Source organism: Callorhinchus milii, unplaced genomic scaffold, assembly GCF_018977255.1.
Source record: "Callorhinchus milii isolate IMCB2004 unplaced genomic scaffold, IMCB_Cmil_1.0 Scaffold6, whole genome shotgun sequence".
Taxonomy (NCBI): Eukaryota; Metazoa; Chordata; class Chondrichthyes; order Chimaeriformes; family Callorhinchidae; genus Callorhinchus; species Callorhinchus milii.
Window position 1 is genome coordinate 4,215,479 of NW_024704747.1, and position 129,432 is coordinate 4,344,910.

Sequence of the window (129,432 nt, forward strand, 5' to 3'; positions counted from 1 at the left end):
CGAGAAGAAAGGTATAATTGGCAGACCAGGCTTGCACTGTGCACGCACACTGTAATTGCTACTCTGATTTGTCACTGAGAGAGAGAGAGAAAGAGAGAGACACCCTGGTCATTCATTTCATGGCTATTTGTGTAACACAGCAAATAGCTCTGCGTGCCATCACAACAACTGATTACATGTGTATAGCGCCATTCATGTCAGGAGGACGTCCCAAGGTTCTGGACAGTCAGGGATTCGCACCCGAGCTGGTGGTTGGGATCAGGAGGGGCGGAGGGCGAGGTGGGTAGGGGTAGGAGGGTGACCGAAGGCACAGTCGAAGAGGAGGCTCTTGAGATTGATCTTGAAAGAGGCATGGGAGAGGGCGAGGCAGAGGGGCCATGGGATTCAGTTCCAGAGGCTGGGGGCAGAGAGGCTGAAGGTCCTGCCCGCCAATGGTAGGGTGGCCAAGGTGGGGGACATGAAGCAGGCCGGAGGTTGTTTTGGACAAAAGGGGCCCTTAAGACCAATTAATCTCATCCATCCAGAATACACCACCTGTCCACAGTGCTCCCATCACAGCATCAACACTACTACTAATAATAATAATCCTTGCATTTGTTATAGCATCTCAGCACATCGTTGAGACGTCTCAAAGAGCTTCACAAAATATACTGTAAAGTGTATATTTTGTGGACTGCATTTTTTAAAAAATCTTAAATGAGTCTTAGAAGCGGTCTCTCCTATCCTGGCTTCTCCGATCAGTTTGTGGACGTGTCAACTCTCGACCAGAATTGTTTCCTCTCTTTTGCCAAGTTCAGGGCGAAAACTTTTATTTGAAGTTCACTCTGGGAGGGGGTTGAGTGTGAGAGAAGGGGGGGGAGCTCTCGGCAAACTCCGATCGTTGGGCGAAGGTGGGGGAGAAGAGAGGAGGTTCTGTCTAATACCTCCAGAAAGGAGCTGTCAAGAGCAGTAAGGCCAGAGACACCAGCTGCTGACCCCATCTCTCTCCCATTTTAACCTAGTGTTTCTGTGGACCCATCATCACACATTGTAACGTTCCTCTCTTCCTCCTGTGCAGTGCAAACACCGCACAAATTCTCTCTCTCTTTCTCTGCCAACCCCTATCCACATAAGAACATAAGAATTGCGAGACGAAAGAAGACCAAGGGTAATCTAGTTCCGATCAGGTCCATACAGGAAACTGATCAGATAATTCGGGGATAATTCATTTTTTGACCTCCCTCCACAGGAAACTTTTCAGTCCCATTTACCCCATAACCTCCATAGCTGAATGCTGTTTTTAATTGGACTTCTTTACGCAGCGAAGCTTGCCGCATAATGGAGGTGACCGCCATCGAAGGGAGCAAGAGTCTAGTTCTCAAACAATGGGTTAGCAAACTGGTGGCAAAAAAAAAGGTCCATATGTTATAAAAATGATACAAAGCATTTTGACTTCATTTTACAAAGAGATACCAAGACATTTTGGCTTATTTGCTTCAATAATTATGGTGGTAGGGAATCTGCAACATTTTGTATGATTTATTGATGGCTATCGGAATTTGATAAGGATCTCATCAAACCTATTACATATCGTTGCAGATTTCATCTCTCAATTCCCATCAGTTAACGTGTTTTTTGCGTTTTGCTTGACTGCAATTCTCTGCTCATTTAGAGCCATTTGCATTTATGTGGCTTGCAGCACATTATATTCCCAGCTTATCCAATGCAATCTACATTTATATAGCGCCTTTCACAGGAGGACAAGATCTCAAAGTGCTTTACACAGCTGTCTGGCCAACGGAGCTGGAGAGGAGCTTTATGCTGCCTTGGGTTAGATGGCAGGGTTTGGGGCTCTCAGAGCATGCCGTCAAATAAATCTAATCGTTTCATTTCATATGGCACATTTTATACCAGGAGTGTCGGCTCCCTCCGCTCAGCAGGCTGTGGCTTGCTCCACCATTGGTGGCCGGGCCTTCAGCCTCTCTGCCCCCACCCGATGGAACTCCATCCCACAATCCCTTTGCCTCGCTCCCTCCCTTGCCTCCTTCAAGACGCGTCTCAAAACCCTCCTCTTCGAACGAGCCTTCGGCTACCCCTCCTACCCCTCTCCTCCCCGCCCTACCCCGCCCCGATCCCAACCCCCAGCTCAGATCCAATTCCTTGACCTTCAGGCACCTTGGGACATCCTCCCGACGTGAAAGGCGCTGTACAAACATAATTTGTAATGTAGTGTATTTCAACGCACATCGCAGGGTACCCTGGACAATGCAGTCACTGGGTGATTTGCAATGGATTGGGTCGAAGGGGTTCTTTATCTGAATCTCTGAGATCACAGTAATACAATAGACACAGAACGGTCTAAACGAGGTGTTTTGATGGGAGAGTTGAGCATTACAGAGAGGTTAGTGGATGAACCTGATCTGGTGGTAAGTCTGGGAAGCGCTGGGTTAAAAGTTGAGCAGTCTGATGTCTATTCCCTGTGTAGTGCCACAGCTGTTTCGGATGAGCTCTCCCAATGCAAAATATCTCATATAATCTCCGAGAGGAAGCTGTAGAACGAGGTTGTCCATTTGACTCGACGGCTGGGCTCAGCAGTGCAACGTAACAGGATTTCTCTGCCTCGGGATCAGTCGTGAGTCCGCAACTCGTGACATCAGGGCGTAAAGTGATGCCTCTCTTTCCCACTCTCTCTTCTCGCCCGTCATTTCAAGCGTTCAGGTATTTCCCCCCCCCCCCCCCCCAGTTGAGGCCACTTTTTCCTCCAAGTCCATGGTTGTCCACGTGGCTGGCAACGATAACAACTTGCATTTACCCAGGGCCCTCCACGTGCGCAGGGCAGAGTCTCGGAGTGCTTAACAGCTGCGGAGCCTGACCCCCGTGCTGGGGGTGTGGGGAAGTGGGGGAGGGAGAGGTGACCGTGAGCACGGTCTTTAAAGAGTCCAACGACGCTGAGTGAGAGCCCAATTGCAGCATCATAGCAGCTGAGAGAGTAGCACCACTGTAGCCAGGGTTTCCGCCAGGCTAGTCTTTCTGCCGTCGGCCGCAGAGGAGAATCGGTGAGGCCGCTTTGCAGCAAACACTGCGTTGGTGTGGTTTGTTGGCACGTCAACATTGCAGATCATTCCTTCGCAACAGGAAACGCACTCCTGAAACACAAGCAAAATGCCTCAACGCCCCACTCATGTTCCGCTGTTGCACGTTGATGGATGGCTGCTGTGCTCGCCCATAAATGAAGCATTCACCTGCTCACAATGCCTAAATTCCCAGCTTTATTTATTGCCCTTTACTATTAATCCCACTTTCCAGCTCCTTCACCCCGTGTCCCTCAATATTTTTATTTAAACCGATCAGGTGCTCAGCCAATTCCCTTCGGAATGATTCTGTTGACCCGACCTCAATAACAAGCTTCACTCCGTATAGTGCCAAAGTTACAGCCAAACCTCCGTGGGTCCTTTCAAACAAATTAAGGTAAAATATACACCACTATTCATATCCTGGGGGCAAAATGAATCCCGCAAGATAGATAACAAATCAGTATCTTATTAGCTATACTGCAGGAGTCCTATGTCATATTGGTTAGAGCACTCGTCTTGCAAACGAGAGGACCTGGGTTCGATTCCTGGGCAGACCAAGACCTTAGCCAAGTTTCCTTACTCCACACATCTCTGTTTACCTAGCAGTAAGTAGGAACCTGGTTGTTAGTCGATTGGCGGATTGTTTTCCGGAGGTAGTAATTGCTCCAAAAAAATTATTTGGTGGGACTCAATCTACGATCACTTGTGGGACGCTGCTGTGTGCAATTGGCTGCTACAAAATATATAGTCACTTGACTTTACAGTATATGCTGTGAAGGGCTTTGAGACGTCTCAACGACGTGATAAGGCGCTGTATTAAAAGCAAGGATTGTTATTGCAAATAAATGTACTGGTAACTTGTATCAATTAACCTCAACAGGTCTTTTTTTTTGTGCCGCTGTGTAAAGCAGAAGTATTGCTTTGCTCAGATACTTACAGTAAACCCAAATTCCCTCACGTGCCTGCATCCGACCAAATGACATTCCTCCCTGGAAACGCACCTTTTGGTGACAGATTTACTTCGCCCGTGGCCTGTAAATCTGTAGATTGTAAGGCAATACTCTGCATCTGTGCCATAAAGAGACAAAAATAAAGATTTTGCACTATTTGGCCGTTTCGGAATTCAATTCGAAGCCTAACACGAAAACCAATACTTCTCGAAGTTTCTCAGCAACTTGCTTTTCATTACCGTGTTCACAATTACGAGGGGTTTCGATAGAGTAAATAGAGAGAAATTGTTTCCTCTGGCGGGTGGGTCGGTAACCAGAGGACACAGGTAATTGGCAAACGAACCAGAGGGGAGATGAGGAGAATATTTTTGTTATCCAGCAGTAGGTGGTCAGTCGATTGGCTTTCCTGTGTGTGGAACACTGCTGTTGCCTTTCACCCAAAAAATAAAGTCAATTCACTTTACAGTATATTCCATGAAGCCCTTTGAGACGTCTGTATCAGGCGCTATATCAAATTCAAGGAAAAATCCAAGGAGTATTATAAGAAGCTATAAAACACTCACGTTGAGGGCACCATCTATCCTCTGCCCATCTGTTGCAGTTATAATTATCAGGAGCGCCATCGCAGGTAAAGCACTTGAAGCTGTTCGGAAAAGGAGTCGCTGTGGGGGGAGGGAGGGGGAAAGTGGGGCGGGGGGGGTAAGGGAAAAAAATAAAGTGAGAGACTGAAACTGAAGGAGATTGGAAGAATGAGCTGCTCAATGCAGCCAAAAGATATAGTGATCACTGTAAGAAACTCACCAGCTACTCAATAAATCATGGATTGTGCACCGTGGCAGAATTACCTACCCAATAACACACACGTTAGATGAATCTAATGTGTAATTTCACTCCAGAAATTCCTTTACTAACAGAGCACAGGCTACAACGCTTCCATGTAGGAAGCTGCTGAATTCACTAACAGTATACTACCCCTTTGTTGGCTATAAACCTCTCAGGCTGAGGGCACCGTCTACTCTCTGTCCATCTGTTGATCATTCACTTTGTGGCTGTCTGGGGGACATTGCCACAAAACGCACGGTCACTGCACTTTGCAGTGTATCCCGTGAAGCTCTTTGAGACATCCTTTCGACGTGAAAGGAGCTACACCAAATGCAAGGATTGTCGTTATCCTGAAGACTTCACATTGGGTGAAATAAGGTGAGAAGCAAGTAAAGTAAGAAGCGATTATCCCCAGTGCATGATTTTCAACCAATTTCTCTTGTGAGTGGGGGGGGGGGGGGGGGGGTGGGGGGGGCAGGGAAATGGAAATCAAAGATATTGCTGATGCTACGTCAACATCCACATCCAAATCACTGACTGTCCAGCGCCTTGGGACGTCCTCCCGACGTGAAAGGCAGGACACAAATGTACTGTATTATACTGTATGTCTCCTGAAAGTCCAATTTACTTACGGGACATCGGTGGCTTCACGTTATGGAAATTGACATTTCTGGTAAACACACCGTCCGCGAGAACGAGCAGGAGCTGGAAGAGGACCCCTCTTGTCGGCTGGTGGAGTAGGTGCATCGTAACCCGGTTTCCCTCCGAGATTTAGCACCAGCAGCATCGACTACAACAAAACAAACATTACACTTCAACGTGGAAACCACCAATTCGGGCCGACAGATATTATCACAAGCACGTACATATCCATCTATCTCGGTTTCCATCAGCCACGCTCTCAGCCACTGCACCCCAAAACTCTGGAACACTCTCCCTCAATCTCTCCGCCTCGCATCCTCCTCCTTCTGAGACACAAAGTTGTGGGTTCAAGCCTCAGTTCAGGAATTTGAGCTCATACGGTCCAATGCAATGCTGGTGGAGGTGCCGTCCTTCGGACCAGACGTTTAAAGACGAGATTCCCATCTGCCTGTTCAAGATGCCACGGCACTAATCGAAAGGAAAAAGGAAGTTTCTCCCTGGCTCCTGGCCAACAGTTTCCCCCCCCCCCCCCCCGCCAACTAAAATCATTCAACCAAATAGTTCACTTCCTGGTTATGGGACTTTGCTCCGTTCACCTACAAACACACAGTCATTAGAGAAAGTCTGTGAAACCCTTTGAGACGTTTCAACCATGTGATAAGCCGCTGTAATCAAATGCAAGGATTATTATTTTGTTGTGAAACTCGTTTAACTCAGTCCTTAAAAAAGTCTTCCAAATGAATTTTCAATAATTATAGGTAATATGAGAATACACATATGTATATATATATAATACAGAGACACATATTGCTTGTATCTTCCCCTTCCTTACCTGTGGAGCTATTTCCTTTGTAAAGTTTACCATTCACTGGGGACGCCAGAAGATTATCTGTTCTGTAGAAGGATTCTGTAAATGCTGTTCTGTAAGGGATTAATAAAGGGTTTGTAGCAGCCCAGACTGACTCATCACCTCCTCCCATGTAGGAAAAAAAACATTTCGTCCTTCAATCCACGACTATTTGTGGGACACTTATGTCAGGCCGACAGACATTAGGGTGAAACTCAGCAGCCAACTGTCCCCCAAACATCCATGGAGTCACTGACTGATTTTATTTTGGGGATTGTTGGCCAGGAAACTCCCTTCACTTTTCGAGTAGTGCCATGGGATCTTTAACGTCCATGTGGACAGGCAGACTGGGTCTTGTTTCAATGTCTCATCCAAAGGACGACAACTCCGATCGTGCAACCACCAGGCTGGATGTTCTCAGGTTGTCTCTTTAATGACAGTGACACCCAGTAACCGGTCTCTCTGTACGTGCACAGGCTCAGAACACATTCGCTTCGGTTAGAGGGAGCAAGAAGTATAAATTAGGTTTCCTGTCTCTTAAAAGTCGTTTTAAGCTGTTGTGGGACAGGTGCAAACTGCCTGCAGCGTTCTCCTGCAAAATACACAGTCACTATACTTTGCAATATATTGCAGTACAACTGGTGCAGCGTTTTGTACTTGTTTCCACTAAAGACAGGAGACGAGGAGATAGAATTTCGTCCATGTATGGGCACTCAGGAAATCTTTCCTTTCAGCACAAGGTTATGTGATAAATCGGATGAGAGCTCAGATGCCTGTAAGGATTTTTCCGTGACTTTGGTTATCATATGCAACGATGCAGTGAAAACAATTGTGCAACTGTGGCCCTTACAGGTCATAATCCATAGGAAAAAAATTTAGACAACCCATACATCAATCTGTCACCACGTGTTTGAGTACCAGCTACCAGCAGTCTCAATTCATCTTTAAGAGTCTTGCTTCACAGATAACGCCAGACTGCAAAGCGATTTAGGGATTACAGAAGTGGAACACCAAAAACTATCAAGCCATATGTAGACTTGGTAGCATATATTATAGCAATACTTGCAATTTAATGTAACGCTAATGTCAAAACATCTAAAAGCACTTAACGGGAAATTACTGTCAAGTCGAGTGACGATATTTGGAGATATAACAGTTTGCACACAGAACGCCGTGAAATGAATCGAGATGGGAGCTCGGTTTAATCTCAGCCGAAGTATGGCACCTCCGACCACACTACGCTCCCCCCCAGTACTGCATTTCGCATTTCGAATAGCGCCATTGGATCCGTAACATCCACCTGAACGGGCAGACGGGGCCAGGGTTTAACATCTCATCTGAAGGACGGACAGCAGTTCTGACAATACTGCACCGGAGCATCAGCCTGGACCGTGAGCTTAAAGACCCTGTCAAACAAATGCTTGAACCAAACAAATGGTCAACTCGGAACACAATAATAGTTCCACTTGTACATTTGTACAGATGCGCTCTTCCAGCCACGTCACCCCGAAGTTTGGGAACTTTCTCCCCCAATCCCCACCGCCTTGCCCCCTCCTTCCCCTATTTTACATCACGACTGAAGACCTTCCTCGTGCTTTGATCATCTCCGCACTCCCCCCCACCCCCACCTGGCTCGGCATCAGGCTCCTCCACTGTTAAGTGCTCCGAGACGCTGCCCCTTGTGAAGGGCGCTACATAAATACAAAGCCAGTCAGGAACCTCGGGGTTCTGTTCGACCCTGAGCTGTCCTTTCTCCCTCATATCCGCGCCACAACTGGCACCGCCTTCCATCATCTCCGGAACATCGCCAGACTATGGCACTACCTCACCCCTCACGCTGCTTACTCTGGTCCACGCCTTTATCACCTCAAGGCTGGACTATGGGAACTCTCTCCTCGTCGGCCTTCCCGGTACCTCCCTCCACACTGCAGGTCATTCAGAACTCTGCAGTTCGTGTACTGTCCCGCACCAGACACCGCGACCACATCACTCCCACCCTCGCTCGCCTCCACTGGCTCCCCATCCCCCAGAGGATTGATTTCAAGATCCTCATCCTCACCTACAAGGCCATTCACTGCCTCGCTCCCTCCTACCTCTCCGACCTACTATCCCCCTACCTACCTGCCCGTACCCTCCGTTCCTCTGGCTCCGGTCTGCTCCACATCCCCCGCCCCAACCGCCCTACCATCGGTGGCCGGGCCTTCAGCCTCTCAGCCCCGAGGCTCTGGAACTCTATCCCCCAGTGCCTTCGCCGCTTCCTCCCTTTCCTCCTTCAAGGCCGGTCTCAAGACCTTTCTCTTTGACCGAGCCTTCAGCTCCCCTCTCGACTCTCTACCCCCTCCTCGCTCCCTCCCTCCCCTCCCCTCACCCTGACCATCCCCCCCTCCTCGCTCCCTCACTTCCCTCCCCTCACCCTGACCATTTCCCCCCCCAATGCTCGGGTCCTGACCCAACTGTACAGCGCCTTGGGACGTCCTCCCGACGTGAAAGGCGCTCTATAAATGGAATCTTGTTGTTGATGTTGCTGTTCTATACCAGAATGATGGAGAACCTAACAAAGAGGGTTTGGCTTGTTTTGAGCTCGATTCCTCATGCTGTCGTGTGGCAGTCGTTCGTTATTGCTTCAATGTCATTTCAATTGACGTTGAGAAAATATCTGACAGGCAAACACATCAAAGTAATTAAAGCTTAAAAGTTTTCGATTGGATGCATCATTCAGCACGTAAAGAAATCTGGGTGTGGGGGGGGGAAGAGATTGTGCTGTGGGTAACAAAAAAAAATCGGCGAGACCTCAAATCCGTAAATAATTCCTGCTTTTATTTGAAGCTAAACCCTGGATTAACACACAAACCCTGAGCGTGACAGTAGATGACAGCTTGTTTATTCATGTTTAAAAACCCTCTCGCCTTTCGTTCAGCGATGAGGCATCTCATTGTTGCTACGGTTACCAGCAAAGAAAAACAACCTACCTGCCTCCCATTGCTTAACCCCTCCCTGTGCAAAGCTGCTGATGGCAAAATTGCATTGACTAATTTGTAAGTTCGTGCCAAGCCCTCCTGAGTGGAGTGATCTGCACACGGCACAAACCCGCTCTACTTTTATACTGCGTCGGGTACATGAAAAACACAGCCATGGCACAGAAGCTGAACAAGAGGTGGGCAACCGACAAGAGGAGTCCTGCAGCGTGTTGGTTGGAGCGCTCGCCTCGCAAGCGAGAGGTACCCGGGTTCGATTCCCGGGCAGGGGCGAACCCTTAGGCAAGTTTCTTTACTCCACGCGCCTCTGCTGACTCAGCTTGTAAGTAGGAACCCGGGACGTGTGGAGTAAGAGGGTGAAGGTCTTTATAGTTAAACTGATTCAAATGATATTTTCCCCACAACAACCACCACCACCACCATTTATACATAGCAGGAACCCGCCTCGGAGCATTAACCCACTCATTGGTTTGAAAGAATCATATTTGGGGAAGGGAGGGGGAAGGTAAAGGAGTCGTAGACACTTTTGAAGGCGACAGATGAAACATCAGAACAAATGTGATTGATTGTCCCTTTCAAGCTGCTTATCGTTCCACTGAGATTCGGGGGATTAATGGGAATGTTTAGGGCAGGATAGCAATCTGGGACCGAGGTAATGAAGTCTGTCTGTGGAGCAGTGTCTGCCATCCGTTTGACAGCTCCACGCAAACTAACAGGATATCCCAATCAGCGACGCTAATCAACATTCCTCAACTCACAGAGGCTGGCTAACCTGCCTTTTCTGAGCCATCAACGTGCCCGTCAACAATGCCTTAAAACAGGGCTTTACACAAACACTGCTGCACAATCCGGCCTTCTGAGTGAAGGCATTACATTTCACAGTTCCATGCGAAACCGCTCACTCCTTTTATACAGTACTGGTATTCTTTCAGATGATAAATGATGATCAGATGTTCTAAGGGTCCTACGTGCAATCTTTCATAACTCAAACTCAATCTCGGCTTTTATAATAAGAGGCCACGGTGTGGAAGGACGTCTCGCACGGGGGGGGAGGGGGGGACTTGGGTGGAAAAGGCTCACAACAATAATAATAATTATCCTTGCATTTGATGTAGCGCCTTATCATGTCGCTGAGATGCCTCAAGGGATTCACAGAATACAATGTAAAGCATAGTTAGCGTACTTTGTGGGCGAAATGAGGCAATGAATTGCGCACAGCAGTGTCCTACAATCAGTCATGGATTGAGTGACCAAATCTTTTTTTTAGGGATTATTAACACCGGAAAGCGATCCGCCAATCGACTTACGACCGACCGGGTTCCTTCCTACTTACTGCTGAGTAAACAGTGGCGTGTGGAGTAAGGAAACTTGTCTCACCAATCAGGTGTAAAAATAGAGAGTTCTGTCAATAGAATTCAACTACATTTTAAACTTTCAAAATTAAATTGGACTAAATTTAATTGGCCCATTTAAGTTAGAAGGAGACGAAATGAGCCAAAGAACCTTTTTTTTATATCCAAACCTCTCCAGTGATCTCATCCTTCCAGAGTTATCAGCCCTTCCATCAGCGTCACATATTATTTAATTGTCGGATCGCTTTCCAGAGGTAATAATACGCCCCCAAAAAATAAATAAATAAATAAAATGGGTCACTCACTTCATGGCTGTTTGTGGGGACGCTGCTGTGCGCAATTAGCTGCCGCGTTTCGCCCACAAAATACACAGTCAATCCACTTTACAGTATAATCTGTGAAACACTTTGAGGCACCTCAACAATGTGATAAGGTGCTATACTAAACGCAAGGATTATTATGATTATTATTATTATTATTATCATATCCTAAGCCACTCAGGACAGAAAAGTTTTCACAATTAACGAAACACTTTAGCCAGAAAGTATAGATGAGTTAGAAGATGGTATTATTAGTTACAGATTTGATCATAGGTGAAATAATGAAGATAAACCAGAGAAAATTCCAGTTCGAAGGGCTTAAAGACAACATTTGATGATTAATATTTTATTAGATACATCTTTACTGTCAAAAACACATTGTAAAGTGTAGCAACTTGTACTTAGAGTCAAAAGTGGCAGCCAATTTGCACACTTTAATCTCCCATACACAGCCATGAAGTGAATGTGACCCATTTTATCTGGAGGATTGTTGGCCAGGACACCAGGAGAAACTCCCTTCTCTGTTCAAACAGTGCCAACACCCATCTGAGCAGGCAGACGGGATCCATAATAATAATAATTATCCTTGCAGTTGATGTAGTGCCTTATCATGTCTTCTGGACGCCTCAAAGCGCTTCACAGAATATACCGTACCACAATGTGGATTGACTGTATTTTGTGGGCAAAACGCGGCAGTCAATTGCGCACAGCAGCGTCCCACAAACAGTCGTGAATTGAGTGACCAAATTTTGCCTTTTTTAAAGGGATTATTATCCCCTCCAACTGACTAACAGAGGCGTGTGAAGTAAGGAAAGTTGCCCAACGTTTCACCCGGGCTGGGAATTGAACCCAAGTCCTCTCGCTTGCGAGGCGAGTGCTCTAATCACTGAGCTACAGGAACTTAGTTTATCATCACAACCAAAGAATAGCATCTCCATCAATAATGCTACTCCTTCCCCCCCACCCCACTGATACCACACGTAATGATAAACTCAGTACCTTCCCTTCCCCCCCAGATGCGATGATAAACTCATTGTCAACTTAAGTTATGATCTCACAGTCTCAGCATGGGACTTGAATTATCAACTTTCTGACTCAGACGAGAATGCTACGAGCTTTTTTTTTTAAATCGTTAGGTGCCCACCATCAGCAGTCGGGCCGTCAGCCTTTCCCTGAACGCGTCCCTTGGAACCCCCACCTCACAGTCTCTTCGCCTCGGCCCCTCCCTTGCCTCCTTCAAGGCCCGTCTCAAGACCTTCTTCTTCGACCGCACCTGGGGTCACCCTGCATCCCCTACCCCGACCCTCCCTGCCATCCATCCCTCCTGATCCCAACCCACAGCTCGGGTGCCAATCCCTGACTGTCCAGCGCCTTGGGACGTCCTCCTGACGTGAAATGCGCTTTGTAAACATCATTTGTCGCCGTTCTTTATTTTGCACCAATATTTGAAACAGTTGTGTAAATCGGGTTTGGGATCCCTGGTCTGTTTTGAGTTAGCTGATCTCGGTGGGATGTAATAATTAGCCCCAGTCCCTCGAGCTCAGGCTGAGTACAGCAGAAAGACTACTGACACACAAGAGTCCCTTTGATTCTGATGGGATAGAAACATGATCGGATGCTGCAGTACAGCACAATCTGCAGCACAGATGTATCACAACAGTCGGACACCAGGGGGAAGCAGAAACATTGCAGAAAGTGACAGGTGCCCAGAACTCTTTGACGTTGCGTCCCAACAGGACCGACCGACCGACCGACTTCAGGAGAGAAGCGGGGAAGTAATGAACCTGCAAGGGTGTTGCCAGCGATGAGTGGACACGGGCATCAAGAAAGATTCCAGTGGAGTCCTGTAGCTCAGTGGTTAGAGCGCTCGCCTCGCAAGCGAGAGACCCGGGTTCGATTCCCAGCAGGGCGAAACCTTGGGCAAGTTTCCTTACTCCACACGCCTGATAATAATCCCTCAAGAAAAGAAAGCAATAACATCTGGTCACTCGATCCACGACACCGCTGTGCGCAAATTGGCTGCCGCGTTTCGCCCACGAATATACAGTCAATTCACTTTACAGTCTATTTCGTGAAGCGCTTTGAGACGTCTATATCAAACGCAAGGATTATTATTATTATTTATTATCATTCGACAGGTTGAGGGTTTGCTCTCCAGGGTTGAATTGATTGAGAGGGGACGCAATACTGATGATCCTTACACTCAATACAGCGCCTTATCATGTCTTCGAGACGGCTCAAAGCGCTTCACGGGATATACTGTAAAGCGGAGTGACTGCGTATTTTGTGGGCTAAATGCGCACAGCACAATTGCACACAGCAACGTCCCGCAAACAGCCGTGAAACAAATGACCAACTTTATTTGGGGGGGGATTGTTGGCCAGGAAACCGGGAGAAACTCCCTTCACTTTTCAAACAGTGGACGGGATCTTTAATATCCACCTGAACAGGCAGACGGGACCTCTGTTTAGCGTCTTATCCGAAGGACAGCACTTCCGACAATGCAACACATCCCCAGCGCTGCACTGGAGGGTCAGCTTAGACCACGTGATTCCAAGTCCCGCCGTGGGGCTCGAACCCACACCCTTCCGACTCAAAGGCGAGAGCTCTACCACTGCGCCTGGCTGACGCACAAGCCCTTACACCCAGAAAGCGTTCCGCCAATCGACCAACAACCGGGTTCGTACTTACTGCTAGATAGACGGAGGCGTGTGGAGTAAGGAAACTTGCCTAAGGAAACCAAAGCAAAATGTCTGTGACAGATAGTTACAGGCACAGCACCTGCATTCACAACCCGCTACTACCAATTCCCCCCTGCCATCGTCGAGCAATTTAAAAGGTTTAATGGCCCCAAATAAAAAGACGAGCCTTACAAATGCAGGGAGAGGCTTCCTCTTGGCTTCATTGTGTTTTGTCACACCATGCGGGCGTTATTCCAAGTGCTAATTCCGTCCTATTCAAATGCAGGCTCCTGGTTTGCGGTAGGCACAGGACTGTGAAACCATTCCCTCACAATCGCAGAGGAAGCACCCTGCTTTTCCCAGCCCCTCGAGAATACATACATTCCCCCCACGCCACCCCACCCCCCGCCTGCTGTAAAACAATACAGGCCAGTGTGCGACTTGGAAGTATCTACAGCACTTACCCTGGTGCCCATCACACTTCTGCAGGGACAGAGAGAGCGAGGAGAGAGAGAGAGAGAGAGAGAGAGAGAGAGAGGGAGAGACTTTGGCAGAGTTTGAGAGACATATTGGAAATTGCACTCATGTTTCTGATGAGCCAAAGTTCTTTCCAACCCGCCCTGACGTTGTTATAACCAGTGATGGGTTTCCAAAAGCAGTTTTCGGATGGACTTATTGAAGAAAAAGACTCAATTCTGCGTTACCTGATCGGTCCCCCGGTCGAGACGTTAAACCGAGGTTCTGCGCAGGCCTGTTTAGGTGCACGTCACAAGACCTTGCGGCGCTATTCGAAAAAGAGAAGGGAGTTTCTCTTTCCCGGTGTCCTGGCCGACAATCCCCCAAATAAAAGTCGGTCACTCGCTCCGTGGCTGCTTGCGAAACATCGCTGCGCCAAACTGGCTGCCGGGTTTCGACCACAAAAGAAACAGTCACGCCATCTTACAGTAAATCATGTGAAGCGTTTTGAGGCGTCTCGTTGATGTGATAAGGCGCTATATTACATGATTATTATTAATCTTCTACTAGATCATGGCTGATCTGTACCTCAACTCCAATTACCCGCCCTTGCCCCCTATCCCTCGATACCCTGCCCTAGCAAATATCTATCCATCCACCTGAGTCTTGTCAATTTGAATGGATCCAACATCCACTGCCTTCTGGGGGAGAGAGTTCCAGATTTCCACCACCCTTTGCGTGAACAAAAGGTTCCTGACTTCACTCCGAAATGTCCTGACTCTACAAGAACCGGCAATAGAACTGTGTTGAAGCACACTGCGTTATAATGTCAACGGTCACACAACCAGTCAACAACAACAACAAGATTACACTTGTATAGCGCATTTCGCGTCGGGAGGACGTCCCAAGGCGCTGGACGGTGTACAGCATTTCAGACCCGAGCTGCGGTCGGGAGAGGGGAAGAGGGAGGAGGGGAAGGGGGTTGACCGATGGCATGGTCAAATCGTGCCCCATTATAAGGTCTGTTAGGATTTCATTAGTTCCTTAAGACGTCTCAAAGTGCTTCACCTTAGGATTTTGCTGTAAAGCGTGGTGACTGTGCATTTGTAGGCAAACGTGGCAGCCAATTCGCAGTTGGTCCAGGATATCAGGAGAAACTCCCCTCTATTTTTGAACAGCCACGGGAATCATTAATGACCCACCCTGAACAGGGCACAGGCGGAGGCCTTGGTTTGATGTCTCATCCCTAGGACGGCACCTCCAACAGTGTGAGCATTCCCCCCATCTCTTGACAGACCGCAAACTCGCTCCAGGTTTGGCATTTGAGGGAACAACCCAGAAAACAAGAGAAAAAATGTAGACAATGCTTCTTTTCACTGGAACCTGCTTCCCCCAATCAAGAGGCAATTAGGGTCTGTTGAGAGAGCTCTTCCTGAAGCAGTGGTATATATCATGAGTTTGGTTTTGACAGGCCTGTGCAAAAGAGACACTGGATATGCACAAGAGGGATATCTACTTAAAGGTTTTATTGCAGTTTCCAAGGAATCGTTCCTCTTTCCCCCTTAGGGATTGTGATGCCTGGAACTGATAAGATGGGGTATTCGGGTCTAGCGCCCCCTAGTGCCAGGAAATGGTAGTTGAGTTACCAGGACATGTGTAGGGGGAGGGGGCAGGAGCTGGTTGAGGCCAGAAAGCCTTGTGTGAGTCTTTCTTTGAAAAATAAAAGTGTTTGATGCTGTGATGGGAAGATGGTAGGGTGGGTATTCTGGAAGGTCGAGATCCAAATCGTCCAAAGGGCCTTCTTCATCCAAACCAATCTGAACGGTAGAGCCAAACCAATCTGAACGGTAGATCGCCAGCCTGGCTCAGTGGTAGCACTCTCGCCTCGAGAGTCAGAAGGTTGTGGGGTCAAATCCCACGTTGGGACTTGAAGTCATATGGTCTAAAATGACATTCCAATACAGTGGCTGAGGGGGAGGTGTGTGTTGCATTGTCAGAGGTGCCGTCCTTCGGATGAGGTGTTAAACCAAGGTCCCATCTACCTGTCCAAGTTGACGTTAAAGATCCCGTGACATTATTCAAAAAGAGAAGGGAGTTTCTCCTGGTGTCCTGGTGTCCAATCCCCCAAATAAAATTGATCACTTTTCATGGCCTTCTGTGGGACATTGTTGTGTGCAATTGTGCTGCCGGGTTTGCCTACGAATACAATCACTCCAGTACACAGTAATTCCTGTGAAGCATTTTGAGACGTCCTTCTGACGCGATAAGGTGCTATAGCAAATGCAAGGATTATTATTATTATTATAATTATGATATTATAAGGCAGGTCAGGCCCAAACACCTGCCCCCTTTGCCTCCTGCCTCACATTGGGGAGCAATCGTTTTGCCCACAAAATGTACAGTCAATTCAGTTTACAGTATATTCTGTGAAGCGCTTTGAGACGTCACAAAGACATGATAATGAAGTGTAAGGATTATTATTATAATAATCGGCTTCCTCTCAGAACCAGGGCTCACACACGACTGATGGCCAAAAGAACAAGTGCCAGAGGTTAGTAGTTACCTGTGTAATTATACCTCATTAGAAGTGGGGGGAATAAAAAGGGGGAAAAAAAATCACGCGCTTTAAGCAGAAAGGAAAAGGGAGAATGATTGAAAAGGAAAAAAAGTAAGACCTCACATCCAGCGAGGCACAAATTTCTCCGACACCCTTTTCAAACCACCAGCATCCTCCAGTATTTCAGTTTATATTATTATTTTATTATTATTGAGTTACCAAAGGAGCCACCGAGGACGTATACAGTCAGTCACACTGAGCTGTACGCCACAACTCGATTACACTGCTGTCTGTCCTTGCGATGCGATCCGATTTTTCCTATCGACCGTATAATGTTTTCATCCTGTTTTCCTGATCCGCGGGTGGAAAAGTATCAAAGCCATTTTCCTGGGATTCCCAGCGCGCTCTCAGTCACTCGCGTGCTGCGGGAAAGGTATTAAGCTCGGGAGTGGTGGGAAGGGAAGAAGCGAGGCAGAGGTATTCCAGCTCCCACAGTAATTGTACCAATTAGAAGCTCCTTGTGACGTTTACAATCTCTTAATCCTACAGAAACGGGAAATCCAAGGAACCCTTCGCTGGGTCAGTATCAGATGCCAGAAGCCAAGCATAAACGGGTTCACTGAACCCTACATAATACGGCAAATTATGCCGAACGAGTAACCTTACATTACATGGCTCAAACACACATGCGCTCAATAGCTCAATTACACGTATATTAAGTGTGGTTACAATCGAGAGGCTGTATTCACGTTCAGCAACCTTTGAGTGTTGAGCGCACAGACTTGTGCAGAGTAACTTTATGTGAAATGAGACAATTACACCGGAGACTGAGAATTGACTGAAGGGAAAGAAAATTTGTAATTAAATAGTCCTGATATTTGACAGACTCTAACATATACAACTATCCATCCAGCTGAGATGGGTGGGTGAGGGGATGTGAAGTCGGGAACACATGGTTCAGATCATTACAAAGCACTGCTTTAATTAATCACTCGTTTGGATGAAACCACAATTTGCAAATATTCAGCTTCAGAAACGTTCAGAATGTGTTTTTTTTTAAAAAAAAGTTAATTAACGTAAGCGGCGTCACATTGTTCGAAGTGAAAACTGATAATCTCAATAAGGTTCTTTTCGGAGAAACATTCCGTTTACATTTCTTCATTCCTACCCACCAGTAATAATTGCAAGCCCAAGCTATAATTTCAACCAAAATATACATTTTTTTCTCTCTCTCTCCTATCTGACTGATACTCGGCAAGTTTGTATAACGTTTGTTACATCAAAGCTGTCAAAATCTCAAGTTTAAACACACTCCTCAACACCTGTCCAGCAGTCAGTGCGTTCAGCAGAGCTTCTGAGCTGCGCGCAATTGGCTGCCGTGTTTCACCCACAAAATATACAGTCAATTCACTTTACAGTATATTCTGTGAAGCGCTTTGAGAGTCTCGAAGACGTGATAAGGCGCTGCATCAAATGCAAGGATTATTATTTATAAAATACTCACTTGCAGTAATGACAATAATCCCTGCATTTGATACAGCGCCTTATCACGTCGTTGAGACATTTCAAAGCACTTCACAGAATATACTGTAAAGTGTGCATTTGTGGATTTTTGTGGGCGAAAACCAAGAAGAATCAAATGGGCAATTCAGTTTCGCAAAGCGTAGCTTCAGAAGGCAAGCCCTGTGAAGTATTTTGAGACGTGGATGACACGATAAGGTGCTATATCAAAGGCAAGGATTATTATGACGATGATAACGTCTTTTGCAAGGTTTACAGAATGATCTTACGTGGTTTATTTGCTGCTCTTAAAAAAGACAGCAGAAAAACTGATTGATTGAATTTTCCTTTCTCTTGTTTTACAACGAACAAAAGCATCAGCAACTACAACTTGCATTTATATAGTGCAACCTCACGGAAGGCAGTGCCCCAGAGCCTAAGCATTGGAAATCATAGATGTTTGGTCATTTTCAATCCACGACTGTTTGTGGGACATTGCTGTGCGCAATTGGCTGCCGCGTTCGCCCACAAATATACAGTCAATTCACTTTACAGTGTGTTCTGTGAAGCGCTTTGGGACGTCCTCCCGACGTGAAAAGCGCTATATTAAATGCGAGGATTATTATTATTATGTACCTCTGTGTCCCGGCACCGTAGGAGAGACAAGAAGAAAGCTTGCTCTGCACTGTCTGTCCAAACCCCCAAATCAGAGAAAGCGCTGGGTTAAATGCAGAGTAAAGCTCCCTCTCGACTGTCATCAACACTACCAGGTCAGTGGCATCATAGGTTAGAGGCAGAGCAAATCTTCCTGCAAAGCTATTCCAGCTTAATGTGCAATATTCAAAAGTAGTTTCACTACATCTTTCAACAACTATAAAATGGAGCGATGGGATAGGTTATCGATGCAGAGACAAATGCTCCAAGGCGCTTCACCTCATGAAGAGCACTATGTAAATACAAGCTGCTCTTCTCATTTCTAGTAGATTCGAAAACGCAATCCTTGCCGTTTTTAAAAGGAAAATAGATCTTTCAGTTTTGCTGGTGGTATACAGTTGAAATGCAGTTTATATTTTTGCTGTATTGAACTGCTGTCCAAATTAAGATTGAACTGTCCGAAAGTTCTGCACGATTTTAAGTGTTAAAGCGACAGATTTAAGGAATCTCTGGTTCCTGTGAGGTTGTAGAAAGATCACCCCTTAGTTCACCTGTTCAGTTCCTTTCCGTCCGTTACAACTGCCCTCTGTGTGTTCGTCAAAGCTACAACAGTACCAACTTCTACGGACGCCTAACCGTTAAAGGAAAACTCACTTGCAGCAAGATTCAAGCTGGCAATTCGGTCTCACAGAATAGTCCTGCTTCCAGGAAGCACCCAATGTTTAATAATCATTTATAATCAATATTACTATTGTTATTACCGCAACAATTATTGTTAAAGATCAGGTGCTTCCCGGAAGCAGTCCAGGCTTTATATAAAAAGGTGAAGAATAGTGAGTTTAGCAAGGAAATACTTAAGGGTGGCAATTTCTCCTGGAACTACACTTGTGTCATGAAACAGTGCCATCAACAGAGGAGAAAATTAGAGACTGGCGAAGGGATCAACATAGAGCATCGGTATAAGATTTTAAGGCTCTGGTTGGGGACAAATTCCATTTTATTCTATATATTGAATGTATTCTGTTTACGTATCATTTCAGACAGCGCGGAGTTTGGTGAATTGTTGAATCCAGTCTTAACTTTAGAACTGGTTTCACAGAGTGTTTATAAGAGTAACAATAATAATTCCTGCGCTCGATTGTAGCATTTTTCACATCTTAGGATTTAACCGCGGAGTGCGACAACTGTACTTTGTAGGCGAAAGCGACAGTCAATTTTGCGCTCAATGTTAATTTGAAAAATGTAAGTTTCCAAATTAAGAATTTGCTCAAATTGTGGGTGCGCTAAAATACTTGGTTAAAAGAGTGAATGGAGGCCCAGGTGGAATTTCCCCAGCGGGACGTCCTGACAAGTTAGAGAGAGTAAGACTGAAGCACTTTCTTACATGGCCAAACATGTAAGTGGAGAGAATTTCCACACGAGTCAAGAGTTACTCTGTTAACAGCATTTTAGAGCCCGAAGAATTAGGTCAATCCTTCGCTACACCTCTAAATTTTGAAGCATATTTTTCTGTAACCTTTCCTTTAAGAATTACAGAAAACCGACTTCAAGGGCAAGACTAAAACTCGACAATTTGCTAAGTTCAGCCGATAAATATAAGAAGAATCCTGGCCTTTGATAGAGGGCTGTTTATCGCGTTGTTTAGACATTTCAAAGCGCTTCACAGGATGTCCTGCGAAGTGAGTTGACTGTATACTTTGTGGGCGAAATGCGGCAGCCAATTGCGCACAGCAGCGTCCCCACAAACAGCCGTGGATTGCGTGACCCTACTATTCCTGTTTTTTTATTGATTTGAAGGCATTAATAATCCCAGAAAGTGATCCGCCAATCGACAAACAACCGGGTTCCTACTTACTGCTGAGTAAACAGAGACGTGTGGAGGAAGGAAACTTGCCTTAGGTATCGTCCTGCTCGGAAATCGAACCTGGGTCCTCTCGCTTGCGAGGCGAGTGCTCTAACCACTATACTACAGGACCCAACCTGTTCTGAAATGCTATGTCGATAGAGTAAACTTAGGCCAATGTGGAATTTCTCCCCTGCAATACTTAATATTCTTCATTCTCAGAGTTTAAACCACTGCCCTGTGCTGTCGAAATCAATACGCACAGTTAATATTAAAAACACATTGGGTGTGTTGCTGTGACATCCTGTCATTACTTATCTCTGCTCAGCAGTGAGCACCGCAGATGTTTATTGGCCGAAGAGACTATTTATCAGGAATTAAGATCTCGAAACCATACCTTAGGCAAACATCAACCTTCCCGCAGACAACCGCCTGTTTTTAAACAATTCTATTCTCAAAATAAAAGCTCTTTATTCGCCGGGTGGAAAAACAAACATTGGTTTCAAAAAGCATTTGATATGAATGGTTTGCGCCCATGATTTTCCACTATAAAAAGGCAGAGAGCGTTTGGTACGGAAATGCATTCAAGTCACTGTGATATTTAGTCACTGCGTATTTTGTAGGTGAGCATGATGTACCAATAATAATCCTTCCATTTGACGTAGCTCCTTCACAGGATTCACTGTAACCTTGTATTTTGTAGGTAAAAGCAGCAGCCTAATACAGCCATGAAGCGGATGAACAATCTTATGTGGAGGATTGCTGGCCAGGACACCAGGAGAAACTCCCTTCTCTTTTCGACGAGTGCTATGGGACCTTTAATGTCTGAAGGGACCTCAATTTAACCTCTCACCCAAAGGATGGCATCTCCAACCTCCAACCGTGCAACACACACACACACACACACACCTCCCACTGGAGCATCAGCTGAGAATAGGAATAATTAATACAAGCTCCAATACTTGCCATTCACGTTGGAAGATGTCCAACACAACAGGGAGACAAAATGGCAATCGGCTTGATAGTTTATTTCAACATGTCTTTGCCTTTGTAGAGGTGGCAGAAAAATAATCCTTGGACAGTGCTGTTCTTGAGTTATAATGCTGCGGAGCCCTGTGGCGTGTTTGTTAGAGCACTCGCCTTGCAAGCGAGAGGACCCGGGTTCGATTCCCAGGCAGGTAAACCGTTTAGCAAGTTTCCCTACCCCACACACCTCGGTTTACTCAGCAGTACATAGGAACCCAGTTGCTAGTCACTTGGCCGATCGCATTCTGGGGCAATAATCCTGGGGTAATAATCTTAAACATATTGATTGGTTTCCATTTGTGTCAGATATTTAGATATGTGAGGGAAATAGGAAGCGTGGTTGGGGAAAATGTATATGGAGAGAATATAGTATATTGTAATAAATTGGTCACTCAATCCACGGCTGTTCGTGGGACGCTGCTGTACGCAATTGGCTGCCGTGTTTTGCCCACAAATATACAATCAATTCACTTCACAGTATATTCTGTGAAGCGCTTTGAAACATCTCGAAGACGTGATAAGGCGCTATGTCAAATGCAAGGATTATTATTATATATAGGTGGGCCAAATGCCTGTTTCCTTGATTCTATGTAACAATGTGCTGTTAGTGACAGTAACAGCTTAAATCATGATTCAATATCATCTCCCAACCCTCTAGCTCGCCAGAAAGGAGATCAATAACCCAGTGAAATCGACTCTGAATGTTGTCTCGCTCAAGTCACTACAAAACTGAAAATAAATCAATACAGTAATAATCCATACAGTATTATTGTATCAAGCCGAAACTAAACATGCAGTAAAGTGATCCAAAGCTTGAAGGGAAAACGGTTCCAGGTTGTCACTTCTCTAGTAGGTGTGTGGGGTTAACTTTCACTAACCTGCACTATGATCGGCATATAAATTTCAAGCCAGGAATGTTAGAACTGGCTCCGATTGGGATCACCGCACGCACATAATACAGAGACCCTATTAAAAGCTCCAAGTGTTACGCAGTAAGTGACTGGAATTTGGGGCAGAAGGTTTATCATTACAACAAGAACGAGGGGCAAGGCTCGTAGCAGTTAGACATTAACGTTGCATGCTCTATTCCCACAACTGGAGACTTAATTATAATAATAATACTTGCATTTGATATAGCGCCTTATCCTGTCTCAAAACGCTTCACAGAATATTTAATAATAATCCTTGCATTTGAGTTCTTCACAAAATATACTGTAAAGTGAATTCACTGTATATTTTGTCGGCGAAACCCAGCAGGCAAATGCGCACAGCAGTGCCCGACATACAGTCGTGGATTGAGTGACCAAATTATAATTCAATTTTTTTTAAAAAAAAGGGATTATTGCCCCCGGAAAGCGATGCGCCCATCAACTAACAGCGGGGTTCCTGTTTACTGCTAGGTAAACAGCGGCATGTGGAATAAGGAAATTGAACGTTTCGCCCTGCTCAGGAATAGAATCCAGGTCCTCTCGCTTGCGGAGCGAGGGCTCTAACCATTAAACTACAGGATTCCTCCACTAACCTACAGGCTTAGTCTTCACAACAACAGCAAATTACATTTGTATAGCGCCTTTCACGTCGGGAGGACGTCCCAAAGTGTTGGACAGTCAAGGATGAGCACCTGATGTGAGATCGGGAAGTCAGCAATGTTTTTTTTAAAAGGCTTTTTCCTTCAATAAAGTGCTTTGTATGAACCCCACCCCCAGACTGAAAACGCAGCTCACTTTGGTTTATTACAGCTCACAAAAAGCTCAGGTATCAGGCCTGCAATGCCAACTGAACTGGCACCTATCCAGACATTGTAAAAGGATACTGATGGTAGTACAGTATTTCTTCTCAACCTACAGTACTCAAAACGCTGTTACTATAAGGGGACCCAAATCCTACAGCTGTGTGCTTTACCCAAACTTTGTTTCGCCCACAAAGCATACAGTCAATTGACTTAACAGTATATTCTCTGAAGTGCTTTGAGACGTCTCAACAACGCAATAAGACCCTATAACATGAAAGGATTATTATTATATTGAATGCAAGGATTATTATTAATATTAATATTGTTATTAAACTCCCTCCAAGTTAAACCCCGTAATGCCACCTCACCTCCCGTCAGGACCTGGAAGCTCACGTCAGGACCTGGAAGTTTGCGGACTTACGAATCCACGGGTTCCCTTCGCCGCGAATCACCGTGGGAAGAATGCACAATAAAAACCTTTATTGGTCACACAGAGATAAAGCTGTTGAATGAGGGCCAGCCCGGGGTTGGAATAAAAAGGGAAACCCAACTCAGATGTGGGTGCAGATTGTGCCATGAGCTAACAATGCAGAATGCTGGAGGAAAACAGTAGCTACCTTGATTTGTAGGGCTGAAACCAAAAGAAAAGGTTTGGAAATAGATACAGCTTTCCACCAGCGGAACAGACAAGGCCATTCACCGAATTATGCACCTGATGCACAAATTAAATTGGGCAGTAAAATGAAAGAAAAGAGCCCTTTTTTTTCCTAAACAGGAAGTCAATATGATTCCAGAGCATTTACAATAAAAAAAACACATACCTCCTGCAGTTCTTTTAATGCCAAGATGGCTTCGAGCTCTACACGGCTGAATGCCATGCAGTTGAAATAACTGAAGGAGGTTAGTCCATTGGCAGATCTCTTTCCGGAGGTAATAATCCCTCCAAAAATTATTTTGTTTTTTAAAATGTGGTCACTCAACCCCCGACTGTTTGTGGGACGCCGCTCTTCGCAATTGGCTGCCGCATTTCGCTCACAAAAATACACAGTCAATTTACTTTACAGTATATTCTGCGAAGCGCTTTGAGCCGTCTCAATAACACGAGAAGGCGCTATATCAAATGCAAGGATTATTATCATGATAGGTAACAGGACGGGGCAAGGGAACAGAGATTGCCAGGAAATAGGCATCCTTCCGATTGCTCCTTCCAGAGCCAATTGAGATGAGCCAACTTAAGACACAAGAAGAGACACGAGATCTTTAACTGACTGACTGACTGCTTTCCCGGTGCTTTCCAGGCATTGACCTGTGTGACAGACGTTCATGTTACACAATGCTTCTTCTTGTAGCAGCTGCCGATCGGTAACCAGGCTGACTATTCGGCTAAAGTCTCGACTTGCAGGTTGCTGAAAGGCAATTATTAGTGAGGTAACCTTCAAAAAAAAAATTAAAAAAATGCACAGCTCAGCAAGAAAACAGTATTACTTTTGTCGAGTTTTCGCAGGCTACGTGCCAGGACTATTCAAATAGACGTAAAGCAGTGTCCAACAGTTAGTCGATTGACAGGTTTGTTGCAAACACTGTGTTGGAATCCTTGTGCCAAATGGCACCTGAGCTCGTGGATGAATCAGATGACAGCTTGGTGGTTGGGTCCTGTGCTGCAATCTCTCTTTCTGGAATTTCCACGGGTAGGTGGGATGCATGGAATTCTCCTTAAGCATCGTGATGCATTTCTGCAAGTGTCACACACCTTGAAACGATCAAAGTAAGTTTGCTCTTGGGCTTTCGGTTGAAAGTCCCAGCCTCAGGGAGAGACGTCTCTACCCCAGGGGGAATGAAAGGTTTATTCACCTCACACCCACACGCCAACCCTCACCTAATTCACTGGTGTTGAAAACAAACTGGACGGTGTAGGCTGGGATTCTTCCTTCCTGGTTACCGCAGTAATAATTAATCCTTGCATTCGAGATAGAGTTGTATCGCGTCTCAACGTCTCAAAGCGCTTCCCAGAATAGATTGTAAAGTGAATTGACCGCACATTCTGTGGGGGGGAAACGTGGCAGCCAACTGCGCACAGCAACTGGCTGCCGCGTTTCGCCCACAAAGTGTGTGAGACAGTGGCGGTCAACCTTTATGATCGGCCGACAAAATAAATTTAATCCAGATCGAATATTTCTCGATTGATACCGTAAACGAATCCAAGAAAAAAATACACTACCGATCGAACACGGACTTACCTTCACTCATGTGAATGTTCGGGGTGGGTTGGTTGGGGGTGGGGGGCTGAGGGGGGTGGGTGGGGGGGAGATGGAGGGGCAGCCTCTTGACGGTCCTGCGGGCCACTTCTGGCCCACGGGCCACAGGTTGGTCACCGCTAACTGTAAACCAAAGTCCCAACACGTAGGGTGGTCCGAGCTTGGACATAGCAGCAGGGAGTGTGCCAGTGTTCGCAGTAGCAAGCTGCGGGATTTTAATTGCTTAGATCCCAGCAGTATCCCAAAGTGTATGTTAGCCAAGGTCGGCACAATCAAGGCTTGGGGACCCCGGGGGTTTTAGCTGGTCAAGCCGCAGCAGTCGGAGGTAACTCCTGGAGATTAACCAGCTTTTAAAAAAAGCGCAGCATGGTATTGAGAGCCCTGTCTGGCAAGCTTCCTGCCGTTTATCCAGCGAGGCTGCTAGGGCTTTGACTTACAGGGTCAACAGGAGAATTAAGTTGCCAACCCAGAAGGATAGTCACCAGTTGGTTGTTTCACATCTAACAAGCACACGTTTGAATCCTCTGGAAAGCAGGTAAAAGAACTTCCTTCAACGACGTAACTAAGGCTGTTGACAGAGGCACACAGAAGAGTTTCTCCCAAATTGGATCTACCACCAGCACCTGTGTTATTGACCTCGCCTTTGATCACTTCTTCAGGGTAAAAGCCCACGGTCAAGAGGCCAGTGTTGGTGGATCAATGCACTTCGCAACAAACAAAAAAATGCAAGCTACACACAGATTTCTAGCTGTAAAATTATTTGCAGGACATGGGCATGGTTACTGTAATAATAATTATTATACTAATAATATCTAATAATAATCCCTCTAAAAAACAAAACCACAATAAATTATTCATTTTCAATCCACGGCTGTTTGTGGGACATTGCTGTGCGCAATTGGCTGCCGCGTTCGCCCACAAATATACAGTCAATTCACTTTACAGCATATTCTGTGAAGCGCTTTGAACATCTGATGTGAAAGCGTTATATCAAATGCAAGGATTATTATTATTATTACTACTCTACGGGTGAAAGCGTTTCTGTGAGAAACAAACACCACTTTAAAAAGAAGGGTTAATGGTGGGGGGGGGGGGGAAAGAGGGAAAAAAAGTTTTTCAGAACAGAGGAAATGAACGAATTTCTTGCCCAGAGTTGTTGACGCTCGGAGGACTGTTCTCCTTCATTCAAAATGTTAGTTTGGGCCTCTTTTGTAGAAGGAGACCTACTTATAATCAAACATGGTTCATTGATAGTGATCTGCTAATCAGGTAACGAGCCCAAACATTATACGTTCTTTATGAAATCATGGAGTTTGTAATAATAAAGAAATAAATAAAATAATAACAACAATCCTTGCATTTGATGTAGTACCTTTCACGTCTGGAGGACATCCCAAAGCAGCCAAGTTGCACAGAGTCAAGTCCGCAAACAGCTGTAATAATTAAAACAATAATAAGCCTTCCATCGACACAGTGCCTACAACATCAAAATGCCTCAAAGTGCTTCAGATATAATTGCACAACTGTCTACTTGCAGGTGCACATCGCAACCAACTTGTGCAAGGTCCCACTCGGTCATGAAGTGAAATGACCGTTTTATCCAGTGGATTGTTGGCCAGGACACCACGAGAAGCTCCCTTCTCTTCTTAATCTCCCCCGTGGGTTGTTTTAACATCCACCCAAAAAGGCAGATGGGATCTCGGTTTAGCGTCTCACCCGAACGACAGCGCTTGAGGCAACCCAGCACACCTCCGGCACTGCATTGGAAAGTCAGCCGAGACTATGAGCTCAACGTTCCGGCTTGAACCCACAACCTTCCGACTCAGAGGTGAGAGCGCCAGAGGCTGAGCCAGGCTGACACCTAAACCACTTCTTTCCACTGACGCGCAATTGCTTTCAACTCAGGAACATGCGCCACTCGGCAGAAATTCAACCACTTTTGCTGCGGGCACATTTCTGAGTGAATAAGGTACGAGTGACAGATTCAGAAGCTTTAGTGTGGGTAATGATGACTTCTTACTGATACTCTTATTGGCCACGTTTTACGCCTCGCTATAAATCACAGTTTAGCAATGGTAAATTATCTGAATGAGCATCACTGCTCCCTCCGGGTCAGGCCAGTTGCTTGGCACGAACACAGTAAACTTGAGGCCTTTAGACTCTTGTCATCGCTCGCTCACACACTCTAAAGAATGAAAAATGCACACTGCATTCTTGCATGAGCCGTTGACTGCGTGATGGCTCATAAATTTTCGAAAACTTCTCCGAATTAAAATGTGTCAAGTCCGTATGAATAAAAGCATCAGAAAGAGAAAGGCAAGGTTAAGGTTACACGATGACCAGTTCTTATTTTGACTGACAGGTTTCGCATTTCCAAGCACTTCATTCTTAGTTCAGACTTCCAACATGCGTAGATGTCGTTTTTATTCAACTAATGTATCTGATTCATGGAGGTTTAAAGCAGAACAGTTTCAAATGGAGGGGAGGAGGCGTGGTGGTGGAGGTCAAAACTCCACACAGCGACGTTCCACAAACAGCCATGAATTGAATGAACAATGTTATCTGGGATGTGGGGGGGGGGAATTGTTAGCCAGGACACTGGGAAACACCCTTCTCCTTTTGGAAATAATGCTGTAGGATTGTTAATGTAATGTCCACCTCGACAGGCAGAGTGAACCTGTGGGATCTTTAGTCTAGAACAATAACAATCCTTGCATTTGTTATCGAGATGCCTCAAAGCGCTTCACAAGATATATTGTAAATTGGAGGGACTGTGCAATTTGCAGATAAATTTACATTTGTTTAGTGCCTTGCACACCAACAGGACTTGAAATGACAGAAACTCCAACAATTCTTCTTCCTGTTCAGGTGGACGTTAATGACATTACTCTATTCTAGAAGAGATGGGAGTTTCTCTTGGTGTCTTCCAGATTAATTGGTCACTCACATAATTGCTATTATTGGAACATATCTGTGTGCAAACTGGCTGCTGCGTTTGCCGACAAAATACGCAGTTACATATATACCTGTGAGGCTCTTTGAGATGTTTTGACATTGATAGGTGTGAAATCTTGTGATGCTATCAATGAAAATTAGACAAGAGGAAGAATTGCAAGCAAAATGATTTAGCAAGCTTCGCCCATCAAAATGACAAACGATTTTCAATATAATTCCTGATGTAAGGATGTAAAAGCTTTTTTGGCCCAAGGTGAGTCTTTCCGGTTGCCTGTCAACCTCAATAATCCTAATAAAAAACAGGAATACAACCCAGTTACCCATGAACCATTTGGTCGAACGTGACAGCCAATTGCGCACAGCAGTGTCCCACAAACAGTCATGGATTGAGTGACCGAATTATTATTATTTTGAAGGGATTATTACCACCGGAAAAGTGATTCACCAGTCAACTACCTACCAGGTTCCTACGTACTGCTCGGTAAACAGAGATGGGTGGAGTAAGGAAACTTGCCTAAACTTTGTGGAGTCCTGTAGCTCAGTGGTTAGAGCACTCGCTTTGCAAGTGAGAGACCTGAGTTCAATTCCAGGCAGAGGGCGAAACCTTGGGCAAGTTTCCTTACTCCACACAGAGCCTAATAATAATCCCTCCAAAAACCAAAAACAATAATAAATTGGTCATTTTCAATCTACCACTGTTTGTGGGACATTGCTGTGCGCAATTGGCTGTCGTGTTCGCCCACAAATATACAGTCAATTCACTTTACAGTGTGTTCTGTGAAGCGCTTTGGGATGTCCTCCTGACGTGAAAAGCGCTATATCAAATGCAAGGATTATTATTTTTATTATAAAGTTTCAAACCCAGGTCTCTCACTTGCGGGGTGAATGCTCTACCCAATTTGCTGCAGGTCTCCAGTGTGCAACGCCATTGTTAAGCCAGTTGTGCAAGTTTTGTTTTCCAGGCGTGAAGCACTTTGAGACATCTCCACTATAGGATCAGGCGCTATATCAAACTCAAGAATTATTATTAGAATAGCCTACATTTGATGGCGTACACGTAAATTAATAGTTCAGAAGTTTGGCTTTCTGTCCCGAATCTTATAATGGAGTCCTGAAGCTCAGTGGTTAGAGCGCTCACCTCGCAAGCGAGAGACCTGGTTTTGATTCACGGCGGGGAGAAGTCTTGGGAAAGTTTCCTTACTCCACACACCTCTGTTTACCTACCTACTTAGGTAGGAATCCGGTTGTTAGTCGATTGGCGGATCGCTTTTCCTGGGATAATAATTCCTTCAAAAGAAAAAAAATTGGTCTTCTTCGACTGTTTGTGGGACGCTGCTGTGCGCAATTGGCTGCCGCGTTTCGCCCCAAAAATATGCAGTCAGTTCACTTTGCAGCTTATTCCGTGAAGTGCTTTGAGACATCTAACACAGGCCAAATCAGATACAATATCTTGTGTTTTCAGAGTACCTTTAAAAACAAAGCAGCTAGTTCTTTGGGAAATAAAAAAAATTGAATTCTGTGACTTCGATGTAGTCGTCACCGCACTCCCCCACCGCGAGTCTTTGAACTTTACTTCCTGAGGTTTTGAAAACCTTTTCCATTAATCTTTGTGCACGTCAAACTTTGAGTCTATGTGTAAGCTCTGGGCACACTGGAATCAACCGAGCGCCCTTTGTTACAAAGGATTGGGCATTCATCATGCAAAAAATTCTCGGCAGCCCTTCAAGTATCCAGTGGAACCATTGTATTCTCATTGAACATAGACTGAAGGGGCTGTAGCTCCGATTCCCACCTCTTCGGTTGTTGCTATGGAGGCTGTTTGAGTTGATTGATGAGACAGTTCAATTGCGATCCACTCTAATCTGCCACTTCTGGTTTCCGAGGTGTTCCATCACGACCCATCGCGTTGGACTTTGTTCATTTCACGTCTTGATGTTAAGAGTACATTTGTGAGTCTCTTTACAACAGTCCTTGCATTTGACATAGCTCCTTGCCCCGTTGAAATATCTCACAGTGCTTCTGTTAAAATCAGGGACTGTGTGTTTTGTAGCCCGGAAGTCAATTGCAAACAAACAGCCGTGAAGCAAATGACCGATGTTTTGTGAAGGGCAGGGGGAGGGGGGAGGAATTTGCAGTCAGGACACTGGGAAGAACATCCGTACGCTTTTCAAGTAGTGACATGGGATCGTTAATGTCCACCTGAACAGGCAAAAGGGGGACCTCAGTTTAGCGTCTCATCCAAACCTCCAACAATACAGCGCTCCCACAGCACTGAACTGGAGCATCATTAAAATAAGCATCAGTAGAATTGATCTGTGAAGGTACAGTACTGGGTGAGGAGGGATTACGCTCAAGCTGTGACGTCCTCTATAGACAAGTGGCGTACTGACACCGAAGGCAAAGGCTGACATGTGAACACATGCGTGTTCACACATGAACAATGGCAAGTTAGGCAGGGTATTCCGAGAATAACCCGGGGAATGGCACACCAGTGTAAAGAGGCTGGAGGGGGACGAGAGAAGGCAGGTATGATGCCAATTTGGGCATCAGGAAATAGTGAATACAATATATTTACCTGACAGTCAAAAACGGGTTTCAAAGTTAAAACTGAATTTAAAAAAATTGACAATTCCCTCATGCTCTCAAATAATAATAATAATAATAATCCTTGCATTTGATATATAGCCTTATCACCCTGATCGCTCCTTACGCTCAGCGGGCTCCGGCTTGCTTTACGTCCCCTGCCTCGTTCGCCCCTCTATCGGTGGGCGGGCCTTCTGCCACTCTGCGCCCACCCTCTGGAATTCCATCGCGCAGTTCCTCCATCTCGTCCCCTCCGTCGCCACCTTCAAGACCCACCTCAAGTCCCACCTCTTCGACCGTGCTTTCGATCTCCCTGCTCCCACACCTGCCCTCCCCTACCCTGACCCCCAGCTCGGATCCGTAACTCTGTCTGCCCAGCGCCTTGAGACGTCCTCCCGACGTGAAAGGCGCTATACACGTGTAATTTTGTTGTTGCTATCACGTCTGTGAGACGTCTCAAATCGTTTCACAGAATATACTGTAAAGTGAATTGACTGTACATCTTGTGGGCAAAATGACTCCTAAAATAAAAGCAAAAAAAACACGGCGTCAAAAAAATACTAGTGACGAAATATTATAAGCAAAATGCTGGTCGGTATTCTAAAGTTCTATAATTGTGTTCGCCTACAAAATACAGTCACTATACTTTACAGTATATCTTGTGAGGAGCTTTGAGACATCCTCCCGACCTGGAATGTACTTCAACACACGACGGCTATTATTATTATAGCTTCTGAGGCTAGAAAACTTCTCTCACTTAATCCCAATACTATTTTTTTAAAAAAGTGAGATAGAAATCATGGGAAATGCAAACCAGTTGGTCTGACATAATCGGTGGATCAAAAAAAAAGGCTGAACAGCATTTTATGGGATGCCATAAATGTTTATCTAAAGAGCAAAAGGAGGTCATAAGAACGAGGTCATGGCTCAGAAAGCTTCTGGAATCCTTTTGGGGGGGTGGGGGGTGGTGGTGGGGGGGATAGCTGAATTAGTGGATGGTGATCAGCCAACAGACATCGTTCAATTGGATTTTTGCAGAAGTCACATAACGATGTGCACGGCTTAAAGAGGACAAAAAGGCGTACAGGGATTTAATAGAGAGCTACCTGGGCCCATCAAACCTGGGCTCGGCAGTTGAAAGCAGATGGTGACGATAAATAGAAACAACTTTCTGTGAAATATAGCAAGAGGGTTATAATAATAATAATACTTGCATTTGATATAGCGCTTTTCACGTCGGGAGGACGTCCCAAAGCGCTTCACAGAACACACTGTAAAGTGGATTGACTGTATATTTGTGGGCGAACGCGGCAGCCAATTGCGCACAGCAATGTCCCACAAACAGTCGTAGATTGAAAATGACCAATTTATTATTGTTTTTGGTTTTGGAGGGATTATTATTAGGCTGTGTGTGGAGTAAGGAAACTTGCTCAAGGTTTCGCCCTCTGCCTGGAATTGAACTCAGGTCTCTCACCTGCAAAGCGAGTGCTCTAACCACTGAGCTACAGGACTCCACGTTCTGATGTATCTGGCTTCGCTGCTTCGCTCCGCTCCCACTGTTAGTGCAGTTCAAACAATACAATGAAAGGTGCTCTCTCGAGCTCCACACAGAATCCCTCCGCCTCGTCCCCTTTCTCCTCACGATTAAACTCTCTCTTTTCCACAGTGCTTTCGGTCATCTTTCCTCCCCCCACCAACCCATTTCCTCCGGCCCAGCTCGGGTGCCCGTCAGCGGTGTGAAGCGCTTTGAGACGTGCTCTCAACGTGAAAGGCGTCGTATCAGTATAAATTATTGTCATTGTTACAGTAAGATTGTGACATTTCCCAATTGACACCAAGTGACCACTATCTATGAGTTAACGTTTCAAGTCTATGACTTTTGTTTGGAACTGATGAAAGGTCATCAACCTGAAATGTTAACTAATTTTCCTCTCTCCATAGATGCTGCCTGACCTGCTGCGTGTTCCCAGCGACTTCTGTTTTTATTTCGGATTTCCAGCATCTGCAGTATTTTGCCTTTCGACGTCTATCTGTTGTCTTGCAATTATTCCAGGGGCATGAAATCCCTGCATTTTTCTTCCCAGTTCCTTAAGCAAACAAGTGTTCAGAGCACGTCCTCAATTAATGAATGACAGGTGTAAATCAATTGGTTACCATTACTTTTTGCCCGTGAACTTTTGAGAAAGGTGAGTTGCGGGGTGTTAGCAAAGCAATTTGTCTGAGCATCGGAGCATGTCACAACACTTGCCTATCTTTTATCACCAGCCAGATAAGCTCTACTTGTTCTCCCAGAGAACACGTCGGTAATCAGGTGGCTTAATATACGTTCTTCCCCCCTTTGCTTGCGATAGGTACCTGGGGTTAGTTCACATGGGCATCCCATTCATCAACTCGTGGGAGGAATTAATGACACTGGGAACAAGGTTCTGCATCGTTATCGCAGCATCCATCGCAGCTCAGATAGGATCAAAGTTTAGACTCCAAGGTAACAGCAGTTAATGTGGATGACCATCATGTGACAACTGATTCCAGGTGTGGAACTCAATGAGCCGCCTCGTGTGACGTGCATTCAGATAAAGCATTGGGAGCCACGCTCCTTCTCCCCCTACAACAACATGCAAATATATAATGGCTTTCATGTCGGGAGGATAATAATATTAATCCTTGTAATTGAGGTAGCGCCTTATCGTGTCGTTGCGTATAGACAAGAGCTTGCTTACACTTACCATGACATTTTATTGTATCAAACTTCATGTTCCACAAGATGACAAGACTGGTCTGGATGAAGAAGGCTCTTCGGCACATCGGATCTCATCCCTCAAAAAAAANCATACTGTCCCCTCCATCACTGCATCAAGCTGCTTTTTAAATGAGTCCCAGTGACCTGGCCTCTACTACCTTCTCTGACAACCTGTTCCAGTCGTCGATTCCCCTCTGCGTAAAGAAAAACTTCCGGGTATCTGTCCTGAAATTGCCCTTTGCAGCTCTTGTTCTCCTGTCATGATACACCTTAAAGTAACACTTTGATCTAGGTTTACTTTTTCAATCCCTTATAAAATGTTAAGCACTTCCATAAGGTCCCGTCTGAGTCATCTTCTCTCAAGGCTGAAGAGCCCAAGTTTGTCTCTTCTTCACTTAAAAAACAACCCTCACTCTCCCCCTGGCTCGGTGTCAGACTCAGTCACTGTCAAGCGCTCCGGGATGTTACCCCGTGTGAAGGGCGCTATATAAATGCAAGTTGTTGTTGTATTGAAAAGACTATGGGGCTGCACCTCAGTACAAGACACTACCTTCACGAGCGAAATGGTCATTGCAACACATTTAGAGTCACATTTCATGCGGAAGTTAAACATTACAAGAAGGTCCTTCCATCGCAATAAAGACAGATTTGAATAAATCAATTTAGCACAAGAGATCGCAATCAATGCATCCGTATTTCTCGCGCAATAAAAGCACTTGAAGCAGCGCTTGTCAACCAAAGCATATTAACACAGCTGGGCCAGGCAACAATTGGACACTAAAGTGGTCAGTATCCAGGCTGTAAAAACTGCAGGATAAAAGGAAGCTCTACTTCAACTGAGGGGTACAGGACACATCCTTCATTATAGATCCAGTAATAAATTCAAAGTACAAGCAAGCACGCAGAATGTCAGGCATTGCACCACAGAAACTAACTGGAAATAGCTCTACGTAGTAGATAGACATTGAGTTTAACTATAGGCAAAATACTGCTGGAAATCTGAAATAAAAATAGAAGTCGCTGTGAACACTTAGCAGGTCAGGCAGCATCTATGGAGAGAGGAAGGCGAGTTAACGTTTCAGGTCGATGAAGTTCTGACGAGAGGTCATCAACCTGAAACGTTAACTCACTTTCCTCCCTCCATAGATGCTGCCTGACCTGCTCATGTCCCCAGCGACTTCTGCCTTTATTTGAGTTGAACTATTCGTTTTTTTTAACAGCAGCTAAAATGCAGGGAACTTATTGCCGTTGAACGCTTCTTCTGAATGACGGCACCTCCAACAAGAATGCAGCGCACCCCCCCAGCACGACACTGCCATGTCAGCCAAGACGATGCAAGTTCAAAGTTCCCAACATTCCTGAGATGAACATCCATCGGGAAAACAGTCAGATCCCGGGGCCTTGGCTCAGTTTAATGTTTCATCCGAAATGGTGGCACACACCATTGACAGCCCCCACCTACCCGCCCGTCACGCCAAATCTCCCATTTCACCCGCTTTCTGACGCGCAAAGCATAGACCTATACTTGGGCCTAGGATTTATTCCAAACAGGTGACACGATCCAGGAATGTTGCTATTACACTGGGAGTGTTGATAGAAGAGAAATGTATACCTTGGCAGTCCGTGTCTGAGAACTTACAGGTTCAGCGATCAAGTACAGTACCTGGGAAAAGGTCTCATTCCTGTTTTTCCCCTAAAAGGAAATATCTGCCCAGGGACTAATCATTAACTAGCAACTGAACGCCACTTACTGACCAAACACATTGACTAGCCACCTGCTGAAGCAGTTTATTGACAAGCAGAGGTTAATAGTAAAACCAGAGGATTGGCTATTGTTTGGCTAAGGTTAACATTAATGGCTGGGATTTACAACCGTCATCCTTAAGGGGGTAAAAACACAGCTTGGAATGATAAGTTGCCATGGCGATACGTTCCGGGCTTAAGTTTTAAAATGGGGCGGGAAGGGATCAGATACCTGAGAAATCAAATACATGTAAAATTATCAAAGGGAAATCAGTGGATTTACCAAACATTCCATCCCTCGATGATACCCGACAATCACCTGCGATTGCACAGACACTGCAGTAAAGCCCTCACGGCTCAGCGTGTGCGCACATTGGCTGTCATCTTCGGCCACAAAACACGCGGTCACTCCACTTGACAGAATATCCTGCGAGGCGCTTTGAGACAACAACAAGAGCAACAACAACATGGTACTTATATAGCGCCCTCCACGCAGGGTAGAGTCTCAAGAGATGTCCTCCCGACGTGAAAGGCGCTATAATCAAATGTATTATAAACCCTGTGAAACATTGTGAGGCATTGCGATGAACCGATAAGCCTCCATATCAAATGCAGGGTTTATTATTATTAATTATGGTTTTAATTATGGAATGTTCGATTTGCGTTTGGTTCCGATTACTTTTAAGAGGCCCATTTTGGACAGAGGATTGAACTTACACTATCTCTGATACTTAGACAAACACCGACAACTTGCATTTATATAGAACCCTTCACGATGGCAGCATCTTGGAGAGCTTAACAGTGGCGGAGCCCGATGCCAAGCCAGGAGGGGAAGAGGGAAATACATACCCCGCACAGCTGAAATCCTTTCGTCAAGGCAGACTGAGAACTGGGCTCCGGCACAAACTCTCTTTTCAATCTTTTGTTGGTCTGTACCCACAAGAGGTACAGATTAGGCAATGGTGGCATTAGCTGTGACACTGTAAGGATGCCAACCATCCCTGTGGCCCTGGAGAGGTGCCAACACCCCCNACTGTGGCTGTCAAGACACACTGTGCATTGACCGGGAGAGGAAAACAAAGCTTGATTTTTTTTTTGTAATTTCATTTTTCAACGGTTTTTGAACAGAAAGCAAAGAAAATGTAATAATGTCAAGTCAATGGCAATGAAGTTAGATACTGTATAAAATGCAGACCTCTTCAGCCTTGGTTTTTTTTGTATTCCACGCAGCTTATTTTGATTAAGAAAAAGTTCTCTTTGCAAGGCAAATCTCTTATTTCTGCTGTACCACAGAGGCCAAAAATAATTTAAAATATTTCCCAATTATTGAATTTGTGATTTAGGAGTTGGAGGGTATTTATTATATTTATGCCTTTGGGATTTTATTATAATAATACTTGCATTTGATATAGCGCATTATGTTGTTGAAATGTCTCAAACATCTTCACAGGATTTTACTGTGAAGTGTAACCATTGTATATTTATATAACATAAGTATATTATAAATATCAACGTCCACAAACTGCCAAGAAGCTAGTGACTGATTTTATCCAGGAGGATTGCTAGCCAGGACACCGGGAGAAACTCCCTCCTCCTTTTTGAAATCTTTTATATCCACTTGAACAGGAAACATGACCTCAGTTCAACATCTCATGCGAAGTCATGGGTTGTTTGTGGGATCTTACTAGTGCAAAGGGCAGCCACGTTTACCTACAAAACAATGGACTTCATAGTAATTATCTGAGAAATCCTATTAAACATTCTCAATTGTGGTTTAGGTGCTATGAAAATAATAATAATACTTCCATTTGATATAGCGGCTTATTGGGTCGTCGAGGCGTCTCAAAGCACTTCACGGAATATATTGTAAAGTGGATTAACTAAGTATTTTGTGGGCGAATCGCGGCAGCCAATTGTACACAGCAGCGTCCAGCATACAATCATGGCTTAAGTAATCATATTTTTTTGAGGGATTGTTAATAATAATCCTTGCATTTCATATAGCGCCTGATCCCGTCTTCAGGACGTCTCAAAGCGCTTCACGGAACATACTGCAAAGTGAATCGACTGTATATTCTGTGAGCGAAACATATTACTCCAGAAAAGAAAGAATGAAAGGGAAGAGAATGGTATGGGTGGGGTGAAGGGAATATGGAGTACAAACTCCAGCATGGACTAGTTGTGGCGAATAGCCTGTTTCTGTACCGTATGTTCTATGTAAATCTAAAGTAAATAAAACCCAACAAAAGTTGCCACACTGAAAACGGGGTCAGTTGCATTGCTTTCCGGCTCGCCCTAGCTGGTCAAGCAATGGGAAGCTTGCCAGAGAGTGCTCCGACTGGTTGGGCACCAGCAGTTACCACTAACCCACACATTGGGGACCTTGGCTCGGATTGGCAAGGCTTATTAAGCCTTGGCTCTCGCCAACCTACAACTGTTACTCTCCGGCATAAGGTAAGCAGGTGCGTCCCTCCAGGGAGAGATTGCGCAATCCATTTCAGTCACAGGGAGATTTTGGCAAACTCTCAGTCAGTCCGGTTTGAATACTCTTAAGCACGGTGACGGGTTTCCGAGTGTGTCAAGACACCCAGCTGACCAAAAAACCTACACCTTTCCTGCGAACGATGCAGTGGGATTTGCTGATCTGTGCCTCATTCCTGTTCAATGCATCCAGTCGTAAATCAGGTACTGAACTCAAAACGAAATGCCTTCGAGAACCAATCCGAACAGCTGTAAAGACAGTCAGAACGGACTTTGAAGACAGAGGAGCACTTGAGCCAAAGTGTCAAAGAAATATTATATCTTTGCCTAGAGTTGCTTGGAGTTTGTACCACTTTAGGGTGGATTAGAACAAAAAGTTTCAGCCATCAAATAGAATGGCTTTGGAGACGTTAAGTGCTCTCTCTTTTGCCCTGAAATCAAGTCCACATAATGCATGTGCTACTACGGTATTGGAGGGAGGGAGCGAGAGAGAGAGAGAGAAGAGGGAAAAGAGGAATGGAGGGGAATGATGGATCCTTCTAATATCGAGTCTTGCTTGAGGCTGTTTAAGGTAATATTGTTCCTTTAATTCTTCATGTACAAGACAAACTGATTAGCATTATTGAGGCCGCTGGCTAGTTTCAAACCTGTTATTCCAAGCGTCCTTAAAAGTATGCAGAGGAGAGTGGCAACTTACGCACCTCAGAGTTTGAATTGAACCAGCTCAGGAGAAAGACAATTCATCCCCAGTTGTTAGTCGATTGGCGGGTCGCTTTCTGGGGTAATAATCTCCCCCTGTCGAAAATAATAACTTGGTCACTCGATCCGCGGCTGTATGTGGGACACGCTGCTGTGCGCAATTGGCTGCTGTGTTTCGTCCACGAAATACAGTCACTGCACTTTACAGCACACGTGTGTGAAGCGCTTTGAGACATCTCGACGACGCGCTAAGGCGCCATATCATCAACAACAACAACGACAACTTGCGCTTATTATAGTGCCCTGCACGCAGGATAGCGTCTCAGAGCGCTCAACAGGGGCGGAGCTTGACTCCGAACCGGGGAGAGGTGGCCGTAAGCACAGTCGAAGAGGAAGGTGTCCAGGCGGGAATTGAAGAAGGGGAGAGAGGGGGGTGGGGGGGGGGTGGGGGGGGCAAGGCGGAGGGACTGAGGGAGAGTGTTCCAGAGTTTCGGGGGCACAGCGGCTGAAAGCGCGCACTCCGATGGTGGGGCCGGAGGGCGCGAGGGACAAGTGGGAAGCCGGTGCCAGTCGAGCGGAGGTACCGGGTGGTGGATTGGGGAGTGAGAAGGTGGGGGAAGGTAGGGAGGGGCCAGAGAGTGAAGGGATTTGAACAGGAGAGCGAGGATCATTATTATTATTATTATTACAATAATGAATTAAAAGGAAACTCAGAGATGCAGACAGAATCGACTGCTCGCCTCTCTCTGTGTGTGTCTCTCTCTCTCTCTAGCAGTTTGCTCTTTCTAAACTGCAACACAAATCCGCTCACCACAACTCACACACACACACACACACACACTCACTCACTCTCTGCCTCAAATTGCAATGGTCGCTTGAATTCCACAAAGGTTCAAATCCAACCCGAACAGGTGCCACGAGGATCAGAATAATACATGTCTGGATTTGCCCCATCTCTTCCCTCCACAACCTGGCTGGGACACATTTAACGCAATAAAATCTAAAGGCTGCAAAATCTAAACCTAGTCAAGACAGTCACATAAAGACAACAGAGAGGGAGAGAGAGAAGGGTGCAAGCTTAACTTACCCTGTTCTTACAATGCACTCTTTTTTTTAATTTCTCTCTCTCTCTACGTGTGTCTTTGTTCCAGGAATGGATCTGTAGATTATTTTGCTATGTTTGCAAGGTTCCCCTCTTCCAACAAATGCATTTGCAAGAACCCACACGCGCACAGAGAGAGAGAAATAGAGCGAAAGGGTGCGTGTGGGTGGTGGGAAAACAAAAAAACAAGCAAAGCCCAGAGTCGATGAAAGAATTCCTTACCTCCTCCACCTCTGCAAGACCGGTGTTAAAACATTTGTGATGGTAGAATAAAGTATCCGAAAGATTTAAACAGAGAGAGAGAGAGCGAGCGAGCCACAGGCACAAGTAAGTCAGGACAAATAGACTGTCTGCCCTCCGTAAGTAGCCTCAGAGAGAGATTTTCTCACGCTCTTTTGCAGAGTGCGGTGTGGTTTAAGGGTTTAAAGGAAAAAAAACACACACGCGCGCACAGAAGGGGAAAGAATCATCAACCACAAACGCCCTCTCACTCTTCCTGTCCCTTCAAAACTCACTGAACCCACAGCTTGACAGGTGAGGCTCGAGTTTGCATCAGGATTTGCATGTTAATCAAATGTCCGAGAGGATTGGAGAAGCCAGACATCAATTTGCCTACAATCAGCCCAAAGTCCTTTTGTCAATGTCAGGTCAATTTCTCTTCTCACCCACCCCAATGCTTCCACCCAATGCTTTATATTGTCCACTAATACCACTCACAGTTGCTATCCACCTCTTTTATATATATATATCTATATATATAACCTCTGTTGACCCAGCAGTCAGTAGGAACCCGGTTGATCTCTTTCCGTGCGGGTAATGATCCCTTCAAAAAATAATAAAGAAAACGGAAATAACAACGATAATAATTTGGTCCGTTCGATCCACGACGGTTTGTGGGACGCCGCTGTGCGCGATTGGCTGCCGCGTTCCGCCCGCAAAATACACAGTCGCTACACTTCACTTCGCAGGATATCCTGCGAAGAGCTTCGAGACGTCTCAACGACGTGATAAGGCACTGTATCAAATGCGAGGATTATTATTATTCATTGTTATGATGAAAAAAAAGGGTCGGTCACTTTGTGGCTGTTTGCGGGGACGTTGCTGTGTGCAAATTGGCTGCCAGGTTCGCCCACAAATGCAAAGTCACTGCACTGCACAGTAAAATCCTGTGAAGCGCTTTGAGACGCCTCAACGTGATAAGCCATTATATCGAATGCAAATATTATTATTAGACATCTACACAACCAGAAAAGATCATTGCAAGCCATTTGGCTGGACCAGAAGTAAAATAAAGTTGGGGGGGGGGGAAGGTTTTGCTAACATCAACATACCTGCTTTCGATCACACCTTGGGACGATGTATTAAGTATCACCAGTCATAATAATAATCCTTGCATTTGATATAGCGCCTTATCACGTCATTCAGACATGTCAAAGTGCTTCACAGAATACACTGTACAGTGAATTGACTGTTTAATTGGTGGGCAAAAAATATCTCGTCAGATTTTTACCCCCTTCATTGCCATTGTAGCTGCAGCGTCCACTTTTACAGCCCCACGTTAAAGGAAATCCTTTACCGAAAGAAAAACATACTGAAACGTCCCACACGTTTTTAACGTTTCTCACAGTTATTGCGTGTAAGAATCAACCAGTGCTTGCTGGTGGAGCCAAAGGAGTCCTCAAGGCACCATTGCTTACTGCTGTGATTGTATGGAATAATTATTCCACACGTCACTTTAGAGTCCTGTATTTTAATTACGATAATAATAATAATCCTTGCATTTGATATAGCGCTTTTCACGTCTTCGAGACGTCTCAAAGCGCTTCACAGAATACACTGTAAAGTGAATTGACTGTGTATTTTGGGGGCGAAACGCGGCAGCCAATTGCGCACAGCAGCGTCCCACAGTGGATTGAACGACCAATTTATTATTGTTTTATTTTCTTGAGGGATTATTATCAGGCGTGTGGAGTAAGGAAACTTACCCAAGGTTTCGCCCTGCCGGGAATCAAACCCGGGTCTCTCGCTTGCAGAGCGAGTGCTCTAACCACTGAGCCACAGGACACCACAATTACTTTGTAATTAATTTAGACCAACTGACAGGAAGGGTAGAATTAAAGCGCTGCTGTGCTAATGTATTTATTTTGGCACTGGGCAAGCATTACTTTGTGATGTTTGCCCAAATCGTTTTTAGTTAAAAAATGATGGGAAGACAGAAATATTTTAATCGTTTTACTGTGCGTTCTTTGTTTCTTGGTGGAGTTTTCATGCCTGAGGTCAGGAAGCATTTTTCCCTACGGAGGGTTGTGAAGATGTGGAACTCTCTCCCAGAAAGCTGTAGAGGTGGAATCAACTGGCATGTTCAAAAGGGAAATGGACAGACACCTGGGTAATAAAAATAATAATAATTCTTGCATTTGATATAGCTCTTGATCGCGTTTTTGAGAGGTCCTTGAAGTGAATTGGCTGTGTATTTTGTTATTGCGTGTACTGGGCTATTTATTGCAAAGGGCAGGGCATTGGAATTCGAAGATTTCTCCCAAGATCTAATAAACTGGCGGAACAGACTTGATGGGCTGAATGGCCTCCTCTTGTTCCTGTTATCGTGGACAACTGCTCCCTCTGCTCAGTGATAAACAGCACAGAAAAGACATTCTCTCAGTAACAATTCAGTCAATCACCATTCTGTTTGTTCGTTTACAAGTCACTCGGTCACTACATTTTACAGCAACACAGTGCGAGATGTTTTGAGACGTCCTCTCTGACTCAAGAGGCATTTTGTCCGATGCAAAGATAATTCTATTATTATTATTAATAGTCAAATTGAAGGACTCACTGCAACAAGACCTGAAAAGCGACAATACACCACACAAGAACAGTACATCTTTAAAGGTTATCATGCATTAAGAAGTTAGACATTCTTTCATTTTGCACATGGAATTTGGTGACAAAGCCACTGACGTTAGGGGGTGACCGAACTCATAATTGGTTTAATAGTTGTCTACTATTGTTTCGCCTGCAAAATATGCAGTCAATTCATTTTACAGTGATAATGCTCTACATCAAAGGCAAGGATTATTATTATTATTATTATGATTACTAGCTACTGCGCTCAGTCCTCAATCTGAGTTACGGAGAAGAAGCTGGAAAGGGAACCTGGGAACGAGAGGTTGATTTTGGTCAGTGTGTAGCTCCCCTCGTGTTTAGTTAAGGAATTGCTCAGAGCATTCTGGTGCACCTGTGAATGCTTACTACGAAAAATCACAATTCAACCAGATTTCTATCACTAGAGGACACAGACTCAAGATAATTGGTAAAAGAACCAGAGGGGAAATGAGCAGAATTTTTTTTTTAATGCAGCGACTTGTTACGATCTGGAATGCACCGCCTAAACGAATATGGAAAGCAGATTCGATAATAACTTTCAAAAGTGAATTGGATCTTTACTTGAAAAGAAAAACAATTGCAAGGCTTTGGGGTAAGAGTGGGGGAATTGGACTAATTGGATAGTCCTTTCAAAGAGCCAGCACGAGCAAAATGGCTTCCATCTGTGCAGAACGATTCGATGATTCTATCCAGATTCTGTAGCTCAGTGGTTAGAGCACTCGCCTCGAGGACCTGGGGTCGATTCCCGGGCAGGGCAAAACCTTGGGCAAGTTTCCTTACTCCACACGCTTCTGTTTACCCAGCAGTAAGTAGGATCCCGGTTGTTAGTCGATTGGCGGATCGCTTTTCCGAGAGTAATAATTCCTTCAAAGAAATAAAAATAATAAGGTCATTTAGCCTACGACTGTTTGTGGCACACCGCTGTGGGCAATTGGTTGCCGTGCTTCGCCCACAAGGCATAGAGTCAATTCACTTGACAGTATGTTCTGTGAAGCGCTTTGAGACTAGAAATGCAAGAATTATTATTATTATAGATCCAGGTGAAACGCAGGAGCACTTTGAAACATCCCGCTGACGTGAAACTTGCTGTGGAAATGTAAATGACATTGTATTTATTGGTATTTTTGTGCAGGAAGCACCGTTCCAAACACTTTACAAAGGAAGTGATGTCAGCGGCGTTTCCGTCGCCTCGCACGCGTGCGCAGTACGCAGGAAGTGCAGTTCAGGGGCACTCGCTGCACACAGCGTGCAACACGCTGTGGGCAATTGGCTCCTGCGTTTCCCCCGCAAAACATACAGTCAATTCACTTTACGGTATATACTGTGAAGCGCTTCGAGACGTCTCGAAGATGTGATAAGGCTCTACATCAAATGCGAGGATTATTATTACTGTTATTATTATTATTATTATTATTATCGTCAAACCACCACAAGTTTGACCCGAATTTTCACCACAATTGTCTGCTGGGTTTTAAATCAACTTTATTTCAGCACTTTCATTAACCATTTCAATTAAATTATACATCATGCAAGTCATTTCATAGAAGATTCGTACATCTTACACCGGGGCAACGATTGTGTAGCGAAATATTTAAATGACAACTTTCTCCCCCCCCACCCCCACCCCCAAAACCTGGTCATAATACCTAGTAAAATACCTCACAGTATTCGTTTTGCTATTCGCTGACCTCGGCGTTCAGTTTTATATCATTAGAACAAAATAACTGTATAGGTTTTTTTTTAATAAATAGGTTTACCTAAAATGAACACGTTTAAAGACTACTGTACACACAGCCAGATAAAGAGAAACACTTCTGCAATACAGAGACACATTTTTACAAAGTACGCACACACTACAGAGTGCCTCACACCCGAACATTTACCAGTCAGAAGATACCCCAAGACACAGATGATGGACATTGAACGAGTATGAAGATTATTTTCACCTCTTGTCAGACATTTGCAGGCACTCAGCATCAATACAGTGTAAGGATTTGTCGTTCCCTCGATATACAGGCGAAACAGTTGATATCAGCTTTTCAGGTCACTCACGATCAGCGATTGGGGGAGAAAAGGGGGAGGAATAGAAAATAAGGACGACATGTCATGTCAATAGATGCAGGAATCATTCGGCTTGGAAAAGTCAGAGACCAAGTCGTAAAGTGAACGGCGGGATTATCTTGGGGTAATAATCCATTCAGAAATAAAATGTGGTCACTCAATGCAAGATTGTTCGTGGGACACAACTGTGCACAATTGGCTGCCGTATTTTGCCCACAAACTATACAGTCGATCTGTTTTGAGACGTCTCGAAGGCGTGATCAATTGACTGATCAAATGCAAAACGACTATTATTATTATCTGCTTCAAATCTCCCGCGGCAACTTGTTGGAAGAGAAGCCACACTCCCTCCCGAAAAAACTAGATCAGCTGACTGTCTGATCAGGATCTAGTTCACAAAGGCCAACTGCAAGACCTGTTGTGGGAAGGTGTCCATCAACCTCGATACGAGAAGGTAATTGGGATCCCGACTTGCATTGACACCCGCTAAGTCAGCAAGGTTATTTGTCAATGCAATGCCATCACCCAAAAGGACTGTTAGGGCAATTGGCAGCAATAAATGGACATCTGTTAATAAGGACATTTGACAAGCGATGATCTTCCAAAAGCCTGGGACATTCATCGAGTGTGGTTACTAGATGGACTGACTGGCTGATCAGCATCTAGCAAAGGGTGAGAGAGAGAGAGAGAGAGAGAGCAAGCAGAGAACTGCAAAGGCCCATACCCCTCTTGCCCCTAGATCAACGTCCTAAGCGTTAAGAAAGACCGTCGGCTTGACGAGCAGTTATCAATGGGCAAACGTAACGTCCGTGGAAAACGGGAGGAGAAAATCACAACATAAAAATGCAACGAGTACATAAAGTGCAATCTTTAGTGAACAGAAACGTAAACAATACCTACTTTTGGAACCGATAGTCTCGGAACATTTGGGCCCACAAAAACCACTGCAGTCTGAAGGCGGCTTCTTTTCGGAACGCATCAGTCCTCGCCCTGTGAACAGTTATGTTGATCGCGCTGCTGCCTCGCAAGAGAGATGGTATGGTCGGTGGGACCACATGTTCCTTAGACACCAGCACAGTCTGTTCCCCCACCCCCCCCACCCCCCCAAAGCTACCTGTGTTCAATAATTGGCATATAGACATAACCCAGCAGTTGACAACGGAGACATCAATTGAAATACCCAGCAGTCAACGCACGCAAATTCACACAAACCTGCTTCTTTTTTTGGGGACTCGGAGAGAATACAAAGTCCTACTCATTGCCTCCAAATGGCGGTGGGCAGCTGACATTTTGACAGACTCAAGTTCCTTTTGAAGGCCTGGTATGGAGAGTATGGCCTGGTATGTTGCATGACAGACTCCCATCTGTTTCCAGTGTTCCTTGCACAATGTATCAGTCCTAAACGGTGAGTTCGAAAAAGGCCACGTTTTCCTCTGACCCAAATGGCGTGATTTGCACTCCAGGTTACGTCCTTTAGACCTTCAGCTTTTCAATCCAGTCGCTCTCATCCCAATGATCCCAAGTGAAGTGTGAAATCCAAACACATTTTGTTTAGCGTAGTTAAGTCAGGGTTTGTAGTTTTCTGTCTTAAAAGGCATCTTACTCTTGCTGTCCAAATTGTGGATTCCGTTGATCTACATTGACCAGGCTTTAGAAAAAAAAATCTACCAGCACAAATTTGACCTCTTCTTTTTTTTTTTCCTTTTGTCGCTCCCCTAAATTTATAGTTAGCAGCAATGTAAACCCGCCCACCCGCCCGCACCCAAAATATAAAATAAAAAAACAAGAAACGATTTATTATCATACAGGAAATCAAACAAGACACAAGACAAGGTAACATTCTTCCTAAGACACTGTGATATATTGAAATAACTTTAGCTTTTTAGCACAGTCTTGCAAAAAAAAGGCCGAGGGTTAATTCTCTCTCTCTCGCGCTCTCACGCTCATACACAAACACACACACATAGACACCCACACACACACACACACACGTACATTTAATGATTCATGAGGCTAGGTGAAGTAGGATGAATACAGGTCTATACATATTTAGCTTGTGAAGGTTTGATCCCATGGAAAGCCGATGCACTATGACTACAGTTCCGAAGAATGCATATGGTTAAAACGCAGGTCTCTCTTGTAAGGTTGGCGTGTTGGTCTTAGGCCATTAATGCATGCTGGGCCCGAAATCACAACCTGGAAAGAACAAAGAGGTCATCATTAGACTGCACGTACATGCACACACACACACACACCCTGCTTTATGATAATAACAATCATAACAGTCCTTGCATTTGACGTAACGCCTGTCACGTCAGTGGTCGGCGCACAGGGCTGCGCGGGATGTACTGCGCAGCGATTGTAGGCAAACCCGGCAGCCAATTTGCACTCAGCGATGTCCCACCGTCAGTCGTCAAGTGAATGATCAATTTGATCCGGGGAATTGCCGGCCCAGGACACCGGGAGAAATTTCCTTTCCTTTTCAGATGGTGCCACGGGATCTCTAACGTCAACCCAAAACAGGCGGGCGGGATGCTTGGTTTAACATCTCATCCGAAGGATGACACCTCCAACAATCCAGGCCTCCCCCAGCCCCACACTGGAGTGTCAGCCTAAATGATGAGTTCAAAGGCCCACCTTGGGGGCTTGAATCTACTACCTTGTGACTCGGAAGTGAAAGTGTTAGCAACTGAGCTAAGGTGACACACATCCTACAGAAGGCTGGCCAGGATATTTTTTGACCTAAGAACAATCACACGGACTTGAAAGACCAAACGCTGTGAAGTCTTTCTGTTGTCTACCTGGTCATCCTGAATGTCAAGGCTCTGTTTAAAGAACTGTATCTCAGCAATGTGGCAAAGGACTTGTTTAAACTCAGCATTCAGTTTTCTAAATGGGAAGGAAAGAACTTGTATTTTATAGCATCTTATCGTATCAAAATAAGGTTTCGCCCTGACCGGGAATCGAACCCCGGGTCCTCTCGCTTGCGAGGCGAGCGTTTAAAACCAATACGCTTACAGGACTCCACTCCACATAAGGCAGAAAAGGGTAGAAAGGTAGGAAGAGGTGTCATTCCATTCCAATACGCAGAACGTGACTTCCTTCCAGAGCGGACAGAGCCAACGTACAGACATCAAGACCTATCCTAACACTAAGCAAACCAGGAGAAGTGCTGCCCTCATGATAAAGGGCTTTCGGACTTCAGCCTTCTATTTGTTCCGACACATTAGCAGCTCGCTGAGACATTTAAAACGACACCAATCCCAGTCGCACCTGGGTCAAGAAGGAGGGTTGCTCAGCAACTGGCCTAGCAACATCTGCTGGCTTGAATATGGAGCAGGGGAGGGGGAAAAAAAGGCCAGCTTTTCATATTCAAATTGATTGAATAATTCGCCCCCCGCCCCAAGGTTACTCTGCTGCCAAGACGCAAGTCATTGCACTTTATTCAGCGACACGATGTCCTTTATTCACTCTGCTTCATAATTTCTTTCAGCTAAATCTCCAATCCCAGGATTTGGTCTCTCACGGCTTGTTACAGACCCTGATGCTTGTTGTTTCAGCACTGATCTCTGCCTTTCCATATAAAGGACTATTCCAACCCCCGCACCCAGCCCCCCCACCCCCACTCTAGCCCAGGGGTTCCCAGGCCAAACGTAACCAATACCAGTACACCAGTGGTGCCAGCCTGGCTCAGTCAATAGCGCTCTCACCTCTGAGTCAGAAGGTTGTGGGTTCAAGCCCCACGTCGGGACATTGAACTCACGTAGTCCAGGCTGACCTAGACCGGCAATATAATGATCGGGGTGTGTTGCATTATCGGAGATACCGTCCTTCCGATGAGACGTTAAACTGAGGTCCTGTCTGTTTAGGTGGATAATAATAATAATAATAATAATAATAATCCTTACATTTGATATAGCGCTTTTCACGTCGGGAGGACGTCCCAAAGCGCTTCACAGAACACACTGTAAAGTGAATTGACTGTATATTTGTGGGCGAACGCGGCAGCAATGTCCCACAAACAGTCGTAGATTGAAAATGACCAATTTATTATTGTTTTTGGTTTTGGAGGGATTATTATTAGGCTCTGTGTGGAGTAAGGAAACTTGCCCAAGTTTTCGCCCTCTGCCTGGGATTGAACTCAGGTCTCTCACTTGCAAAGCGAGTGCTCTAACCGCTGAGCTACAGCACTCCACAATGAGATGTCAAAAATCTCACGGCGCTATCCAAAAAGCGTATCTGGTCACCTTCCTCCCCCTCCCCCTGGCTCGGCCCCGGGGTCCGTTACTGCAAAGCGCTCTGAGACGCCTTTCCGGCGTGGAGGGCGCTATATGAATCCAAGTTGTTGTTGTTGTATTCTGTGAAGCGCTTTGAGACGTCTCAAAGAAGTGATAAGGCGCTATATCAAATGCAAGTATTATTATTACTATTACTATTGACTTAGTCCTAAAAAAGGCACTAACTTAGATTCTCGTTCCATTCGCTTTCTTAAACAGGCATCTATCGCCACCTTATGGCTATTCAGAGCCATCACCTTTCTATTCCCTCCTGTTCCGTTTCAGACCACAGGGTTTGCGTTAATTGGCAAATATCCGTACAAGAGATTGCAAATAACGTTCGAACTTCAGGGCATTTTGCTTTGAACAGCAACAAAAAAATTGAAAGCGCTACCAATCAGTGGCTAAACATCGAGAGTCCCAAGGGAAGAGCCCATCAGTGATCAGGCAAAGCCGACACTGGCTCCAAGGAAAGTGCTTCTCTTTGCTAATGTATCATCTGTCAGCCGTCCGCTGTCCATTACTCAGAATGCATTTACACAGGACTTAATTCAAAAGCCCTGAATTAGCATTCGCTACAGCAACCTTAGCTAACCTTGACAGGCGGCACATTCAGACTTGTCTGTCCCGCAGAGCGAAGTCAGGATCCAAGATCCTTTTTGCGTTTAAAAAGGGGCTGAGATCCACATTGACGTAAATGATTAAAAATGATTAAAGCTGTCAACCGAGGGAATGCACTGACCACACCCCGCGCCACTGCAGAAACGTGTTTTTTGTTAACGGCAGAATTAATCTCGGTTTGTACAACAACAACTAGCGCCCACAGAATATACAGTCAATTCATTCTACGGTGTATTCTGTGAAGTGCTTTAAGATGTCTCGACGACATGGTAAGGCTCTAGATCAAATGTAAGGATTATTATTATATTAGTCGCATTTATACAGTGCTCTTCGTGCCTACAGGAAAGGGTCCCAGTATAAAAAGAGAAATAAAAAGAGAAATAAAAAGAGATGAGCTTTATCTTGTTTGTTTTTTTGCTTGAGAGGTTGGAGGGACGGAGGGACGGACGGAGAGACGGGCAAAGAGGTCGAGTGTTCCAGTCCAAGTAACGCCGATACCATAAGTATGGTCTGAAATATTATTCTAAATCCACATTCTCTGCAAAAAAAAAAGTTGAAGCAAAATAGGTCTAACATTAAGATATTAAATCGTTGCGTAGTTTCGATGAAACTGAACTTCATACTGGAAGGTTAATACAGATGGGATAGGTCTCTTGTTGCAAGATGAGCTTAGCTCAGTTGGTAAAACTTTTGCCTCTGGGTTCGAGATCCACATTGGGACTGAAGTTCCCAAACTAGGCTGACATTCCCATACAATATTAGGGAACGAGGCATTGACACAGGTGCCATCTTTCAGGCATTCAGTTGGAGTGCTGTAGCAAAGCCTCGTAAGCGAGAGGTCCTGGGGTTTGTATCCCAGTCAGGGCGAAAGATTAACAACATGCCTCTATTTACCTAGCACTAAGTATAACAACAACAAGTAGGAACCCGGTTGTTAATCGATTGGTGGATCGCTTTCCGGGGGTAATAATCGCTCAAAAAAATAATGATTTGATCACCGTTTGTGGGACACTGCTGTGCGCTATTGGTTGTCGCATTTCACCCACAAAATATACAATCAATTCACTTTACAGTATATTCTGTGAAGCGCTTTGAGACGTCCTCCCGACGTGAAAGGCGCTGTATCAAATGTAATCTGGTGGTGGTGGTGTCTCAAAGACATGATAACACGCTGCATCAAATGCAAGAATTATCTTTATTCATTTTATGGCTGTTGCAGGATCTTTGCTGATTCAAATCTTGCCACGAAGCCTACAAGAACAGTCACTTGTGACGAGCTTGATACACTTTGGGCTGATAAGGCAGGCGCTGTGTAAAATGCAAGTTCTTTCTTCTTAAAATAGATGAAGTGTCTTGAATTTTTCACACGCTATTAAATAATGTGCAGCAATTGCAATGTGCCCAGTTACTTTGGCTTGCCTCCCAATGCCATACCCATCATGAATGTGCCTATCGTAACTTGCAATTTAGAAGCAAAACAGATCGAATTGCGGAGGGTTTTAAAGCATTTCACAGCCCCAACGTAAGCTCGAAGCAACATCCGCTCTCGGTCAGGATTTCCCGCTCGGTGTTGCTACAGCTTTTAAAACTGCGAGCAAAGTCAGGGTACGGCATGACACAGCAAGGACTTCAACTCAATCGCATTACGAATCTTCCACCGAGAACAACATAGTTTTACGCAAGAAGCAATTTCATTACCAACAGCTCAGCACTGGAGTGGAGTTCTGTAATGCATCCAAAACACACACAATCCTTTCCAGCATTCTGCGTCAGAATCCCTGCCTCCTGCATTAATTAAGGAGCTGGATTCAAACAAATGCTCCTGCCAAATGTTAAAAGCAAGCTCACATCATCCATAGCTTATGGGACATTATTGATTAGATAAGTCTACAGGCTTGCAAAGCACCTTGTCCATCAGGGAAGATTTTTTTTGGTTGTGTTGTGTTTTGAGAATAAAAGAGTGATTTCTACATTTGAGTTGTGAGAACACGGATCTTCACTGAAGGTCTAATACCAACCGAATGCCTTAAGGATGGTTAATGGGATAGGTTTTCTTACTGGATTCAATAGTACTGCAGAGTACCTTTGCTTGAGATACATCATGAGTGAGCAGCAAATGTGAATTGCTCAGTTTTGATCAGTCTTTGTTCTACTTACTACTTCTCCTTGTTGTGATAGTAACTAGGGTTCAAAGTCACAGAAATGCCACCACCACGAAGCGTATGAATGGTCGTTGGAGAGGAAGCTGGATAGTGACCGGGACGAATAGGTTTGGCTGGAATGCAACAAGATAGAGAGAAATTAATTCACAACCCAATACCAGGCGCGTGCACTGTAGTCTGATATACATTTGCAATTTACATTTACGCAGCACTTTCCATGTCAGAAGGATGTTTCACAGTGCTTCTATGCTTCACCCGGATCTTTACAGAATCATAGAATCTTACAGAACAGAAGCTTTGAAAGAGCTATATAACTAGTCCCACTCCATCGTTCCTTCCCCGTAGCCTTGCAATATATCCAATTCCCTTTTGAAAGTGATTACTGAATCGAAGTTTTATTGAATTGAAGATTTGCTCTATTTACGTAGCATCCAGAATTTGTCCAATTCCTGAATTAAAGTCTTCATTTAGAAGCTGGTGGGTTTTTTTTGAAAGTTTATCTTAAAGCGCTACAGAAAACCAACATGAAGGATACAATTTGCCAAATTCTGGATGCTCTGAAACAGAGTAAATCCACTACCAGGTGGAATTTCTCCCTGTGAGCTATTTAATAAACAACGACAACAAATTACATTTGAATAGCGCCTTCCGCGTAAGGTGCTGGACAGTCAAAGGTTGGAGCCGAGCAGGGGGTCGGGATCAGGAGGGGTGGAGGGCAGGGAGGGTGGGAGTAGGAGGATGAACGAAGGAGCGGTCGATGAGATCGGTTGTGAGACGGGCCTTGAAGTATTAATATAATACTCTTCATTTTATATGAATATTTATATGGAGTATCAATACACTCTCTTTCTATTGCAAATAATCTTGTTTGAGGAACAAGTCCAAGGGAGGCCCAGATACCCTATCACTATGCCTAGTAATTGCTTCGCTTTGGCAGTATTGCAGTTGCTATATTTCTAAACAAAAATAAGGCATAGTAATAGTTTCTGACAAAGTCACTGCCCCGAGTGAAACTTGAGATACACAGCCCTGGGAGGTTCCTAGATCAACCTGCGGTCTGTACTGTTAGCTGGTCTCAGCTGTAGCACTTAATTTCAGTTCTGAAGATCACAAGAGAGGTTTGGATGAAAGAGACCCTAAGGCTCATCTGATCTCACCCTTCCAGAACACCCACCCTACCCATTAAAGCATCCAGCTGTTTCATAAATGAGTCCAACAGCCTTGACCTCAACCACCCTTCCTGGTAACCCTGTTCCCATCATTAATCGCTCGTGTAAACCAATGCTTCTTACAACCCTGAACCTGTGCCCTTATTGTTCTCCTGTCCAGGAGTATCTCAGGGTATTGTTCTGGGATTACTTTTTTGGGGATAACAACTAAATGGAATTTCAGTGGGCAGATGATTCACCCGAAACTCTGGCTCTTAAAACGCAACTGTTATTATTTTTATTTATTTTACGCAGTTTGTTCAGGAGGCAAGAAGGAGGATTTCTTCACTAAACCTCATTTTGCCAGGAATCTTCTTACAGCCTCCATCAGAGTGGTGGCTCAGAACAAGCCATCGCTCTATTCCAGGCTCTCATTGATTTCATTTTTCTTCAGACCAAATCACCTGATGGCCTTACGAACCAAGACACAGTTAAGAGCACCGAGACCATCTGTTTAACATCATAGTGACCCACCCTTTCAGGCTTTCACCCTTTCACCCATCAGAGTAAACCATGGGTATCAAATAATTATCTGTTACGATCTGGAATGCATTGCCTGAAAGCGTGTTGGAAGCTGATTCAATAATAACTTTCAAAGGGGAAAATTGGATATATACATGAAAAGGAAAAAATTACAAGGCTCTGGGCAAAGAGTGGGGCAGTGGAACTAATTGGATAGCTCTTTCAAAGAGCTCGATGGGCTGAATGGCCTCCTTCTGTGCTGTAAGATTCTATGATCCTAAACTTCCGTATAATTACTAAACCCTCCAAACCGAAGCAAGCAGAAAACTCGATTGTACAGAGACAGCCCAAACAACATCAAACGAAAGCAGCGGCGCCCTCACCAATCTGAGCGGAATGTGCCCTTCTGGCCATGTTTTTGGCTCGCACCGCCTCTTTGATTCGGTCGACCTCCTGTTGGTATCGCTTGCGATCCCTCATGGCGTTCTCCTTGGCTTCTTTCAGTGCACTCTCCAGTGCCTTGACTCTCTCAGCCGTAGCCCGAAGTCGTTTCTCCAGCTTAGGAAGCTCACAGCGAAGATCTGCATTGTCACGTACCAGCTGAAAGAGCAACGGGGAGGTTTAGTCACTCACTCACTCACTCCGCGGCTGTTTGTGGGACGTCGCTGTGCGCCAAATGGCTGCCGCATTTCGCCCACAAAGTACAAGGTCAGCATAACAATAATAATCATAACAATTTTACGGCATAACAATAATAATCTCTGCATTTGACAGAGCGCCTCATCGCGTCTTCGAGACATCTCAAAGCGCTACACAGGATATACGGTAAAGTGAATTGACTTTATGTCTTGCGGGGCGAAACGCGGCAGCCAGTTGCGCACAGCAGTCGCCCACAAAACATTGAGTGACCAAGTTGTTATTTTTGTTCCTGTTGTGGTGGTTGTTGTTCAAGGGATCATTCCCCCCCCACCCTCCCCTCCCCCAGGAAAGCAAACCGCCAATTGGCCAGCCCCAATTTCAGTACGGATAACAGATACTGTAACCGTAATTTGGGAGAAGGACTGAACTACTATTTGCTTTTTGATCACGCACAATATACGGGACCACCTGTGGTTTCCATACCTGCTTGTGAACTTTTGTAAGCTGCTCCAAGTTGTTCTCAAGAAAGGAAATTTTCTGCTTCTGCGCAGCACTCCCACCACCATCATCGGAATCCAATTCAGCGCTCTGAGGAAAGACACGGCCGGGAACACAAAGTTATCTCAGGAAATACGCGATGACGTTAACACCTTCTGCGAGAGCGTCTGACACAGAGCACAGGGTGTAGTTGGAAGTTCCAGTCACTTACTTTCTTGACCCTTGTGGTGAGGTCTTGGACAAAAAGTTTTCGGAGGTTGTGGAGGGTTTGAAGTTCTTTCGCCTTTTGTTTTCGGGGGACAAGATCAGAGAAACAGTAACGTCAGAAGGAGGACTGATCTCAGCATGTTAGCTCAATCATAAGAGGCAGCGTTTCACACAAGAGCAGCTGGGATGGGTTTCAGGTGCAGATTTTTGTAAAAGGGGTTGGTTGACTTAAAAGAAAAGGACCCAATTGGTAGCAACCCATTGCTGTTCAGAGCACAATCCATTTCTGAACAAATCTTTCCATTCATCGCTTAGTTTCTATCCTAAAACAAGGTACCAGAGCCCCCAAATTCTATCTTGTCAACCCTGCGAGACTATTAAGTCTTTACAAAGTTAACGTTGCTCAGAACTGCGGAGAATTCTTCAATTCAGTCATGATATGAGTTGAAGCCGGCTTCTGAGCGAATGTTGAGAAACAAAATTGAGAAACCGAACTCAAGTGTTTTTTTGACAATTCAACATGATCTTAAGAACATAAGAACATAAGAATTAGGAGCAGGAGTAGGCCATTTGGCCCCTTGAGCCTGTGCCCCTCCATTCGATAAGATCATGGCTGATCTTCAGACCTAACTCTAATGACCCGCCCTCTCCCCATAGCCCCTAATCCCTCTATTTTTAAAAATCTATCAGTCTCAGCCTTGAAGATGTTCAAGGACTGAGCATCTACAGCCTTCTGGGGGAGTGAATTCCATAAATTCACTACCCTCTGAGTGAAGAAATGTTTCCTTAACTCTGTTCTAAAAGGCTGACCCTTAATAATAAGACTGTGACCCCTGGTTATAGATTCTCCTACCAGGGGAAACAGACCCTGAGTGTCTACTTTATCAGCCCTTTAAGAATCTTATATGTTTGAATAAGATCTCCCCTAATTCTTCTGTACTCTAGAGAATACAGCCCGAGTTTATTCAGCCTATCCTCATAGCTCAGTCCCCTCATCCCAGGAACTAACTGAGTGAATCTACGCTGCACCCCCTCTAGGGCAAGAATGTCCTTTTTAAATAACATTTATAAAAATAAATCTTAAATTTTAACCTGACCTTAAATGTTAACGTCTTGAAAGATTTAAGATCATAATTCTATTTGGTCTTAACTTTGAAATTGTAATTCTTGCCGGACCAGAATCTCTAGTGATCTTGAGTTTTTGTTTCTGTGTTAAATTCTGTGTTACAATGATGAAGACAGTGCATCGGTCTTCTGCCCGTTCAAGTGTAATCAGCTTCATGCTGAAACTTACAACTGTCTCCTCCAGCCCTTTGAGGTCCTGTTTGGCTTGCTCTCTTTTATCATTGAGGAGTCTAAAATTGCAGAGAAATAAAAAAAAAAGTACTTGGAGTAATTTTATTACAAGCTGATACGCTAAACCCCCATAAGTCTGATCTGTATAAATCGTACAATGGCCTAAGTCGTACATCCACCCAAGTGTCATTCATGTTCTATGCTAGTTTGACATAACTCATACTTTGCATAAGTCATATTAAATGTATGGGCCCAAATGGTACAACTTATGTGATGTTTACTGTATAAATGAAACAAGCATTTCCCCCTTCATAAAGAGAGGACAGTAGATTACATTGGAAATTCTTTGCACCAACATGATCTGAATGTAATTAGAAATGTAGAAATAATTATAGCACTGTTATAATACTGCAGTTATAATTGTAATAATAAACCACTTGCCCAAAGCAGAACTCGGATATAAATGGATAATTCCATTACCTGGCGGAAGCCAAACTCCACATTATCTTAAAGTGATGTATTACCATAATATCATCAGGATTGTACTGAAGGACAAATTCAGTGATGTGCAACCACTCCACAATAAAAAGAAATCCTCATGTAAGAATGGGCTATCGACAAGCAAAGAGGCTATCCTTTGTACAGTGGATTAAGAACCTTTTACTATCTCCCTCCTCGAGCTGTCTGATTGTGGGAATGTTGATGTAGATGGCTTGCTGTGCCTCCCAACGCTGTGTTAAATACAAACTTGGTATTTGTTTATTTATTCCCAGACCATTATCTGGGAAGCATGTAGAACACAGGAAGTGAAGACCTGTGACAACCTCTTGACCCAGAAGTTGTCCATGATTTATAGTTAGCTCTAAATGCGAAATAAAAACCTGGGACAAATAGAACGATGTTTATCGACGAGTATTACCTTTCCTCAATTCGGAGAAAATTGAAAAACCCAACAACTATTGATTTTCAATCACCTCCCCTCTGGATCTGTTGACGATTATCCTGAATCGATGTCCTCCGTTTACCAACCCACCCACCTCCAGTTTAGTGTGTGTCTACACCTTTGGGCTATCGGCTTTTTGCTATTTGGTTTCCACAAAAAATGTCTTGAAAATGAGAGTCGTTAAGTGACGTACGACCTCCAAGGTTGATTCAGATCAATACGTTCTGCAGGACACAGTGCAACACTTACACAAGTTTCTGAAGTTCCATACTTTTTTCACATTCGTCCATTTTCAGCTTCTCAAAATCAGAGTTCAGTTTTTCCTGCTCGAGCACCAGTTTCTGATTCAAACTGAAACACAACAAAGCTGTGTGTTAGCTCTGGTACTGAACAGCGAGCACAAAAGCTTATTGATAATAATCAATAATAATGATAATAATACTTCATTTGATACGACACCTTATCACGTCTTCAAGAGGTCTCAAAGCACTTCGCAGAATATACTCTAAAATGAATTGACTGTATGTTTTGTGCACAGCCAATTGTGCACAGCAGCGTCCCCACAAACAGTCGTGGATGGAGTGACCCTTTTTTTTAAAAAAAGGGATTATTGTATAATCCCTGACTGTCCAGCGCCTTGGGACGTCCTCCCGTTGTGAAAGGCACTATACAACAGTAATTTGTATTCTAGTCCCAATCTGCCAATCAATTGACATCTAAATTCCTAATTAGCACCTTATCACGTCGTTGAGGTGTCTCAATGCGCTTCACAGATTATATATTTTGTGGGTGAAACACGGCAACGATTACACACAGCAGTGTCCCCCAAACAAATCGTGGATTGAGTGGCCAAGTGTTTTGGGGGGAGGGATAATTACCACCGAAAGCGATCCACCAATTGACTAACAACCGGGGTTCCTACTTACTGCGCTGTAAACAGAGGCGTGTGGCGTAAGGACACTGGCCCAAGGTTTCGCCCCGATGGGAATCCAACCCAGGTCTCTCGCTTGCGAGGCGAGTGCTCTAACCACTGAGCTACACGACTCCATGATGCAAAGGGCAAAAATCTCTGGTTTAAATGGGGTTTAAATCGTGCAAGCGAGTGCTTGATAAGGCAGGGATCCGCAGGTCAACAGAATTCTCTAACTTGCCCCTATGTCATCGTGGGGACAATTTAGTACCTTCACGTTTCCTTTAATGGCAAATTGCAATTCAGAACTTTCATCGGATACTTACTCCCTAAATTCATCGACGATTTTCTGTTTTTCTTCGATCTCGTCCCTGAGGCGAGCGAGTTGTTTCTGATGGGCCTCTCTGTGGTTCTCCATTTGTTCTTCCAGGGTTTTCTGGAGAAAAGATGCAAATCCCCCGAATGTCAGTCAGGTTTCTGACAAACTGCGGAAACCCATCACTGGGTGTAAGAGTATTGAAAGCAGACTGAGAGTGTTTCACATGTAAATGGGACCTATGCGTGAGAATTTCCTCACATCTGGTAGTGGAATACATCCTCTCCCCCCCAGAGGGGGACACCCGCTTACCTAATTCTGGTGAGTATTAGGCGCAGGTTGGCAACAGCCAAGGCTTTGGGGGGGCCTCTGAGTGTTGGGGATTTGCTGGAGCTTAAGGGACTAAATTTTTAATCATAATTAATTATAATTGCAGGGTTTGGGGGGGGGGGTGGTGTCGGGGAATGTGACCGTAAGCATAGTCGAAAAGTAAGGTCTTCAGTCGTGATCTAAAACAGGGGAAGGAAGGGGCAAGGCAGAGGGATTGGGGGAGAAAGTTTCGGGGCGTAGATGGGTGAAAGCGCGGCCTCTGTTGGTGGAGCGGAGGGGGCAAGGGACAAGCAGGAGGTCAGAGCCAGTCGAGCGGAGGCAGCGGGTAGTGGACGAAACCTTGTGGGTAGATTCCCTGCTCCCTATCAGGAGAGCATTGATCGAGAGCATTGATCGAAAGCTCACTTCTGCTGTATTTTACCTTCATTTCGTTCGCATCCTGAAGCAGGCTCTGATGTTCCTTCTCTTTATCCTGGAAGGAGACTTCTTGCATCTTTTCTGATGGAAAAAGAAATAAAAACACACTTAGCTTTTTTTTAAACAAACGACGCGATCCGTCATTTTCAAGCCAAAGGCAGAACAGGTGAGAATTTAGACCCAAAATAGGGATAACCGCGTTTAGTCCACACACGACAGAGCCCCTGGCTGTTCTCTCAGACAGTTTTGAGTTACCGCAGCGATATCAACAACCACAAGTTACATTTACACGGCGCCATTGACATCGGGAGGACGTCCCAAGGCGCTGGACAGTCAGGGGTGTGGACCCGAGCTGGGGGTTGAGATCGGGAGGGGTGGAGGGTAGGGAGGGTGACCGATGGTGCGGTCGAAGAAAGAGGGTCTTGAGACGTGCTTTGAAGGAGGCAAAGGAGGGAGCGAGGTGAAGGGACTGTGGGATGGAGTTCCAAAGGGTGGGGGCAGAGAGGCTGCAGGTCTGAACGCCGACGGTGGGAAGGGCCACGAGGAGGCCGTGGAACAGGTCGGAGCCTGTGGAAGTATCACACGCTATTCGGGAAAACTTGCAGCACTCTGAATAAATCATCCCAGCTTCCAGGCAGCGTGTACCTTGGGCATGGAGTTTAGCTAACTCCTCGTTGAGCGAATCATGAGATTCCTCGAGCTGTCTTCTCTTCTGCTCCATGTTCTGCGTGTAATCCGTCAGGGACTTGATCTTGGCTTCGTGCTTTCGAGAGTAACAGCAAACAAACGGACGTTAACAAACTGCATTACTCGCCACCGCTGACGGCTAAAGTTACCAGGGACACGGCTTACGTGAGATCTTAAGACAGATCTGACTTCCAGAGCTTAACTTTTCTTGCACTTGAGATTTAGAAGTGAGGAATTCCTCTTGTTTATTAAATATAGATACATTGACATCTTTCCCCTGGATCACGCGGCATTAGAGTTATCACGAGTGGAGTGCTGCGGAGTAATGGTTAGAGAGCTCGCCTCGCAAGCGAGAGGACTCGGATCCAATTCCCGGGCAGGACAAAACCTTAGGCAACTTTCCTCACTCCGTGCACCACTGTTTACCCAAGTAGGTTGTTAGTCGATTGGCGATCGCTTTGCGGGGATAATCATCCCTCCCCAAAAATAAATAAATAAATAATTTGATCACTCAATCCACGTCTGTTTGTGGGACGCTGCCGTGCGCAATTGGCTGCCGCATTTCGCCCACAAAATATACAGTCCAATTCACTTTACAGTACATTCTGCGCAGCGCTTTGAGACGTGATAAGGCGCTATATCAAATGCAAGGATTATTATTATTATTATTATTATTATTATTATTTTTATCAAAAGGCCTTCAAGACCACCTCAGAGTAAATCAAAGGCACTCAGCAAACAAAGGGAAATTGTTCTAAAACCTGTCACATGCTACACTTTTTCTAAGAGCTTCTGCGCGTCATTTTTTTTTTCCATGGCAAATATGATTCTTTTTTTTTTAAATCAAGCCATCTGTTCGCGACGTCAATCCTTCCTTGTGAGAATTTTCACGAGGAAAGCGTTACGAAAGGGCTTAAAGCAACACCTCGAAACACCAGCCCGCTGTTCGCTCCGTCAGTCTAACTCCGCAAGATAAGTAATTCTTCATTCGTTCCGATTGTCCGTCTGCGAAACTACTTTTTAAAAAAAAAGCAAACGCCTGCACCGTTTTGTCTGAAAACGCTCGCATTCTCAGTGAACGAGACTGCGCTTTGCAGTAATCACCAGCTGAACCCAAGAATCTAGTTTGCCCGGTAGCGCAGTGCAGGTCAATGCAAGATCGCTCAACATTTTATAACGGTTAAAAAAAAGAGTTACAGGGCTTCATATCCGAGCTGAAAGGTAGAACCTTTTTTTATTTTTTCCTTGCATTTGATATAGCGCCTTTCACGTCTTCTAGACGTCCCAAAGCGCTTCACAGAATATACTGTAAAGTGAATTGACTGTATATTTGTGGGCGAACGCGGCAGCCAATTGTGCACAGCAGTGTGTCCCGCAAACAGTCATGGATTGAAAATGACCAATTTATTATTCTGCGTTGAGGTTGTTAAATAATCCTTACGTTTGTCAAAGAACGTCAGGGGGGTGTCTCAAAGCCCTTCGCGGGATTTACTGTAAAGCGTGGTGACTGTTCACTTTGTAGGCGAATATGCCACAAACAGCCGTCAGGTGAATGACCGATTTTATGCGTCCTCCTTAGTGACAAAGGAATTCAGGGAACGAGCCGAAAGTGCCCTGGAAGCTACGCAATCGATACCGTGGCACACAGCCAACCGGACACCATTCAGCCTCGTAACAGAAAAGTGTACGCGTATCAGTAATTTGTTCGCCCGCACGCGCACAGCACAGGAGAATGCGCGACACCTCGGCAGGGGAGGAGACTTTAGTACCAGGAGAAGTGCCTGCAATTGTGTGTGTGTGTGTGTGTGTGCGTGTGCGTGTACGTGTGTGTGTGTGGTAAAAGCTCATAGTCAAACAGCGGGGGTGAGCAGAGAGCTGGGGAGGAGAAGATAACAGAGAATTAGAACGAGAAGCCGGACATTCTTCCCGCTCAACCAAGGATTCCCCCACCCCCTCCCGCTTACCTGAGACACCAGCAGGTGGCAGGAAGCCAGTTCCCTTTCGTTCTCGTTCATCTTCTTGTTGCAGTCCAGCTGTGTGCCCTCCAGCTGTTTGGATCTCTTCACCAAGGTCTTCACCTCCGACTTCATCTTGCTGACGAACAGGCGCGCAACCGTGAACTCTTCCTCTATCATTCCGTTCACTTCAGTCATCTGGGAGGTGGGGCGGGGGGGGGGGATGTGGGGGGGGGGGGGCGTGGAGAAGGGCGAGAGAAGGGGGAGGGTGGGGGTTAAATTCTGTCAATGCCAACGCATAAAACTGTAGCGGTCTTTCAGCTGCTGTCATCGCCCCAGTCATAACAGGTTCCTGGGCTTGAGCAAAGGCGAGGGAGAGGGGGTATTTTATTAATAACAACAATTATTATTATTATTACGTCTACGTGTGTTAATAAAAGTGCTCTGGGCACTACCCCGCGTGAAGGGCGCTATATAAATGGAATCTTGTTGTTGTTGTTGTTATATAAATGCAAGCTGTTGTTGTGTGTGCCTTTCGATTGTCGCCCAACACAATACCACTGTGATGCTAATAATGATAATAATCCTTGCATTAGATAAAAAATACACGGATTATTATTATTATAATTATGCAGCGCGCCTTATCACGTCTTCGAAACGTCTCAGAGCCCTTCGCAGAATATGCCGTAAGTGAATTGACTGTGTATTTTGTGGGCGCAAAGTATAGTGGTCGACTAATCCGTACGGAATTAATTGCTATCAACATCGCCTTTAGTGCAGCGCGCGACCACCAGGTGGTAGAAGGCCAAATAGACGGGCTGCGGCCTTTTTTCATCCGGCAATTCCTATGCTGCTGCTATGTTCAATAACGTGAAGGTGGGGGGGTGGGGGGTGGGGGGAGAGGGGCTACTGAATATAACCAATGGAGGGCGCTACAGGCTGCATTTTGACACTGGAGAACACCCAAATCGTGATGGTCAATGACTCGATTGCTTCCTCACTGCATCACTGCATCACCTTTCTCTTTGACCGAGCCTTCAACTCCCCTCTCGACTCTCTTCCCCCTCCTCGCTCCCTCCCTTCCCTCCCCTCACCCTGACCATTTCCCCCCTCCTCGCTCCCTCCCTTCCCTCCCCTCACCCTGACCATTTCCCCCCCTGCTCGGGTCATGACCCAACTGTGCAGCGCCTTGGGACGTCCTCCTGACGTGAAAGGCGCTTTATAAATGGAATCTTGTTGTTGTTGTTGTTGAGAAACCAATGTGCCAAGCTCAATGCTCATTTTAGTGCGCCTTTAACTGGCCGTTAGCCCTGTTGTAGGTCCAAATCCCTGATTGTCCAGCGCCTTGGGACGTCCTCCCGACGTGAAGCCCCAATGCAAATCTAATTTGTTGTTGCAGGGTTTTGTTCTTGGGGTTGCCTGAAAACAAGGTGACGTGGGAGGAAAAAAAAGATCATAACACTACCTAGGATTCTTATCGTTGCAATATATTATTATTACTACCACAGCACGGAAGTCTGTGACCGGCCTGTGCCAGTGTCTGCACTTCACCAACCCTATTCCCTTCTGCTATACCGTCCTCTATTCCCTTCTGCTTCATGTATGTGAAAAGCTTCCTCGTAAATACATTGATGCTTTCTGCTTCAACCACAGCTTCAGGCTGTAGGTACATATTTTCTTTTAACAATTATATAAATAGACAGTCATAATAGCATCTAATTGTGCACTCACTCCGTTTGTGAGCAAAGCATCGTAACTCAACCTCTCTCCCTCAGAGTCGAAACTATATCTATCCATTTGCGTGTGAGCCAGGTCCTGACAAAACAAAAAATTCTACTGAACGTACGTTTGATCAGATAAAGGCTGCCGTCCTGTGATTTCAAGGGTACAAGATGCTGCCGTTTAATTTCCCCCGTGCTGTGATGTGCAAAGGTTAGATACACCATTGATCCAGCCTAACCCTCGTCTGATTTGTAAGAGCCTCCGATGAATTTGTAGCTAGTAGTCCCTGCGAGCGGGTCTTAGCAGCAGAGCGAAGATGGCTCCAAGGTGACGTGGCCGGCAACGAAATGCCATAACCCTATCTGGCCAGGTCAGAGTCTGCAGGGCTCCAAGGGGTTGTTGGTGACAGAACAGCCAGCCTTGCTTGACAGCAGGATATTGGGTGGGGGGCGGGGGGGGGGAAGGGGGTGAAGACTGGTCATTTGAGGTCAGGGATTCTAACCGCTCAACACCGGCTAATCCTGCACAACAAAACCCGAGTGTACGAGCTGGACAAGTGTCTTTGTCTGATCCCGATGCTCCAACAACAACGCGAGTTTGTCTGGGGACCTTTACGTCAGGAGACCCCCCCCCCCCCGCTCATTCGGTCTACGGCAGCGCTCTTACCGTTGCAATAGCCGCCCCCCAACCCGCTGCCCGGCCGACTTTCATGCTAAAATGGACGACTTTCCCGGTTACTATCTCGTCGCCGACGTCATCGCTTCCTGCATCGCTCGCGCCCGGCAAAAAAATGGGAGGTGACCCCCCCCCACAATGGCCCCTGAAGTGAACAGGTGGCAAATACAGGCCTCTCGTTGTATATAGAGCGGGTTGGGATCCCAGCCTGCCTTCTAATCGAGATGTAATATCGCACAGAGATAAATAACAACAACAACTTGCATTTATATAGTGCCCCCCCCCACCCCCCCCATCCCCACTTCCCTCCACCTCGCGCAGGGTAGAGTCTCAGAGCTAGACTCCCTGTTTTTTGCGCTTTAAAGCATAGGCGGTGCCCCTGGGAGGTCTTTCCCGATGTGAAGGGCGCTGTACCAGCGCAATTTGTCGTTTTAATGAACGGTAATAATCCTTGCATTTAACGCAGTGCCTTATCGCGTCTTCGAAGACGCCTCAAGGCGCTTCGCAGGACGCACTGGGGGCGAACTTGTGTGTCGTAGTCCCGATTAAGCGCTTCACCTTCGGGATCAATGAGGAACGCACCGATTTTATCTCACTGTTGCCGATGATGCCGCCTATCTCTCCCAGGTCCTTGAGGAGAAGATTCAGGATCTCGGTCGCCCTCTTCTTTTGATGGTTACTGAGCTCCTGCAGTTGACTGAACTCCTTCTGTACGGCGATCAAGGCACTCTGCGAGGAATTCAGATCGAAAAGAAAAGCTTCAGATCGTTTCGCGTCAGTTTTACAAACAAAAGATTAGCGAAAACGGAAATCCCGGTCGCGTAAGATAACTACCGAATTGCCTTGAGATGTTTATTTTATTTTAAAAGGGGAATAAAAAGGGAAACACCAAGGCGAGATGTTTCCTGTCCTGGTTCACCCGCCGTGAGCTGAAAATAAAGCGGTTCGATTTTCGTTCGCCTCCGAGGTCCGGCTCCTCTCCTACACGCGTGAGTTCCCGACAGTCCCAATTCCTTTCACGCGAACGCCACTCGCGCGCCATACATCCCACCACAAACACAGTCGATTGAGCAATTTAAACACGCTCCCATTTCTTGAGGCTTTACGGGGAAAGGGGCAGTGGGATTGTACAGTTTTGCTCTGAGCACCAGTGCAGACCAAAAATAATAGTAATAACCCTCGCATTTGACACAACGCCTTATCCCATCGTCGAGACGTCTCAAAGCGCTTCACAGAATATCCTGTAGAGTGAATTGACCGTATGTTTTGTGGGCGAAACGCGGCAGCCAATTGCGCGCAGCAGCGTCCCCACAAACAAGTCGTGGATTGAGTGACCACATTAATATTTTTTAAACGGGATTATTAGTGTATCATGATTATTGGTACAATGGGCCGAATTTTGCTCTGAACGATTGCAGGACACCCTTGGAGAACCCTTGATGACTTTGGCTGAAAGCAATGAGGAAGAACTACTACAACAACAACAACATTGTTGTCCTGGAGCTCTTGACAGCGGTCGAATCTGACCCCGAGCCAGGGGGCGAGGGAGGAGGCGGGGGGGGGGGGGGGAAGATGACCGTGAGCACGATCGAAAAGGAAGGTCTTTAGGCGGGATTTGAAGGTGGGGAGGGAGGGGGCAAGGCGGAGGGATTGAGGGAGAGAGTTCCAGAGCTTCGGGGCACAGTGGCTGAAAGCACGGCCGCCGATGGAGCGGAGGGGATGAGGGAATAAATGCTGTTGCACACGCAACAGAAACAGACGCCCACCGTCTTCTGTGCCAGTTCCTCCGTCAGCAGCTCGTTGGAGTTGGTCTTGTCCTCGACCTCCTGGGATTTCTGGTCGTAGTTGACGGCCAGTTCCTCCAGGGCCTGAAGCACCTCTTTCACCTCGTCCTTGGCGGCCTCGTTTTCCAACTGCAGCCGGTTCAGTTCCTCCTGGATCTTCTCATAGTCTCTCCGCGTGGAGACCAACAGCTGGGAATAAGCAGACACTCTCACTGTCAGAGATTCCTCGGGGAAATCACAAGCAAATCATTCCGACGCGAGAATAGAGCCCACAGTAATAACAAGAACATGCATTCACACAGCGCCCTTCACGCAGGGCTGTGTCTCGGAGCGCTTAACAGTGGAGGAGCCTGACACCGAGCCGGGTGGGGGGGGGTGTGGGGGGAGGGGAAGAGGTGACCGCAAGCACGGTCGAAGAGGGAGATCTTCGGTCGTGACCTAAAAGAGGGGAAGGGGGCGAGGCGGAGGGATTGAGGGAGGGAGTTCCAAAATTTTGTGGCTGAAAGTGTGGCTGCCGATGGAGGAGACGAGGAATAAGCAGGAGGGCAGAGCTAACCGAGGGGAGGCAGCGGGTAGCGAAGTGGGGAGACAGCAAGTCAGAAGGGTAGGGAGGTGCCCGGGGGGGGTGAAGGGATTTGTAGACGAGTGAGAGCACCTCAAACTGGCTCAGCCTCCCAGAGAGCACTAACTTTGTCGAGCTGATTAATCCTAGCACTTTGCAAAATTCTGCACCGATCTCATTCTTTAAGGCATTGAGAGATATTAGGCTTCGGATCTATTTGGATTAAACATCCACATCGCGTCCGTTACTGTGGGCAAAACTCACCTCTTCCTGATCCAGCATCTGTTGCTTCAGCTTCTCGGTCAGTTGACTTTGCTGATTAATTTCTTCATCCTTTTTGAAGAGACAAACAGGGCAGACAGTAAAATCGGAGAGAAACTGAGCGTGGGGAGGTCTTCCAATTCGGTCAGTACAGGGGAGCACTGCTTATGGAGCATCCTGTGATACTATGGAATAGTGCTCCACTTGTCTCACGTTCAAATCCCTCCTTGGTCTCGTCCCACCCAACCTCTGCCGCCTCTTATAATGTTGATAGTTTGTTCACCAGGTATCTTGTCCAGCCATTTTTAAATAATATTATTAACAGTCCCAGTTGCACTGATGATTATAGGAACTATGTCTATATTACATTGCCGCATACGTCCACATTCATTTTGTAGATCGATATATTTCCTGATTTTCTCTAGTTCCTTATGTAATTACTTGGGCTTTTATTCTTATTAGCAGTTATTTTTATTCTTATTGTTGTTATTATTGTTATTATCATTGTTATTATTATTGTTAGTGCAGTAAACCTCACATAAGTCGTATCAGGTGGGTCCATACATTTAATATGACTGGTGCAAAGTATGAGTTAAGTGAAATTTATAAGTAATAGGAAATTCACCAGGACTCTGGCAGATGGAAGACTTTTAGGCGATTGTACGATTTATAGACAGATTAGTGTTAGGAAATAATATTCTCGGCTGCAGTATATAATTTGGGACACAATGTGTGCATGTGATTGCCAGGATGGTGGAAGGTGAACTGGTTCTTTCACCTCGTAAATTCTTTTCTTCTAATAATAATAATAATAATCATTGCGATTGATATAGCACCTTATCACATCTTCGAGACGTCTCAAAGCGCTTCACAGAATATACTGCAAAGTGAATTGACTGTATATTTTGTGGACGAAACGCGACAGCCAATTACGCACAGCAGCGTCTCCACAAACAGTCGTGGATCGAGTGACCAAATTATTATTACTTTTTTTTTAAAGAATTATTGCCCCTGGAAAGCGATCTGCCAATCGACTAACAACCAACCGGCTTCCTACGTACTGCTCGGTAAACAGAAGCGCGAGGAGTAAGGAAACTTGCCTAAGGTTTCGGACAGCCTGGGAATCAAACCCGGGTCCTCTCGCTTGCGAGGCGAGTGCTCTAAGCACTGAGCTACAGGACTCCTAAGTTGTACGGATCAGAATTTTGACTGTACTATCACAAACCTTATCGTCGAGCTGTTTGTACAAATTGCTGATCTCCTCCTCTAGCTTCAGCCTCTCGCCGGCTGTTATCTTGGCCACCGGGACGACATTATCGATGGTCGTCTGGTTGTCACACGGCTCCAGGTTCTTCTCCTCCTTGGCATCAATCTGCTCATCTTCGGGCACAGATTCTCCTGCCGCGAGAAACAGGCAAACAAGACTTTGGAGCCAAACGTGCGACAACACAGTTTCTACGGCAACCCCAGTAGCAGGACCCACTCAATATGCACGGATTAAAGCCTGGCCCCAAATGGATGCAAAGGCTGACTACCAGAGAGACAGAAATAGATAAGTCACGCAACCAGCAAGACAGGAAGGCTTAATCGGCAGCTGTGACCTTGTCCAGTAATTTAGTCGCCCGAGCGTTTGTCAGGTAGAAGATACAAGGGTTTTTGTTTTCTTTACTAGAATTACTAGAAATTAATTCATTGATATTACACGCCACGACGGGAAGTATCAGCTTGGCTCAGTCGGCAGCACTCTCTCACGCTGTGGGGGCAAGAGGTTGCGGGTTTAAGTCTGGGTTCTGAGCTCGCAGTCTGGGCTGACAAAATATACGGTCGATTCACTTTACGGTGTGTTCTGTGAAGCGCTTTGAGACGTCTCGAAGGCGTGATGAGGCGCTGTATCAAATGCAAGGATTATTATTATGTTATTATAATGATGATGATGATGATGACACTCCAGGACAGTGTTGAGGGGAGTACTGTCTCTCTCTCCTCGAGCTCCAATAAAACATTCCCTCCTTTCTCCCCCCCACCCCCTCCCCCCCACTCCCAAGAGTACATACTGCACTTTCCCCACTGTGCAGAGCTGCACATGTGGAGTGCAAATTGCTCTTTCCCTGTAAGATGTGATGGCAAGGACACAAGACGGAGGGTAGAGTGTAAAAATGCCGTGTCTACAGAGAGAAAATTTCTGCGCTAACAGCAACATCCGTTTGGCGAAATCTTTGCGACAAAAATTCACTTCGGCTAAAATTCGGGCTTAAAAATAAAACAAAGGAATAAGATCGCGTGCTTCAAAAGGCCAGCGTTCGGTCTGTTAAAATGACAGGGAAACCGAACCTGATGGCAATACGTCTGCCTATAAGAACACGAGAGATTAAACCAATTGCGTATTGACATCTGCCTGCTGGCTGGACAAAGAGCTTAACAAAAGTCCCGAAAGCAATACACCAGCCGCCATCTCAACCTCCGACTCACGACTGCTCAACTCGCTTTCGATTCCGTCAAGCAAAACGAAAAGTATCCTGGTTGTACTCCGGTAAATAGACAGCTGTTGAGAGACCGCACTTTCAATCCACGTGCTTCTTTTTCTGAGTGAATCAAGGCATCAACCTGCCTCAGGCAACCCACCCATCCCAGTTTCTTCCCCCTCCTCCCCCCCCGCCTCCATACTGAGGTCTTTCTCATTTTCACTAAAGCACATCGAATTCTCGATTTCCTCCATGTTGTGACAGACGAGATTCCCTTCAGTTGTGTGCCAGGCCATTGCCTTTTAACGTGGCTTTTGTGGGCTATACATCTCATCCATCAAACCTAATTCAGCCCCGCAAGCTAAACGTGAAGGCTATTTATAGCCTGCAGTCCTGCAGTAATAAATACCTTTGCTTGCTCCTTACTCAGACAGCCCGCAGATATCAATAAATAATTGGTCCTTCCAGTACGAAGGTTTGCCTGATCTCTCGAACTCTCTTACATGCTTATGTATAATGAGTAGATTCGATTCCCTGTCAACTAACTTGTGCGCTGGCGAAGAGGGAAAAGGTGATGGAAATGGGACTGCGCCGCTCACTCAACTCAGCTCCCAGAATAATATTCTTTCACCTCCGGGATCTACAATGGATTCCAGAACGAATTGAAGCAATTCATTTCAGTTAAATGAATTTTGGACAGCATCAATACACAAGTGTTTCCCGAACCCGCTTTCGGATCTGCTCCTGGCTATCTTATATTTGTGCTCTCTCATTTTTTTTTGGACTCACCAACAATCTCCACCTTGTGAAAATCTTTAACATAATCTCAAGCCCCTCTCTACCAGATCTCCATCGCCTCAAAATCAAGAAAGAAAAGCTCCAACTTGCCCAATCTTTCTCCATAGCTGTATTGTAGAATCTTATAGGGCAGAAGGAGGCCATTCGGCCCATCGTGCCTCTTTGTAAGAGCTACCCAACTTGTCCCACTCCCCTGCTCTTCCGCCAAGCCTTGCAATTTTTTTCTTTTCAAGTAAGCATCCAATTACCTTTTGAAAGTTATTATCAAATATGCTTCCAACACCTGAAAGGGTAGTGCATTCCAGACCGTAACAACTCGCTGTGCAAAAAGATGTTTCCCCTTGTCCCCTCTCCTTCTTTTGCCAATTATCTTAAATCTGTGTTCTCTGTAAACCAACTCAGCCGCCAGTGAAAACAGTTTCTCCTCATTTATTCTTATCAAAACCCCTCATAAACCCCTCCAGGCGACTGGAGCCACTCATCCCTGGTCACATCCTTATAAATCTACACTGAACTTGCTCCAATATCCTTCCTGCAATTTGGCAAACAGAACTGAACACTGTAAGTACTCCAAATATGGTCTAACCAAGTTATTTGTGCAGATGCAACATTATTTCCCTACTCCATTCCTCTGAACATAACGCCAAGGAGTCTATTTGCATTTCTTAGGACTTCGTCCACTTGTGTTGCTCATTTCAGAGCCTTGTGAACCCCAAATCCTGGATCCCTTTGTTCCCCTTGGGTTTCCCTTCAATTAGCTGCAGTTTGATGTCATTACCGTTCCTCCATCTATTCAGTTCCATCTCCAGATGCTGAAGCGCATTCTTCAGAGACTTGTTCTTCTCCTTTTCCTTCTCATATTTCTTCTTCCATTCCTCTGCCGTTAACTCCAAGTTGACAGATGCAGTGTTCTTGATGGTCTTTGCTCTGTTAGAAGGAACAATTTATAAGACCGTACATAAGAAATGCTGGATGAATAAAGACCAAGGTCCATTCAGTACACCTTCCACCGCATGCAAATATATCCCAAACTACCTACGTACTATATCCCATAATGTTATTTCCTAGATTTATAAATATATGCATTCATTCATATATGCATAGATATATATATATTTCTCTGCTTCTATGTAAAATTATGCTGTATGTTGCAAAGCCAAATTATGACATTTCAGGGAAAATATCTTTTCTATATTGTCGGAAACTGGCTGTTTTTTTTTAAACTCTTAAGGCTTTATCTCTTGCAGCTAACTAGTTCACTGGTTCCATATCCCCGAATGCTTACTCCCCAATCCACTACCCGTTCCCTCCACTCAATTGGCTCCGGCCTCCTGCCTGTCCCTCCGTTTCACCATCGGCGACCATACCTTCAGCCACTACGCCTCGAAATTCTGGAACGCTCTCCCTCAATCCCTCTACTTTGCCCCTTCCATCCCCATTCTCGGGAGGGAGATGGGGGTGCGGTGGCGGAGTGACTGTACATATGGTACTTACAGTCACCTTCCCCCCTCCCTCTGGTTCAGTGTCGTGCTCCGCTACCCTGCGCGAGGGACGCTATACAAATGCACGTTATTGTTGTTGTTGTTGGCAGGTGTGGGCTTCCTGCGAACTGGGTTATACCGAAGCCCCAGAAGCCTGTTTGCAGGACAATCCTACCTCTGCCCAAACATGAGGGTGGTCTTTGTCTCGGCGTCATTGTAACTGGAGGGTGAGCAGCAGATGATTATGGTCGTTCGGCAGTTTCCACCGAGGGAATCTTGGAGAATTCTGGTCATCTTACTGTCACGGTACGGAACGTGCGATTTCTAATGAGGCAAGAAAAGATTTCACGGTTACTGGAAAGAGCTTATTCCAAGAATTAAACATAATCTGAAATAATAATAAGAATAATATATCCTTGCATTTGATAGAGCGCCTTATAACATCATTGAGACGTCTCAAAGCGCTTCAAAGGATATACTGTAAAGTGGAATTGACTGTAGATTTTGTGGGCGAAACCCAGGAGCCAATTGCGCACAGCAGCGTCCCACAAAAACTCATGGAGGACTCCGTGACCAAATTATTATTATTATTATTATTTATTAATTGCTTTACTGTTCTATCGGTCATTGCTCTTTTGAACTTCCCTCTTACGTTCCGCCACATAGAAATTGTTCGTTCATTCCATGGCTGTTCGTGGAGCAATGTCTGCACAAATTGGCTGCTGCACTCGCCCACTAACGCACAGTCATTACAGCTCAAGATAAAATACTGTGAAAAGCTTGAAGATGTTTCAATGACACGACAAGGTACTGTCTCAAACGCAAGGTTTATTATTATTTTTACATAGTCCAGGGCACTCTTCTTCCACTATGTAGCCTCCCACGGTCTACGAGCTCTTAAAACCCAAGCAAAACATTACAAATGCACATTTCAATTCCCACATCCTACGTTAATCATAAGCCTTCCTTTCAAATTAAAGGAAGTTACATCTGTGTCGATTTAATTCGCCCCGCGAGCGAGAGGACCCAGGTTCGATTCCCGGGCAGAGCAAAATCGTAGCCAAGTTTCCTTACCCCACAACACTCTGTTTACCTAACAGTAAGGAGGAATGTGGTTGTTATTCAATTGGCAGATCGCTTTCTAGAGGTAAAAATCCCTCCCCTCCTCCCAAAATAATAATCATTTGGTCACTATCCATAACTGGTTGTAGGACTCTGCTGTGCTCAATTGGCTGCCGCGTTTTGACCACAAAATATAGACAATTCGCTTAACAGTATATTCCTGTGAAGCGCTTTGAGAGGTCTCGAAGACGTGATAAGGTGCTATATCAAATGTAAGCATTATTATTAGTATTGGTATTATTATTTTAATACAGGTTAGCTGTCATGTCAAAGCGAATACACGGAAAAGAGAAAATTTGGCGACAACGATTCTCTAGTGAGAAGACTTACAGTTCCCTCGGCCAGTGCGGAGATCACATTTCCTAGAGCGGAGAGAGACTTATTGATGTTTTTCGCTTCATCAAGGACAGCTCCTTCAGCTCCGGTTTTGCTGACCTGCGACAGACAAAACAAGTCAAATGGTTGGACAGGTTGGCAAGAAGATATTCTTAGTTTAATTGATACTCATCGCTTAGGTATTAATTCAAACGTATTAAAAAAAACTGCCACCTTTTGCCCACAAAATACAGTCACTGCACTTTACAGTATGTTCTGTGAAGCGCTTTGAGGAGACACGATAAGGCGCTATATCGAATGCAAGGATTATTGTTATTATATTTGATCACTGTGTTGATGCAAATGCGCATTTTTTTAACAAAAAAAAGTACTTTTTAAATATAAACTCGGGGTTTCTATCCCGCTTGCTGCTAAATGTTGCATCTTTAGTGATGAGGATTTTGACGGGTGCTATTGATTTGCGAAATATAGAGGTGGTCGGAGGGGGGAGGGGGAGGGGAGTGAGTAAGCTATGGCCGCACCAAATGAGAACAGATCAATGCACCAAAACCGACACCCAAAGCAGATATGATTCACTCACCTTTTCGCTACCGGCCAAGTCAACGAGGTACAGTTTCCCACTGAGTTTCTTCTCCGTCTCCACGTTCTCCTGCTTGATGTTGATGAGGAAGATGCTGTGGCTTCGAGAACTGTGTTCGTTCATGTCTGCACAGGGCAAAGGAAGTGAATTAGCATCAACAAATCTTTCACTAGCTTCCCTCAGTGACAATTAAACATCCCTGAAGACCCCCAAAGAAACGTGAAAACACGACTGAACTTGAAGGAAAGCGATGTTAATTAAGCGCTCGTCGTCCCGGCCAAATACTGCGAATCGGTCTCAGCTACATATAGATCCTTAACCACATTTTCCCTCCGAGGATAAATGGTGATATGCGTCACTGGAGGAAACCCATTGCTTTGAGCCACTGCCATAGTAAGCCAGCTCTGGACGGCGAAAACAAGGCTGATAATAATAATAATAATCCTTGCATTTGATATAGCGCCTTATGACGTCGTTGAGATGTCTCAAAGAGCTTCACGGAATATACTGTAAAGTGAATTGCCTGTATTTTTGTGGGCGAAACCCAGCAACCAATTGCGCACAGCAGTGTCCCACAAACAGTCGTGGATTGAGTGACCAAATTATTAATAATTTTCGGAGGGCTTAATACCCCCAGAAAGCGATCCGTCAATTGACTAACAACTAGGTTACTGCTAAGTAAACAGGCATGTGGAGTAAGGAAGTTTGCTTAAGGTTTTACCCTGCCCGGGAATTGAACCCGGGTCCTCTCGCTTGTGAGGCGAGTGCTCTAACTAATGCCCTACAGGACTCTCGTAGCTGATCAAGTTATTTAAAAGCTACTTTACTGTATTAAAAAAACAAGAATTTAAATAAATCAGCGACGAGTAAATGAGTGCAAAAACATTCAGCGAGGCTAGGACAGGATGCAATTAAAGAACAAAGCCAACTGAGTACAGTTTTCAATTAATAATTTAAATAATGATTCAATACTTTGTGGTGGTTGTTTGGAGGGAGAGAAACAAGAAACAGTCAACTTCTTAAGCAAACTCATGCGCTTTGGGATGGCCTCCCAAAGTCATATTCAATATGGTGCAAATTTACATTTATATTGCACCTTTCTCTCTCAGACTTATGGTGAGCTTGCAACAGACTAATGCTGATGGTGCTTAACCTGAACAAGCTGTATAGAATAGGAATCTTCCTTGAATACATATTAAGCTTTACTTCTCAAAGGCGGAACATCAATCTCTGAGGAGTGTTTAGTACGAAGCACTTGGAGCGGCTTCAATCTGATTGATAAAATCCTCACCAGCTTCCCTCGACACACGTGTAATTGGTGTATAATGATAAGCCTCGCATTTGATATAGCGCCTTACCACGTTGTTGAGATGTCTCAAAGCGCTTCGCAGAATATATTGTAAAGGGAATATTTTATGGGTGAACGTAGTACTATCCTATGTATTATATATAATATTATTGTATATAGTATATATTATATATATATAAATATATGTACACACATTATATATAATATACAGGGTGACCAAAGTCATGATAACCTCCCTATTATCTAAAAAAAATCATTTCTTTAAGGCTTAGTATCCCTTGAACCTCTTTGAGACTGGTCGATAGCGTGTTAAGGCGCTGTATCAGATGCGAGGATTAATGTGTTGTATAGTTGAAGCACAAGTGATTAGACACTTACTTGTGACTGCTACATGGCGGTTAGCCTTTCCTTCATCAATAACGTCCATTACTTCTTCAGGACTGGAGACAAATCTCTCTGTACAACCCTGGCAGAAACAATTTTTTTAACATATTTTAAAAGAAAGTTAGACTCTCCTGTGAATGTTGCGAAACTCCTCCAAAAGATATATAGATTTCACATCATCTGTGTATCGTGACGTGGGATTGATTGAATTCCGAATACACCAGCGGGGGGGAAATTGGGAAGGGGGTGGTGGGGGCATGTGATGTGATGATTAACACCAATAAACATCACATTGTGTGGCCCATTTTCCCCCCATCTGGTCCACTTGGAGCTCAATCGTCTCCGTGATTTATTATTGATTGCGTTTCACTAACACCACCACCACCATCGCCACCGAAAGTGTGCACAGTTAGTTTGACTTACACGTTTGGCAGTTTCCCAGTGTCTGGCACACCTTAAAGCAAGTAACTAACTCAAAAGGTTTTTTTTAAACCACTCGCACAAGGAACACTATTGTGTGAAAGCTGTGGAGCACAGGCTTCACAAGGTAGCGTCTTAAAATTAAGAATTAAGTCTTAAAACTGAGCCAGAATCTCGCCAGGCATCACTGCAACAACCCACCCCATCCCTGCATTCATCCCAATGGAAAACGTTGCAGGTTTAATTGGTGTTCATATTGTTCAGCATCTCTCCGATGGCCCCAGTGGGAGAGCACACCGTACAATGAAACGCTGAGCTGTAATAGAACCAAAATGTCACTGATTTCCACCCACCCCTGTATCTGTCCCATATGAGCTGATGACACAGTTAAGAGGCTACAGAGAAGCTACAGTTAGCCTCGGTAAAACAAAACATGGGCTGGAGGGAAGCAAGTCCTGTAGGAAGACTGGACTTATCACATACTACAGAAACCTGCAGATAATTCCTACACTCTCATGCCTAAAAATCGGTAACTCAGGCTGGTCCAACTGGCGGCCCAGGGGCCGCATCCGGCCTCCCTAACTTCCGTTTCATTTGGCATTCCTGCATAACCTGTAAATGTTATGTTTCTGGAAGGGAAACGCAAAAATATTGCTTCTGCGGCCCGCTGATGTTTGTCAAATAGGGCATCCGGCCCTCAGCAACCGAAAGGTTAGATCACCCAACCCTGGGTTATGTAATAAAGCCCCTTTTATCTAAAGATATTCTACCTTAACATATGGCACTCTGTTCTTGTCCTCATGCACGGAAAGGTTGGTCTTTGAAACTGTAAAATAATATTAACAAAGTCAACAATTTATAAACTGCTATACAGCTGTACCTGTATCTTAGTTTGATGAAACTGTGGTAACTGAGCATTTAACTCACAACTTTCTTGTCAACTGTTCCGCTGATCCCACATTCAATAATGTAGAATATCCATTGAAGAATTCACAACAATTTGTCCCATAAAATCTTTTCACATTGTTTGTCCCAAAAGGCCTGACTACGTTTTCAGATCTTAGAAGGTCAATAAATTCAGATGGTCAGGAAGCTTATTGGCACAGCTTGGTTTGTGGTCAACACTTAATGCCTAAACTAGCCAACTTCTCAAACTCTCCCCTTCAGCACTTATTAACACTTATCGTCACTTTGGACATGACTGGTAGTTTCCCAATGTCCGGTACTCACACTCCTTAAAACAAGTTACTATCTTATAGGCTTCCATCAAAGTTTTTTCATTGTCATCTTACCTCCCCCACCGACCCCCCACTCAATCAACTGAGAGGTTTTCCTCCTGGAGCTCTGTACTCCCATTTTGTTTATTTTCCAATGACTTCCTCCATTTGTCATTCAGCACGGCCGCCCTATATGTTCATCCTCCTACCTGGATTGCAACCGACAGTGACTGAATTGCCAACTACTCCAATCCATTCTTGCCCAGGACAGGCAGACAAGAGAGACCAATACATCACTCCCTTCAAATCATTTCCTTAAATGAGAAAAAAAACCTTGTGCCCTCGACTCACATCTAATGTTTGTGGTCTTTATTCAGATCCAAATGAACGGAAACCTTAGCATTAAGGATACTCAGAATCATAGAATCTTACAGCACAGTAGGAGGCCATTCGGCCCATCGTGCCTGTTCTTTGAAAGAGCTATCAACTAGTCCCACTCCCCACACTTCCCCCCATAGCCCTGCAAGTTTTTCCTTTTCAAGTACCTATCCAATTCCCTTTTGAAAGTTATTATTGAACCTGCTTCCACCACTCTTTTAGGCAGTGCATTCCAGACCGTAACAATTCTACTTGCACCATATTCAAACAGAAAAAAAATCTCTCTTTAATGAAAATATTTTCATTTTCATTTCGCCTCGAAAACGAAGACATTTCTCTTACCATCTAGTAAATCGCGGATTTTGTCCAAATAGATCTCAAAGTAGGAAACCTGTAAGAAATTACAAAAAAGACATATTTTAAAAACAAACCTGTACCAATTTGCAGGTTGGGTTAAACATCTGCAAACATATGCTCACAGAGGGAATCGGAAGTACCCTTAATAATGTAATGTAATTAACAGGAATTAAATTAAATTAATCTGCGATATTTCTTGTCGGATGTTATAACGATGACCGCAACTTGCATTTATATTGCGGCCCCCCCCCAAGCCAGGAGGTGTCCTAAAGCCCTGGGATGTTAATTGCGTAATTAATTTAACTAGAAGTACAGAGTTAACCCAACCCACATCTTTGGTTCACTGGTTGTTTACCCAACTCTTAAACTGGACACCGCTCGGTTTTCTGAAAAAGAGAACAAAACGCTTGTCACGTGTGATTTACCTTAATGTGAAACTCTAGGTTTTCATCCATGGAGTAGATGTGATCAAAGATGTCGTGCGCTATTCTTGGAATGATTCCCATCAGGTGGGTATTATGAAGCTTTCCCTGTGGACATAACGCGCAATATTAAAAAAAATAGCACATCGGGTTTCGTTTAGACACATCCCAAGTGTGACTTGTTTAATGACTGACTGCCTTTCACTGCACATTGAACCAATTGAGGACTACAAGAATCACCTGTAGTAATTATTATTACTATTAGTACTACTACTAATAAATCTGAGTTGCGTGACCCATTTGCCAAACACTTCCGTTCTGTCCGCAAGTGCAACCCTGAGCTTCCGGTTTCTTGCCACTTCAACTCTCCCTCCGACTCGCACTCTGATCTCTCCATCCACGGTCTCCTACCCTGTTCCATTGAGCCACAGCGCAAGCTCGAGGGCAGCACCTCATTCATTCATCTGCTAGAGACCTTACAGCCCCGTGGACTCAATATTGATTTCAACAATTTCAGACCATAACAGCTCATCTTCCCCTTCCCCCTCTGCGACCGCTACCACATCATCTGGGTCCCAGACACACCTTTTCTCTCTCTGGTCTGCCTATTTTGTTGTAATTTCCCCCCCTCCCCCTTTGTTTTGCATCATTAACGTCTCTTTAATCCATCATCCCCTGTCCTCTATCTGCTTTCTCCCCACTCCACTACCTGCTGCTTCCACTCGGCTGGCTCCGAGCTCCTGCTTATCCCTCGTCCCCTCCGCTCCACCATCGAGGGCCGCACTTTCAGCCACTACTTCCCAAAGCTTTGGAACTCTCTCCCACAATCCCTCCATTCTTGCCCCCACCTTCCCCTCTTTGAGATCACGCCGGAAGCGCTACCTCTTCGACGGTGCTTACAGTCACCTCTCCCCGGCTCGGCGTCAGGCTCTGCCACTGTTAGAAGTGCCCAGGGTGAAGGGCGCTATCTAAGTGAAAGTTGTTGGACGTCACTTCAATGTATGACATAAGTGGACACCAGGCACGCATTGCCCACCTACCTCCATCGTATGTGTTTTGCCAGAGGAGGTTTGGCCATAAGCGAAAATCGTGCCATTGTAACCATCGAGCACATCTGCAAAAGAATAGAGTGTAGAACATGACCAAAGTATAGACAGACGGAACCTCCACTGGAGTCCATTTACACCCACTGAACTGCATTATAAATCCTTTCATAATGATTAAAATTAAAAAAAAGTAATGAAAAATTTTATAACTAGCTGTTTATAAAAGTGGGACTTCGATGTGAGCAATTGGCTGCCGCGTTTTGCCCACAAAATACACAGTCAATTCACTTTACAGTATATCCTGTAAAGCCCTTTGAGGCGTCTTGAAGCCATGATAAGGCACTATACCAAATGCAAGGACTATTATTATTATTACTGTTATAGTCTTTATTGTAACGGCCCAAATATTTGCACAAATGTAATGTGCCACGCGTGGTATCTTAATTCATTGAATAAGTTTAGAAAGGCGTTATAAAATTACTCGGGGTTTTGACCCCAGGGTAAAAAAGGAGAAGTTATTTTTATCAATAGGGGAGTCAGTGAAAAGTGGACAGTAGTTATACGATAGCCACAAGAACAACAAAAGGAGAACTTAGAGGGATTTTTTTCCCCAAGAGTTGACACATCCTAACAATCCAACAATGTTAAGTATGGCGGTGGGGACACAAAACCTTTGTATCTTTCAAACAGGAAGTAGACAGGAATATGAAAGAGGAGGTTGAAAGGTATGAGGTTAAGGTGGGGCAACGGGATTAAATTGATCTCCTTGCTCTGTTAAGAGAGAATAAAGTTGAGGGATAGGGGGCTGAAACCTGGGATATGGGACTAGAAATAGGATCAAGGAGAAGCACTCATGTGAGTCATAAACACCAGCCAAATGGCCGGTTTCTGAGCTGTACCCATGAAAACCAAACCAAACGTTTGCCAAATTATTCCCAAACCTTCACCTCCCGCCCTCCCCTCGCCCTGTTTCAGTACAGTGAAACTCTCCTCACCTTTGACAATCTGCTTGGCACATGCGTTGTAAACTTGCTCCTGGGTTGTGTTCGAGGGAAACACTTTGTCAAACATGAACGGTTTTCCTTGCTGAAAAAGGAAGAGCAAGGAAAGATGAATAAACAACGGCATTGTGTGTTTTATTTTGGTGTGCGCCTTGGCATTTTGGGATCCAACCCATCGAACATCTGGCAAGATTGACACCCGTCAATTAATTGGTCGCTGGAAGTAGAAAAATCATCCGTGCAGCACATACAACTCAACATACGTGATTTAAAACCCGGTTTCAACTGTCCAGTTGATAGCAAATGCCCCTTTTGGTACTTGACACAGCGCTTCTCAAAGCAATTCCTACACCCACCTGGGGTGCAAGTCAAGCCAAACAGACATGAGTGACTGTCCTCCGGCCTGGGTGGGAGGGGATTGGGGGGGTGGTGAGGGAGGGGGTGAGCAAGGTCGTTTTGGAGCTGAACTAGCCCCAAGGTGATGTGCTTGACAATGTGATGTCGGAATTGAGTCAATCCTCTGTGGCAGTCTCAGTACCATGTCACCACAGAGAACCGTCAAGCGCTCATTAACTATTAGGAAAATCTTGCAAATAACACAATCGATCTGCTTGTTGTTTTCACCGAAGTTGAATTGAACAGACGCGGGAGGGTGGGGGGAAGGCAGTGATGGGGGAAGGAAGGAGGGGAGACTTTTCCACCGCCTCCCCAATTCTAAAGGCTTGGAGACAATCCATCATTAACTTGCTCCTGTAAAAATGAGATGCTTCTTCCAGAACAATCACGTCTCAAAGCCATGGTACATTGGCCAGACATCAAACCCGTAATGTTCAAAAAAATCAATTACATGCTTGAATTATAGGCTTGATATTACCTTTAGTCTTACTTTATGGATATTTTATTGCCTGTCATATTCACCGGCCACTGATTTGCTGAATCAGGACCAACAGGCTGACGTGACTGGAGTTACTCTTACACTTAACTCTTAACATAACTCTCAATTTAACATAAGCTGTACTGATGGACTGATCATTTTTTATTGTATTGAACTGGGCAGGAATGTCCAGGAAGGGGAAAAACGTGCTAAATATCAACATAAGTAGACCCCGTCTGCTCCTTCCGCTCAGCAGGCTCCGGCCCACCCCACCATCGGCGTTCAGGCCTTCAGCTCCTCTGCCCCCATCCTCTGGAACTCCATCCCACATTCTCTTCGCCTCACTCCCTCCTTTGCCTCCTTCAGAACACGTCTAAAGACCCTCCTCTTGGATCGCGCCTTTGGTCACCCTCCTACACCTACGCTCCACCATCACCGACCCTGACCCCTAGCTCGGGTCCAAATCCCTGACTTGAGACACCCTCCCAGCGTGAAAGGCGCTATACAAATATAATTTGTTGTTATTGTTGTTGTAGTAGATAATGCTGTCAAGCTGTGCACACAACAGCACCACACTGCACTCTCTCTCTACTCGCCCAAGCCTATCTCACTGGATAATCTTCGATGGGATCACAAGATTGGTTTGGATGAAGAAGGCCCTTTGGTCCATTTAATCTCATCCCCTCCAGAATACCCACTCAAACGTCCATGGGAATGGTTCTATTTTCCAGGGCAGCCAAGCCTGAATAAACTGACACGTTTCTCCAATGAGAATGCAACCAAGCCCAAGCAAGAGGCTGTTTAGATATCAGGGGAGCACACATAGTGCAAGGATAACGTGTTTGTTTTTCAGCAGAAGATAGCCCTGGAGTTGAATGGGTGGGACAGCCTCATTCGTAGCATCTTGCGAGGAATTACCTCGAAAATTACAGCACAGAAACAGGCCGTTCAACCCAACAAGTCCGTGCTGGTGTTTATATCCCACATGAACCTCCAGCCATCCCAATTCCCTCACCTGTACCCCTATTCACTGCTCCCTCAGCATTTCCTATTAAACATGATGATGTTTTTTGCTTTCAACCAAAGCCCTCGGCACATTCTCATTATCTTCTGCGTAAAGAAGCTCGCCCTAAACTCTGAATTAGATAGAACCATAGAACTTTACATCACAGAAGTCAGCCATTTGGCTCATGATTCGCCCACAAAATATGCAGTCAATTCACTTTACAGTATATTCTGTGAAGCGCTTTGAGATGTCTCGAAGACGTGATAAGGCACTTTATCAAAAACCCCTAAAGTTGATACTTTTTAATGCATCTGTCTATTCCCTCTTGAAGGCTAATTTCAACTGGCTATCTTATAACTACGCCCCCCGCCCCCCCCCTACAACCACCAACTCCTTGTTTTGGACTCATCAGCAGATACATAAATTGGGGCTGGAATCGTGTTTTTCAGAGCATTCTATTCCATTGCATGGATTGGGTTTTCAATGGAGAGCTCTCTATGTGCAATCAAATAATCCTATTTTACATTTGATATAGCACCTTATCACATCTTCGAGACGTCTCAAAGCGCTTCACAGACTATGCTGTAATGTGAATCGACTGTATATTTTGTGGGCAAAACGCGGCAGCCAATTGCGCACAGCAGTGTCCCACAAACAGTCGTGGATTGAGTGACAAATTTATTATCATTAATTATTATTATCATTTTTTGAATAAATTATTACCCAATCTGCCAATCGACTAACAACCGGGTTCCTATTTACTTCTAGGTAAACAGAGGCGTGTGGAGTAAGGAAACTTGCCCAGTGTTTTGCCCTGATAGGAATCAAACCCAGGTCTCTCGCTTGCGAGGTGTGTGCTCTAACCACTGAGCTACAGAACTCTACTCCATTCAAAGTGTCAGGGGGTTGTTCACTCTGGAGGCAGTAGATCACCAATGCAGGTTGACAACAGATGCCAGTTTGCAATTCGGTTCCTGTTGCCTTAAATTGGTTCCAGGTAATGGAAAGGACCTCAAAGCACCATTCATAACAGAAATCCATTACACAGTGATTGAGCCTGTAATCTCTAAGGGAACGGCCTCCGTCCTGGAAAACTGCCTCTGAGCAACAGCTAATTCTTGTCGAGTTGCAGAGAGAGATAAAGAGAGAGAGAGAGAGAGAGAGAGAAAGGTGGAGGGGACAGAGTAAAACAAATCTTATAAGAAATATTATGCATTGTGGAAGGTGCCATCCTTTGGATGAGATGTTGAACTGAAGCCCCATCTGCCTGCTCAGTTGGACGTTAAAGATCCTATTCCAAAAGACAAGGTGGTTTTCTTATGGTGTCTCAATCAACAATCAAATAAAATTGGTCATTTACCTCCGGGCTGTTTGTGGGACATTTCCCTGTGCAAATTGACTGCCACATTGCCCACAATACACACAGTCACTGTAAATCCTGTGAAGCGCTTTGAGACGTCCTCCTGATGTGAAAGGTGTTTCGTCAAATTCATTTTTTTTCTTTTTAAGTGTAACATTCCTAACTTAAATTCGGGTCTTCGGATAACTCTGGTGCGTGAGAGACATTTTATCCGTAGGCGTAACTCTTCTGTAAGGTACTATCATTTCTTAGCATTGAAATGACAATTTCTCCTAAAACACAGTCAATACTGTTGGGAGAGAACAATCACAGGGATTGCTAAGAACAACTGAACCACTGCCACTAACATGAGCTTGTCATAGTCCCTGTTCAGATTTACGTACAGAAACTTCTGAATGAAGGTTGCATTGTTCAAACAATTCAAACCGCTCTTATTCGCACTGTTCAGCAATAATAATTACCCCATCTCCCCGCTTTGTTTACACACACTAAGACCGTAGAGATTCCTGAATGTCACTGAACTGTCCAAATGCCTGCAAGTGTCGAGCATCTTATCTTATCTCTAACAAATACACTACAGGACTCCACGGGCATTTCCATTCTGCCTCCACTTAATCCACGTGCACCTAATGTGATTACATGGCTGATTCAAGCATAGAGTTGTGTGTCTTGAGGGGCAACAGTTAGACATTTGCTGCCCTATGTTATGACAAATGTTACAGTCTTCATTTTTACACGAGCGTAGGTGGTGGATAATTTCGACGAGGGTATCATTTAGATATCCCAAATCATTCCTCTCGCACGAACACAGGAATTGCTAGAAGAAAAAAGACCAATGCCCATCTAGTTCGCCTTCTACCATCCTGTTCGTCGCAAGCTACAGTAATGGAGATATTGTGAGGTGTGTCCTCTAACCGATACGCTCGTGGAGTCCTGTAGCGTATTTGTCAGAGCACTCGCCTCGCAAGCGAAAGGACCTGGGTTTGATTCCCGGGCAGGGCGAAACGTTCCGCAAGTTTTCCTTACTCCACACGCCTCTGTTTACCGAGCAGTGAGTAGGAACCCAGTTGCTAGTCAGTTGGCAGATGGTTTTTTCCGGGGTCATTAGTTCCTTCCAAATAAATTTAAATAATTTGGTCACTCAATCCACGACTGTTCGTGGGACACCACTGTGCGCAATTGGCTGCCGCGTGTCACCCACAAGATGTACAGTCGATTCACGTTTCAGACTATTCTGTGAAGCGCTTCGAAGACGTGATAAGACGACATATCAAATACAAGGATTATTATTATTTTTAACATGGATTAGTCTACCATCAAACTGGAAACCTTTGAGAACCTTAGATCCAAAGTTGCCTGGTTCTTCCAAACATACCACATTCTCAAATTGCTCAATACTCTCAATACATTGTTTAAAACATAGCGACAAATACCCCCACCACACACACACGCACACACACACACACACACACAAACATACACTGCTCCAGTTATGCTGCTGCATGTGAGACTATATATATGTGTGCGTGTATGAAGAGAGGCTGGCTAATTTAGGCCTTTTTTACCTCTGGCTCAGAGAAGACTGAGAGGCGATGTGACAGAAATGTTCACGACGTGGATGACAGGGAAGCCAGGAAAAAATATTTCCTTTCATTAGGGAATGGATGACAAGGGGGCACAGTCAAGGCATTGTTAGCAGAACATTAAGGTGATTCAGAAAAACAGGCAGCAATAATAAAAACAATACTACTACTAATAATAATCATTATCCTTGCATTTGATACAGTGTGTTATCACATCATCGTGACATCTCAAAGCTCTTCATAACATTTTACTGTAAAGTGCAGTTGCTCTGTATTTGTGGGCGAATGAGGCAGCCAAGTTGTGCACAGTAATGTCCCAGAAAAAGCCATGAAGGGAATATATACTGTAAAGTGTCTTTGAGACGTCTCAAAGCACTTCAGAAAATATACTGTAGATTGAATTAAATGTGTATTTTGTGGGCGAAAGGCAGCAGCCAATTGCGTACAGCAGTGTCTCCACAAACAGTTGTGGACTGAAGACCAAATTATTATTATTGGTTGATTGATTTTTTTTGAAGAAATTATTACCGCTGGAAAAGCCATCCGCCAATCGACTAGCAACCGGGTTCCTAATTACTGCTAAACAGAGGCGTGTGTGGAGTAAGGAAACTTGCCCAATGTTTTGCACTGCCCGGGAATCGAACCCAGGTCCTTTCGCTTGCGAGGCGAGCACTCTAACCAATACACTGCAGGACTCCACAAGATGCAAAACATTTGCCCGCAAAATGCACAGTCAATCCGCTTCACGATATATACCGTGAAGCTGTTTGAGATGGCTTAACATCGTGATAAGGCGCGATATCAAATGCAAGGATTATTTATTATTACGGAGCAACAAAGGGGTTTGATTAAGAGGGAGGAGAGGGTGTGGGAGTGGGGGGGTGAGGGGGGGGGTGGAGGTGGAATGGATTTTTCCATAAGTACAGCAGGCTGAAGCAGGCTGGTGTCATTACCAAATTCTCCAGAGTAAAAGCTGTACCTACTCAAAGTCGCGCAAGCAGATTAGCAGTGCTGCCTACAGCGCCTTCGGAATAATTACCTCTCAGACCTAAGCCAGCTGAGACCGTTTTAATCAAAATGTACGCTTTGAATAAAGCTTTGGTACTTTGGTAATTTGAGGGAAATGCTTCAGTTTGTTGCAACTGCGTTTCACGATCACCACACTGAAGAAGAACATTTGCGAATTGTTAATTCTTGTTTATTTGTTGTCCGTAGACTGTGCTCTTGGCGGGGGCGGGGGGGGGGGGGGGGGGGAGGCTTAGAGGTGTAAGTGGGATCTATTCATTTTACAGTATATTCCTGTGAAGCGCTTTGAGACGTCTCAAAGACGCGATAAGGCGCTGTATCAAATGCAAGGATCATTATTATTACTGTCTCCTTGCTTGGCAACGGAATGTCGGTATTGGGTCAATCCTCTACGGCTGGCAGTCTCGGTATTCCGGTTCCTGAGCCAGGCAGGTTCACAGGGCTCCAAGTCAGTCCTGATGACAGACCGACCAGCCTGGCTCTCGGCAGGACTTGGAAGGGGCAGACCAATCGCTGGAGTCGAAGATATTTCCCACTATGCTCCTGTTATATACGTGCAAGCCAAAGCCCAAACTCGTAGAATGGTTCCAGCCAGGAAAGCAGTCTAACATCTGCTCGCACACCTAAAAGTCATCACTGATTTCCAGATGCAGTGACTGATGATAATAACAATAATCCTTGCATTCGTCGTTGAGACATCTCAAAGCGCTTCACAGGATACAGTATAAAGTGGATTTTGGGGCCAAAACCCAGTAGCCAGTAGAAGATCCATAGCCAATTGGTTCCTCCATGCTCACCCACTCTATCTATGTTCATTTCTGTCAGCGGACACAGTCCGGGGGTGAGGAAGGGCGGAAAGAGACACATTCCGAAATTAAACAGAGTCTGCTAAATGATACCGAATCATCTGAATCACTACCACTCAGAAACCAAACCCTGAACAAGCAGATTCGGAGCTCTATAATCAACTCACAGCTTGCTGTGCAAGTGAGGTAACTCTCTCAATTAATCCTCTCTCACATCTCCAACTGGACACTGTAATGTGCATTACACACCACACCGTTACACACCGTTTCCTACCACCACGATTAATTCAAAGGAGAGAGCAATGTCCATTTTCCGATCACAGCATCAAATGGTTCTTAAATGAATCCAGCACCCTGGCCTCAATCACCGTTCCTGGTAACCCGTCCCAGTCATTAATTATTTTCTGGGTAAAATCTTTGAAGGCTGGATGAATGAGAATGATGTTATAATAATAATAATCTTTACATTTGATATCGTGTTTATCACTTCGGGACGACCTTTAACCACATTGCTCTGAAAAGCATTTCATAGGATATAATAATAATAATCCTTGCGGTTGTGATGGTGCTTTTCAGAACGAGAGGATGTCCCAAAGCGCCTCACGAATAGTTGGCCGAAACACCAGGAGAAACTCCCTTCTCTTTTCGAACAGTGTCATCGGATATTTAGCAAGCAGACAAGACCTTAGTTTAACAGCTCATCCAAAAGAACGAATACTGTAAAGGAGAGTGAATGTATATTTTGCAGGCGAGAGTTCACTCTTTTTTTTGCTAATACACAGGAATTTCCACGTGTAGATGGGACGCACAGAACTCTCAGTTTGGTTTGGATACTCTTAAACGCGGAAATGGGTTTCCGCATGTGTCAAGACACTTGGCTGACCAAAAAAAAAAAGTGAACAAGAAGAACATTCTGCGCGTATTATATCAGAGTTATTGGACCATGAGCATTTCACTCAGAGAGCATGCCAGCAGGCAGAAAGACTTGTGTTGATAATCAGTAGAAGCAGGATGAATAAGAAGCAGAGCAGTTGGTGCTTGACTTAAGTGGATTTCACATTTATCTCAATCTGCAATGCTGTAAGGAGATTGCATTGCAAATCGCACAAATGGGCAAAAAGGGATAGGGGTGTAATAGCCAATTAATCTTTCGGAAGCTTCTGATTTTGTCCGTAGCATCCTCACCTCTGCATCAAAAGCCCTACGCTGGGACTTGAGCCCACAGTCCAGGCTGATACCACTACGCCTCATCCAGGACTTGATGTCTGTCAAGCAGGTGGTCAGATAATCAGTGGATTTGGAATGAGGGGCAGAGGTGGACATCCGGGGGACATCAATAAACATGTGGAAATCCCATATTTGCGGATGATGTCGCCAAGGGTGAAGGGGGTGGAATCTATCTATCTTCTTCTATCTTTACTAATAAAACGACAGTGTCTGCCTGCGCTTCAAGAAACATCTCAATAACCGATTGATGTAGAGACAAGATTTATACCTCATCGGAAAAGTCTTGCCTCCGGGAGTGGCATGGGCATATTTGTTTTCAGGTATCTCCTATGGTTCAAGAGTTATTTTCAGTTTTGGGGTTTTTCACTGCAGTTACACCTGGTGGCCCTGCCGGCTGTGGCACCCTGTATCACAAGCACGCATGTAATCAAGCGGCAGGAACAAAATAAAGAATACAGACGAAGCTAAGTCGTGGCTACAACAACAAAATTCCATTTTTAAAGCGCCATTACTCCCACTGATTCCTCCAAAAAGCAGTCCTCCCACAGGAGTCCTCCCATATGAGTATAGATAAGCAAAATGCCTATCTGTGTGTCTGGTTGTGTGTCAATCTACATTCCATATTGGATCCTTTGATTGCAAGTGAAGCTGCAACGGGTACAGCTAGTATAATAATAATAATAATAATAATGAACCTTGCATTTGATATAGCACCTTATCATATCATTGAGACATCTCAAAGCCCTTCACAGAATATATTGTAAAGTATAGTGACTGTGTATTTTGTGGGTGAAACATGGCAGCCAATTGCATACAGCAGTGTACCACAAACAGCCGTGGATCAGATTTTTTTTGAGGAATTATTACCCGAGAAAGCAACCTGCCAATTGGGTTCCTACTTACTGCGAGGTAAACAGAGGCACGTGGAATAAGGAAACTTGCCTAAGGTCCTCTCGCTTGCGAGGCGAGTCCACTAACCATTGTGCTATGGGACTCAACCAGGAATGCAAAGGAAGGGAATAAGGATAGAGCCCAGAGACACACCCTGCAGCTTATTTTACATTACCAAGGGGGGAAATATACAACAGCAATAACAACAAATTACACTTTCATAGCGCCCGTCATGTCGGAAAGACGTCCCAGGTCGTTGGACATTCAGGGGTTTTGGTTCTGAGCTAGTAGTTGGGGTCAGGAGGGGTGGAGGACAGGGGTGGGTGGGGGGGTGGCCAAAGACACGGTCGAAGGGGAAGGTCTTTAGACTGAACTTGAAGGAAGCAAGAGAGGGCGTGAGGTGGAGGGATTGCGGGATAGAGTTCCAGAGTGTAGGGGCAGAGATGCTGAATGCCCAACCACCAAAGGTGGGGTGGGAAGTGCGGGGGGCCTGAAGTCTGATGAGCGGAGGAAGTGGACAGGCTGATATGGGGTTAGGAGATCGGAAAGGTTGGGGTGGGGGGGTTGAGCAAGACCATAGAGGGCTTTGAAGGTGAGAACGAGGGTTTTGTACTCGATTCTCTGAGGGACGGGGAGTCAGTGAAGCCGGGCAAGAACACGGGTGAGATTGGTTCGCGGAGCCTGTTGCAGGAGCGGACACAAGCTGCAGAGTTCTGAATAATCTGCGGAAAGCAAAGGGCCTAATGCCAATCAATGTCCCCTCAAGACTGGTATAAAGACTGGTCAAAATATGACATAAGCAGTTTGACAAAGCACATCTTAAAGCAAAGTAAAAATGGAGCTCATTACTCATGCAGGTTCTGAATCTTTTAGCAAGGGTGATGAATCCTTCGAGAAGGATTTTAAGGCTAAGTACATCTCGGCTGGGTTTTGGCACAAGTTTAAAAGAGCCTAAACAAATGAAGCTCCAACAAGAGGCACCCATCGAAAGAGGATTGTGTCAAAGAAACATCAGCGTTCTCGAAACCATTTCAAATGACTTCCTGGTAAGAAATGAGTGAGTGAGGAACGGCAGATTGGAAAAAAAGCATTTTACGCTATTGACTTTTCCCTTCTACAATTTGCATTTCGTGAGCCAAAACCTGGGTATTGCAATGTGCCGTCCGTCATTCTGACAGCCCCATAATTATGGGGGGGTGGGGGGGGTTGTGAATAGAAGGATAGAACACGAGGCGAGATTTAAAGGTGAACCGAGACTACCGTACAACTCTGTAGCTATAAATCTGTTTTGACTGGAAAGAAGAGGTAGTGCAAAGCAGGAACTGAAATCATGTTCAAAATCCTGCACAAAGCTCAATGGTCCACACTTCCCTCGACGTGCTTGAAAGCCATCCGAAGCTCTTAGACCGAGAGAGAGAAAGAGAGAGAGAGAGAGAGAGAGGAATTTGTATCACAAATCCAAGACCATCAGTAACTGCATTTTTAATCCACAACATTATCCAGTACTGAGGCTGTTTAGAGTTTAGTATGGAAGTTTCTCCCAATGTGAAAGGTGCTTTACAATGTAATTTTGTTGTTGCTGTTGTTTCAGCGCCCTGGGACGTCCTTCCGATGTGAAGGGTGCTATACTAGTGTAATTTATTGTTGTTGGAAAAAGCAGCTACAGTGTCTTAAAAGGAGTAATGGGACTGAAAGGATTGCTCTCTAAAAGAGTTAGCACAGACACATTGGGTTGAATGGCCTTCTTCTGTGCTGTAAATTTCTATGGTTCTAATGTAAATATCAGAGCGTGGGCCTACCTGATTGAATCAGATAGAAAGATGCAAACTGGCATTACATTTATTATAATAATATAATAATAATCGTTGCATTTGATATAGCGCCTTATCACGAATTTGAGACGTCTCAAAGCACTTCACTCAAAGCACTTTTGAGGGCGAAACGCGGCAGCCAATTGCGCACAGCAGCGTCCCACGAACAGCCATGGACCAAATTATTATTAGCAGTATTTATTTATTTATTTTGAAGGGATTATTACCTCTGGAAAAGCGATCCGTTAAACGACTAACAACTGGGTTCCTACTCGCTGCTTGGTGAATAAAGGTGTGTGAAGAATGGAAACTTGCCCAATGTTTCCCCCTGCCCGGGAATCGAAACCCGGGTCCTCTCGCTTGCGAGGCGATTTATGAACAAACATTGTAAGTTAGACCCTATCCAGTGCTGACCATATCCTGGATTCACTATTAAAACCAATCCTATTTGAGATACAATACACAGCAGGAAGAATTCCCTTCACATTTAGACCAATTTGCCATTTTCACAACAAAGCTTTAATTGCTGACTATTAAGCAATTAGCTCACTGATCTACTGCGCAACTCACTGCCATTAGCTGTCTTTGTGGCAAGTCATGTTTTGCACCACGGTGCCTTTTAACACTTATTTGTTATTTGTTGCAAGATGCAGGGGGGAAATTAACTGCACTTCCTAGCTCTATGTGATAAACAGCACATCCGTCGCATTATGAACCACCACTGTTTCCTTACTCCTTACTTTCTATGAGATCCTCTGTTTTTGAGCTGTTTCACCACCACCACCACAACAGCTACAACAATAATTTGCATTTACGTAGCGCTCCTCACGCAGAGCATTTGACAGTGGCGGAGCACGACACAGAGCCGGGGGGAGGAGCGAGGTGACCAAAGGCACAGTCGAAGGGGAAGGTCTTCAAGTGAGACCTGAAGATGGGGAAGGAGGGAAGGAGGGAGCGAGGTGGAGGGATAAGGGGAAAAGTGTCTGAGATTTGGGGTGTAGTAGCACGAAGGGCACGGGGGACAAGCAGCAGACCGGAGCCAGTCGAGCGGAAGCCGAGGGGATCCAGTTGGAGAGTAAATAGGTTGGAGAGGTAGGGAGGTGCCATGGCATGCAGGGATTTGAATAATTGGTAAAGAATTTCTCTTTGTGTGCTGGTCAACAAGCCCACAATTTTTTTTTAAAAAATGGTCACTCACTGCATAGCTGTTTGTAGAGCATTGCTGTGCAAAAACTGACTACGAATACACAGTCACTACACTTCACAGCAAAAAAAAAAATTGCGTGAAGGGCTCTTGATGATGTGGTAAAGCACTATGTCAAATGCACTGATTAATAATTGAGATACAGACGTCATTCTAATTCACCATCCTGGAGATTGATCCTTGATATCAGGGCAAAACATGTAGCTTTCTTCTGTTTTGATTTACACGTTGGATGGAGACAGCTCTTTAACACGAGCGGACTTCAAAAGGTCTTCACAACTGTGTGTTTTCAGTGGATACCGCTGAGACAAGCAACATCTGCTCGTAGTCGGATCACGACAAAGAGAAATGAAGAAAACGCCATTACCAAAGTCTCCTGAATCAATAAAAAGCATATTCAGTCTGATTAGTGCCTGAAGAGATATTGCACTGGCTTCAGCGGTGTGTCCACTGTTAAAAGAGTTCCCAATTTCAGTCCCGATGCTGTGAGAATACATTGGGTGGCTGAAGGGCAATAGATTGCTGGGGACGGCTCAATCTATTTGCTTGGTGCAAATTGGCAACCCCCGCGATTCAACCCGGAAACAACAACAGCAACAACAACAAGATTCCATTTATAGAGCGCCTTTCACGTCAGGAGGACGTCCCAAGGCGCTGCACAGTTGGGTCATGACCCGAGCAGGGGGGAAATGGTCAGGGTCAGGGGAGGGAAGGGAGGGAGAGAGGAGGGGGGAAATGGTCAGGGTGAGGGGAGGGAAGGGAGGGAGCGAGGAGGAGGAAGAGAGTCGAGAGGGGAGCTGAAGGCACGGTCAAAGAGAAAGGTTTTGAGACCGGCCTTGAAGGAGGAAAGGGAGGAAGCGGCGAAGGCACTGGGGGATGGAGTTCCAGAGCCTGGGGCTGAGAGGCTGAAGGCCCGACCACCAATAGTAGGGCGGTTGGGGCGGGGGACGTGGAGCAGACCGGAGCCAGAGGAACGGAGGGTACGGGCAGGTAGGTAGGGGGATAGTAGGTTGGAGAGGTAGGAGGGAGCAAGGCCGTGAATGGCCTTGTAGGTGAGGATGAGGATCTTGAAATCAATCCTCTGGGGGATGGGGAGCCAGTGGAGGCGAGCGAGGGTGGGAGTGATGTGGTCCCGAAGCCTGGTGCGGGACAGTACACGAGCTGCAGAGTTCTGAATGACCTGCAGCTTGTGGAGGGAGGTGGCGGGAAGGCCGGCGAGGAGAGAGTTCCCATAGTCCAGCCTTGAGGTGACAAAGGCGTGAACCAGGGTTTCAGCAGCGTGAGGGGTGAGGTAGTGCCGTAATCTGGCGATATTCCGGAGGTGATGGAAGGCGGTGCCAGTTGTGGTGCGGATGTGAGGGAGAAAGGACAGCTCAGGGTCGAACAAAACGCCGAGGTTCCTGACTGGCTTTGAGAGGTGGAGAGTGCAGCCTTGGATGCTGATGGTGTCAGCGCCTGAGGTGCGGAGGCGCTGACGTGAGCCAATCAGGAGGGCCTCGGTTTTTCGCACGTTGAGCTGAAGAAAGTTGTCTCTCGTCCAGGACTCGATGTCGGACAGGCAGGCTGTCAGGACATCGGTGGTCGTGGAGTTGAGAGTAGAGGAGGAAAGGTAGAGTTGGGTGTCATCCGCATACATGTGGAAGTTAACCCCATGTTTGCGGATGATGTCACCAAGGGGGAGCATATAGAGGGTGAAGAGGAGGGGACCGAGGACAGAGCCCTGAGGGACACCACATGAGACAGTACGGGGGGTGGAGGAGAAGCCATTCGTTGAGACGAAGTGAAGACGGTGGGAAAGGTAAGAGCTAAACCATTCAAGGACAGTGCCTTGAAGGTTGAGGTGGGAGGACAAGCGGTGGAGTAGGATAGCGTGGTCGACCGTATCGAATGCTGCCGATAGGTCGAGGAGGACGAGGAGACAGAGGGAGCCCTGGTCACAGATGGTCAGGATATCATTGGTGACCTTGACCAGGGCAGTTTCTGTGCTATGAGCAGCACGGAAACCTGACTGAAGGGGTTCGAAAAGAGAATGGGTGGAGAGGAAAGAGCGCAGTTGGGAGGCGACAACTCTTTCCAAGACCTTGGAGAGAAAGGGGAGGTTGGAGATGGGCCGGTAGCTTGATAGCTGCGACGCATCAAGGGAGGGTTTTTTCAGGGTGGGCGTGATGATGGCAGTTTTTAATGGAATGGGGACAGAGCCAGAGGAGAGGGACAGGTTTATGATGTCAGTGATGTCAGGAAACAGCCCCCCATCGGATGTCACAGCAGAGGACAGTGACAAACAACAACAACAACAACTTGCATTTATATAGCGTCCTTTACACGGGGTCCCGGAGCGCTTAACAGTGGTGGAGTCTGACCTCGAGCCGGGGTGGTGGGGGGGGGAGAGGGAGTGAGGGAGAAGGGAGGTTCTGCGTCAGTCCATGTCGCTGGTGCAAGATCTCTTTGGTAGCAGACGGTCAGCACAGATCAGCAGTCTTTGCAGGTAGTCAATAGTTGGCAAGGCACGGACTGGGATGCAGAAAGGCAGTGGTTCGATTGACTGGCTCGAGGTTGCTCATCAGTATTCCTTTTCCAGACGCGCAGGAAATTAAATTTCCATTGGAACAATCAAGAAGCCTCTTAGAAATTGTTCCTTCGCTCCCTCTTTTTCCTCAAGTCCAGATGGTTGCCGTGGTTTCGGCTTCTTAAAGGTCTCCGGCTCCCACACTTCAAGCCATCTGAATGGGAAAGTTTACCTTTGTCCCTCGGCAACGCACACAGTATTGCCACTGAACTCCCCCACCCACCCCACCACCCCCCCCCCTCCCGCGCCCCCCACCACGAAAGAGGTTTGATAAGCTCACCCATCTTAACCCTCGGCATCTTTACACTCTGTGCAGCACAGGGCGAGGAGATCTAACAGAGAGTTTAGGAGGACTATTTTCACGCAGAGGGAGGTGAGAAGGTGGAACTCTCTCTGCCGGAAGCCTTGGTTGAAGCAAAAAGCATCGACGCATTTAAGAGTAAACTTGCTGCACTCATGAGGGAGAAGGGAACAGTAACAATAATAACAATTCTTACATTTGGTATCACGTCGTTGAGACGTCTCAAAGCACTTCATAGAATATACTGTAAAGTGATTTGACTGTGGGCAAAATGCGGCAGCCAATTGCACACAGCAGGGACCTGGAAAGCGATCCACTGATCGACTAACAACCTGGTTCCTGCTTACCGCGAGGTGAACAGAGACGTGTGAAGCAACGAAACTTGCTTAAGGTTTCGCCCTGCCCGGGAATCGAACCTGGGTCCTCTCGCTTGCATGGCGAGTGCTCTAACTAAAACGCTAGAAGATCAACAGAATAAAAGGGTATAGGAGAGGGCATTAGGAGGGGTGGGGACTCATGCAAATACAAAAATGGACCAATTGGGCCGAATGGCCTGTTTCCGTGCTGTATCATTCTATGTAGCTTTATGTAAGAAGAGAGCAATTAAGGATATACTGATGTAGATAGACTACCAAGTGCCAAATGCTGACTCAATTGTTCCTATTCCTTCCAATTCAGAACTGCATTGACCTGGAAGCAGATGGAGCCCAAACATGTTTGTTTATATGTGGAAAAAAAAGGGAAGTGAACATCCACTGGAATTAAGGTTGTCAGAAAGAGAATCAATGGTTTGTACCTACTGCATACAAATTGGGAACAGAGTAGAAATTCTTTGGAATCGGTACTTAATTTGCATTCACAAGTACCGTACTACAGAACTTAACTCTACCAAGTGGAGTCCTGTAGCACAGTGGTTAGAGCGCTCGCCTCGCAAGTGACAGGAGCTGGATTTGATTCCCAGGCAGAGCAAAATCTTAGGCAGGTTTCCTTACTCCACACGTCCTCTGTTTACCTCGTAGTAGCTGTTAGTCGATTGGCAGCTCACTTTCCGGGAGTAATAATCCCTCCAAACAAACGTGTGATCACTCAATCCACGACTGTTTGTGGGACACTGCTGTGCGCAACAGACGTCCGCATTTCGCCCACAAAACATGTGGTCAATTCACTTTAGAATATATTGTAGGAAGCGCATTGAGGTGTCTCAACATCGTGATAAGGCACTATATGAAATGCAAGGATTATTCTTGATATCATTAAACCGGGTGCGAAGTGAAGCACACATTTTATTAACAACAATACTAAGCCTTGCATTTGATAAAGCGCCATATCAGATCGAAACATCTCAAATAATAATAATAATAATCCTTGCATTTGATATAGCATATAGCGCTTTTCACGTCTTCTCAACGTCTCAAAGCGTTTCACAGAATATGCTGTAAAGTGAATTGACTGTATATTTGTGGGCGATACGCGGCAGCCAACTGCGCACAGCAGTGTCCCACAAACAGCCGTGGATTGAAAATGACCAATTTATTATCGTTTTTGTTTTTGGAGGGACTATTATTATATTGAATCGATTTTTTTCCCGCAGCGTGCAGGTAGTACTCTTTTTGTCAGTGAACACGGGAGACAATTTTAAGCACAGCAACGATCTACAAACAGACATGAATGTAGCTGTATAACACTGATAAGGTTGTGTTGGCCTACATTATATTCAGGGATCTGACACTCAGGAGATTCTAGGAGTCCTCAAGCCTTGGCCAAACACCCCCCACACCCCACCTCATCCCCTCTGTACTCTCTGAGATTAAGGATGCACCCCTCCAGGGGAGAGAGCGTGTTACCCTGCAACAGACCATCAGAAACTCTACATAGGTGGCACTTCAGTAGATGAGTTTGGAAACTCATAAGCATGGTGATGGATTTCTGCATGTGAGAAGGCGCTCTATCAAATGCAAGGATTATTATTATCATCAGACGCCCAGTAACCAGCCCCCTCCCCCCCACTCCATAAAAAAATGTAGACAGATGGTACAGAGAAGGAAAAGTACTTGCCACAGGGAACTCTTTGTTACAACTTGAAATTATCATTCAAAGCTGCGTAGGAGGATTGAGTGACTAATTCTTGTTTGTATTAAACCCTCGGCACCATTAAAAAGTTACCCACGCCTCAAAAGCAATAACTTTCATTTCTACAGTGTATCTTCGGGCCTCAGAGCACTGGACAAAGATGGTGCACAACAACAACGACAACAACAACAACAAAAGTACATTTTCTATAGCGCCTTTCAGGTCAGGAGAACCTCCCAAGGTGCTGGACAGTCAGTGTTTCTGACATGAGCTGGGGGTCGGGATCGGGGAGGGCAGGTGGGGAGAAGGAGCGCGAGTGGATGCACGGTCGAAGAGGAGGGTTTTGAGATGGGTCTTGAAGGAGGCAAGGGAGGGGCTGAGGCAGAGGGACTGCAGGATGGAGTTCCAGAGGGTGACTCAAGGCCAACCTGCCAATGGTTGGTGGGGGCGAGGCTGGGGACGTGAAGCAGGCTGGATCCCACTGGGCGGAGGGAGCGTACAAGTTGGTAGGGGGTTAGGAGGTCACAGATGTAGGGGGAGCAAGACCATGGAGGTGAGGACCAGGATCTTGAACTGTATCCTCTGTGTGATGGGAAGCCAGTGGAGTCGGGCGGGAATGGTGGTGATGGGGTCACAGAGCCTGTTGAGGGAGAGGGCACAGGCTACAGAGTTCTGGTTGATCTGCAACCTGTGGAGGGAGATTTTAAGGCAGTTCTTAGATGGATAGACGGGGAGGGCGAGATGCAGATGACAATAATCCTTGCATTTAATATAGCGCCTTATCCAGTTATTGGCACGCCTCAAAGCGCTTCACAGGGTATACTGTAAAGTGAATTGACCGTATACGTTGTGGGAAAAAGGCAGCAGCCAATTGCACGCAGCAGTGCCCCACCAACAGTCGTGATTATCAAATAGATGGCGAGGTAGAGGGAGAGAGTTCAAGAGGTTATGGGATGTAAGGATTGACCACCGATGGTACCGTGGAGAGGTTTTGGGGTCTACAGCAAGTCCACGTTAACCAAGCAGAAGTGAAGGTTAAGAGAAGGTCACAGGGATAGAGAGGTGCTGGGGCGAGAAGTCCTGAGGATGAGGACCTTGAAGTCAACCGTATTACAGTCTTCTCAGAAAACAGCTATATCAGGGACAAGGATAATTGCATACTAAACCTGGAGCTACGTCTCCTGCTGCTGCTGCACTGCAGTGAACAACGAAGGCCACATCTCAAGGGACAGACGTGATCTCTTAGCGACACACACTTGTTCTATTTACAAGCTTTCCAGCCAGGCTTTCAGCGATGAAAATGTATCTTTATTACGAAACGGAAATAAAGATAATCTTGCGTGCAATATACGTGCTTCGCGAGTGATTGCTGTCAAGTGTCACGGCTATACTTTTAGGCAAACGTAGCAGCCATTTTGTGCGCAACAAGATCCCACAAACGGCAGAGAACTGAACGGCCAAATTATACGAAGGGTCGTACGTTGGCCAGGACACCGATTGGGAGAAGATCTCCCACGCCAACCTGAAGAGGAAACGTTTAATGTCTCCACGCAGGGGCTCAGCATTTCTGACAACGCAGTGATACACGTCCTCAGTATTACTGAGCGAATGAAACCCACGCAATTCAGGATTCCATTGCAGGTCAAGTTAGAAACCTCGAGCTGGTCTGCATTGGATTTAGCAAGTCGTGCCAAAACAGAGGGCAGATTAAACTCTCGTTTAGCCCATCCGTCACCGAGAGAGAGAGAGAGACGAATGTTCTGCGCAAGACGCTAAATGATACCCGTAGCATGTCACGATCAGGCAGTTTCGGCTGATCGCTTAGGGCCACATCAGAAAAAAACACACGCACACACACACACAGATCTCGGGACGTACTAAACAGAGGTTAGTGAGGTTGCTACCTCCCTTCAGACCGCTGCTAAGCAGAGCACCTAAACCCAGGCCAGGCAGCTGCATTGGAGTGCCAGCACTTCAAGGGTACGAGGGCTTCCTGTGCTGTAAACATCCTGTCACTCACGTATCACTAAACGGTCCCAGCCCACTTTAGCTGCAGTACGATAATAAGTAATCCTCGCTTTAGCTGCGAAAGATCTTACTGCAAGTTGTAGAGCTCTGGGACGCTACTCTGCGTGAGGAGCGCTACATAAATGTAACTTATTGGTGCTGCAGCGGATATCACGTGAGACTTGAACCCACAATCTTCTAACCCAGAACTGTAGAGCGTTATCAATGAGCCAGTTATGGAGGGAGAAGCAATAATGACCATTTGTCTCCGGCATTGGCGAGTTTGCTTTTGCCACTGCAGTTTCTGTGGCAGGAAAGAAAAAAGCCTCGACCTGTCCATTTGCTCACTCAACTTTTGGAAACTCGCCAAACGACATTAATTTGAGGCATTTGTACTTTAGGACCAAACAGGAGCTGAATCACGGGTTTATTGGGCTCCCGTTATAAATCAGATCCTTTGTTCCAAATAATTCACTCGGTGAGGAAAGACATAAGAATTTACTAGACGAAAGAAGTCCGAGGTCCATCCAGTTTGCCCTCCACCATCCTGCCAGTCACATGCACATGTCATGTCCCAAACTATATACTTTATCCCCAGGTATTATTTCCGAAAATAAATCTATCGAATTTGCTTTTGAAATAATCAACATTTTTATGACCCACAATTCTGAACGCCGAAAGATAGATGCAGAATTCACTGCTCCGTAACTTGCAAAGCATCTTCCACTCGGCGGTATGTCCTCAGCTGACTTCACATCGCTCAGCCCACGGCCGACGTGATTTCTTTACCCTTTCTTTGAATTTCGCGATTGAAAAACTGTAGCGTTTGCGCAGTGGACGGGAACACATACCGGGGAACAGTCTTATATCGGTAAAAATTCCATGTGTGGTTGCCGGGAGCATGGGGATGGCAACTGGACATTTCATCCACACGCACACCAACCCCCACCCCCCCCACCCACAACCCCTCTCCATTTCATCTGGCTCACCCGCTCCCTCCATAACCCGTAAAATGTCCTGTTATGTTTCTGGAAGGGAAACCCGTGGCTTAGTTTGAGAAACTCTGCAGAGAGCAGCAACCGATGGCTTGAAGCACATTTCTGAAGCTCAGGTTAACGCGGTGTGAAAGACGCTGTTCTGGGAGAGGAGACTGAATGGGAAAGTGTCTCCGATGTGGGCGGGTATAGGGTGACAAGCTTTACTGCTGGTGTAGTTACAGAAAGGCGGGTGAGATGCAGCAGCCCAGACCTCCTGACGTGATCTCAGAGTGTGACTCAAGCCTATCACCCACACCTTCAACCCTGCCTCAGTTACAAGCTGCTAAATCATCAATGTTTCTTCCCGAAGCAGGGGAAGGCAATGATGTGGGGCCTGGGGCATGTTCAATGGGCAAGGAAGCAAGTTTTTTTCTCCGTGTCCTGCAAGTTACAGCTAAATATCGGTACTCCAGGTCAGATACAGGGCATTGCGTTCATTTATTTTTGGTCTGCTACATGTGGAAACCCATCTTAAGAGTCTCCAAACCAAACTGAGAATCCCCTGCATCCCACCAACACGTGGAAATCCCAGAGATAGACTGTTGGAATGGAATGCGCTCTCTCTCCTGCTCACACACTCCTGGAAAGTATTAGGCGTAGATTGGCAAGTGCCAAGGTTTGGGGTTACTGCTGCAGTCCAACCAGCTAAAACAAGAAATTTGCCAGGTGTGGGGTAGTAAATCCACACTCTATCCCTTCCAAGAATAGCAGGAAAGCTGCATTACTCTTGCATTCGCTCCCTGCCTCCCCTCTTTCAAGACGCGTCTCAAAACCACGATAATGACAACGTTTTCGGTCATCCTTTACTCACCCCCGCCCTCAGTTCCTAAATCCGGCTCAGGTGCCAATCCAGCACTACATATAATAATAATTCTTGCATTTGACATAGTCCCTTATCACGTCGTTGCGACGTCTCCAAGCGCTTCACAGAATATCCTGCAAAGTGAATTGACTGTAAAATATACCGCGAAGTAAATGGAATTTGGGACAACCAATGTGAAAGGTGGTGTACAAATGTAAACTGCGAAATGTGTGGTCAGAAATGAAGGTGTATCGAGGCCGATTTCAATGACCAACAGTCATAAATGTGATGATCTGCAGATGTTTTGATGATAATAATAATAATCCTTGCATTTGATATATGTATTGAATCCAACAGTTCGGTCGGTTATTCTTCCATTTCGGACTATCTCGTCTTCTCATCTCAGCCCACCATGATTCCCATTTGAATGGAGGGCAGACTGACATCAGCTAGTTTGCGTTAGGCAAACAGAACACTGCAGCTGATTCTGACTGGAGTGATTACACAGCGCTTGAATAATCTACATTTTTTTCATATGCACACAGAATAAAGGTCAGCTTTGGCTCGGAAGACACAAAAATGAAAACACATCACTGGTGATGAGAAGTTACTGCAATTCTATTCCGATAGTGTGGTTACAAAAGGCCCCACAGCAACAGTTACAAAATCCCTCCATGTTCTAGCCCCCGCTCTAGCTCTACGACCTTGTTCAGCCCTACCTTTCCGACCTCTGCTTTCACTCAGCAAGCGCTTGCTTCAGGAAACCTATAAAATAAACCTTTTCTCCCCGCTCCACTGTCCGCAGCCTCTGCTCGGTTGGCTCTGGCCTTCTGCTTGTCGCTCGACCCCACTGCTCCATCATCGGCGTCCGCACGTACAGCCATTGTGCCCCGAAGTTTGGGAACTCTCTCCGTCCTGTGATGAGGGAGCCAGTGGGGCCTGCGAGGATTGGCGTGGGTTGGGCTGTCAGCCATTCCGCTCTGCTCTCTGGAACTCTATCCCAGAGTCCCTCCAACTCGTTCCCTCTCTGGTCTCTTTCAACGCACGTCTCAAAACGTACCGCTTTGGCCTCCCTACCCCCTCCCACCCTCAGCTCGGGTTCCCGTCCAGCACTCGCTGTCATCCCTGTGTGCAAGGCGCTGTATTAATATAAATTTTTCCTTGTAACAGTTACCGTTTGATTAAAAAAAGAGAGAAATGTAACCGACAAGGTTTTCAGTGTATGTTCTAGGTTTCCTGATACAATGTCGAATGATTTAAACTTCATAAAGGCCTTGATTTCATGAGTGGGGAGAGGTGAGATTACTAAGACAATTGATGTGTGAGGAGAAATGGCAAGAATATTCCTTTAGTAATTCTACGAGTCTTCTTGCTTCAGGGGTGTGAGAGCTACGGTGGTGTAGTGTTTCCCTTTACTGTGGGACGGGTCAGAGGGAACGCAATGCTGGTCCTCCACATTCCTAATTACCTAATAAACTAATTAACACCACCACAACCACCACCACCACAACAACAACAACAACTTGCATTGATAACCGGACCGAGTCTCGGAGCGCTTAACAGTGGCGGAGCCTGATGCCGAGCCAGGAGGGAGCGGGACTACTGTAGGCACTGTCGAAGGGAAGTGTCTTCAAGTGTGACCCGAAAATGGGGAGAGAGGGGCATTATGAAAAAAAAATCACAAACATAGGCTCTTATGAAGCCCCTTTTTTGGATGGATTTTCTAAGTCGAGTTGGGGAAACACTCATTAAGCTTTCTGTGTGACACATATCTTCCATCTTATGTGTTGGATTTGCTTTCAGTTGTCTCCAGCAACCGGTTGCATTTGTTCTTCCAAATGTCAATTCACTGTCTGTCTGCCTCCCAAATGTAAATGTCTGTCTCCTCCTCTGCACGCAGCTCGGACAGTAAAGGCCATGGTGAAAAGACGTCAGGGCAGTAATCAAAAGCTTTGGGTTTCGCCTCTTTCGTGCACTCTGCCAGCTTTCAGGACAGACAATTATCCATTGTGTGGATATCGCAAACAGAACACGTTCAAAAAAATAAAGATAAATGTCTTCGGAGTGGTATTGATTTTCAACTGCTCGTTTGGAATGACTTGCATTATATAGAATAAAATCCTTGCCTTTCATGTAATAATAATTTTTGCGTTTGATATAACAGCTTATCACGTCGTTCAGGCGTCTCAAAGCGCTTCACAGAATATGCGGCAAAGTGAATCGACTGTATATTTGTGGGCAAAACGCGGCAACCAATTGCGCACGGCAGTGTCCCACGAACCGTCGTGGATTGACTGACCAAATTGTTATTATGTTTTTTAAAAACTTTTTGGAAGGGATTATTACCCCCGGAAAACGATCCAACAAATGTAACGATATAGTGGCTTTACCCGCCGTCGTGATACCTCTCACAGACTTTTACTCTGAACTGTGCTGACTGCCTGTTTGTTGGCGAATGAGGCAACCGATTTGAGCAACGGTCAAAGTCTCGCAAAGAGCCATGACGTGAATGGCTAATTTTTATTTATTTTATTTTAAATCTAGGGGCAATTGTTGGTCAGGACACCGGGTAAAACTCCCTTCCCTCCCTCACAGGAAGAGCGAGAAAAATGGAGAAGATCTTCGGAACAAGACAAATGTAATACCTACCCAGCCCATTTTACTCTGAACTTTAAAGGCCAGCATTCATTATCATGCCAGATGTAGACAATCCTATTCCAGCTGTCCTAGTGATTTCCAGAGGACAAACACTGCCCATTGCAAGCACACTTCATTTTCAAGTCTAAGCGCCTGAGATATCTCAGACCCGAATTGCAGCATATGTGCAAACGGAAACATCATTTCGGCTTACAGCACTTAGCGATCAATAATATCCCACACACTGATCCAAAAGACCACAGGTTGTGCCCATACACCTGATAGTGCAACCACTGATTAGGCAAAGTACAGGGGTTTTAAGGCTATTCAAAACGATGTGATTGGCACTCGCCAATGCAAAGCTAAAGAGATTCAGAAGGGTTAGAATTCCCTTAATTGGTTCTTTGGCAATAAAAAATTCACAAGGTTAGCACATTTACAAACTATTTGCTGGATGTACATTTTAAAAACTGCAAGCAGGGCAGCACTCCCAGCACTGTGAATGTCAGCAAATGCAGATGTACATTCCTAGAGTGGTTTTAAAAACCCGTTTGCCCTCCAGGGCCAAGAAGGTATTTTCTCCTCAATGGGATGGGAGTGAGAAAGAGAGAGAGAGAGAGAGTAAAAGAGGGTAAGAGGTAAGAATTAAGGTATACCCCTGGGAGAAATTCCACCCGGATCTAGATTTTTCTCCATTTAATGCAGCATTTATAGAGAGCATTTATTCAGAATTTGACAAATCCTTAAATACAATGATTTTGAGAACTCAACTTCAAAGTTAAGGCTCAATGCCGCAATTGATCCGATTCTGGATGCTTCAAAACGCTACACAAGTAATTGCGGTAAGTATTAGGCGCAGGTTGGCAAGAGCCAAGGCTTGGGGACCCCAGAGTGTAGTTGGGGGTGACTGCTGGAGTCTAACCAGCTAATACCGCATAGCCTACCATTGATAGCACTGTTTGGTAAGCTTTCCCGCTGCTTGTCCAGCGAGGACCACTCTACCCATCAGGGCTTTGGCTTTCAGGGTTAACAGGAGCTGAGCGGGATGATTCCCTGCCCACAAGTGACCTGTACAAAACCGAAGCTCCTTCATAAATGAGTTTGCAATTGTACACACTACACTCAGCAGCAACTAATTTCATTAACCGCTGTAAGTGAGAAGACTGTTCCCCGGAACAGTTCTCTCGTCAATGTTTACCATACCGAAACCATCACGCTCTCTTGTTCTAAAGGCACAGATCGGGTTCAAAGTAGCTTTTAAAATTAAAATCCACTGGCATTGTGTTGCCAACAGCGTTTCCTGGTGAATAATGAGGTTCCCAGAAACCAACCACAAGAATTTGAAGCTCCAAATAATATTAATAATAATAATAATCCTTGCAGATTATAGGGCACCTTATCACATCTTCGAGACGCCTCAAAACGCTTCACAGAATATACTCTAAAGTGAATTGATTGTGTATTTTGTCGGTGAAAGGTGCCGGACAATTGCGCGCAGCAGCGTCCCACAAACAGTCTTGGATTGAGTGACCAAAATATTTATTTATTTATTTATTTATTTTTGTTGAAGGGATTATTACCCCCCCAGAAAGCAATCCGCAATCAACTAACAACCGGGTTCCTACTTACTGCCAGGTAAACAGAGACGTAAACAGAAACACAAGGCTAGTAAGGAAACTTTGCCTAAGGTTTCGCCCTGCCCAGGAATCGAATCTGGGTCCTCTCGCTTGCGAGGCGAACGCTCTAACCATTACGTTACAGGACTTCAGTGAAGAGAAATCTTCACTGAGGGCTTTGTGCCATTTCAATGCAACTGGCAATGAAGCCAGCAATGTAAAGCTCGATTGCTCTGAATAGCAGCATTGAAATCATACCTTTTTCATTCCCACCCACCCCCTCCCTTTCCCCCAGTCTCTTTTTATTCCCTCCCACATTGAAATCAGCAATACGAATGCACTGCTACTCCGAATTACCATTTCACTCCCTCTGCAATCCAATGAGAACTCCATGGCAACATGCTTCAACACGGAAAACATGCCTGTGTGGTGAGTTCTATTCTTCACATGCTAAGTCAAGTTAAAGAACAAAACCACAAGGCTAACATTGGATTTTTATGCTCATAAAACTAAAATATTCAGAGATTGGGGTTCTTAATCCACGACTGTTTGTGGGACACCGCTGTGCGCAATCGGCTGCCGCGTTTCGCCCACAAAATATACAGTCAATTCACTTTACAGTATATTCTCGAAGACGTGATAAGGCGCTGCATCAAATGCAGGGATTATTATTATTTCACATTAGGAAGGGTTTAAAAAATTGGGATTCCTAACTTTCTTTTTTTCCTGTTACGCACAAATCTCAAGAACAAAAGGATTTACCTGCAGAACGAGGGTAACGAAAGTGGACAGGAATTGGAAAACACGAGGAGAAATGTTTCAGTAAAATGGCTGGTAAGTACCTGAAGCAAACCAGTGCACCTTCACAGGTGGTGGAAGAAGAAATTACAAAGGGCTTCACAAGCAACAACAACAACAAGCACTTACATTGCTTCTCACGCAGGATAGGGTACCAGAGCGCTCGACAGAGGCGGAGCACGACACCCAATCAGGGGGAGGTTACCATTGCCCCGATCGAAGAGGAAGATCGCAACGTGAAGATGGGGAAGGAGGGGGCGAGGCGAGGGATTGAGAGAGAGCGTTCAAGAGTTTCGGGGCGTTGTGGCTGAAAGCGCAGCTGCCGATGAGGGCATGAGAGACGAGCAGGAACCCGGAGCCAGTTGAGGGGAGGTAACAGGTAGAGGATTGGGGAGCAAGCGGGTCGGAGAGGGAGGGAGGTGCCAAGGCACGAAGGGATTGCAAGTTCCCGTCAATTTAAAGCATTCATTGTTATTAGGTTTAGACAACTTACTAGTGTAGGAACCTTGGAGGAAGTAACATGGACGGACTGATTGTCTGCTCCTGTCTGACATTGTTAGCGAGATCCAATCTGTGATATTGACTAAACAACAACAATAACAACGTGAATTTATACAGCACAGAGTAGCATCCCGGAGGGCTTGTATTATCCAAGTCTGGTGATAGTCAGGCCTTTTTTCAAATGTGGAAAACTGGAACGAATGAGAATAGCTAATTTGAGTGTCCTCCGTTGATCTTTAGAGGGTGGATTCGGGCTCAATGATTTCCAAAAAGCCAAGAAAGCGCAAAAGAAGACTAGAGGGCAAATCGCTATCTCCCCAGAGCAGGCTGGTTTGCTCTCCCTCCCTTTCCTTCCCCACCTTTGACGGCTTTCAAAAATCGTCATGTCACAATGCAACTGCTCAGACCAACTGAGGCTTAAACTAGGGTCACGTGGAGCAATTTCGGAATCTCTAATGTATGCATAGTGTACACTTTCTGCATTCAAACAGATGTATTTTGGTTCTGCAACAAAGAGCATTGGTTGTGGATTGAGCTACACATAACAGGACATTATTATCATCAATAACTGGACTTTCTGACATCAGTGCAGTGAGTCGGCTGTTCAAAGGGAGAATTTGCTTTAATGTCGAAATAATAAGCCTTCACAGCAAAATTGTACTCAGGGGAAGGGACTGGGGTGGGGGGGGGGGGGGAGGAAGTGGATAAGAACACAGCAATGTGAAGGAATTTATCACGGTGGTCTATCTCATCAATCGCAAAGTAAAAAAATATATAATCCTACGTGACTCCATTTCTCATATCCCTCAAATCGATATCTTTGCCAAACAGCTATCTCATTCCCTCTGGAATCTGCTGACACAATCTGCCTCCACGGGATGTCTATTGCACACATTCACCAATAAAATCTGAACTGTCCGTTCACTTTCTCTCATCTGCGCTCATGTCCGCATTCCCTTTGCTCCAGATGTATTAACCATTTTTGACAAATTACGGGTTCAGTTTGCCTGAGGCCCTTTGAGGTCTTCGATACTAATAATTCTTTGATATAGGGTTGAGACGTCTCAAAGCGCTGCTTCAAGAAGAACTGTAAATGATGCACATTTGCTTTCAAAACAAATAGTCAACGGTGCATCTTTCTTATAGTTCGGTCTTCAGGTTTGCCTTACAAATTACCTTCACTTGATTGTAAAACTCACACAATTACCATGGCCAACCAGAGGCAATAGACTCACTTCTCCTGGTTATATTTCCTTTCATAGATTAGTGCTTGTTAGAATTCCCTTTCTAACGTCGACGTCCCCTCCCCAGTCAGCCAAAGCTGTCGTGATTTCAGATCACGCGGAAATAAGAGTAAGCCAATAAATACCTTCCCTTAAATAAGCTGTCCAATAGATTTCAGGCCAATAATAATAATAATCCTTGCATTTGATGTAGCGCCTTACCATGTCGTTGAGACAGCTCAAACCACTTCACAGAATATATTGTAAAGTGAATTGACTGGTTATTTTGTGCGCGAAACTATGGCACCCAACAATAATTGTAACGGATGTGGTATGGTGTCAAACTCACACAACACACAGGTACTAATATCCCCATTGTTTTATGGGAAAAATATGAGACCTGTCATGAATAACAGTATCAAAGTCTAACTCATCCTTACTACACTATCAGCCATTCATTAAAAAAGCTACTCTCCCTCAAACACACAGAGGGAAAATAAAAGTCTCGATTTTAACCTACTGTTTAGCTCTCAAATCATGTATTCCAATTATTGCCATACTTTATTCTGCTTTGCATAATAATCCTTCTTGCAAAAGGCAGTGTATAATTTATTCTGTTCACGCACTTCCATGAAACTCGAGATGAAATCACTCACCTCAACTATTGTGTCTTTGTTCCACTGGTGAGTCAGTGACTGGAGGACAGCAATTTATGATAATTAGCAGGAAAGCAAAGGGGAATTTTTCTTCAATCACAGAAGAGAGTTATTAGGGTGTGAAAAATGGATACAGTGGTCAAGGCCAAATCCCTATTCGCTTTCAAGGGGGAGAAAACAACACCTAAAAAGGAGGAATTTGCAAGGTATGGGTAAAAGTCGGATAAATGGGACTGAATGAATTGCTTTTCAGTCAGCCATTAGAGACACAAGACGAAAGATCTTCTTCTGTGCAGTACATTTGTTTGGTTCTTTCATGAATGGATCTCCATTTTGCTTAAGCCCTATGTTATTCCCTATGTTAAACAGCTCCACTCACCTTCATGCAAAATCTCAGTTCTGTTTACGTTCATTCACCGTTTCCTCAACTATGCTCCAGCACTGTTTGCCTTTTCACTCGTTCTAACCTACGAGTACCTCTCCTGCCTGGATTCACTTGACCCTCCCCCCACCCCATTACTCAACACAACAGATGGGCCTAGATGGGCTGAATGGCCAGTCTCTGGGCTGTACTTTCTATAAAACCACGACACCAACCTCGGCAGCACGAAGTGACAAATCACACCACAACCTTGTGCACTTAATAAGCATCTCTCCCTCCGCTCAGCGGACTTCGGTCTGCCTCGCCCCGCCCAGCTCTCAATTGGTGGTTGGGCCTCCACCCTTTGGAACAGCATTTCCCAGACCCTTCCTTGCCTCCTTTAAGGCCCATCTGAAGACCGTCTTCTTCAGCCACGCCCTTGCTCACCCTCCTACTCCTACTGCCTGCCGGCCACCACACCTGATCCCATTCCCCAGCTCGGGTCCAAATCCCTGACTGTCCAGCACCTTGGGCTGTTCTTCCAACATGAAAGGCGCCGTACACATGTAATTTATTGTTGTCACAAGTTCCATTGTGTTGGGAGACAGTTTTGACATAATGTTGGTTTACTTTTCAAATATGCGCAATTATACAGTGAATATAGAGTTGCGAGCTGGGTTATTTTCTAGAGTACACAGTGTACAGCAAATAAATGTACAAAATTCTCGATTTTCCTCGATGGCAATAAGAAAAAAATCTCTAAAAATGTGATCCTTGTGTTTGCGATCCTTCCTGGTCGACAGTCCTCAAATAAAACTGGTCACTCACTCTAGTGGCTTTTCGTGCGACATTGCTGCGGGCAAATTGCCTGCTGCGTTCATCTGCAAAATAAATGCAGTCACACCACTTTGCATTACATCCCATGAAAGCTTTAAGACATCTCGACGATGTGACTGAACTGAAGTTGCCAATTGCAGCCACGAAGCAATACAAATAAATACAAAATGACATGTGCACAGAGCCTTTCAGGTCAGGAGGACGTCCCAAGGCGCTGGACAGTCCGGGATCTGGATCCGAGCTGGGGTTTGGGCTCAGTGAGAGTGGAGGGCAGGGAGGGTAAGGGTAGGAGGGTGGCTGAAGGCGCGGTCAAAGAGGAGGGTCTTGAAGGAGGCAAGGGATGGAACGAAGGGAGTGAAGGGAATGTGGGATGGTGTTCCAAAGGTTGGGGGCAGAGAGCTGGAGCCTGCTGAGCGGAAGGGGGGGATAGGTTGATATGGGGGTTAGCAGATCACAGAGGTCGGGAGGAGCAAAGCAGTCTTGGTATTGCAAACAATTGGCCTCCATGCAATCATTGCAAGTTTTTCCTTAATGCTTTTATTTTTGTCGCTATAGGCCTCACACACGCCTCTGTTTACTTCGCAATTAATAGGAACCCGATTGTTAGTCAATTGGCGGATCGCTAACCAGGGCTAATAATCCCTCAAAAAAATAATAATAATAATAACGTGGTCACTCAATCTACGACTGTTTGTGGGACGCTGCTGTGCGCAATTGACTGCCACCTTTCACCCACAAAACATACAGTCAATTCACTTTAGAGTATATTCTATGAGACGCTTTGAGACGTCTGAACGATGCGTTAAGGCGCTATATCAAATGTAAGGATTGTTTATTTTTTATTATACGGCCCACAGTTATGGTTCCGATAAAGGAACACGCCCAAAACAACGCACCTTTCTCTCTCCTTTGCTCACTGACCTGCGCTGGGTTTCCTGAGTTCCCACTAAGAAATCATAAACGGGTACTTTCAGCTGGAATCAGTTCCCATCTTGACGCAACAAATGCTCTGGGCTAACAAGCTATCGAGAGAAATTTGTGGTGTTTCATAACACATTCAACACGTTTCTAAAACACCCCAAAAATCCCATTCTCAACATATTGCTCTATTACCGAAAGCATTAAACATCCCAGATGTCCTGTGCAGGCTGGGTCACAGTTGCTGGCAAACTGACTTAAAATAATAATAATAATAATAATCATTGCATTTGATATAGCGCCTTATCATGCCGTTGAGACGTCTTAAAGCGCTTTACAGAATATTACTGTAAAGTGTAAAGATTAACTGTGTATTCAGTGGATGAAACAAATTGTTAAAAGGAAAATATACAGTCAATTCACCTTACAGTACATTCTGCGAAGCACTTTGAGACGTCTCGGAAGACTTCTCGAATCCTTGCATTTGTTGTATCAAATGCAAGGATTATAATAATAATTATTATTAGTAAAGTGAATGGTTTGAAGCCGAGTTTCAGAAATGTCTCAACGTCCATTGATTTCACTGAACACTATCGCTGTAAGGGGAGGAAGTCGACCCTTTTTTTTCAAAAATACAACTGGAATCTAATGGGTTAAGATTTAAATGGACAAGTTCCCAGTCAGTCTTTAATGCAACATCAACCAGAAGTACGCATGTTCAGTGGGTTCAATGACATCATCCCAATGAATTTCAGGCTGCACCAACGCAGGGAAACAGCCTTAACCAGGACAGAGAGAGAGAGAGAGGCTTATTATTATTATTATTATTATTATTATTATTTCACATTTCCCCTTGCAAAATGCTGAACAAACTAAACACAACGCACACACACATGAAAAAGTTACTAGATCTTTACTCAGTCCATTGCAAATCTATTCCCCTCTAAAATAATACACCAGATATAACACAGGACCGATGCCAAGCTCAGCACAAGTTACATGAACACTGTATTTCCTTCAGTGTGTGCAAATCTGAACTGGAGCAAACAAATAAAAATGCTGCGAAATATTCCTAGTGTTTTGTCCAAGGTACAATGAATGAGTCGATTCTTTTTCTCTCTTCCCCACCCTTTTTTGTGTGTGTGCGTGTGTGTGTGTGTTCATCGTTTCCAGATTTTTTTTTTACCAGCAGGAATGATAATTCTTAGGGATTCCCTGTGTCGACAGACACCTGCTTAAAACAACGGTAGACAAATCCCTCTACCTCTGGAGCTGGGGCTGACAATGGTAACATTCTGGATTGGAAACACATCAATAAATTGTTTGGAAAGGACTGTCTCATCGCAATTGTCGCATGGACCATTTATTTCTGAGTAGAATTGCAGTGCTGACAGTCTCAAAGCCAAGCAAACGTTGCAGGGTGGTTATTATTAAACACAAACAACTAGATAAACCGCAAACAAACGCCGCCAAGTGCAATGATAATCCTTGCATTTGATATAGCGCTTTTCACGTCTTCTAGACTTCTCAAAGCGCTTCACAGAATATGCTGTAAAGTGAATTGACTGTATATTTGTGGGCGAAAGTATCATCTTGGGGAGGAAAAAAAAACAATCGAAGCTCTTATTATTCCCAGTAAATAGCAGTAAATCCCACATTTCATTCTCTCTCTTTTTTTTGGCTGTTGCAGTAAAATCACACACACAAACACACACAAAACCATCGCATTCCGCCCTTAAACCCCCCCCCCCCCCCCCCCAGAATGTGCGTTGACAGCAAAAACGCAGGAGTCAAATAACCAATTATTGTTCACAAAGCGACACAGGGAAATTGCCCATTTCAGGTCTGTTTCAGCCTAAAAAGATACACGGTCCATTTCATTACCCATGGCAATTTCTCTCTCTCTCCCGGGGGAGAAAGATCAACTTGAATGAATTAACGAATGCATCAATTGATAACAATATTATTAATTAATAATAATAATAAAAATACAACCTACCCCCAGAACAGTGACTGTATCATCTCCTTTGAATTTCGGGATGAACTGGTCTCCTCTCAAAATCTCTGCTTGGCTCAGTGGCCTGAATCTGCACATGACTTTAATGCTGCATTCAGCTGGTTCTGCCATCTCGCCTGTTTTCTCTGTATATTTTATATTATAATAACATAGAAATATAAAAAAAACACAACAACAACAGCAGCGGCAGCAACAGCAGCAGCAGTCGCAGAACAGCAACCAGACGATTATATCCCCAGAGCAGGTTTCCTTCCAAGATCTTCTTCACCTCTATCTGAACATGGCAGCAATCAATGATGCACCACAATTCTCTGCTGATGCTCTGGGTTTCTGCATAGGGCAACACAAGTCCATGAATCTCTCCCCTTTTTTATAATATATATTTTTTTCGGTGGGAGGTGGGTGGTGGGGTGGAGGGGAGAGAAGGGGGAGAGGGAGAGGGGTGGGATGGGGGGTGGTGGGGGGGGGAGGGAACAAAGGGAGGGAGTTAACGCACAAGAAAATGCAATAAATAAAGGAAATAAATATGCAGTTGGCAGCTGATGCAGAAGTGACCGCTCAAGGTCAATCAATGCTCTCTCTCTCTCTCTCTGGCTCACTCTCTCTCGCTCTCTCTCTCTCTCTCTGACCCTCTCTGTCTCTTGTCTTGTCTCTGGCGAGGTCTCTCCCGCAGTAAGGCAAGGTGCTGCGGAGAGCTCAACAGCATCTGCATCCTCAGCTTGTGACTGCCATCCTGCATCAGCATCAGCCACTCTCTCCTCCTCAAACCACCGCTATATCTCTGGGGCTACGTGACATCACACCACCCACAGCCAAACAGGCTTCCAAAGAGCATCCTTTCTTTCTTTCTCTCTCTCTTTCTCTCTCGCGATAGACTTGTTCATGGGAAATGCAGTTTCAAATCCATTGCGTTTTACTTGGAACAAAGACTACAAATCCCAGGGAGTTTGCTTCTCTTTCTCTCTCTCTCTTTCTTTCTCTCTCTCTCTCCCTCTCACTCTCACTCCCTCTCTCCATCTCTTCAACGCAGGTTTCAATTCAAACCTCGAATCGGATTTGAATTGCTTTCCACACGATGGAGTAATAATTTCTCGCCAAAATGATGAATTGTTAAACATGATAATAATTTGGTCGCTCGATCCACACGACTGTTTGTGGGACACTTCTCTGCCACGTTTTGCCCACAAATTCGCTTTACTCTGGGGAGCGCTTTGAGAAGTCAGATCGACGTGATAAGGCGCTATATCAAATGCAAGGATTATCATTATTACGAACAAACAGTCGATTCGGTTTACAGTGCATTCTGTGAAGCGCTTTGAGACGTCTCGACGACGTGATAAGGTGTTATATCACATGTAAGGATTATTACTATTTCACACTGAATTCATTGCAATAAAAGCTTCTCATTGTTGGCAACATGGGCACGGTTGGGGGGAGAAGGTGGGCGGGGGGCTGGGGGGGTGGAAAGGAGATGGATTAGCCCCAGAAAATCATCAGCGGCCACATCAGGGAAAACACAAGAGACATCCAAATTTTCAGGGCGGGTAAAGGAACCACCAGCATTGCAGCTCAAATTCCAGGGGAGTTGAAAAGTCTGCATTGGCAAATAGGAGCAATCCGGCTAACAGCGAAGAGATTGATTGTGTTTTGCAATGTACATAATGCAAACTCTATTTGTCTTTTTGGTTTACACTGCACCAACTGTTACACCACGGGAATGCAATTTAGCTGACAGAATGTTGGTATTGAGATAACCTCATTTAGGAAAGTGCAAGTTGAGTATACAGTGACAGATGGACGTATTTGTCATATATCTATCTACAGAGGAAGTAGGTTGTTTCCGAGTGCAAAGACTGAAGGCCAAAGAGAGCCCAAGTGCAGATTTACAAGCATTATTAGTTGGACAAACCACTTCATGGCTATTTGTGGGACGTTGCTGTGCACTTATTGACTGCCGTATTCGCCCAGAAAACACACACAGCCACCGCACTCTGTGAAGCTCTTTGGTTCTTCCTCCTGACATGAAAGATGCTATAACAAAATGTTATTATTATCGTCATCACTTTTCGGCTGGAGTTCATTGGTCTAAGCTTGACTTTCTTCCAGAAAACACTCGATGAGTTGCATTGTTTGGTCACTCACTTGATGGTTGTTTGCGGAACATTTTCTGCGAGCAAATTGGCTGCCACGTTCATCTATAAAAATACACAGTCACTATACTTTACATTTTATTCTTTGAAGCACTTTGACACATCCTCCTGAAGTGAAAGGTGCGATATGAAATGAAAGGTCCTACAAATAGCCATGAAGTGAATGACAAATTTTATTTGGGAGATTGTTGGACGGCTCATTCTATGATTAATGACATGGGATCTTTAACGTCCAGTCGAACAGGCAGACAGGACTTTGGATTAACATCTCAATCGAAGGACGGATGTACAGGAGACAAATCAGCTCTCGAAGTCATCTTCAGATAGAAGGAATACTTATTGCTGTAAATTCAGAGAAAGCCGATCTCGATGTAAAGGCCAAAGTATGGAAGTTGTTTTTTTTTTTGCAAATCTCAGCACCTGGTATTCAGAAACCCACAAGTCGCAACTAACGTTTGTGTGAATTTCAGCTTTCAGGTCTCATTGAACGAAGGAAGGAAAATAATGCCCTCCAATTAGGGTTGATGACCCCGACACCCACGATGATGGTGCAAAATCTGCTGCAAGAAAGCAAATCCTTTGCACTGACATTAAGGATATAAATCTCCAATAGTAAACCTTTAGCTCCATCCCACACTGTAATTCCCTCGAAACACTAAATAATGCATCAGGTACTTCTTTCTGAAATGGATGGACTGATAAAAGGACTTGCCAAGTAGATGCACTAATTTAATGTGAAAGATCGCTGGATTTTGAGACAATAGTTTGCACTCCAGAGTCACCAATCTTAAATAAGGTATTTTAGTGTGAAATCAGTACAAAAACTCTATTATAATAGGGGGAAAATAAAGACTGTGTGAGAATTCGGTATGGTTTTGAAAATTTATTTTAGGTAAAGAGAAACACACACATACGAAAAGACGTCTCGACGACATGATAAGGCTCTATATTAAATGCTCAATTTTTTTATTACCACCTATATTAAAGCATTGATAATATATAATAATCCTTGCATTTGATATAGCACTTTTCACGTGTTCCAGACGTCTCAAAGCGCTTCACAGAATAGACTGTAAAGTGAATTGACTGTATATTTGTGGGCGAAACCCGGCAGCCAATTGAGCACAGCAGCGTTCCACACACAGTCGTGGATTGACGTGACCAATTTGTATTATTGCTTTTTTCTCTTGAGGGATTATTATCAGGCGTGTGGAGTAAGGAAGCTTGCCCAAGGTTTCAGCTTGCTGGGAATCGAACTCAAGTCTCTCGCTTGCGAGGCAAGTGCTCTAACCACTGAGCTAAAGGACTCCATCGAGGTCCCAACAAGGATCCATGTGGTTTGTACCAGACTAATCAGAAATTCTGGGATACTGTATATAACGTCTAGTGGGGTCAGGCTCATTGCATGATTGTTAAATGGCCCTGAGAATTGAAGGGATAATAATAATAATAATTTATTAACATTTAATAATATAATCTTATTAATTGAAGGGATGATGTTTCAGGTTGGGGGAGGGGGAAATTAAGATTTAATTTGGTACTGTGTCCTTTGTCATTCTAATCGTCTCTTCTACTATCTTACAGCTGACTTCTAATTTACCGAATATCCTTTCCCGACATTTGGCTGTTACATGTAGGTTTCAGGTGATCATCTCCTGTTTTATTTCGCTGATAAGCAGTCGGTTTGGTTTTGCAGAAAGCAGTATTTTAACCTGGAAGCAGCCTTGCAGGCCCTGTGTGTCATGGTAAGAGTGACTGATAGCTAGAGGTGCTTTATGTATCATGGTGAGCAATCAACAGAGATGGTGAATTCCAAAGTAACAAACGCAAAGGTATTTATTAATATTTAATATACTTAATATCAATATTTTGTATTATGTGTGTATATATAATACACACATGTAATATATATTAAGCCGCTGAGACACCGTCGGTAGTGAAAGGCATTATATAAATGCAAGTTGTTGCTGTTATACGGATATATAGTCCTATATATATAAGATTTTTCATTTGGGCAAACATCAAATATGCCCATCCTTCAGATGAGTCGTTAAACTGAGGTCCCATCTGCCTGTTCTGGTGGACGTTAAAAATCCCACGGCACTATTCGAAAAGAGAAGGGAGTGTCTCTCTCCCGTTGTCCTGATCATCAATCCCCCAAATACAATTGGTCACTCACTTCATGGCTATTTGTGGGGACATTGCGTTTCACCCACAATATACACAGTCAAAACCACTTCACGGTAAACCGTGTGAAGTGCTTTGAGACGACTCAATGACGTGATAAGGCGCTATGTCAAATGCAAGGCTTATTATTGTTATATCAAGATTGCCCAGGGGTGCTTTGACCTTTCTACCCAACCTTTCCATTTGGTGCAAAGCAGCTTATTCCCAGCAGATGTAATCATGCAACCAGTTTATTGCAAGTCTTGAGACCTGCCAGAGGGGAGAAGGCTCTGAATTAAGCAGACCTGTTTATAACGAGCAATTGATTTTTAATGAGACTTTTTTTTCCCCCCAATGTTGCTCATGCAGTCTTGATTTGCAGGAGTTCAGGAGAGGCAAGCAGACAAAAGCCAACCGACCTGTAATAATCCTTACATTTGGTTAGTATTAACAACTGTGCAGGATTGGCTGCCGTGTTTCACCTACATAAAGAGCTTTGAGACGTCTGAATGACGTGATAGCACTCTATCAAATACAACTATTACTATTATTGATTCAGTACCTTCCACATCAGGAACATGCCTCAAAGCGCTTCACATGATATACTGTAAAGTGGAATTACTACCCTGTACTTTGCTGGCGAACGCAGCAGTCAATTTGCACACAGAAATGTCTTACAAACAGCCATGGTGCGAATGACTGATTTCAGAAACTCCCTCTCTTTTTGAATAGTGCTTTGGGACCTTTGATGTCCATTTGAACAGGCAGACAGGACCTTGATTTAACGTCTCACCCAAAGTACGGCATCTCTGACGATGCAGAGCTCCCCTTAGCCCTGCACCAGAGTATCGTGTCTCAGCTGGCTTTGAACCAGGAGTGAAACAATAATAATAATAATCCTTGCATTTGATACAGCACGTTATCTCGTCTTCGGCTTGCCTCAAAGCATTTCCCAGGACATACTGCAAAGTGAATTGACTGTGTATTTTGTGGGCGAAACGCGGCAACCAATTGCGCACAGCAGCGTCCCCACAAACAGTCGTGGATTGAAGTGACCAAATTATTATTATTATTTATTATTATTATGAAATCCTCATCCGAAGTCTCACTAGTGAACCGTAAGTGATTCCTTGAGTCCCTGGGATAGTCCTGCCCTTTATTTCATTCTCTGCCCCTGAGCTGAAACTCTGCTTTCTTATTGTCTGTTTAACCACAGATCTCCGTAGGGTAAAACATCAGTGGAAGCCTTCGTGTTCTGCACACCGTACTATCAGCAAAAACTAACCCCTGATAACAATTTCATTGGAATGGGCTGCGTGGTTTTGGACATAGTGTGATTTTCACACACAGTACGAAATATTCTCCTTCATTGTCAGACACGACGTTAGACTCCAGGGCAGTGCTGAGGGGAGTGTTGCATTGTCAGAAGTGCCGTCCTTTGGGCAATACATTAAACCAAGGTCCCGTCTTCCTATTGAGGTGCATGTTAAACATCCCGAGGCATTGGGATTGAGTGTTAAAAAGCAAATACTATTGATTTTTTGAGCCCCATTGAATGACAATACGTTCACAATCAGCGATAAATCAGTCATTCATCCTTCAGATGGGACGTTAAACCTAAGGTCCTGTTTGCCTCTTTGAGAGGAATGGTAAAGATCCTTCTTAAAAGGAAAACCAAAAACAAAACCAAAAACAATAATAAATTGGTCATTTTCAATCCATGACTATTTGTGGGACATTGCTGTGCGCAATTGGCTGCCGCGTTCGCCCACAAATATACAGTCAATTCACTTTACAGTGTATTCTGTGAAGCGCTTTGGGACGTCCTCCCGACGTGAAAAGCGCTATATCAAATGCAAGAATTATTATTATTATTATTATTAAATGCCTCCAAATTGATGACACCAATCTCAAGATCTGTTCAATGGCCATAAATATAAAAATACCACTAAAACCGTTAGTCACAGTGCAATTGACGGGAAATGTGCTCTTCCCAGCCTTTCCACGTTTTGCAATGAGTCATCTGACATCACCGGCAGCTGGGAATTAAGCCCTTTGTGCTGCGATAAGCACAAGTAGACAGTGCTTATTGTGGTCCTATTGTTATTCAGTCGGGCCCCAAAAAATGAATAGCATCGCAACTAGGATATATAACTATCCTATCAACGTTTGCTCCTTAATCCCCCAAATAAAAGTTGCTCGTCTGACCACCGGTGTTGAGTTATTAGGCAATTTATTAAAATAACATAATCGGGTTGACAGAAAACTAGACACTAATCCCCAATAGCAGCTCTGTACCTTAATTTAATATTTCAAAGCCAATACCTCATGCGCTCTTAAAGAGACCGCACATTAATTCATCCCCTCAACGACCACAGTATAGCAACACCCGGGCGGGATCTAATCCTGGATACAGGTTCCTGTGATTGCAAATCAAGCACTTATTCCAGATGCTAACGCGTTAATTTACTCGGCCTCTTATCTCACGGCACAAGCATTGGGTTTCGACACAGTCAGTTTGCTTCCGTCTATTATTTTAAAAGATCAATTTTTTTTGCTGACTGGATGGTTTCAACATTGTCAGGCGGGAGTCCAGCTGTTGCTATAGCTACTGTGGGCTTTTCACTGTCACCGTCATTTAGCCGTGTGTTTGCCAGTGTAATTACCCCTCTCTCTCTCTCTCTCTCGCTCGCGCTCTCTCTCTCTCTCTCTCTTCCTGTACACAACACTTGATGAAATGGATTTGACTAGAGATCATCTCCTGGGGTTCTTGTTTCATGCGACTGAGAGGACGTGCGAGTCCATCTGAATGTTTTTTTAATGTAACCCAGATTTTCAGCGACTATTGATTCAACCCAAACAACCGTGAACAAATTGCGTACTGCTCCCAGTTTCATTCCATGCTCCTTTCCGCTCGACGACAACGACAAAGACTGCTGCACTTTAACACATTTGCCTTTCGCCCGGGAGAACGTTTACAGAGGCTGAGCGGGAGCCTGGGCTGGGAGGGAGGTGGTCAGAAGAGTGAGGGTAGAAGGGGAGTGTTTGGAGGATGAGGAGGCAGGAGCCAAAGGCAACCAGGGAGGAGCAACCAGGGTCAATTGGGTTGCAGGAGGTCACAGACACAGGGTGAGGCGAGGCTGGTGGAGGGATTTGAACGCAAAGTAAAATATGTTTGTGAAATAAGCGGGTAATTAGAGATTACCGTATTTGCCAGGGTCATCATAGTTTCTCAGGTATTCTTTAATCTCCGGTGGCAATTGTACGGTTTATTTCCTCATGGGCTCGAATGATTTTTCTGACCTCCATCTCAAAATGTGTTTGATTGGAATGGATTCACACCTCACCTAAATACTTTCAGACCTGGAGAGAGGAAGGTGGTTGGCTAACTCAAACCAATAACTAATTCCCTTGATGAAAGCTATGAAATTATAACCACTGAGAATGAGTCATGCATCAATTGTGGGCCCCGACATCAACCGGATGGAAAGGAAAATTGCTTTATAGCTATCGGATTCATAATAATATAATAACAATAATCCTTGCATTTGATATCGCGCCTTAGCACAGCATTGAGACGTCTCAAAACGCTTCACAGAACACATTGTAAAGTGGGTTGACTGGGTATTCTGTGGGAGAAACAGGGCAGCCAATTGCGCACAGCAGTGTCCCACAAACAGTCATGGATTGAGTGACCAAATTATTTTTATTTATTAGTTTTTTAAGGTGGGATTATTATTACCCCCGGAACGTGATCCGCCAATCGACTAACAACTGAGTTCCTACTAACTCCTGGGTAAACAGAAACGTGTGAAGCAAGGAAACGTGCCGAAGGTTTCAACACCCTCTGGAATCCAACTGAGGTCCTCTCGCTTTGCGAGATGAGGGTGCTAACCACTGTGCTACAGGACTCCACTGCGTCTCATCATTACATTGGAGTGACAGCCTAGGCAATATGAGTTCAAAGTCCTGACGTGGGGCTTGAACCCGCAACCTTCTGACTCAGAGGCGCGAGTGCTGATTCCTTAAAAAAATAATAAATTGGTAACTTCAATCCACGACTGTTTGTGGGGACATCGCTGTGCGCAATTGGCTGCCACGTTCCACCCACAAAATATACAGTCAATTCACTTTACCGTATATCCTGCGAAGTGCTTTGAGACATCTCGAAGACGTGATAAATGCAAGGAATATTATTGTTACAGTAAATCCTGTGAAAATCTTTTGAGACGTCTTCCCCCGGTACAAGGCACTATATCAAATGCAAGGATTATTATTATTCTGACTGTTAATAATAATGCAGACAGGAAAGATAATTTTGGACCTGCAGTATTCCACATGGGATTTCCACACGGGAAGTGCGTCTGAGCGCAAGCAGCGTAAACAGAAAGGGGGTTAAAAAAAATATACAAGACTGTTGCTTGGCAAAAGGAGTGAACCAGCTAATGGACTGCTGTCTCTACAATGGGTGAGGCCCTCTCAGCAAAAGCCCTGCAACAAGAAAAAAGGAATTGCACAGCCAGGCAGCAAAAGGAAAACATTTCACCTATTATCAGCCACTTGGAGGCTGACATTCTCCTGTGACTTAGTAATTCGTCGCTGGTCAGAATGGCTCTGCAACAAGTCAGCCACGCAGTGGATTTAAAATGGTGACTTATTACTGTTCGGAGGTGATCCTAGACGGGGTGGGGGAGGGGGTTGTTGGAATTTGCTCGCTTCAATTGCAAGGCAGATCTTTACCACCAATTTAATGCACAGCTGAAATAATAATAATAATAAAATAACAATAGTCCCTACATTTGATGCTGTGCCTTTGACATCGGGAGGAACATCTCACAGGGCTTCACGGGATATATTGTAAAGTGTTTCTTTTTTGTAGGCGAACATGGCAGCCAGACCGTTTTGCGCATAGCTATGTCCCACACGCAAATGGCCATGAAGTGAACGACCAATTTTTGAAGGGGTGGGGGTTCTTGCCCTGTGCAAACCGCAGTGAAAATCGTCAAGAAACACAATGGAAACCGTTCAGAAGTGTTTTCCCTTAATACACTACCACTTAGCGCCAGTCACGTGTTACATTTGCACAGCGCCTCTCAGGTCGGGTGGATGTGACATGTAGCATTACATTGTTAACATAGCAGCAGCTGAGACATAGTTCTGTTTCTCTGTGCGCTTTACTGGGTATCAATCTTTTACATCCCGCAATTCATTTCATCACTGGGCCTTACGGACGCAATTGCTCATTGAACCAAATCCTCACAGCGCAAATGATTTACTTCAAATGAGAGAGAGAGAGAGAGAGAGAGAGAGAGAGAGACTGAAGGACATGAAGCGTTATTGGATTCAAAATAAAAAGAACAAACAATTATCTTCATTCTCCAACTGTTCGAATCGAAAATTATGCAAATAAATATGGTAATGCCGAGAAGAATCATATGTATGTGCATTCTTACTGTTTTCTAGTCCAGTGTTTTTTTTCCTCTTCTCTACAGTAAGGCTCTGGGTTATTGCAACACAGGAAATGGAGACATTACACGAAACAGACAATGAAAATAGGAAGCACTGACCATTCACTCACACACGTGTATTTTAGGTTTTCACTTGACAGGAAAAGCTTTTCGGTTGAAGCGAAACATCCCATTTATCCAGTAAAACTGTCAAAATAAGTGATGATTTTCAATTTTTTTTTTTCGGAATCACGCCTAAACTATACACTTTATCTATGGTCCAGTTCTGAGGTATTGGTGCTCGGGAGAAATTCAGTGCAGCAAAGAGCGATCTATAAAGCCAACTGCACAGTGCAAATTGTGTTTCCATTGATCAGTCCTTTCTATGCATAATAAATTAAAGTGGCGTTCACAATACACGCAGCACAGTTTATCTTAAGAAGGCATGTCACAGACAAGTTAGCCCACCCGTTTGGAAAAGAAAAGAATTATTCAATTAATGGAATGAAATCTATGAAAAGATTTGTAATAAATTAATTAGCCTGACGCCACAGTCGGTCTCCAGACATGCAGCGTTAGCTGATCTATTTATTCTGAGAGTCTGCGGCCAACTCGGTCCGTTTCTCAAAGTGTTTTTGATCTGAGAAAAGCAAAGCAATGTCCACCCGCCGTCAGTTTTTTCGAAAACGCTGCTATTGTTGTCAAATCGTTTGTTTTTCACACCTATTTGTTGGTGCGTCGAAAACTAAATAAACAGCATAAATAAGACAATAGTTAATAGGAGTTATTAAAAGTTAATAGGAGATCCTTCTTCATGCAGAGGCCTAGTGAGAACGTGGAACTCGCTGCCTGTAGCTGTGGTTGGAACAGTAGCATCAATGTATTTAAGACAATGCGTACATGAGGGAGACGGGAATAGAGGGTTTTAAGGTGAGGGGAATAAGCACCAAGACTTTGGTTTGAATATCATTCGAAGGACGAGATAATGCAATGTATTTTGTAGGCAAACTCCCTCAGGTTACTGTACATGTACTGTACCACACACGGTCAATCACTATACAATATATTCTGTCAAACGCCTTGAGACGTCTACACGGCGTGATAAGGTGTTATATCAAATATCAAAGGGAAGGATTACTATTATTATAATACAACATACGGATGCTGAGCAAGGGATAAGGGGAAGGTGACCACAGACGTGGTCAAGGAGGTAGGTTTTAAGGTGGGATTGAAAGACAGAGAGAGAGGAGGAGGAATTCTTGTGGTTATTGTTGTTGTTGAGGCGAGTCAGAGAGGTAGAGGCAGGGAGTTCCAGAGGTTAGAAGCGTAGTGACTGAAGACTGAGAGTGACGTGAACTCTGCGGGGAACAAAAACGGGTCCGAGTCGGCTGAACGGAGGGGGCGAGCAGAGGAGTGTGACGCGAGGAGACCGGGGAGTTGGTTAGGGAGATGCTGCGAGGGCACGAAAGAGATTTATACAAAACACAAAAACTACTGTGTAAACAAAATGCATTGTTTGGAGTGCCATCTGCTGGTAAGTTCTTCTTCTCATTCGTGAGTGGGAGAAACAGCTTCGGTCTCGAAAAACAACGATTGTTTTTATAGCCCCCCCCCCCCCCACCAAAACGAGCAGGAATGTGGCTTTTGCGAGGATCCAGTGTGCAAACGAAAGGAGTCGACCGGCAAAATGAGTCAATCCACAATTATTCTATCAGCTAATGACGTGTAGTTGCTAAGGTAAGAGGTGCAACGTTCATTCTCACACTGCTACGTCTTGGTAGATTTCTAGATTGATTTACACATCAATATTCCGTGGTCCAACCCTGCTCTTTTGAGCAAACAAATACCAGATACTCCCACTTCCACATGAAAGAAGACCAGCAGATGGCACTCCGAACAATGTAGTTTTGTTTATTAGTTTGCCCACACACACACACAAAAATACACACACACGAATACACAGCCGCGACTCTTTACAGTAAATCCTCTGAACAATTCGAGACGTCCCGATGTGAAAGGCATTATATCAAATGCAAGGATTTTCTTTTTTAAATGCAGAAGTGCTCAGAAATCACGAAGCCGCTGTATATTTTGCTTGAACGCAGCCTGCCTGGAATTTAGAGCGCTTTGTGACCTTCTGCCTAATTTGAAGGGTCTACTTACAAGTGCAAGCTGTGGTTCGATCACGTTTCGGTCCAGATCTGTCCCCCAAAACACAGTCTCGTATCAGACCTCAAAGTTGAAATCGCACAGAATTACACTTACATAAACACAGTAAACTTCTGATAAGAAGTTTAAATCAATTTAAATCATCATGCTGCTGACTGCATTTATTTATCTATTTATACATATGACCAACTCCTCTCTCCTCCACCCCTCTCTGCCCACGAAGGCTGGCTCATTTACAGCCTCTTTTTGTAAAATAAAACATGGTTAAATTAATGTAGCCTGAAATAGAGACATTGAACATTAAAGTCACGTACTCACTGATGCATTTATTGCTTTCAACCCCAAAAACTGATGTTACATCATGGACCCAACTTAATGTTAGATAATGTTACACCCTTTAAGAACCTCATTCACGCATTCGAAATCAGTGCATGGATTTAATTGGACGAAAAGGATATCGTTCTACTCCGATCAATCCTTCTTTTAGAAAAGGAGTTCAATAAAATGGTTAATGGGGAGGAACAAAACCGTTAAAAATACAGATTGAGGACAATTCTCACAGCTGAGGGCATTCTCTAATTGGCCTCCTCCCAATTAGAAAGTCTCCCATATTTGTTTATAGACCTCAGTGTTCCAGTAAAACCCTTGGCCATAAAAGCAAGGAAAGCTGAAATACTGTGATAAGGCACTATATCGAATGTAGCGATTATTATTAATATTATAACTAACCAGGAACTTTGGAAATTCACTGCAAGTCAATTAGCGTCCAAGAGAGGAAGATTAACATTTAGGTTTCAAGTGTAGCTCCTTGTCGGCCTGGCTCGGTTGGTAGCATTCTCGCTTTGAAGTCAGAATGTTGTGGGTTCAAGCTCCGCGCCAGGACTTTGAAGGCAGTCTCGGCGGGCACTGCAATGTGTGCTGCATTATCGGAGGTGCCGTCCTTCAGAGGAGACGTTCCATATGCCTGTTCAGGTGGACATTAAAGATTCGATGGCACAATTGGAAAGGGGAGGGAGTTTTCCTGGTGTGGCGCTCAACGATCTCACAGATAAAAAAATGGTCGTTCAGTTCGCAGCTGTTGTTGGTACACTTCTGTGCACAAATTAGCTGCCGCAATAGCCTACAAAATAAAGTCCCTGCACTTTGCAGTAAATCCTGGGAAGCACCTTTGAGATGTCTCACAACGTGATCAGGCGCTACACCAAATTGTAAGGATTATTATCATAACTGTAGGCGAGAAACTCCAGTAGGTAGAGTAGAGGAGGGCGAGGAACTATTTACAATTACATTAGTATAGCGCCTTTCATGTCGGGAGAACGTCCCAAGGCGCTGGAAAATATTTATGCAAAATAAAGTAATAATTAATGGCCAATTAAGAGGTTGTGGAGTCTAAACGCCAGGAGAAAACAGAGGATTGCATAGTAATAATAATATTCCTTGCATTTGGTATAACGCCTTATCACGTCTTCGAGACGTCTCAAAGCGCTTCACAGAATATACTAAAAAGTGAATTGACTGTGTGTTTTGCGTGGAAAGCGCAACAGGCAGTTGCACGTAACTGTGTCCCACAAACAAACAAACAGTGGATTGAGTGACCAATTTTTTTTTTTTGGAAGGATTACTCCCGGAAAAGCGGTCCGACAATCGAATAACAACCGGGTTCCTACCTACTGCCACGTAAACAGAGGAGCCTGGAGTAAGGAAACTTGCACTTTGCCCTGGAATCAAACCCAGGTCCCTCTCTTGCGAGTGCTCTAACCACTGAGCTACAGGGCAAATGGTAGAATTTTCTTGTACAGATTTATCAGCTGCTTTGTGATTTATGATTTTGATTTTGTGGACATCACTGTTCTAACACCAGAAGCAAGCCGTAAATAGTGCCGAGGCCAAAACCACTTAATAAATCCACTCGAATGCCTGAGATTTCACATAAATGGAGTGCAGCCCCACTGAGGACACCACTTAATATACGCAGAACAATGTTACATATAAACATTTCGCTGGGAGTTAAAGTGATGTTGATCACCTTGCCTGCTTTTTTTTTTGGACAGCTAGAAAAAAAAAGAAACCAAGTGGGGGATGAACGTTCTACTGCTTGGTCCCAGATTACCATAATCCATAGATCCTGACTGTGAGTTTAGGCGCAGAGGGAAAATTAATTTACCAGGTAGATTACAGGTAATCCCTTTGGGGAGAAAACATACATCATTGAGAATTTCCATCTCTAACGGTTTGCAGACTTTGAAATCAACACGAACGTCAGTCTGTCCATACACCAGGTTATGGAGTCCTGTAGCATGTTGGTTAGAGCTCTCGCCTGGCAAACAAGAGGACCTGGGTTCAATTCCCAGGCAGGGCGAAACGTTAGGCAAGTTTCCTTAGTCCACGTGCCTCTGTTTGCCGAGCAGTAACTAGAAACCCAGTTGTTAGTCGATTGGCGGATCGCTTTTCCGGGGGTAATAATTTTTTTAAAAAAATCCACAATGGTTTATGGGACGCTGCTGTACTCAATTGGCTACCGGATTTCGCTCACAAAATACAGCATATTCTGTGAAGCGCTTTGAGACATCTCGAAGACCTGATAAGGCACTGTATTAAATGCAAGGATTGTTATACAACTGGCATGTGTAAGGACAGCACGGACACCAACACTGGCGTCAATCTTTCTCTCTCTAGATCACTCCAGCTGTAACAATTACGGGGAACACCAATTATAGATTTAAGGCTAACTCTTTTTTAAATAATCGTCGCCATGTCTAATTAAAATGAATAGCTGAGATCATTCTACTATCCGCTCTACCTCTATGGATTTAAGTTACCTGCATCCCAAAAGAGATCAAGCTAATGATTTTCCTTTCAATCACTGCTATTCATCACAGCCATAATTAAAACCCTGCATGTAATTCATCAATAGGATCCACTGAAAGAACCTCCATCCTTGGTAGAAATGGCACCAAACATTTAGCTTGATCCGCTCAACTTCTCCCAGCAGTTTTTTTTTAAAAAAAACCTCTTGATGTATAGCACACGACCAGTAATATTTTCTGAGGCAGCAATTTAGAGCCGGGATGATATAAACCACTAGAGCAATCCAAAGGGATTTGCCAACATCAATTGAACACCGAGGTGCATTACTGCCTGAGAACATTTCACTCGAGGTTATTAACATGCAGAAATACAGCAATTGCTCAGAAAAGTACGGCAGCTCATTGACCTTTCGCTTCCTGGGGCTTACCTTGAATCCGGCAGAAAGCGATGAGATGAGATTCCACTGTTGGCTGAAGGAAGTTCTGAATGAAAGATGTTCGAACAGTCTCAACACTTCCTGGGGGGCAGAGCCAAGCAAAACATTGCTTTTAATGTGGCAAACTCACTCAGTTAAATACGAACTACGAAGTAGAATCACACGAGTATACGTCACAAGCACAAAACGTCACCTAAATGTCACCTAACTTTTCAGGCCATTTTGTTTGAAAATTTAAGATCGCACAGAACTGTAGGAAATATTAAAGCCAGTCTTAACTTGGGAGACCAATCTCGCCTCCCCGCTCCTTATCTTACATTCTTACATTCAATCACTTTGTGTGACTGAACAATGAAGACTTTCCTGTTGGGAATGCAGGATATTAGAATTGGATTTAGCAGGTGAAATGAGAAGAAAGTGAGCCTATGATTAATATCCATAGACCCTGACTTAGAAAGAGCATGTCTGAGCATCCATTTAGCTGAATAGTTGACTTTCTTGGCGTTGTTTAGGCTCACAGGTGAAGAGTGCCCGTAGGATAAGACAGTGGATGACTAGGTGCTTCTGTGAAAGGAGTACTCCCAACTTGAAACAAGGCCTTTAGAAGAAGAGCGAAGAAACCAGGTTGGTTCATTAAAATTCAGATAACTATCCCATTTAATGATTATTATTCGGAGTCCTGTAGCTCAGTGGTTAGAGCACTCGCTTTGCAAGTGAGAGACCTGAGTTCAATTCCAGGCAGAGGGCGAAACCTTGGGCAAGTTTCCTTACTCCACACAGAGCCTAATAATAATCCCTCCAAAAACAAAACAATAATAAATTGGTCATTTTCAATCTACGACTGTTTGTGGGACATTGCTGTGCGCAATTGGCTGCCGCGTTCGCCCACAAATATACAGTCAATTCACTTCTGTGAAGCGCTTTGCGATGTCCTCCCGACGTGAAAAGCGCTATATCAAATGCAAGGATTATTATTATTATTATTCTTAGAGGAGTAATTGCCAGAGCAATGTATAGGTAGTAACTTGTTTGAAAAGTTTTGCTCAACATACTTCCCCAGTTATCGAAATCACTTGTGTTCTCATTTGTAATTTTATTTCAGAGAAGGGCAAGATTTGGAAAATGGCATGTCCCTAATTTTTCGCTATCAGTTTTTTTTTACCCTCGCATTTGTCGTTTCGAATGCACATACGAGGATTATAGTATCGGCTTTCACATTGGGAGATTGTCTCACGGAGCTCCTCAAATTATACTGTAATTTTAATTAAGTACAATCTTCAGCCACATGCTTGAGAAGCTGGTGTTTAGGGATCAGGATGCATTTCAACAGCAACAACCGGCATTTATATCGCGCCCTCCGCACAGGGTAACGTCTCAGAGCGTAGTCTGACTCTCAGAGCTGGTGGAGGTGGTTGTCAGCACGGTCGAAGAGGAAGGTTTTCAGGCGGGATTTGAAAGAGGGGAGAGAGGGGGCAAGGCAGAGGTTATAATTATAATTTTTTAATTATAAATTATAAATTTCATGGTGCATTTCCAATAGAGCTCGGACAAAGTCTTTGAATACTGTTGTATTATTTTAAAATCTGAAAGCGGAGTTGTTTGTGAACTTTAGAATGAAGGTTTGGACTTTTAAAGCTGTTAAATGAATATTTAATTCCTAAATACTACAACTTTTGACTTTAGGCTAATTCTTCATTAAAATTAAATGCAGCCAGAATAAATGAAAACCAGAAATTTAAACATTTCATAAAAAAAACTCCGCTGTACTAAATTGAAAAGGGAATATATCGACAGGGATAATACCTTACGTCTGCTTAGACTGATGCTTGAAAACATTAACTATTCATCACCTATATATATGTATAAAAAATATAAATGGTAATTTTTGATCAACAGGAACATCGCAAATTTCACCCACAGTGCAGTGAGTATATTTCTTTGAATGTAGGTCTCTCACACCA

The 129,432-nt window shown here is 44.8% G+C and overlaps 2 protein-coding genes across 3 annotated transcripts; both read right to left on the reverse strand.

The window, feature by feature from the left end:
• Window positions 1-2,731: 2,731 nt before the first annotated feature.
• Window positions 2,732-40,484, reverse strand: lypd6b (LY6/PLAUR domain containing 6B). 2 transcript variants are annotated; one of them, XM_007896343.2, is made up of 5 exons: window positions 40,191-40,484; window positions 5,458-5,615; window positions 4,567-4,665; window positions 3,991-4,121; window positions 2,732-3,125 (listed from the first exon to the last, which is right to left on the reverse strand). In XM_007896343.2, the coding sequence occupies exons 2-5, from the start codon at window positions 5,570-5,572 to the stop codon at window positions 2,952-2,954; spliced, it is 519 nt and encodes a 172-aa protein (XP_007894534.1). In that variant the 5' UTR covers window positions 5,573-5,615; window positions 40,191-40,484; the 3' UTR covers window positions 2,732-2,951. The 2 variants fall into 2 exon arrangements, with proteins under 2 accessions (XP_007894534.1, XP_007894535.1); XM_007896344.2 differs by lacking the exon at window positions 40,191-40,484 and adding an exon at window positions 38,869-38,917.
• A 6,374-nt stretch (window positions 40,485-46,858) lies between these two features.
• kif5c (kinesin family member 5C) lies at window positions 46,859-112,544 on the reverse strand. The gene is made up of 26 exons (XM_007896345.2): window positions 112,278-112,544; window positions 80,155-80,245; window positions 79,154-79,227; window positions 78,117-78,221; window positions 77,677-77,725; window positions 76,510-76,565; window positions 75,314-75,401; window positions 73,627-73,751; window positions 73,041-73,145; window positions 71,764-71,912; window positions 70,886-71,034; window positions 68,073-68,245; window positions 66,851-66,919; window positions 66,007-66,213; window positions 64,823-64,969; window positions 61,853-62,041; window positions 59,847-59,964; window positions 59,206-59,282; window positions 58,465-58,574; window positions 57,478-57,579; window positions 56,284-56,344; window positions 54,994-55,065; window positions 54,768-54,872; window positions 54,029-54,245; window positions 51,971-52,088; window positions 46,859-47,111 (listed from the first exon to the last, which is right to left on the reverse strand). Coding segments are annotated over exons 1-26 (2,886 nt in total). The 5' UTR covers window positions 112,407-112,544; the 3' UTR covers window positions 46,859-47,110.
• Window positions 112,545-129,432: the final 16,888 nt, after the last annotated feature.

Bases quoted from the DNA above. Each gene is read 5' to 3' on its own strand.
- kif5c (XM_007896345.2), bottom strand. From the start codon at position 112,406: ATGGCAGAACCAGCTGAATGCAGCATTAAAGTCATGTGCAGATTCAGG. The intron at 71,913-73,040 runs GTAAGTCTTCTC...TTGCCTCATTAG, and splicing joins CCGCACTGGCCGAGGGAACT to AAATCGCACGTTCCGTACCG. The intron at 66,920-68,072 runs GTTTGTGATAGT...CTCTTCAAAAAG, and splicing joins ACAAACAGCTCGACGATAAG to GATGAAGAAATTAATCAGCA.
- lypd6b (XM_007896343.2), bottom strand. From the start codon at position 5,572: ATGCACCTACTCCACCAGCCGACAAGAGGGGTCCTCTTCCAGCTCCTG. The intron at 4,666-5,457 runs GTAAGTAAATTG...CTCCCCCCACAG, and splicing joins CGTGAAGCCACCGATGTCCC to CGACTCCTTTTCCGAACAGC. The intron at 4,122-4,566 runs GTGAGTGTTTTA...TTTATGGCACAG, and splicing joins GGATAGATGGTGCCCTCAAC to ATGCAGAGTATTGCCTTACA.